At 50.3% G+C, this 141,526-nt stretch overlaps 2 protein-coding genes, 2 long non-coding RNA genes and 1 pseudogene across 25 annotated transcripts; 2 read left to right on the top strand and 3 right to left on the bottom strand.

The window, feature by feature from the left end:
- Window positions 1-4,782: 4,782 nt before the first annotated feature.
- Window positions 4,783-22,295, bottom strand: LOC114675048 (uncharacterized). 2 transcript variants are annotated; one of them, XR_013412860.1, is made up of 5 exons: window positions 22,213-22,295; window positions 21,566-21,710; window positions 19,476-19,624; window positions 17,525-17,633; window positions 4,783-6,665 (listed from the first exon to the last, which is right to left on the bottom strand). It is a non-coding gene; the product is annotated as an uncharacterized LOC114675048 (long non-coding RNA). The 2 variants fall into 2 exon arrangements; XR_013412859.1 differs by lacking the exon at window positions 4,783-6,665 and adding an exon at window positions 12,011-16,501.
- A 750-nt stretch (window positions 22,296-23,045) lies between these two features.
- LOC114675047 (paraneoplastic antigen Ma6F pseudogene) lies at window positions 23,046-26,034 on the bottom strand (annotated as a pseudogene).
- A 1,310-nt stretch (window positions 26,035-27,344) lies between these two features.
- Window positions 27,345-33,948, top strand: PNMA5 (PNMA family member 5). 7 transcript variants are annotated; one of them, XM_015128452.3, is made up of 4 exons: window positions 27,345-28,730; window positions 29,999-30,128; window positions 30,808-30,869; window positions 31,064-33,945. In XM_015128452.3, exon 4 carries the CDS (start codon window positions 31,186-31,188, stop codon window positions 32,530-32,532), a length of 1,347 nt encoding a protein of 448 aa, XP_014983938.1. In that variant the 5' UTR covers window positions 27,345-28,730; window positions 29,999-30,128; window positions 30,808-30,869; window positions 31,064-31,185; the 3' UTR covers window positions 32,533-33,945.
- Window positions 33,949-51,415: 17,467 nt separating this feature from the next.
- Window positions 51,416-123,762, bottom strand: ZNF185 (zinc finger protein 185 with LIM domain). Of its 15 annotated transcripts, none has more exons than XM_028842405.2 (24): window positions 123,722-123,762; window positions 107,410-107,488; window positions 107,100-107,223; window positions 106,730-106,795; window positions 104,813-104,851; window positions 104,620-104,697; window positions 103,827-103,916; window positions 102,909-102,998; window positions 101,575-101,658; window positions 101,237-101,278; window positions 99,744-99,827; window positions 99,191-99,280; window positions 93,383-93,469; window positions 90,056-90,160; window positions 88,871-88,969; window positions 84,648-84,737; window positions 77,221-77,418; window positions 64,983-65,180; window positions 60,918-61,028; window positions 59,343-59,423; window positions 57,627-57,698; window positions 55,386-55,488; window positions 54,361-54,459; window positions 51,416-53,623 (listed from the first exon to the last, which is right to left on the bottom strand). In XM_028842405.2, the coding sequence occupies exons 2-23, from the start codon at window positions 107,441-107,443 to the stop codon at window positions 54,361-54,363; spliced, it is 2,064 nt and encodes a 687-aa protein (XP_028698238.2). In that variant the 5' UTR covers window positions 107,444-107,488; window positions 123,722-123,762; the 3' UTR covers window positions 51,416-53,623. The 15 variants fall into 15 exon arrangements, with proteins under 15 accessions (XP_028698238.2, XP_028698239.2, XP_077844905.1 ...); XM_028842406.2 differs by having other exon boundaries at window positions 101,237-101,275; XM_077988779.1 differs by lacking the exon at window positions 60,918-61,028.
- LOC144338616 (uncharacterized) lies at window positions 95,342-101,268 on the top strand. The gene is made up of 2 exons (XR_013412862.1): window positions 95,342-95,688; window positions 98,491-101,268. It is a non-coding gene; the product is annotated as an uncharacterized LOC144338616 (long non-coding RNA).
- Window positions 123,763-141,526: the final 17,764 nt, after the last annotated feature.

Raw genomic sequence — 141,526 nt, 5'->3', positions numbered from 1 at the left:
AGTTATTTCATTTACTCCTCACCAGAACTCTGAGACAGGTATTAACATTATCCTGATTTGCCTCATGAGGCTCAGAGAGATTAAGAGACATTTTCAAGGTCACACACCGTATTGAAGGTAAAATTGAGACTGGATTCTAAATTGGTGCCCATCAATCTTTGAGTAGAGTTGGGATTATTTCTCCCCTGGTTGCTTTGTGCCTGTTAGAATTTATTTCTCTCATTTTTGTCCATTCACAGTCCCTTGCTTTGTCACTCCAAGGGCTCAACCAGTTTCAAACTGAACCTTCATCTGCCCAACTTGCAGGGGTGGAAACAGAGGTTCAGAGAAGGGACACTACTGGCCCAAGGTCACACAGTAAATGACAAAGCTTGAGATGTCAAGGGGAGATGCCAAGTATTAGTGCCAAGGCGGAGGGGCGTGTCTGGAATGTCTCCAGAAAGAAGCCTGTGAAGTTCCCAGACAGATGCAGTGATCTGTGGATGTTCTGGGCATTGGGAAAAAAGGATTTGGAAACACTGGTATCAAGATGATAATGTGAATATGTCCAATTTGAAAAGTTTTAGAACTCCTTTATATTAGAGTTAACCTTTGCCCTTGAAACCAGTGGAAATGTCTTAATTACTTTTGCTTCCCCATCTCCTTGCATGGTAGATAACACAGCAGCACCAAAGTTGGGGAACTGATGGATAAACATTATTACTTGTAAAGTGAAAGATATAATAGAGCATGAAGGAAGCAACCTCCACTGGGGTGACCTTGCCCAGCTTAGACCAGTAGTGACTATCAGGCTCACAAAAGGGGGCAGATTTATGGGCCCCACCTCTGCAATCTGATCTGCTGAGTCTGAAACAGACCTGGGAATTTTTAAAAGAGCTTCTGGCAATTAAATACTTTATAAAATACATTCTGCAATATTTAACATACACAAAACTTACTTAAAAAGTACATCCAGTACTCCTGAAGGTAGTAATTGGATGAAGACATAAAACACTGCCAGTGAGGTAAGCACTTGCAGATTCCTTCCCTGTTGTCTCCCACTCTTGTCCTCCACGTGCATTTTTTTGTGCTTTTTCTGCAAATGACTATATCCCTAAACAATTGTTTTTGTCTCTTTTACACTTGGTAGAAATGATATCATACTATTCATATTCATCACTGTATTAACGAATTATTGTTTGTGAGTATCACCATTTTGATATAAGCAAATTTTATTCCTCAATTTTCACTTCTGTATAGTATTCCATTATGTGTGTGTACCAAAATTTATCAGTTTTCCTATTGACAGATATTTAAGTTGTTTCCCATTTTTACTCTCAGAAACAATGCTGCTTTAAATATTCTTGGAGAGTTCCTCTACGTTATGTACCTAGCCATGGCATTGCTGAATCAAAGACTATCTTTAATATTCAGAGACATTGCCAAATTTTCTTCTGGGTTGCTGTACAAATTTATGTTTCCATCAAGCTCTATATCATCACTAACATTTCATTTTGTGTGACTTAAATGTTGTTAATCCTGAGGAATGTCAATTGTTGTTATGCTTTTATGTAGAATTTCTATGATTATAAATTAGATTTAATACGTTGGTTGGGGGGGCATTTTTTATTCCTCTTGAAATTCCTATTTTTTCTCAATTCTCAATTGAGGTGCTTCTCTTAATTCTTTCATAGGAGTTATTTATTTACTTTGGACATTTCTTCCCGTTAAGTTACTATTCCTGCACAACCAGTTACCCAAAACATACTGGCTTAAAACAACCATTTCATTCTGCTCACAATTTTGTAAGTCAGAAATTGAGAGAAGGTTTAGCTGGGCAGTTCACTCATGGGATCTCTCATGTGGTTGCAGTGAGAGATGAGTTTGAGAATCGAATAATCTAAAGACTCAACAAGGCTGGGCACCCAAGATGGTTCATTCATATGGCTGGCATTGAGTCACACTTTTGGTACTTGCAGCCCAAAGCATGCTAATTCTTATAAAAGCTCAGATAACAATAGCTCCTCTGAATCGTCATTATTGGATCAATTAATTTTTTTATTTGGACTTTAAGAAATTTCTCTGGGAAAATACACAGATGGACAGAAATTACTCCTCCAAATTTAAGACTGTTAGGGGTTGAATTATGTCTCCCCCCACCTCAATTCGTATGGTGAAGTCCTAATCCTTGGGACCTCAGAATGTGACCTTATTTGAAAATAGCGTCATTGTAGGTGTACATAGTTAATATGAAATCATGCTGGAGTAGTGTGAGCCCCTAATCCAATGTGACAAATGTCCTTATAACAAGGAAATTTGAACACAGAAACATGAAGATGCTCAGGGAGAACACAATGTGAAGATGAAGGCAGAGATTGGGGTGATGCTTCCACAAACAAATGCATGCCAAAGATTGGCAGTAAAGCCCCAGAAGCTATGAGAAAGGTCCCTGAGCAGATTCTCCCTCACCAGTCCCAGAAGGAGCCAATATTGACAATACTTTGATGGTCTTCTGGCCTCCAGAAATGTGAGACATTCCATTTCTATTGCTTTAGAAATTTAGGTACTAAATTGTTTTAGTACCTAGTGTGGTACCTTGGTACAGTAACCCTAGAAAACTAATAAAAAGATTAAACTGCAAATCTTGTAATGGTAAAATGCTGAAAGGTTTCTGAAATGGAATCTGGAATAGATGGCATAACTATTTAATAATAACGAGGATACATGAGAGCCAGAAGAGAGCAAAGGAATGACTTATAAGATTAAAAAAAAAAAAATCTGGAAGTAAAGAGACAAGAACAACTCCCCTCAGTGGCAAAAGCCTGTGCACCACTGCATCCCTCCCCGAGAGCCTATATCCCACCGCTGTTGCCACCATCCCCAAGAGAAAGGCTGAAGGGGATGCTAAAGGAGATAAATCCAACATGAAGGACAAACCACAGAAAAGATCCGAGAGGTTGTCTGCTAAACCTGCTTCTCCAAAGCCAGAGCCCAAGCCTAAAGAGGCCCCTGCAAAGAAGTGAGTGAAAGTACCCATAGGGAAAAGGGTAAATGCTGGTGCTGGCAAGGAGGGGAATAACTCTGCAGAAAATGGAGATGACAAAACAGACCAGGCACAGAAAGCTGAAGGCCCTGGAGATGCCATGTGAAGTGTCTGCATTTTTAATAACTGTGTACTTCTGGTGACTGAAGAGTTTGAAATACTATTTTTTATCGAGTTTTATAAAAATTCAGAATTTTGTTTTACTTTTTTAAAGCTATGTTGTTACTACACAGAGCACTTCATTGTTTTTTGGGAGGAAAGGGGCATAGGTCACTAATAGGATGTCTATGAAGCTGGATTGATGTGGGGAAAACACCTTTCCCTTCTAGGTTTCAGAGACTTCCTATTGGTTCCCAAGAGGAGGGATTCCCTGACTTTGACACACATGACCACCTTGGCACAAAAGCCTTGGTATGGAAAAACAAATTGTTTTTATGTCCTCTTCTCCCTTTCCACCTTTCATCATAGACTTAACTCGCTTAAACCCAGACACCTGTTGGGACCTGAACCCAAATAATTGGTTACCAGTGTGTCAGGCAATCTGGACTTTCCAGTGATGCCACTGAGATAGTGCCCCTCAAAAGAGCAGTGGTTCTGTTTCTAGATTGTGGATCATCAGATAAATTCTGCCATTTTCATTTCACTTCCTGAAAGTCAGGGTCAACTCATAAAAGGCTGTTAAACAACATGCTAAATGGGAAATGTCAACCTTCACTCTAAACTTTCCCTGTTCAGAGCATCAGATGACGTCTTCATTGGGTTTTATAGTGGCTTTCTGATTTTTGGTAGTCCATTGAAGTAGGGAATTTGAAATGTTTTATGCTGTGCATGATTGTCTGCCCATGTCCTGCCTGAAATACCACGATTGTTTCTGGAAAGTATCTTTAATAAAGCTGGATACAGTTTGGCTTGGGGAAAAAAAAAAAAGAAGAATATTTCTTTTACAGGTTAAATTTAAGTAACAATTGGTCACTATCTGTTCCCTTTTCATTTGCCTCATTGTGCTCTAAATAAGAACTTTTACATTTTTCCTGACCAACAGAAGGCCAGGGCGCCACAGGAACAAGCCGTCCTTGATCGTAGGATGATGTAAAGTTACAATTACCAGTTCTTTTTAATCATAAAATTCCCACACAAACAGATAGTGATTATGGGTCAAAGTTTTATTTAACTCATTAGTGACGGAGGAGCAGAATGGAGAGCTGGTTTGAAAATATTTGAAGGACTTATAGTTTTGGGGGAAAGAAATGATGAGGTAAATTGCTAAGTTAAATTCAAAACTGATTTATGCCTTATGAGACAATAGGGCCATGGCACTTTGGTGTTATCTTTTCTCCCATTCAGGAAAAAAAACACACCTTTGTTACTTTACAGAATTATAAAACATTTGGACTAAAATGAATTTTTAGTCAGTCAAAGTTAAATTTCTGGGAACAATCAAGTGAGTCCAGAATTAGAAAATTATCCCAATATTAAAAAGTCAGAGTCATCATTTTGCAGCATTTTAAATTTAAAAGCCTTAGAGCTGTTTTAGGTTACCAGCAACACTGAACAGAAGGTAGAGAGTTCCCATGTACCTCTTCTACATTCCCAACACACAACCCCTGCCACTACTGACATCCTGCACCAGAGTGGTACATTTGTTACAACTGATGAAAATACACGGACATAGCATTGTCACTCAAAGTCCATAGTTTAATTAGGATTCTGTCTTAGTCTGTTCTCACACTTCTATGAAGAAATACCCGAGACTGGAGAAGTTATAAAGAAAGGAAGTTTAATTGACTCACAGTTTTGTATGGCTGGGGAGGCCTCAGGAAAGTTACAATCATGGTGGAAGGGGAAGCAAACACATCCTTCTTCATACAGTGGCAGGAGAGAGAATGAGAGCCAAGTGAAGGGGGAAGCCCCTTACAAAACCATCAGATCTCATGAGAACTTACTATCACAAGAACAGTATGGGGGAAACTGCCCCCATGATTCAGTTATTGCCACCTAGTCCCACCCTTGACATGTGGGGATTATTACAATTCAATATGAGATGTGAGTGAGGACACAGAGCCAAACCATATTATTCCACCCCTAGTACCCCAAATGTCATGTCCTCACATTTCAAAACACAATCATGCCCTTCCAACAGTCCCCCAAAGTCTTAACTCATTCCAGCATTAACCCAAAAGTCCAAGTTCAAAGTCTCATCTGAGACAAGGCAAGTCTCTTTCGCCTATGAGCCTATAAAATCAAAAGCAATTTAGTTACTTCCTAGATACAATGGGGATATAGGCATTAGGAAAACACACCTGCTCAAAATGGGAGAAACTGGCCAAAACAAAGGGTCTACAGGCCCCACGCAAGTCCAAAAATCTAATAGGGCAGTCATTAAACCTTAAAGTTCCAATATGATCTCCTTTACCTCCATGTCTCACATCCAGGTCACACTGATGCAAGAAGTGGGCTCCCATGGCCTTGGGCAGCTCTGCCCCTGTGACTTTGCAGGGTACAGCCCCCTTCCCAGCTGCTTTCACAGGCTGGTGTTGAGTATCTGTGGCTTTTCCTGGTGCCATGGTGCAAGCTGTCATTGGATCTACCATTCTGGGGTCTGGAGGATGGTGGCCCTCTTCTCACAGCTCCACTAGGCTGTGCCCCAGTGGGAACTCTGTGTTGGGTTTCCTGCCCAACCCCACATTTCCTTTCCACACTGCCTGAGCAGAGATTCTCCATGAGGGCCCCACCCCTGCAGAAAACTTCTTCCTGGACATCCAGGAGTTTCCATAACATCTCCTGAAATCTAGGTGAAGTGTCGCAAACCTCAGTTATTGACTTCTTTCACCCACAGGTGCAACGCCATGTGTAAGCCTTCAAGGCTTGAGGCTTGCACCCTCTGAAGCAATGGCCTGAGCTCTACATTGGCCCCTTTTAGCCATGGCTGTGACGCAGGGCACCAAATCCTGAGACTGCACAAAACAGCAATGGTTCCCTGGGCCTGGCCCACAAAACCATTTTTTTCCTTCTAGGCCTCTGGGCCTGTGATGGGAGAGGCTGCCATGAAGACCTCTGACATTTCCTGGAGACATTGAGGAGGAGCACATAACCTGTAATATTCCAGTGCTGGTAACTGGAGCCTGGAATGGAATGGTGCCTTAAGTGGAAGTACTGTTGAAAATTATAAACAATCACAAGGAGAAATAAGTGGAAGATAAGAGTGAGCAATGGAACTTTCTTGCTTCTAAGTAGGAAGAAAGTGGGCAATTTCATGGAAGAGAAACATGGCAGAAGAGGACATGGCTTTATTTATTAGATATTTGGGCCCTCTTGAAAATCACAAACTAGAAATGTTGTATAATACTCATGTGCCATTGCATTTCCTACAATTTGTAGGGTTACCTTTTTATATGGTAAGCTTTTGGATATTGGAGCCCCCTTGGTTTTTGTCCTGGGGGAAGGTGAGCTTTTCCTCATTTGTGGCTGACACATTTACTTGACTTGGCCAGTCGGGGTCACCATAATGCCACTGTAGACTGCATGATAACAGGAGGGTCTCCATTAATGAGGTTGAATTTGACACTTCTGGGGAAGACACAGGAGACACAGACATGGTGTAGGCTTCAGAGTGTTGCCTTTAGGATGGCAAAGTAGGATTGGTCTGTGGAGGCAAAATGTCAGAGGCTGCCCCCTTGAAATCAATAGAGTTAGGCTTCGATTATGACCAGCTAGGTTATCTTCATATTGGCCATCAGTTTATATAGGTAATCGCTATATTGGAAACCCCAGTCAACTCATGGAGACATGAAGTTCTGTCCATGCCACATGGTATTGTCATGAGTCCCAGCCCTATGCAATGATCTTATGTATGTGTGCATGTGGGCAGGGTGGGCAGGGTGGTGGTGATGTGTTAGCAGCTGGTACCTGACTTTTTGTTTTTGGTTCTCTGGTGTAGTACTTTTGGAAATTTCAGAAATACCATGTTTCTTATCAGTCACTGGGGAAGGCCTTCCATTTCTCACTTTATAGATGTCAGGTGTCAAAGAGTACAAATTCATGGACCCAGTATAGTTTTCTCACCAAATGACCTTTGGGAGCTTAGCATCTCCATTCTAAACCTTCCTGTCTTTCACTTTGTTTTTTTTTTTGGTTTTTTTTTTTTTTTTTTTTTTTTTGAGACATGGTTTTGCTGTGTTGCCCAGGCTGGAGTACAGTGGTGTGATCATGGCTCACTGTAGCCTTGTCCTCCTGAGCTCAGGCAATCCTCCCACCTCAGCCTCCTGAGTAGCTAGGACTATAGGTGTGTGCCACCAGCCCAGCTAATTTTTTTGTGTTTTTTATAGAGATGGGGTTTCACCATCTTGCCCAGGCTCGTCTCAAATTCTGGGCTCAAGCAATCTAACTACCTTGGCCTCCCAAAGTGCTGGGATTACAGGTATGAGCCATCATGCCTGGCCCTGTCTTTCACGTCTAATATCAACAGTGGTTGTTAGCAACTAAGGGGGCTGGAGAAAGAAACACACCCAGGGAGTTTAGTCATCCCAGCATACAACCTCTTGATTGTACCAGCACCATTTTCAGTATACAAGGTTTCCTTGCTCCTATAAAGGAATGATTCACAAAACCTAAACTCCATACTTCAGTGCTAGCTTAAAATTACCAATTTATGCCTAGTGTTCCATTATTGGAACTCTAAGCATGTGGGAGTTATTTATATCCTACTGCTCAAGGTCATCACCAAGGTCTGATTGTAAAAATTCAAAAAATTGCAACCTCAGGCATAAATGGGTTAAATCAATATCCCTTAAAGAAAATGAAAATATCTTTCGTAACCAATAGTCCATAACAGGAATCTAAAGCATCCTTCCCCTAATAGTTTACAATAATTATATGTAAATCTTCAGTCCCAGTGACGTGAGGGTGGGGCTAAGGGGTGATTGGAAGCATAAGGAGCATTTTCCTGGGTGACTAAATGGTGGTTCAGGAATTCACCAGGGTGTGGGTGTGGGTGGCCTTTGCCAAAACTACAATATTTCCTGAAATGCAGGGTTTGGAAATGTGAGAAATCTAGTTGACCTCCAAAAGGCTATACTTTCAGCATGTTTGTTTATAGTAACTTTGCAAGTTATGTGCCAGGATTCCATGGTTGTATACGCTTGGGTCCACGAAGTCACTAGGGAACCAGCCAGAGAGCTTCTGGTTCCTGGGTGGAATAAAGAGCTGAAATATTAAATGCACCAGCACTATTAGCTGCCAATCCTCTGCAGTGGCAGCTTCAGTGCCTTATCCCTGCATGGGATCCAATGTCAAATCACGGAGTCTCTTCTAGGTGGACAGCAAGCCAATGCTCAGATCAGAGAGTCTTTTGGGAGCAGCATCTTTGTTAAACCCTAACAACAGACTAGGGTCAGATCTACTTATGTAAACCTGTAAAATACTAGAAGCTGGTTTCAAAATTAAGTAATGGGAATTCTTGAAATTCTTAAACTGCATTGCCCAAAATAAGAAAAAGTTCAATAGGAGGGCTGATGACAGTTAACTAAATTACAGATCTGAAAGTTAAAGATCGAGGAACTCTCCCAGAAAATGCCAAAAGACAAAGAAGTGGAAACGAACATGAGGAAAAGAGCACTAACAGAATTTCCCAAAAGAGATTACAGAGGAAAAAGGAAGCCACTTTTTCCCCTTCCCATGAGGGGGCCCCGGGGACAGCACCCTTCCTCCACACAGTCCCAGACACACACTGCTTTAGTGGACTACACATGCTCGTTTCTACTTCCTTGTCTTCCTTCTGTGTTCTCCAGCAGGTAAAAACGTATTGCAGAACGTTGTAACTTGGCTGAACCCACTTAAACTCTGATTGGGACATCAGGACGGGCTGCGATCTGACGACAGCTGGACTATATATGTTCCATGCACACATACTCTTAGCATAAATCTGGGAAGCCCTTTCTGTTTCTTAGCATTCTCTGGGGAGAGCGGTTCCTGAACCATCCAGGCTTGGGGGCTGCAAAAGGAACAGCAGCATGCCCAACACTCTGAGCCCTCCTCCCCATACCCCGACTCCACCAACTGCAAATCTAGGCACTAAGCTATCTTGAGGGCCATCCACTGCTGGTGGGAGATCCTAGCATGGGCACATGCCTTGGGGTCTAGGCCCAGGCCACTGTGAGCCTGACAGGTTAAACCTCCCCTCTGCTGCCACCTGTGAGATCACCACCACACCTGAGATGCCACCTTGGTCTGCTTTTGAAGGTGTTTGAAACACTAAAGAGTGTCTCATATGATAGGCAGGTAATTTTCATTAAATGTTTGGAAGTGTTTGGCTGATAGGGCCAACGTTTGAAGGTTTGTGGGAAGTTGATGTGGGCAAATCTCCAAATAGGGGCTCAGCCCAGGAGGGTTCTTGGCTTCATGCATGAACAAATTCAAAAGAAAGCCAACAGAGTAAAGTGAAAGCAAAACAAGTTTATCAGAGCAACAAAGTACAGGAAAATGGTTGCTCCATGGACAGAGCAGGGCTACCCCATAAGCACAGTAGCCCTCGTGGATTGCTGGCTAGTTATATTTATAGCTACTCCTTAATTATGTTCTAAATAAGGCATAAGTGATTCATGAATTTTCTAGAAAAGGGGTGGAACCAAGAGTTCCTCCCCTTTTAAACCATATAAGGTAACTTCCAGGCATTGTCATGGCATTTGTAAACTGCCATGGCACTGGTGGGAGTGTCTTTTAGCATGCAAATGTATGATAATTAGCCTGTAATGAGCAGTGGGGGCAACCAGAGGTCCCTTTCATCCCCACTTTGGTTTTATCTGTTATGACCGGTTTCTTTACTATAACATATTTTGACCAGATCTTGTTTTTATCAGTGGGGTCATGACCAGTGCTCAGAAAACAAGTCCTGCTGATCTCCTACCTCAAAATTACTTTGTTAAATGCATAGAATATGCATTCAGATGAATCTTGGCCATTTGTCTTTTATTGTTATTGTTATTAATTGGCTGTTTTCACATTTATGAGATTAATGATAAACAAAAATTAAACAAAGGACAAATAGCAACAAATACTTCTCTGCCTGCCTTCTCCTCCTCCCCTGAGCTATACACATAGCCCCAGGTGGCCTTCAGGGTGATCTAGGATGTCTGGGTCCCCAGCCAGTCTCTGCCTCCATTTATCCAGCATCTTGCCATACACAGCCACCCCACCTCCCCTGGATTTCTCTTGCACTACTGTGAAGGCAGATGCACTCCAACTCTAAGATTCAGCTAGAGTGCCATTAATTAAGAGTTTCTTAATATTGTTCCTGGGATCATGGACCTCTGGCTGAGCTTTCCCCCTAGAGTGCTCCCTAAAAGGTGAGGGCCATGTAAACTGTATTCTCTGTTGCCCCTCTTTTGCCTAGCTCACAAACCACTCACAGGGGGAGTAAACATTGATCCAGGCACTCAGCTTCCTCCTCATGTTCTCTTTCCATTCCTCAGTAACAGAAATACCCCCGAATATCAAAATCTCCATGCTTCCATCCACAGGCTCTGGGAGGAAGGAGCTGGGGGAACTACGTGTATGCAGCTAACACCTGAAGAATTCGATTAGGTCCTGTATGAGTTTCCTGTGGATGCTTTAACAAATTATTACACACTGTGTGGCTTAAAACAACAGAATTTTATTCTCTCACAGTTCTGGAGGTTGGAAGTCTAAAATCAGTATCACTGGGCTGAAACAAGATGTCATCAGGGCCCCACTTTGTCTGGAGGCTCCAGGGGAGGATCCATTCCTAGCTCTTTCAATATCTAGTGACTGCCTGTATTCCTTGGTCTTAAGGCCAGCATTTTCAAACCTGTTTGTCTTCCCTCATCATATCACCTCCTCCTGTATGTGGGTGTGTGTGCAGACAATCTGCCTTTACCTCCTTATAAGGACAAGTGTGATTGGATTTAGAGCCCACCGAGATAATCCAGGATAATCTCCCCATCTCGAGATCTTTAGCTTAATCACATTGTAAAGACCCTTTTCCCAAATAAGGTAATACATACAGATTCCAGGAATTTGGACCTGCTATCCTTGGGGGGCCATTATTCAACCTACCACAGGTCCCAATTTGTGCCCTGGCTCTGGTCCAACCCATGATGCCCACCCCCACCCCTAGGGTAGCAGTGGATCCTACCAGTTTACAGAGTCCTCTCCACAGCCTCCCTTCCCCTGATCGCTTCCTTTGGAAAGTTCCTGCAGATACTTATCTAAGAAACTTTCACAATAAAACACAGTCAGTCTTGGCTTTCTGGTTGAAAAATTCTTTTTGACCCTTATATGTCTCCTCAACCTAAGAACTGATAGTTCCTGGCTCCAGCCTGGATGAAAAGGTTGAATTTTACAGCTGTCTGTTGCTAACAGCCCTCTATAGGAATAGGCTCAGATTTTTCAAATGCCTCATAGTGGCACACTTGAAAGACAAACAAGCTTCTCTCTTATTAATACAGATCATATCACATAAGTTCACTGTTATAGCATGACATTCTTGATACAAGTTATACAGGGGTGAGAACAGAGAGGAAAAGAGAACATGAAGGAAATACAGAGACCACCCTGCCATCTTCACCTCTTTGTGTAATATTGTGTCTAATTAGATAGATTGACACCAAACTTATCAAAGTACTCACTGGCCAGGTGTGGTGGCTCATGCTGGTAATCTCAGCAATTTGGGAGCCTTAGATAGGAGGATGGCTTGAGCCCAGGAGTTCAAGACCAGCCTGGGCAAAATGGAAAGATCCCATCTCTACAAGAAATGAAAAATTAGCTGGATGTGGTGGCATGTGCCTGTGCCCCCAGTTACTTGGGAAATTGAAGTGGGAGGATCACTTGCACCTGGGAGTTTGAGGCTGCAGTAAGCTGTGACCACATCACTGCACTCCAGCATGGGCAACAGAGTGAGACCCTGTCTCGAAAAAGTAATATATTTTTTTAAACCACTTACTGCTGAGAAGGACAGTGAGGTTTAGGAAGTGATCAAAGAGAATTTTTTATTTTTACTTGATTTAATTTTGTAAACATTGAATGAATGTTTTGTTTGTCCAACTGAAAAAACAAGATAAATATGGATAAACTAACACAGAATGATTTCCATGAGTTACCATTTGAGACAAAAAAACAAGACACTAGACAGCACTTACAGGACAATCTCATTTAAGTAAAATAAAACCAAATTATATGAATATATTTACATGTATGAGTGTTAAAGGAATAGGCAGAGTTCTGGAAGGATGCTGACTGAGGAATTCACAGTGTTCACCTCTGGGGAACGAAAGGGATGGGGTGGAAATGTGACTTTCAGTATTTCTTCTATATATCTCCCTGTTGTTTGAATTCTTTACCATGAAAATATAGTCAGGAAGTATAATGGCTGGTTTTGTGTCAACTTGGCTAGGCTACAGTTCCCAGTTGCTTGGTCAAAGTATCTAGATGTGGCTGTGATGCTATTTTTTAAGATATTATTAACATTTAAATCAACAGACTTTGAGTAAAGCAGATTGTCCTCTTCCACAATGTGGATGGGTCTCATCTGGTCAGTTGGAGGCCTTAAGAGAAAAGACCGAGGTCCCTTGAAGAGAAAGGAATTCTGTGTTCAGACAGCCTTTGGACTCAAGCTGCAACATTAACTCTTCCCTGGGTCTCAAGCCTGCTGCCCTACCCTACAGATTTCAGACTTGCCAGCCCCCAACTCATAATCATGTGAGCCAGTTCCTTAATCTCTCTCTCTCTCTCTCTCTCTCTCTCTCTCTCTCTCTCTCTCTCTGCCTCAACAGGAGATACATCTATCTCTCCTATTGATTCTGTTTCTCTGGACAGCCCTAACTGATACCAAGATGAGAACATAGAAAAGGAGTCATTTTTCCATTCAGGACTCTGCTTCAAAGACATGCTCTTGAGCTGAAGAGTCCTGGCTCGAAATTCTGCCTTTACTGCCCCTATCTGTGTCCTTGACCAATTAAGTTGAACTTGATGAATGTCTGCTTATTTCTCTGTATTAACGAGAGGAGTCACAGGAAAGGCCATTTGCATTACTGATGCACATTGAGCATAACCACAGTTCAGCAAGTACCATTTATTGTTGTTAATAATGTTTATTTTTCATTTTATGCTAAGAAAACTATCGAAAACAATTTAAGGGTTTTGAGCAGGGAAGTGATATAATCTTACCTGTTTTTTAAAAAAGAATTCTGACTGCTATATGGGGAATGCCTAGGTGGGAGGCAAGAGTGGATGAAAGGAGAGCAATGAAGGAGGTCGTTGCACTAACACAGAGGAGTGATTTGGACTAGGATGGTGGTGGAAGAGATAAAGAGAAGTAGAAATGTTTGAGAACATTTAAGGAGTAACAATTTTATTGATTTGACTTCTGCTTATGGGTATAAAAGAGTAGCTTTTGGCAGACAAATGCTCCTATAGAGAACAAGAAGAAAAGTCCGATGAAACATGACAAAAGGATCAGTTTAAAGGCACTGGAGACCTATTAAAATGAATATTGAGGGGCCAACATGCAGGAAAGAAGAGAACCATGAAAGGATGAGGTGGTGCTGCAGACACTTCCAGGTGCAGGGAAGGAGGCTGAGAATTGAGGCTTTACTTAGATGGCCACAGCTGGGGGTCAAACACCCAGTAGAGATTTCCACAGTCTCACAGGGCTGGAGAGACAAACTTGGTGACCTAAGGAGCTGAGATTCCAATGAGAAGTGAGAGATGGAAGACTGTGTCTGTCACACTGCTGGCTTGCCACGCAAGACCAATATTGAATTATGAAGTTGTATGTAGTAAGAAGCTATGGAGCCAAGAAGAAAGCCTTTTGAAAATAGGGCAAGCAAAATAAATAAAAGTATTCATATCATAAAGGAAGAAGTACAACTGTCTTTGTTTGCAGGTAACATTTTCTGTGTGGGAAATCTGATAGAATCTACCCAAAAGATCTATTAGAACTAGTAAGGGAGTTTAGAGTTTAGCAACGTTTTAGGATACAGGGAAGGAGAGATTACAGAGGGGAATGAGGAACTTTCTGGGAGTGATGAATACACTCACTAATCTTGACTGTGGTGATGAGTTCACAGGTGTATGCTTATACCAACATTGATCAGATTTTACACTTTAAATACATGTGTGTGAATTATGTCTGAGTAAAGCTCTTTAAACAAAAAGAAACTAGGAGGGAAAGAAGAGGGCTGATAGGTTGGAAGAAACAGAGGAGTCAACATCTGAAGGCCCCAAAGAGGTTGAAAAAGGATCACAGTAGGGAGTCTGTGGTCAGAAAGTAGCATACTTGAGCCACTGATTCTCAAGATGGGACAATTTTAGGAGATGACAAAGCCTAGGGTGTGACTGACTGGGAGTAGGTAGCTTAGGTAGAGGAAGCTTCAAGGCCCACTGCATATTCTGTCTCTGTTGCCTGAGCATGGTTCCACCCCTACCTCTACTCTTTGCTTGGCTAAATCCTACTTATCCTCCATGTCCCAGCATTCATGTCCCTTCATCAAGGATGCTTACTCTGGCACCCGCACCCTCTTCTGAGGTCACTCTTTAACACATTCTTATAGCACTCTTGTACTGCTTGCCTTCCTTAGCACTTAACCCAGTGATCACATATGCATTTGTGCAATTCTTTCAGCACTTCGAAGCTCTGCGACAGCAGGAACCCTAGACCATTGTGTCCCTAGCATCTGCCACAAGACACAGCAGGGCATAGTTGCTGGGTATTGCATGTATAACAGGATGGTAAATGAAATGTGGCCTATTTTCACAGAACTTTAGCCCAAATCTGAGGACAGGAGGTGCTAAGTCCCTGTACAATCTACATTCTCAATGGAAACATCACACATTGTTTGTTATATAAATGAACTAAAGATGGCCTCTGTGTATTGGCCCCTATGTTGTTTATTTCTTCACTGTAGACTGAGACCTGTTACCTGAAAAGCTCACTGGTGCCCAACTCATATTTTTACACGTCTGATTATTATGATTATTATTTGAGACGAAGTCTCACTATGTTGCCCAAGCTGGAGTGCAGTGGCACGGTCTTGGCTCACTTCAACCTCTACCTCCTGGGCTCAAGCGATTCTACTGCCTCAGTCTCCCAAGTAGCTGGGATTACAGGCACACACCACCGTGACCAGCTAATTTTTTGTATTTTAGTAGAGATGGGGTTTCACCATGTTGCCCGGGGTGGTCTCAAACTCCCAAGCTCAGGCAATCCGCATGCCTCAGCCTCCCAGAATGCTGGGATTACAGGCATGAGCCACCACACCCAGCCTGATTATTTTTAAAACATCCCAAATAAGCAGCTTTTTAGCCATTTAAAGCCTGCCTGCTTTGCATATGCAGAGACTTTCCAACGTGGTACTGACTGACCTCACCCAGACACATAAGCTCCCTCTTTGTTCCTTCTCTGCCCTGTGAGTCCCTATGCCTTCCTTCCCTTCCAGGTGGTGGCCTCTTAGCCCATCCATAAACCTCTGGATAGTCCTGTGCTGTGAGGACTTTCCCTCTTATGCAACCCTGTCCCAGTGCCACCCAATAAAGCTTGTTGTGTTACTGTCCCTTGTGGTCATATCTTTTTCTTTGATCAGCCCTCAAATTCCTTCAACAAACTCCCTGAATTTATTAAATGATGGCAAAGCCCATTCAGCAAACACCATCCCATCAAGGCTACTGAAGAGATTAAACATGTCAGAGGTTATTTTTAAACGAAATTTGTAGGACAAAGAGTGCTTTGGCTTTTCTCCTACCCTCCCCAGGAGGGAGGATAAGGAGGTGCTATCTCTAAAACCAAATCAAATGCATCAGTTCAGGTCCTCCAGGAAGTCAAGATGGAGTTAGAAGTGCAAAAAAAAATTATCACAGAAGATAAAGGGGAGATGACACAGAAAGAGGCAGGAAGAACCTTCAGACCACAGGGCAGGTCTAACACAAGTGGAAAGAGAGGGAGAAGGAAGGATTGGAAGGAAGAGTCTCAGACAGCGGTGCAGCTTTCAAAAAGTCATGGCCAGCCCAACGGGGAGCTCTGATGCAAAGATGGCCCATAGAGAAGCCCCACACTGAGCAAAAATGATCCTAGTACTCTGCTGTACTAAGCCTCTGATAGGGAGCTGCCTGGAACTAGCATGGTCTCACCTCAAATGCTGCCTTGGAACCTGAAGACATTCTACCTGGATGCTGTTGACTAACTGCACTCCTTATAACAGGCCCTCTCTTAAAGTGACATCCAAGCAGTGCACTTCCATAGCTGCCACAGGCCATCCTTTGTGCCACACAGATCCACTACTCCATAGTTGCTTGGGAAGCAGTTCCTTCTTGGCTCCTGTGGGCCACTCTTTCTGAAGGCAAACTTAGAAGTTGGGGGCCGAGCGTGGTGGCTCAAGCCTGTAATCCCAGCACTTTGGGAGGCCGAGGCAGGCGGATCACGAGGTCAGAAGATCGAGACCATCCTGGCTAACAGGTGAAATCCCGTCTCCACTAAAAATACAAAAAAAAAAAAAAAATAGCTGGGTGTGGTGGCGGGCCTGCAGTCCCAGCTACTTGGGAGGCTGAGACAGGAGAATGGTGTGAACCCGACAGGCAGAGCTTCCAGTGAGCAGAGATCGCACCACTGCACTCCAGCCTGGGTGACAGAGCGAGACTCTGTCTCAAAAAAAAAAAAGAAGAACAAGAAGAAGAAGAGAAAAGTTGGCAGGACAAAGTACAAGCCCCATCAGTGCAGTTGGTCCTGCAACTGCAACAGGTGTTCATGATTACCCTCTTCCACTATCCATTCTAGGATTCCCTCACCCTCAACTATAACCTTTGCAGTTTTGGCAGCTTCTTTCATCCCTGAGTGGTCTGAGTCCCTTGTATCCATACCCTTCTTAGACCACTCACACTGTACTTAATCACTTACAGCCAATGAGGCAAGGGAGTACCAAAAGTCACTAGAGAAGATATCTGAGTCCTGAGCATATTCCTCTCTGCTTCTATTATATAATAACAGCAGTCTTGCCTCTTCCTTGATAATTATCTATTACTCCCACCACCATGATGATTCTTCCTGCTTGCTGGTGTCTGTAATCAAGGAACCCTAAAATGCCAGGCAGCAGTGGTGGCTATAAGTACAACTGGAACCTAGGCTGTATTTCCTGATAAGAGTGCCAAGAACCAGAACCTCTACCCTGCAGAGCCTAGAATTGAGGAGACGGGAAGCACAGTGTTGGCCCCTGAGTAGGTCATTGGGAAAGATGGAAAGTGAGGCCACTTTGGCCTCCACCCTATGGCTTCCAGACCCATGTATTCTTCCTACTGGGGACACAGTGCCACATGGACATCTCTGAGTCAGTGCATATACTGCATCCTGCAGGATGGCGCCTCATCGTTGTAGGGTGTTGCCTCTAAGCATGTGCTTCAGCTACACCTCCAGAAGGCCATTCCAACACTCTATCAAGCTAGCAGCTTCTGGGTGGCAGTGTGATACCAGACTATCCTATGCTCATGGGCTCACACACATACCTCCTTCATTCTGAAGTGTGTCCCTTGGTAGGATACCCTCTTGTGTGGGATTCCAGGTCTGCAGGTCATGCACTCTGAAAGCCCCTGGATAGTGATGTTGGCTGAAATTCTGCCAGGAGGAAAGGAAAACCCATACTCAGAATAGGTTTCTGTCCTTGTAAGAAAGAACGGATGTCTCTTCTAAGAGATAACGGACCCAACATGGAGAAATGGTGCCATATTGGGGTCTCAACATTGGTCTCTTTCGCTGGAAGACTGGACCTTCAGAGCCAGTAGCAGCAATAAAGGCCTTGTTAAGTAGGATTCCATGCTTCTGGGCCTGCGAGCAGTCTCCATCTCTCACACTGTGGCCCATTTGTTTATGTGCCCATTGTGTCAGTTCTGGACTGGCTGATGGTGAAGTGTGGCTAATGCCCAACTTGCTGCATCATTTTGTGCACTTGACTGTTCAGCTCCTCTTCCACTGTTGATGCTTTCTGGTGGGTACTCGTATGTGATGTAAACTTTTCCTTCATGCTCACTCCCATATGTTTATCCATATGTCTCTACCCTAGCCCTCCTTGTCTCCAGTTTTCCAGTCCTTTCCTTTTTAGTCCTTTGGCTAGCCCATTGGCCACTGCTCAGAAATCTGTGCATATTCCCACCGTGGGCCACTTCTCCCACACAAAGTGGATGACAAGGTGCACACCTTAAAGTTCCACCCACCAGGAAGATCTTCCCTCCCCACTGTCTTTCAGGGCCGTCCCTAGGTGGGTGTGGCTGGAATATAGCTGCTGTCCATTGGCCAGAGACTGAGCCAAGCCATTCATAAGCAATATTCAGGCCTTTTCCTCCTCCTTCATCTAGCCACGTGAGATCACACAGCCATAGGTGTGAGCTAAGGGAGGGGCACTGATATAACTGTGATGGGTCACGCAAGTGTCTTGGCTGCTGCTTCCGTAGCTCACTCACACTTCTGTTCCTGACTAGATGAACTATTTCCATCGTGCAATGGATTGCTGGAGGGTCATCTGACTTTCGCCCGATGGTCTGACAGACCCAGCTTGTAAGGGGAAATTTCAGCTTACAAGTGACACACAGTCACTTGGTGTCCCACGGTCAAGCATTGTCTCTGCCAGGGCCCAGAAGCACACCAGAAGCTGTTTTCTAAAAAGGTGTATGATTCTCTGATGCGGGTGGCATGGCCCTGCTCCAGAACCCTAGGGGCCTGTGTGGCGATCCTCCCATGGGGACTGGTCTTAAACCCTACCCTGCCTCCTTTCTTACCACTGACACCTCTGACACTGCAGGGTCTGTCAGATGAGATGGTTCAAGAGTTGCTTGCACTGCAGCCGGGACCTGCTGCAGATCACTTTCCTGCTCCCTGCCTCTCTTAAATCTCCCAGCCTTCTGTGTCCTCCAGTGTGTCTACCTCAGAAGTTATCTTATGGGTGGAATGTTTTCTCCCCCAAACCCAAAGAGGTCTACCAGGTGTACTACTTTCTTTATGATGGAGGATTCAAGAGGCAGTAATTTGTCTTTTCCTTTGGAGGGGACATCCTGGCATGCCTCCGACCACTGGACCCCTAAAAACTTCACTGATGTAGCAGATCTCTGAATCCCCATAGGGGTTATTGTCCACCCTCTGGAGTGCACGTGTCTTACCAAGGCCTCCCAGTGTGTAGGCTGCCTCTTACTTGTCCTGTCCAATCAGAATGATGATGTCAGTGTAACAGATCCATGTTTCATTCTATGCACTGTCTAGATGACCCACATCTCTTTGGACTATATTATGATAGAGGATAGTGTAACACAGGGCAGAAGAGTTAACATGGTCTTGAAACAAATTGTAAACAAAGATTTTTGTTTGTCTACGTGATCGTGAAATGCTTCTGTCAGTCCATTTTCCATTGCTTATAATCGAACACCTGAAACTGGGTAATTAATTAGAAAGAAATAAAACAGGTCTTACAGTTATGGAGGCTGAGAAGTCCAAGGTAAAGGGGCAGCATCTGGTGAGGGCCTTCTTGATGGTGGGGACTCTCTGAAGAGTCCTGAGGTGCCACAACACATCACATGGTGATACGGCTGCGTTTGCTCAGGTCTCTCTCTCTCTTCTTCCTATAAAGCCACTAGTATCACTCCCATGATAACCCATTAATCCATTAACCCATTAATCAATGATTGGATTAATCTACTCATGAGGGCAAGGCCCTCATGACCCAATCACGGCTTAAAGCCACACCTCTCAATACTGTCACACTGGGGATTAAATTTCAACATAGTGAGGCAGAAATTTAAAAATAAATATGTATTCATTCACTCAAAAAAAAGTAGCAGGCAAGGCAAGGGTTAAAAAGAAAAACACAAGTTTTTGCTCTGCCTAGCAAGCTCACTTCAAGGACAGTTATAAGATAATGCTATTTAAGAAGCCAAGGCCAAAGGAATGGGCTCCAGACACCCCTCCCCTCCAAAACAAGGTTAAAGGAAAAAAAAAAGAGAGAGACACAAATTCCTTTACTGTTATTCCTTTCCCTGGCTTCTTAAGCATAACTATGTTTTATAAATATCTGTATTTAGCCAGTTCTTATTTTTCTTTCAATGCAGCTATAAGGCCACTGGCTATGCAAGGCCACAAGTTAAGCTATGCTGTAAATTATATAACCTATCATATAATTAGCTACTTTTATTTTACTTCTGTAAATCCACTTATAAAAACCCCGCTCTGTCTTTGTTTAATGCTCAGCTTCTTGAATACAAATCCACTAAGCTGGTGTGTACCTAAAATAAACAATCCTCCTGTTCTCCATATTGGTCTCTCCGGTCCTCAATTTCACCCAACAATAGGTTTAGGAGGGGACAACCATTCAAACCACAGCAGCTTCTTATCCTCTTTCCTTGATTGGTTGAAATGGAAAGGAATGCCTTCATCAAACCTATGGCCACATACTATGCACCTAAGGCTTTATAAATCTATTTGAGCAATGATACTGTGTCTGGTACAGAGCGTCTGCAACTGGGATTACTACTTGATGAAGCATGAGGTAGTGTACACTCATTCTCCAGAATTCATCCAATTTCCACAGGGGACAGAACTGGTGGATTAAATGGAGATATGATGGGGACCACCATACCTGTTAATACATCTTAGAGGTCTTTAAAGTGGCTCTAATCTCCATTATGCCTCCTGCAAAATTGTTTTTAAGGTCACCTTCAGAGGCAGATAGATCCCCACTCAAAAATCAGCTAAGATGTTAAGACTGATGACACCACATACACGCCAAGAGGACAAGAAAAGTTTCACTACATATATAATTGAGAGTTTTCAGGAGAGGGAAGCAGTCATCTCCAGCAATTCCAAAATGGCTTCTGGAAGCAAAGGAAGGAGAACGGCCTAGGTTTTCACTGAAGTTAGAAGTGGGGGGCCAAGATGAGAATTCCCACATGGAGACAGGAACTTGCATGGTTTGAATTTCCTTCATGCAGCAAAGAAGGGGGCATGCAGGTTTTTTACCAGCTTGCTCAGAGGTAGGTTACAATGGGAAAAGGAAAGGTCAGTTTCTAGGGAGAATAAAAGCTGAGGCAGGTGCTTCTCCAAGCACTGCTGCTGCTCTGGGAAAGGGAGGCTCTTAGTTACTTGAAAGTTAAACCTTAAAGTGGCCTGTGCTCTGCCTGGCCTTCAGTCAGGAAGAGGTTATGCTAGAAGGAATATAAAGTACAGCCAAAAGAGAACCACTGTGAAAAGAGAGATGACATTGGGCTTTCTCAGGTGCTTGGAACCCATGCCAGCACAGAAATTGCTTGACTTAGTATAAGCAGACCAGGAAGATACTGTGGACATAGACCAGACTGGGCAACAGAGCAAGACTGTGTCAAAAAAAAAAAAAAAATGACAACAAGAAAGTCACGACTGTGCTGTCACTCCCTGTGCAATAATTGAGCTTTCGTTGAATGATACTGAGGGCCTGTCCAGGCAGGAGTAAGAATGTTAGATGTACAAATATACTGAGTGTTTGGGGTGCCATCACAAGCATCAAGGAGGCAGGAGATGGTATACCATACCTGACAGTTTAGGAGACATTTTGAGTATCAAAATGCATCAGCTCCCCCTCAATCCTTCACCTTTGGACTCACTGCCAGAGCGACACAGCCAGCAGGTTTGCTAACTGTTGACAGAAGGAGAACATCACAAACTGGAAGCGGTAGACTGTAATGAAAGCAGCACAGGTCCCAGAATTAAGAAGTCTGGTTCTGCAATTTTGTAACCAGAGCAATTCCCACCAATCTCTTGTCCTTGGTTTCTACCTTTAAACAAAGAGAGGCTTCATGATCTCTGGGGCTAGGGAAAGTAAGGCTCCACTGCCCTGCAGGATGTCAGGATGACGCCACCCCCATGGCGCTCCCTCATCAAACTTCTAGGGAACAAAGTCCCTCCTCACTGAGCCCCACAGACCAGCCACAGTCAGCCCGAGGGCCCAGCATGGTTGGAGGGTCCGGCTGCCTTCCCCGTCTGCACGTCCACACCCCCTTCCCGGCGACAGCCCTGACGACCCGTGTCTGGTGTCCCAGAGGCCATGGCCACCAGGGCTCCTTGCGAAACAAGCTCAGACCGCAGGGGCCCCGTTCAGCCCCCGCGGGACCGCGCTCCCTTCTGCCGGCGACGGTCCACGTGCGGTCACCCCAAGGCCACTCTGACCGCGGCAGCAGACCTTGAGCATGGGAAGGGGCCGCCCGCTCCTTGGGCCCATTCGTGATCCTCGGGCGCCTTCTGGCGGCCGGCGCAGGCGTGGCCTCAGGAGAATCTCTACGGAGGCCGAACTCGCCCTGAAGGGCCGTTTCGCTTTGTGGACGGTCGCATTTTCCCAGCGGGCACTGCGACTGACTGTGACTTTGGTTCCGGGTATGGTGGTGCACGCCTGTGGTCCCAGCTACTCGGGAGGCTGAGGCGGGAGAATCGCTTGAGCCCAGAAGGTCTATGTTGCAGTGAGCTATGATAGCGCCACTACACTCCACCCTGGGCAACAGAGCGAGACCGTTTCTCAAAAAGAATAAAATGACAACCAGAAACATACGACCGTGCTGTCGAGGCTGCAGGAAATGGCGGCGCGCCCAGGCGCACTCATGACGGCTGCGCGCTCGCCAAGGTGCACAGGTGCACACACGTCGCGTACACTGGTGGCGGTTGCACATTTGGACAGGCGACACGTCCCGCGCCCGCTACCCAGACCCTGGGGAAGGCGAGGGGTGCCGCTCTGCTCTGCTCCTTTTCCTTATCCATCTCTTCTGTCTTTCCAAAGAGATGGTGAAAGCTCTAGCACTGTAGTCCACACACAGGATAAACATGAGAAACTGAGGAACAATTTAAAAATGACCTAACTACAGTTAGGTCATTCTCTACAATCGCTGGCCTACTATGCCCTGACCGTATCCCAGTGACCACAATAGGGTCAGAATTCCAGGCCACTGTTGTCCCCTAGCTCCGATTTTATCCCAAAGAGACCTTTTCCACTAGTTACCCACAGCGGAGGCGAGGCGGGCTGGAACATGAAATGAAATTTATTGAAGAGAAACATGTACTGAAATCATTGAAGAGAAGGGAGCCACAACACAGAGAGAAACTGCAAACAGCAACCACAGGACACAGGTCCTGGGATCCCTCCTCCTGGGGTTCCTGGCAAGGTGCCTCGTCTACCTCCCTCCTGCTGCTGACCCCGCTGCCACCTCCCTCCTTCCCAAGGGCCCCAGGGTCCACCTCTTGCCAGGACGGTGGACTCTGGCAGTGTCCACTGGCTTCAGGGAACCCCCTCCCGAGCCCATCTGCTGGGGCAGGGCCCTGCCCTATGGCCATCACAGACAGTCACAGGACACCAGTAAACACAGCAGGGAACAGCCCACCAGGTCGAGGAAACAGTCATGAGTAACAGGGGTGGAACACCAAAGCATGAAGCTCTCCTGGAAGTCTCAGGCAGGGCAGCCCCACTCCATCCCGGGTCCGGCTCTTCCTCCCACAGTCATGGTCACCATCGTGGTCACAGGGTGAGCATCCGCCTTGCCCTGGTGCCTCCTTCCCACCATCTCCTGGGTCTGTGCTGAGGGCCTCTGGGGAGGAGCTGCTCAGAGAAGAACACACACAGCTCCATGAGAACAAGCAGCCACTGGCCTAAATCTACACCAGGAAAGCAGAAGTGGTGTTTAAGATGCAGGACAGGCAGCAGTGAGCAGAACCTGGGCTCGCAGGAAGCTCACAGCACATGCCCCGGGCCTAGAGGCGGTTGCCCAGGTGGGTGCACAACACACAACTTTGCAGAGGAACGACAGCTAGCAGTGGGTGGGCGTCTGCTGGGTCACTGCGGGGCCTACACAGGTGAAGGTGGGCTTCCCAGAACAGGGGGCAGCCTGCCCTGGGGACGGCAAGTGGGGTGACCCTCTTGGGAGACCCAGGCAGTTGGCACCCTTGAGAGGACCTCTTTGCCCCTGTCTCTCCCAACCCAGGACAAGGGGTGGGGGACAGACATCTTCGGGTGCCCCCACCCAGGCCGCAGCTGGCCACTCAGGGCTCCCTCCAGGCCAGAACCCTGGAGACGGCAGAGTTTGGGGCTGGGGCTGGGTGCAGCACTGGGTGCAAAGGAAGGGCACCTCCCCCAACCCCATTTGGTATCAACGTGGTCATCTGGGTCACCGGGAAGGGCTGATGGTGGTGGCCAGGGCCCTTTGGAGGGAGGTGGGGGGCCCCAATCCTGATGTGGGATGAGGGACCAGCCCTGGCCTGGCCTCCCCTCTGCCTCCAGGATGCTGCAGCCTGAGAGGAGAGGAGGCCCTGGGGCCCTCTGAGCCTATTTGCCTGGGGAGGATTTGCGCTGGCCCACCTCCCTGGCCCTGTCCTCATTTTCCAACTCCTCCAGGATGAACATAAGCCTCCCTTTGGGGGGCTCCTCAGCCTCCTGGCCTCCTGCCTGGACAAGGCCCTCTGGCTCCTTTGAGCTCTGCAGGGGCATTTTCACCTTCCCCAGTGGCAGGGGTGCCCCTGACAGCCTTTTTGGTGGCAGGAGCAGTCTCAGCAGCATCTTCTACCCCAGGATCAGCCTGCCTGGCGTCCCCCTGGGCTGAGGAGGCCTGGGCAGCATCTCCATGGGCAGGAGCTGCCTGGGCGGCAACTGGGTCTTCACTCTCTGCTGCAGCCACTGGCCAGGCCACACCCTGCTGGCTCCTCACTGGGGAGGCCACCCACACCTCCATCTCCTGGATGAGCTGGAGCAGCCCCAGGAAGCTGGGTGGCCTCCTCTCCAGCTGCATCCCCCTCAGGGTATTCTGGAGGGCCTCCCTAGGGCAGGCCTGAGGCAGCACCTACCGCAGTCGAAGGTGATTGGCCAGGGCCGGGCGGACGGCCGCCTTCTCCAGGGCCATCTGCAGCAGGCCTTCCAGGTGTACCAGGAAGGCAAAGGGCCCCTGCGGGCAGGTCAGGAACTTCAGCCTGGAAGTCATTCGAGTGACCCGGTTCCTAAATACCTGCTCCAGCGCCACCGCCAGGCAGTCCAGCACCGCCACAGTTGGGCTCTTCCTCCAGGAGGCCGCTCACGACGTCCGGGACCAGGCCACTCAAGCTCTCCAGCAGCCACCTCTTCCTCTCCCTTTCCGACGCATGGTACCACAGCTGCAGCATATCCTTGGCATGCTCCACCCAGCTCTCAAAGGACTCTTCCTCGCGGCCTGGCTGCTCCCTCTTGGAAAAGGGTCTTAGTTCCTGGTAGGCCCTGTTTTCCAGCACAGCCTGCAGGGTGCAGCGCCAAGGCTGGACCCAGGTTCTTGTTACATTTGTCCCTCCTGCCTCACCCATAGCTCCTGCCTCACCCACAGCTCCTGCCTCACCTGCAGTTCCTGTATCACCTGCGGCTCCCTCATCTGACTCTTGCCTCTTCTGCAACTCTCAACTCATCTCCAGCTCCTCCCTCACCTGCACCTCCGGCCTCACTTGCACCTCCTGCCTCACCTGTGGCTTCTACCTCACCCTTACCCACAGCTCCTGCCTCACCTATGGCTCCTGCTGTACCTGCAGCTCCTCCATCACCTGCCTCATCTTCCTCACCTGCAGCTCCTGCTTCACCTGCACCTTTGGCCACTGCTTGCCCCTGGGGCTGTGCAGGGAAACTGGATATATCCTGAAATCAGCATCAGGGGCCTGGGGCAGGGAGATCATGTTCCAGTGTCCTTCTTTGCCTGGTATTCAACAGGGAATCAAGCTTCGGTTTAAACCCTCAGCGAACTCCACCAAGGCTGCCCTGGCCCCGAGCTCCTTTCTGAAGTGCTTGATGAGCACTCGGTACCTGCCCAGGGGCGACAGGGCAGCCCGCATGGCCTCCTGGAACTCATGTTCCTCACAGTCATCAGGGATATCCAGGATGAGCAGGGAGCACTCTGCGTTCGCACCCATCCTCCTGCACCAGTCCCGAAGCATCGCCAGAGCCATCGCAGAGGACTTGAGGGAGGGAGCCTGATCAGACAGGAATGTGTGCTGACTGTTGCAGTCTCTGACGCAGCCTGTGAGTGCAAAGGGGAGAGAGGGATGTTGGTGCCAGTCAGCCCACCCCCACCGCACAGTCAGAGACCAGCCACTCCCAAATGCAGGGCCTGAAGCATCTTCCCTGCCCAGTGTCACAGCCCATGCTCCCCCACCCCTACTGCTGCAGCTCGGAGCCCTTCACTGCATCCCCCACCTCCACAGCAGGAAGCGTCTCTTTCACCTTGGTGTACAGCCCCTGATGGCAGAACTTACAGCTGGAGCCACTCCAACCATCATACGGAACCCTGCAGCTGGATGTGCCCACCTCCTCTTTCCCAGCACTTGACCAGGAGCCCCCTCCCATCATCCCTGCAACCTGACAACCCCCTCCCACGCCTCCCGTGTCAGCAGCCAGGAGTCCCCTTCCCCCACAGTCAGAGCCCCTGTCTCTACCATAGTCCCCTTCTGTAGCCAGAGGCACCCTGCAGCCAGGAGCTCACCCCACCCAGACTCCTGCAGCAAGGAGACCCTCCTCCCCTCTCCTCAGGTTCCAGACCAGGACCCCCTCTCGCACCTACTGCCTGGGGGCACAGCAATCTGGCTCCTCCCCAGGGCGCCCTCGGCCACTCTGGGGTCCCGCTGGTGCCTGCTCTCTGTCTGCAGACACTGCAACCACCCATGGGCAAATGCCACCTTCAGGCTGTGGAGCCCACTCCAGAGACCACCTCGAGGCCCTGGAACGGGAAGGTGGAAGATCACGCCTCAGCAGTGCAGCTGGGGCTGCACAGGGCAGGGATATCTCAGGTCGGCTGTATTAAGGGCACATGGGCTTCCAACTTCTCCCAGAAGCCTCAGATAGATGAAGGAGAAAAATCTCAGAGTCTCCGGGGGAGGCAAATAGCTAGACAGGGGGAGGCATCCATGTTGCCCTGGGAACGGGACCTGCATGGTAAGGGCTTGATGTGCCAAGGCTTGAGCCTCTGGGGACAACAGGCCCAACCATTGACCCTCTACCCTCAAAATGGCCTAGTGGAAGTGTTGAGAGAAAAAGGGGGTTGGAAACTGGCAGAGAGAAAGCTCATGCTTAGGGGCAGGGTCTGGAAGCTGGGAGTTGGCGGACAGCCAGGTACTAGGACTCCAGACTGTGTCCCCCAGATCACTACATTCACAGGCCTCAGTAGCTCAGAGGTGACTGAGGCAGAACCTCTTTCCGAGGCATCACCTTCTGTGATGTTGTGATACCAGGCAGCTAAGCAATGGCTTCCAGCACTATTTTCAGCCTGGGCTGGAGAAGGAGTAAGACTCCTTCTCAGAAGAAAAAAAAAAAAAAAAGACAGGATCTCGCTTTGTTGCCCAGGCTGGAGTGCAGTGGTGCAATCTGGGTTCACTGCAACCTCTGCCTCCCAGGTACAAGCGATTCTCGTGCCTCAGCCTCCTGAGTAGCTGGGATTACAGGCCTGCACCACCACACCCAGCTAATTTTTGGATTTTTAGTAGAGACGGGGTTTCACCATGTTGGCCAGACTGATCTCAAGTGATCTGCCCACCTTGGCCTCCCAAAGTGCTGGGATAACAGGTGTGAGCCACCACACCTGGCTGAAGAAGGTGACATCTGCAAATATCTTGCTTAGTGACCATCAATTTAAAATGTTGTCTGCTTTTAACATATTTATTAAAACATTACCAGAAAAGCCTGTTTTTGTTTTGTTTTGTTTTTAATCACAAAGAAAGAAAAACAAATATATTCTGTCATTAAAGGTCCATAACTTCTGGCCCTGAAATGTAATCATAGGCTTCAGACCCTTGCTCCACATAGCCTGGGCAGGGATATGCAGCAAGTAACCCAGCTTTCAGCGGAACCAGCCCTGCCTCAGATCTCCTTACTCAGAACCTGCATTTTTTTAAGATTACCAGGGGATTTATGTGCATCTTGAAGTATGCTACCTGTGCCGCACCCACACCCTTTTCTGGAACAGCACTTTCGGGCCACTGCAGGCCCCAGGATCTTCCCTCTGTGGAAGAAACCTGCTTTGGGAAACGACAGGAAGCAGCTTGGGTACTAGGTGCGTAATATTTGGTCGTGAAATCAGGAGAATAATGGGAGAATGGAATATTTTCAGTCACTGGCTCTCAGTGAGCAGTGAAAAAAACTAATGCCCTTGTGAAATGCAGGCATTAGCTGTATTTTTTGCCCTCCTCCCCTAGAACACAGTCCAGTAAAAAACGGGGGCTATGACTTTCAGGTAGCAAGCGCGCTCACGTGGCCTATACGTTGCACGGGGTGTTTTGCACCCGGCCCTTCACCACAGGCTTGGGACGCCACAGCTCCCCTCCAATGGGGAACAGCCACAATGGCTGCTGGGCCAAATGGCACGTGGCGAGCCTGGCTGCCACCATCGTCCAGCCAATAAACAACAGGACTGGGAGCTATTCTGCAATGTAAGTGGCTCCCAGCTGGGCTTGCATTCTCTGTCCTCAAAGGTGCAGGCTGGCTCAGGCTGGCACGGGGGGGCGGGGTGAGGAACCACCTTGTGGGAAGTAGGAGAGTTTATGTCACCAGTGCGCAACCGTGAGCGGGCCGTGTGCAATTCCGCTGGGGGAGTGGTGTCGTCTCCAGACAACCTCTTCCCGCCACAGCCTCGTGGCGCAGTCGGCACGGAGGCGGCAGCCGCCATAGACGTGTGGTGGTCGCGCTGCGCGGGAACACCGGCTTGGAGGCACCTCCGGCAGGTACGGAGCTGGACCCCGGGCTTAGACAGCAACTCAGATTGCGGGGGATCCCCCCAATAATCCTTGCTATTTTCAACGGGGTCTAGGGGCTGGTGGCCATAGGTTTCCATGGAGGCGGGATCCCACTAGATCACACACAGCACCCCGAGGAATCCCTGCCATTTCCAGGCAGAACTTCAGGGAGACCTGGCCAGGCGCGGTGGCTCACACCTGTAATCCCAGCACTTTGGGAGGCCAAGGCGGGTGAATCACCTGAGGTCCGGAGTTGGAGACCAGCCTGGCCAACATGGGGAAACCCGGTCTCTACTAAAAATACAAAAAGTAGCCGGGCATGGTGGCATACGCCTGTAATCCCGGCTACTCAGGAGGCTGAGGTCGGAGAATCGCTTGAACCCAGGAGGCGGAGGTTGCAGTGAGCTGAGATCATACCCTACTGCACTCCAGCCTGGGTGACAGAGTGAGACTCCGTTTCAAAAAAAAGAAAAAAAAACTTCAGGGAGACGTATTCCACCCTCGACCCTGCCCGGAGACACTGCAGTCAGGACAGTAGCTCTTGGCCCTTGCCCTTGAGGGAAAGTGGCTTCGAACCTTCCCCTCCTAGATTCTGCCTGCTTCCACTGGTGTCGGTGGTGTGGGTGTATGTAAATAACAGGGTGGGGATTGGGGGAACAGGGAAATGGAGGTGGGGGTTTGGGGACATCAGTTAGACTTGCATGGAGGTAGGAGTTGGACTTGGTGAGGGGGCAGGGCTTGGGGTAGGAGTTGGACTGTGGGTGAGGGCAGGGCTTGAGGCGGGAGTTAGACTTGGGTGGTGGAAGGAGTTGGACTTGGTGGGGGGCTAGGCTTGGGGTAGAGGTGCAACTTAGTTGTAGGCAGAGTTTGGCAGCAGGCGTGCAAGTTTTGAGGTGGGGCTTAGGAAGGGGTGCAACATGGCTGCAGGGGTGGGGCTTGGGAGGGAATGAAGTTTGCAGTGGGGGTGGGGCCGCAACCTTACCTTAGGATCCCTTCTGCCCTAGCAGCAGCCCCCCCGCCCCCCACCTCCCTCCTCACCTCCCACCCCTCTCGCCATTCTTCCCCCCACTCCTCCTTCCCCCCCACCCCTCCCCCCTTTCCCCCCTCCTCTTCCCTCTGCCAGTTGTGCAGTTTCTTCTACCCCTGCACCAGGGTCCTAGTGGACACCTATGCAGAATCTGAATTGGCATGGCCTGAGCAGGGACATGTGTGTGGGACAGAATCACAGCAAAATACCTGTGCTTTGCCTTGGACAGATCCAGGGAAGCAGGAACCATCACGCCTGAGTCAGGAACTGCCTAATTGGATAGAGTTGAAGAGCAGAGCGACTCTGAAGTGACTGTGTTATTGCAGCATCTGCGCTGCCAGCAGGGCCAACCCAGAAAGGTGAGCAGCTGTGAGGTGGGCCCTGTTGGGAGGGTCTCTGGAACCCCTGCAAAGAGTGTGGAGAGGGGACTGCCTGCCAGCGTTCACAGACTCTGCAGGGTAGGGCCATCTCTAGGGCAAGAGTTGTTGGTTTCCTGCAGTCTGGCAGTGGGGACCTCATCAGGGTCCCTTTTCTACCTGATTTCAGCTTCCACACAATTGAAACCATGAGCTCCTGTCCTTTCAGCACTCACTCCTCAAGCCCACCTCGCCTTCCCTCTCCCACCCTCCTTTTTGCTGGGAAGCTTTATTGGTTGGAGGCCAATGACATCACCTGTTGCTTCTCAAGGACCTTAGCCTTACCACATGACACTCCCCTGCAATAGCAACCCATGGTCCATGGTATTCTCTGTATCCATGGCAACACTGCAGCTTGTCACACAATCTCCACACCCACCACTCTCATTGCATTGCGCAGAGCTCGGCCATCTTTCTCATCTGTCAGGCGTTCCTGAGAAAGAGGGCCATTCTACCTCTCCTGCTGCCAGCCTTCACTCCAGCAAGGAGGGTGCTGGGTGACCTGAGCCCACATAGCCCTGAGTGAGCAGTGAGGCCGTCTCCTGCCCTCTTCTGCCTGGAGAGCTTGTCAGTGTCCCCAGATGTCAGGCCCTGCCTCCTGACTTTGGCCTTTTCACTACAGATACCCGAAGCACACACAGCAGAGTCCTCTGGACTTCGAGGAGGAACCCACAGCAGGAGGAGGTCAGCAGGGAGTGGTGAGATGAGGAGATCTTTGCCTGGGGAGAACCTCCACCCTCTACCCTCCCCAAAATAACTTGGGGAACCCTGGGAAGAAGGGACTCCATCCCTGCTCGGGGGTGGGGGCAGAGGAGGGGTGCTTGGGGGTATAGGTTGGGGTAGGCATTAACAATGCTCTCATCCCATTTGCTTTGCAGGCTGTGGAAACCTGGGACCACTTCTACCTTCCTACGTGGCAGTGGCTCAGAGTTATTTGAGTGCTGTCAAACTAAGCTGATTGCTGCCCTAGTATTAGATCAGTCCATAGAAAGTGGGAGCAATGGCATTGACACTGCTAGAGGATTGGTGCAAGGGGATGGACATGGACCCCAGAAAGGCCCTGCTGATCATAGGCATCCCCGTGGAGTGTAGTGAGGTGGAAATTCAGGACACTGTGCAGGCAGGCTTACAGCCCCTGCGCGCATACAGGGTGCTAGGGAGAATGTTCAGGAGGGAAGACAACGCCAAGGCAGTCTTCATTGAATTGGCTGACACTGTCGATTACACTACTCTGCCTAGTCACATACCAGGAAAGGGGGGCTCCTGGGAAGTGGTGGTAAAACCCCGTAACCCAGATGACGAGTTTCTCATTAGACTGAACTACTTCCTGAAAGATGAGGGCCGAAGTATGACAGATGTGGCCAGAGCCCTGGGATGTTGCAGCCTCCCTGCCGAGAGCCTGGATGCAGAGGTCGTACCCCAAGTTAGACCCCCACCTTTAGAGCCTCTGAAAGAAAGTATGTGGTACCGGAAACTGAAAGTGTTTTCGGGAACTGCTTCCGCTAGCCCAGGTGAAGAGACCTTTGAAGACTGGCTGGAGCAGGTCACTGAGATAATGCCCATATGGCAAGTGTCTGAGATGGAGAAGAGACGGCGTCTGCTGGAGAGCTTACGAGGGCCTGCTCTGTCAATCATGCGGGTGCTCCAGGCCAACAATGACTCCATAACTGTGGAGCAGTGCCTTGACGCCTTAAAGCAGATCTTTGGGGATAAAGAGGACTTCAGAGCCTCTCAGTTTAAGTTTCTGCAGACCTTTCCGAAGATTGGAGAGAAAGTCTCCACTTTCCTGCTGCGCTTAGAGCCCCTGCTGCAGAAAGCAGTGCAGAAGAGCCCCTTGTCAGTGCGCAGCGCAGACATGATTCGTCTGAAACATCTCTTAGCTCGGGTCTCCATGACCCCCGCCCTCAGAGGCAAGCTGGAGCTCTTGGATCAGCGAGGGTGTCCTCCCAATTTTCTGGAGTTAATGAAGCTTATTCGAGATGAAGAAGAGTGGGAGAACACTGAGGCAGTGATGAAGAATAAGGAGAAGCCATCAGGGAGAGGCCGGGGGGCCTCTGGTAGACAGGCAAGAGCAGAAGCCAGTGCCTCTGCACCTCAGGCCACCGTGCAGGCAAGGTCTTTGAGCGACAGCAGCACCCAGACTGTACAGGGAGGCTTACCCCCATTAGTGAAACGCAGGCGGCTGTCGTGCAGTGAAAGCACTAGGGAAGAAGACTATGGCCAGGCCATGTATCCCAAGGCTGAAAACCAGACTCCAGGCAGGGAGGGGCCACAGGCTGCAGGAGAGGAGTCGGGAAACGAGGCAGGGGCTGGGGCCATGAGCCATCCCAAGCCCTGGGAAACATAGGCTCAGAAGACCCAAGCACTCCTTCCCCTGGCAGGCAGCAGGGACATTTGAACAAAGGGCAGCTTACACTAACAGGGAACTTGATTGGGGCAGAGGGACAGGGAAGCCAGGTCAAGATCAAGCCCCTTTACTTTCCACCAGCTGGAAGGGACTTCACCAACCTAGACCAAATAGCATCTGGTTCAGTGGGGGCCAGGCCCATGGCCCCTAACAGGTATAGGAGACACAAGCAGGGAACAGCTACACTTAGCACAGGGGGTGGCTGGGCTTCAGATGGGGACCCCAACAAAGCAGGGGCTGAAGACGGTGTGGCTGGGGGCTCTGGCCTGGTCATCTGGACACCCCCAAATATCCACCCTGTGAACTTTGAGCTGAGAATGCCCACTGGCACCCAGGCCATGTGGGACCTGGAGGAGCCTGCCTGGGGCCTGCCTCTGCCAGAAGGAGCCAGGGCTGCTGAGGAAGAGCTGTGGGGGAGAAGTGAAGCCCGGCAGGGGAGGCTGCAGGGTCCAGCCCGTCTTTAGGATCATTTACACTGCATGAGGGGAGCCCCAGGAAGGCAGCATTCATGACCCCCTGCACCAGTGAGGAAGAGAAAGAGGAGGAGAATTAAGAAGAGGATGATCAGGAGGAGGAATAGGAGAATAAGGAGGGGCAGGAAGAAAAGGAGGAGGAAGAGGGGGAGGAGAAGGAGGAAGAGGGGAAGGAGGAGGAAGAAGTGTGAGAAGAGAGGACTTGTTGGGGGTGGGTAGTTGTTTTTGGTTTGCGTCATCACCAGGCCCAGGCTCTGCTCACTGCTGTTCCGTGTCAAGAACTCCACCTCTGCTTTGCCGGTGTAGATCTCGGCCAGCAGCTGCTTGTTCTCTTGGGGATGTTTGTGTTTGTATCTGAGCAGCTCCTTTCCAGAGTACCCCAGCGCAGTTCCAGGAGACAGTGGGAAGGAGGCATGGCAGACGCTCACCTTGTGACCGTGACCTTGACTGCAGGAGGACGAACCAGACACAGGACGGAGCAGGGCTGCCTGAGGCTCCCCAGGAAGCTTTGTGCTTTGGCGTTCCACCCCTGTTGTTACTCGTGACTCAGTTTCCTCAACTTGGTGGGGTGTTCCCTGCTATGTTTTCCAGCATCCTGTGACTGTCCTGTGCAGTCTATAAGACAGGGCCCTGCCCCAGCGGGTGGGCTCAGGAGGGGGTTACCTGAAGTGAGTACACATTGCCAGAGCCCACAATCCTGGCAAGAGGTGGATCCTGGGGCCCTGTGGAAGGAGGGATGTGGTAGGGGGAGCCACGGTGAGGGAGGGGCCTGGGACTTGTGACTTGCAGTGGTTGTTTGCAGTGTCTGTCTGTGTTACAATTCCCTTCTCTTCAGCGGTTTCAGTTCATGTTTCTCTTCAATAAATTTTGTTCAGTGTTCCAGCAGTGTCTTGCCTCTTCTGTATGAAACTGGGGTGGGCGGTGGTCTGCTGGGGACGAGGCCACAGTGGCCAGGCTGACATTGGGGTGTGTGTCCATGAGGACCTGTGGTGTGCCTTGGGCTGCATGGAGCCTGGCGACAGGATGCTGGTGGTCATGAGCAGTGACTGGTTGGGTACTAAAGGCACTCCAGGTGCCCTCAGGAATAAGTGGGTTGGATATTGAAGGCTGGGCAAGGGGCAGCAGGTGGGTTCCAGGCCCCTGATTCCTGGCAGCACTGTAGGGGTGTGGCTCAAGGCTTCCAGAAGGGTCAGAGAGGCCATGTGTGCAACCGAGGGCAGAAACCAAGGTCAGAGAAGAACCCCAGGAGGGCCTGGACAGGCAGTCAGAGGCCCTGTGAAGAGCTGTGTGCAGGACTCAGGGGGTGGTGCAGGGGCTGCTGTGTGCCCACCCTCCCAGATCAGGCCGCAGGTGGCCAGCCTTGGCCTAACCACTGAGGGATGTTTGGGGATAGTGTGTGTGTGTGATGGCCAAGGGACAGAGTGTTGGTCAGACAGGGATCCCAAGTGCTTATGTGTCGGGGAGGGGGAGAGGAAGGGCGGGGGGAGCTGCACTTCATCCTGGGTCCTGTTCTGCTCTCTTCCCAGTGTGCTGGGGGGGCCTCTACTCCTGTGTCCTGGGAGCAGGCAGTGGGCCATGAGCTGCAAGTCCAGATGGCCCTGGGGAGTGACCCCTTTCTGTCCTGCGTCCCCGAGGCCCTCTGAGCCCTGGATGCTGCCTGAGGAGGGCTCCCTCAGGGTGGACAGCGCTGCTAATCCGAACACCCCTCCTTGAGCACTGGCCGGAGGGGCAGTCCTCAGTGGGGGCCTGAGGATCCTGGAACCCGCCCTCCTGAGCCCTCCTGGGACTGGCTCTCTCTCCCAACAGGCCAGGGAGCTCGCCACAAATTGAGGGTAGTCCTCGATCAGCCATTTAACTAACCCAGAGTCTGTGGGCAACAGGACTGGGACAACTGATAGGCCCCTCCCTGCACAAGTGCGGGGAGGGGACGGGATCAGTGACTTGGACCTGGCGAGGGTCTCCCAGAGCTCACTCAGTCTGTGCCCACACGCTTCCTCCAGCTGTTCTGGAGCACAGAGCCTCCGACCATCCCCTTGGCTCAGATGATAGCCAGGGTGCCCCAAAGCAGCCTGGGAGCCAGTGCTGGGAATGGGTGGCTGCCCGCCTGGGCTGAGGAACCCTGGATCTAGGCGACCTGTCTGCTTGAGCAGAGCTGCAGTCAGCAGGGCTGCAGGGCGGCAGGGGCCCTGGGAGACACTAGGCATACACAGGCGAGTGCAGGCGTGGGCGGGGGGTAGTTTTGCGGGGCTGTCGGGGAGGGGCAGGGGCAGCAGGTCCCTGGGGCTGGGTCTGCAGCCTCCTCGGCCTGAAGGTGCCTAACCAGTGTCTCAGGGACCCTTGTAGTGTGTCGCATCGGGGTGCCCTGCGGGCATGCCTGTGGCCCCCACTGTGCTCTGCTGTCCCTGCCTTCTTCAGGCTGGGCACAACCCCAGCATGTCTGTCCCTTGTGTCTCAGCAGGGCCAAGTCAACTGCTCACTTTCCAAGGGCCCCTCCAGATTTCAGGGACAGGACAAGAAGAGAGGGCGAAGAGCTTGGCTGACCTTGCCAGAGCCTGTCAGGGCTCCTTGGTTTTCCCTGTTCAGAGTGGACCTGTGTGTGCCGTGAGTGTCTGAGCGGGTGTGTTTGCGCATGTGCGTGTGTGTGTCAGTGTGAGCATGTGCATGAGTTTCTGAGAAAGTGTGTGTGAATCCAAGTGACAGCATGTGACTGCATCACTAAGCATGTGTGAGTGGGAGTGTGTGGGGGAATGAGGCTGTGCCATTGAAGGTGAGCATGCATGTCGCTGCATGTGTGTGACACTGTGAGTGTGTCAATGCGTGTCAGTGTGTGTGTGTGTTTGTGAGTCATTGTGCGTGAGTGTGCTGACTGCAAATGTGGGTGTGTCGATGAGCAGGCATGTATGTGTCATTCAATGCGTGTTTGTCACTCAATGTGTGCGCGCATGTGAGTGCGTCTGGAACGTGAGCGTGTCACTGAACGTGTGCGCGACTGTGTCAGTGAGCGTGTGAGCACACATGCTGGATAGCTGGGTTGTGAAACCTGGAAGGGATCTAGCCAGGGAGTCTGGAAGGCGGTACCGGGAGGAACCAGTTGCTTCCCCACCAGCCTGGAGCCAGGAGACTTTGTTGGGCCTGAAGGACGGGCCCCACCACGGGGCCCCCTGTCCCTTTCATCCTGGCCAGGCCCTTGGTGTGTGCCGGCTTGCAGAGCTCCTACCATGCATTGTGCTTCACTGCACAGTCCTCACCAAGTGTCCCTGGGGGGTGGGGGCACGGGGCATGTGTGGCCTGGGGACAGAAAGGTCCATCGAGGTGCCTTCCCGGGTGCCCAGGGGCTGACCAAGCCCATCCAATAAGCAGCAACCTCGTGGGCTCACAGACGGCTTGAGCAGTGGATGAGGGAGCGGGATCAGAGCCCAATCATGGGGGTTGAGGCTGAGCAGAAAGGACTCAGAGAAGTCCCGTCCTCAGGACTGTCCCAGAATAGACAAGACTGAGTGGGGTCCCATCCTAAGGCCTGTCCCCTGAGCAGGGAGGACTGAGAGAGGTCCCGTCACCAGGCCTGTCCCTGATCAAAGTGGTCTGAGAGAGGTCTTGTCCTCAGGTCTGTCCCCCGAGCAGAGAGGAGTGAGAGCGGTCCTGTCTACAGGTATACCTCTGAGAAAATTAACTGAGATGGGTGCCATCATAAGACCTGTTCCTTAACAAGAGAGGACTGAGTTGGGTCTCCTGAGCAGAGAGGCCTCTCTCCGAAACCTGAGCAGGGGGAACTGTGAAAGGTGCTGTCCTCAACTCTGTCCCTGATCATAGAGAAATGACAGAGGTCTCATTTTCAGGCCTGTTCCATGAGCAAAGAGGACTGAAAGAGGTCCCATACTCAGGTGTCCCCTGTGCAGAACAACTGAGAGAGATCCTATCATCAGCCCTGTCCATGAGCAGAAATGTCCGACAGAGTACAATCCTCAGGTTTCTTTCTGAGCAGAGAGGACTGAGAGAGGTCCCATCTTCTAGTTTGTCCCCTGAGCAAACAGAACTGACAGAGGTCTCATCCTCAGGCAGCCCCTGAGCAGGACGACCGAGAGGACTCCTGTCCTCAGACCCATCCCTGGGCGGAGAGTCATAAGAGAGGTCCTGTCCACAGGCCCATCCTCTGTGTAAGAGGTCAGAGAGGGATCCCATCCTAAGGTCTGTCCCCTTAGCAGAGAAGACGGAGAGTGGTCCTGTCCTCAGGCCTGACCCTGAGTAGAAAGCAGTGGGAGAGGTATCATCCTCCGGTGTCCCCGGGCAGAGAAGACTGAGAGAGATGCTGTCTTCAGGCATGTGAGGCTTAGTGGGCAGAGAGAGGTCCTGTGCTGTGGCCTGTCTTCTGAGCACAGTCGACTGAGAAAGATCCCATTCACGTGTCTATCCCAGAGCAAAGAGGACTTAGAGGGGTCCTGTCCTCAGGCCTGTCCTTTGAGCAGAGAGGATTGAGAGAGGTCCTGTCCTCATATCTGTCCCCTAAGAAGATGGACCGACAGGGGTCGTATCTTCAGGCCTGTCCCCTGAGCTAAGGGGACTGAGAGAGTTCCTGTCCTCATATCTATCCCCTCAGAAGATGGACCGACAGGGTTCCCATCCTCAGATCCGTCCCTTGAGCAGAGAGGACTGAGAGACATCCTGTCCTCAAGTCTATCTACTTAGGAAATGGAGGGACAGGGGACCCATCCTAAGGCCTACCCCCTACGCTGAGAGGACTGAGAGAGGTCCTGTCCTCACATCGATCCCCTTAGAAGATGGACCGACAGGGGTCCCATCCTCAGGCCTGTCCCCTGAGCTGAGGGGACTGAGAGAGTTCCTCTCCTCATATCTATCCCCTCAGAAGATGGACCGACAGAGGTCCCAAACTCAGGTCCGTGTCTAGAGCAGAGAGGACTGACAGACGTCCTGTCCTCATATGTATCCCCTTAAAAGATGGACCGACAGGGGTCCCATCCTCAGGCCTGTCCCCTGAGCTGAGGGGATGAAGAAACGTCCTGTCCTCACATCTATCAGCTCAGCAGATGGACCAACAGGGGTCCCATCCTCAGGCCTGTCCCCTGAGCTGAGGGGACTGGGAGAGGTCCGGCCCTCATATCTATCCCCTTAGAAGATGGACCAACAGGGATCCCAACCTCAGGCCTCTCCCTGAGCTGAGGGGACCCAGAGAGGTACTATCATCATAGATATCCCCTTAGAAGATGGACCGACAAGGGTCCCATCCTCAGGCCTGTCCCCTGAGCTGAGGGGACAGAGAAAGGTCCTCTCCTCATATCTATCTTCTTGGAGGATGGGCGCACACAGGTCCCATCCTCAGACTTGTCCTCTAAGCTGAGGGGACCGAGAGAGGTCTTATCCTCATATCTATAACCTTAGAAGATGGACCGACAAGGGTCCCACCCTCAGGCCTGTCCCCTGAGCTGAGGAGACCGAGAGAGGTTCGGTCCTCATATATATCCCCTTAAAAGATAAACCGACAGGGCTTCCATCGTCAGTCCTGTCCCCTGAGCTGAGAGGACTGAGAGACGTCCTGTCCTCACCTCTATCCCCCTAGTAGATGGACCGACAGGGGTCCCATCCTCAGGCCTGTGCCTAGAGCAGACGGGACTCAGAGATGCCCTGTCCTCATATCTATCCCTTTAGAAGATGGAACCACAGGGGTCCCATCCTCAGGTCGGTCCTTTGAGCAGAGAGGACAGAGAGGGGTCTGGACCTCACATCAATCCTCTTAGAAGATAAAACGACTCGGGTCGCATCCTCAGGCCTGTCCCTTGAGCAGAGAGGACTGAGAGAGGTCCTGTCCTCACATCGATCCCCTTAGAAGATGGACCGACAGGGGTCCCACCCTCAGGCCTGTCCCCTGAGCTGAGGGGGCTGACAGTGCCTGTCCTCATATCTATCTCCTTAGAAGATGGACCAACAGGGGTCCCATCCTCTGGCCTGTCCCCTGAGCGGAGGGGACTGAGAGAGTTCCTGTCCTCATACCTATCCCCTTAGAATATGAACCGACAGGGGTCCCACCCTCAGCCCTGTCCCCTGAGCTGAGGGGACCCACAGAGGTCCTGTCTTTATATGTATCACCTTGGAAATAGACCGTCAGGGGTCCCATCCTCTGGCCTGTCCCATGAGCTGAGGGGCCCGGGACAGTTCCTGTCCTCATATCTATCCCCTTAGAAGATAAACTGCAAAAGTCCCATCCTCAGTTCTGTCCACTGAGCTGAGAGGACCGAAAGAGGTCCTGACCTCATATCTATCTGCTTAGAAGATGGACCGACAGGAGTGCCATCCTTAGGGCAATCCCCTGAGGTGAGGGGACTGAGAGTTCCTGTCCTCATATCTATCCCCTTAGAAGATGGACTGACAGGGGTTCCATCCTCAGACCTGTCCCCTGAGCAGAGAGAACTGAGAGATGTCCTGTCCTCATATCAGTCCCCTTAAAAGATGGACGGACAGGGGACCTGTCCTCAGGCCTATCCCCTCTGCTGAGGGGACTCAGAGAGGTACTGTTTTCATATCTATGCCCTTAGAAGACGGACGGACTGGGACTCCATCCTCAGATTTGTCCCCTGAGCTGAGGGGAGACGGAGAGAGATCCTGTCCTCATATCTATCCCCTAGGAGATGGACCGACAGGGGTCCCATCCTCAGCCCTGTCCCCTGAGCTCAGGGGATGGAGAGACTCGGTCCTGTCCTCATAGCTATCCCCTCAGGAGATGGACCGATAGGGGTCCCATCCTCAGGTCTGTGCCTGGAGCAGAGAGGACTGAGACACCCTGTCCTCATATCTATCCCCTAGGAAAATGGACCGACAGGGGTCCCATCCTCACACCTGTCCCCTGAGCTGAGGGGATGAGAGAGGTCCTGTTCTCATATCTATCACCTTAGAAGATGGACTGACAGGGGTCCTATCCTCAGACCTGTCCCCTGAGCTGAGGGTCTGACAAGAGTTCCCGTCCTCATATCTATCCCCTCAGAAGTTGGACTGACTGGGGTCCCAAACTCAGGTCTGTGTATGGAGCAGAGAGGATTGAGAGAGGTCCTGTCCTCATATCTATCCCCTTAGAATATGAACCGACAGGGGTCCCATCCTCAGACCTGTCCCCTGAGCTGAGGGGACAGAGAGTTCTGTCCTCACATCTATCCCCTTAGAATATGAATCGACAGGGGTCCCATCCTCAGGCCCGTACCCTGAGCTGGGGGACCAAGAGAGGTCCTGTCCTCATATCTATCCCTTCAGGAGATGGACCGACAGTGGTCCCATCCTCAGGCCTGTCACCTGAGCTGAGAGGACCCAGAGTTCCTGTTCTCCTGTTTGCTGAGTGACATGTATGTGGAGAGGTGTCCCTTTATGAATTGCTCCTGAGTAGACAGTACTGAGTGAGGTCATGTCCTAAGGTCTGTCCCCCGAGCAGAGAGGACTGAGAAAACTCCTGCTCCCTCATCAGCTTTGATCAGAGAAGACTGGGAGAGTTGTGGCCTTAGCTCTTTCCCTTAGCAGTGGGGACTGAGTTAAGCCCTGTCTTCAGGTCTGTTTCCTCAGCACAGTGGATTGAGAGACGTGCCATCCTCGGGCCTTTCACCTGAGCGGAATGAACTAACAGGGGTCCTATCCTCAGGTCTGCCCCTGAGCAGAGAAGGCTGACAGGGGTGCCATCCTCAGGCCTGTGCCCTCTCCTTCTGTGGATAGGCACCCGGGGTCTGTGGAGGGCCAGCATGTTTTGTATTTAATTTTAGGCTCATCTGAGAACCTGTCGATTCACTGCCTCGTAAGTCTATGTCCCATTGCAGTTGATTGGGAATGACAAGGCTAATCTAGGAACACGGCTGGGACCCCCTGCTGCTTCTCCTGCAGGCTGCAGCACTCTCTGTGGCCTTTCTGGACTCCCGGCCTCCACCTGTTCCTGGCCTGGGATCACCTCCTCTTAGTGAGCCGTGTGGCATCTTCATTTTTCTGAAGATGAAGATGCCACAGAGCAGTCACTTTCCTGGCCCCTCCCATGGCAGGATGCCAGGAAGAAGGCCATGCCCTGGGCAGTCTGGCCCTAGGTGGGCTCTGGGAATGGGCCCTCTGGCTGCCAGACACAGGAGTGGGGCCTGGCACAGAAGAGTGAGACCCCTGGGGGCTGCCTTTTTCCCAGCCCTCAGTCTGTGGCAGGTCAGGTATCACTAACACAGGCCTCCACAACAACTGTTTCAGCACTAACCAAGTGGTGAAATTAAATATTAAAAGCTGAAAGAGCCAACACCCTTATATAAAGGCTTGAATGTAACAAAAGCCCACCAAGAGTTTTGCCTAGGCCTTTCCTGGGCCTTGAAACATGACAAAATGATGAAAGAATTCTTCACAGGACCCGTTTAGGATTAAACACGTTTTATTGAAGGTCTGAAGAAACCCACCAGGCCTCCACAAACAAGCTTTATTGGAGATTAAAGGAACTCCCCAAACCTCCATGATTTAGCAGGAGATCAGATAAGGGTCATCACCCCAGCACCTGGACCCATTTAGATTAAGTCAATTTACTGAGGCTCCAGAGGGAGGTCTTCAGGACTCAAATCTTACCTATAGATGAAAAGAAGTGAATCACTTATGTCTTTTTAGATGAGTGCACACTTACATGTAGACATATAGCTTAGAAGGGATAGAAGCTCTGGAAAACTTTGTAATTTTGAGTTGGTCTGGCAATATTTTCCAGGCTTTCTCTCTGTAACCAGTTACAGAAATAAAAACTCTCTTCCTCCCCAGTTCATCTGCATCTCATTATTGGACCGCAAGAAATAGCAGCCCGACCCTCAGTTTTGTCAGGGAACAAGTCCTCTCCCACTGGTCAAGATAATTTGGAAAGAGCCGAATGTGACCTTTTCTCTCTCCCCTTTCTCTTTGCCTGTTCAAACGGGACCACCACTCAGGCCCCGACTCCTTCACCCACAGTGGGTTGTGCAAAGGCCAAAGCAGAGGCACCTGCTGGCTGCTTCCCTGGGCCTGCAGGGCAGACCCTGGTCCCTTGCTGCTGTGGTCCCCTGAGCCATGGGCCCCAGGGGCTTGGCTGGCTCTAGGCCTGGGATTACACTCTGCCCTTTGAGCTTTTCCCTACCCAAAGACAGCTGGCATTTGGAGGCAGCCACTCTCAAGGCTACCATATTCCTCCAGACCCTATCCCCTCCTCAGGGAGCCCAGAGCGGAGCCTGCCTCCCAGGCCTGTAGTCCCTGCACACAGTAGTCAGTCCCCTGAGCACTTTGGCCTCCAGCACCTCTGGCTGCCCTGCTCCTGGCCCCAGGTGCCTGCTGACAATGTTGAACTTTACTCAAGCCCTGTAATCCTTGAAAACAGCAATGGTTACAAAATCCCCCCATCCTTTAGTGTTCCAGAAAATGACTTATTGCCAACAAACAAACAAAACAACAACAACAACAAAAACACTGTTATGGGTGGGCTGAATTTTATTTTACCCAAAATCCATATGTTGAAGTCCTAACTCCAGCACCTCAGAATGTGGCCTTATTTAGAGATAGAGTCTTTAAAAAGGTAATTAAAGTTAAATGAAGGCATTATGGTGGGCCCCAATCCAATATGACAGGTGTTCCTACAAGAAGAAGAAATTTGGACACACAGACAAACAAGGAAGATAATGTGAAGTGAAGCAGGAAGAAGATTGCCATCTACAAGCAAAAAAGAGAGGCCTGGAACAGATTCTTCCCTCACAGCCCTCAGAAAGAACCAAGCCTGCCGACACCTTGGTCTTGGACTCCCGGCATCTAAAACTGTGAGAGAATCAATTTCTGTTGTTTAAGCCTTTCGGTTTGTAGTACTTTGTTATGACAGGCCTGGGAAACTAACACAATACCCCTTCCCCGTAAGACTTAGTTAGGGCTCAGGAATGCTCTCCTTGTTTACCTATGACATGGACAGACACAAATCCTCCAAATTCCCATTTGCATTAATCAGAGTACTCCAGAAAAGCAAAACCAGTAGGAGATGATAGATATATTATTTTGGGAATTGGCACACATGATTATGGAGGCCAACAAATTCTATGACATGCCATCTGCAAGCTGTAGAATAGAGAAAGATGGTGGTATAATTCAGTCCAAGTTCAAAGGCCTGAGATCCAGGGAAGTTGATGGTGTTACTTCTAATCTAAAGCTGAAGGAGTGGGGAGTGGGGCCCATTGGTGTACATCTTGGAGTCTGAAAGCCTCAGATCCAGGAGCTCTGATGTCTGAGGACAAGAGAAGGTAGATGTTTCAGCTCAAGAAGAGAGAGAAAGAGAGAGAATGAGAGAGCGAGCTAGAGAGAGAGAGAGAGAGAGAGAGAGAATTTGCTCTTCCTCCATATTTTTGTTCTATTTGGCCCCTCAAACAATTGGATGATGCCTTCCTACATTGGTGAGGGTGATCTTTATTCATTGTACTGATAGAAATGCTAATCTCTCCTGCACACACCCTCACAGACACACCCAGAAATAATGTTTTTACCAGCTATCTGAGCATCCCTTAGCCCAGTCAAGTTGACACATGCAATTAACTAGCACATCCCTCTACCTCTCACTCTGTTCTTCTGTTCCACTACATGGGAAAGCTTCTCAGAAGACTTGTCTATGCCTACCACGCACACTTTCTCAGCTCCCATGTTCTCCTTAATTCTCTGTAACACTGGTTTCACCCATTCTGCTACTGAAAGGACTCTTAACAAAGTGACCGAACAACCTGACTCTTGATGAATCCAATTCTCTGTCCTCATCTTACTTACACCAACATCTCAGTAGAATTTGACCCAGGTGACTATTCTTCCTTCATGAAGCACTTTTTCCCTTGGCTCCTGGGATACCACATGCTTCGGGTTTCCTCCTACTTCACTGGCCTCTCCTAATAGAGTTTTCTGGTTCTTCCTTCTCTGCTTGATTCTCTCCAGGACTCAGTGCCCTGGGTCCTCTTCTCTTGCTATCTACATCACTTCCTTGGTGATCTCAGCCTGTCCATGCTTTCATTGACAGGCTGCTTCTAAGCCCAGTTCCCTCTTAAGCTCTAGACTTATATGTCAAAGTGCCTAACCCACATCTCCACTTGGGCAACAGAACATCTCAATACCAACTTTCCTAACACAAAACTCTGGCTCCCAAGCTGCACCATTCAATCAGTGCCAAACTGCTCATAAGCTCACCCAAGATACTGGCATCACCATCTACCCAGACGCTCTGATTCCAAACCTAGACTCAGTTTGTCTTCTTCTCTTTCCCTCATAGATTCATATTCCATTATCAGCAAGTACTGCAGTTCTACTTCCAAATACATGTAAACTCCATCCACTTCTCTCTATCTCTACCACTGCCATCATTGCCCAGGCCACCGTCACTGATACTTGCAGTATAATAGCCTCCTCTCTCTCTCCTCTTGCTCCTCTATAGTCCATTCTCCAAATATAACTCATAGTGATTTTTAAAAATCAGAAATCAAATGACATCATTTATTTGCTCAGAAGCCATGGATGGCTTCCCATATCACTTAGACTAAAACTCAAACTCCTAACCACTGCCTACAAACCCTACATGATCTGGCCTCCACTCTTCTGTGTGTTTACCACCCTCTAGCCCCACTGGCTAGTCCCTCAAACACACCTGACTCTTAAATCATCTCAGGGCCTCTGCCTTTATTGGTCCCTCGATCTGGAAAACTTGCGGGAATGGGATATTCTAGGACTGTGCTGCCCAATAGGGTAGTCTCTAGCCATGTGTGGTTACTAGGCACTTGAAATGGATCTAGTGTGACTGAGGAACTGGATTTATAAAATGTATTTTAGTTGATTTCTATTTAAACACAAGTAACCTAACGTGGGATGTGGAGACCATATTTAGCATGTGGAGACCAGAGCTCTAGCTCGTTCTGCTTTATAATTTTACAGAACTTGTCTGAAATCATCTATTTTATGCATTCATTTAGTCAACATTTACTGAGCACTTACTATGTACAGGGCACTATTATAGGCACTGGGAATTCAGCAGTGGAGCAAAAGAACAAAAATGTCTCATGGAAATTTCATTTAAGTAAGGAAATACAAACAATAAAATAAGTAGAAAATATATAGTATGTTAGATTGTGATAAGTGCTACAGAGAAAAAGCAAGGAAGCAGATATAAGGAGTGTTAGAGGTGTGCACAGAATTTTAAATTGGATGATCCATGAAGGTATCAGGGAGAAGGTAGCAGCTGAGCAGAGATGTGAAGGACGCAAGGGAGATGGCCACGTGGGCATCTGGGAGACGAGCATTCCGGGCAGAAGAGACAACCAGCACACAGTTCAAGGCCAGAGAATGCCTGGAATGGTGTAAGGAGGAAAGGTGGTGGGGGCTGGATAAAGCAGCACCTGCTTGGCCAGCCACCTTGAGGACTCAGGCTTTTAGTCCAAGTAAAACAAGGTCTGGGGAAGGTATGGAGCAGAAGAGGGAGATGATCTGATTGAAGTTTCAAACTCTTCACTCTTGCAGTCGTGCTGGAGTACACTTCAGGGTGGGAAGGAAGGAAAGATGATTGCTTAGGTTACTGCAATTATCCACATGGAGGATTAGGGGGCAATGTGTTTATGGTGAAGGTGGGGAGAAATGGTTTGCCTCTGGATCTCTTTGGCAGGGAGAGTTAACAGGCTAGGCTGATGGGCTGCAGTGGGAGAGCAGTAGGTGATGTGTAGGTTTTGGCCTATGCAAGCTGAAGAATGGGACTGTCATTTATGGAGCTGTGGATGGCAATGCATAGAGCATGGCTTCCATGGTTGAGTATGAGATGACGATTAGACCCCCCAGGTGGAAATGAGCTGTGGAAAGTTGAAACACAAGTCTGAAGTTCAGGAAGATGACATGGGCTGGAGCAGCTGCAATTCCAGAAGGAGGCAGTGTATACTATGTTGAAGCCTGGACCCCAGTGGTACAACGCAGTGAGTGCAGATAGAAAAGCGAAGGGGTCCAAGAACAAAGTCTTGGAGTACTCCAAAGTTGAGAGAATGGGGTGATGAGAAACAACCAGTAATGGAGATAGAAAAGGAGTGACCAGTGAGGTGGAAGGAAAGGCAGAATGGACTGAGAGGCCTAGCAAAGGGAAGAGACCTGATATGGTCCCCATCCAATTCTAATCTCGAATTATAATCCCCACATGTCAAGGGAAGGACCCATAATCCCCACATGTTGAGGGAGGGAGGTGACTGGATAATGGGGGCAGTTCCCTCCATGCTGTTCTCGTGATAGTGAGCTCTCAGAGATCTGATGGCTTTATAAGCGTTGGCATTTCCCCTGCTTGCACTTCTCTCTCCTGCAGCCTTGTGAAGAAGGTGCCTGCATCCCCATTGCCTTCTGCCATGATTGTAAGTTTCCTGAGGCCTCCCCAGCCACGTGGAACTGTGAGTCAATTAAACCTCTTTCCTTTATAAATTACCCAGTCTCGGGTATTTCTTTATAGCAGTGTGAGAACAAACTAATACATGCCCACTGGACCAAATGCTGCTGCTCAGTTGATGAGGCCTGAGAAGTGTGCATAGGGTCTAGCAATGTGGAGGTCATTGGGGACCTTAGCACCAGCATTTTTAGTACCATGGTGGAGGTGAGAGCCTGAAAGAAATGGGTTCAAAAGAAAATGAAGAGAGTAAAGGCTTTCATGTTTATTTAGCACCTGCCTCCCATCATTGACCAGAAGGACAGGGTCCTTGTCTGATTTGTCACTGGTGTGTCCTCAGTGCCTACTATAGTGTGTGGCCCACAGTGGGTGCTCAGGAAATATTTAAATTATTAAATGAATGAATGAATGAACGAATGATTCTTCCTCATCCTTCAAGTTTCAGTTCAGAGGTCACCTCCCCCAGAATACCATCTTTAGCCCCAGAAATCCAGGTGACACACCTCTGTGCTCCTTTAGCTATTGCTACTGAAATAGGATTGTTGCTTTGTCTTTCTCCCCATGAGATGGTCACTCCACAAATTCACAGATTGTCTGTCTTGCTCACTGATGTATCCCCAGTGCCCCACAGAAGGCTTGACACACCATACAAGGAGAGCGAGTAGCCTTGAGGGGTGGAGCTGAGTGTAGGGGAACATTAAAGAGGGGCTGAAAGATAGCCTCCTTTTGTATAGCAAACTCATACTAAAGCCAAATATCATGTCCTTGTGAAAAGCTTCTCTGTTAGATGTGGTGGCATGTGCATCTGTAGTCTCAGCAACTCCGGTGGTTGAGCCTTGAGCCCAGGAGTTTGAGGTTGTAGTGAGCTACGATCATGCCACTGCTCTCCAGACTGGGTAACAGAGTAAGAGTCTGTCTCTAAAACCAAAAATGCAAAAAAAGCTTCCCTGACCAAGTGTTGCAGGAAGTCAGGGACCCTGAATGGAGGGACTGGCTGGAGCCACAGCAGAGGAACATAAATTGTGAAGATTTCATTTTAATATGGACATTTATCAGTTCCCAAAATTAATATTTCTATAATTTCTTAAGCCTGTCTTTACTTTAATCTCTTAATCTTGTTATCTTCAAAAAGAAAGGGAGAGATGTTATGGGAAGTCAGGGACCCTGAACAGAGGGACTGGCTGGAGTCACAGCAGAGGAACATAAATTGTGAAGATTTCATTTTAATATGGACATTTATCAGCTCCCAAAATTAATACTTTTATAATTTCTTATGCCTGTCTTTAATCTCTTAATCCTGTTATCTTTGTAAGCTGAGAATGTACATCACCTCAGGACCACTATTGTGTTAACTGTACAAACTGATTGTAAAACATGTGTGTTTGAACAATATGAAATCAGTGCATCTTGAAAAAGAACAGAACAACAGTGATTTTTAGGGAACACGGGAAGACAACCATAAGGTCTGACTGCCTGCGGGGTCGGGCAGAATAGAGCCATATTTTTCTTCTTGCAGAGAGCCTATAAATGGACGTGCAAGTAGGGAAGATATTGCTAAATTCTTTTCCTAGCAAGGAATATTAATAATTAAGACCCTGGGAAAGGAATGCATTCCTGGGGGGAGGTCTATAAACTGCCGCTCTGGGAGTGTCTGTCTTATGCAGTTGAGATAAGGACTGAAATACACCCTGGTCTCCTGCAGTACCCTCAGGCTTACTAGGATTGGGAAACCCCAGCCCTGGTAAATTTGAGGTCAGACCAGTTCTCTGCTCTCGAACCCTGTTTTCTGTTAAGATGTTTATCAAGACAATACATGCACTGCTGAACACAGACCCTTATCAGGAATTCTGATTTTGTCCTTGCCCTGTTTGCTCAGAAGCATGTGATCTTTGCTCTGTTTTTTGCCCCTTAAAGCATGTGACCTACTCCCTGTTCATACACCCCCTCCTTTTTTGAAATTCTTAATAAAAACTTGCTGGTTTTGTGGCTCAGGTGGGCATCACAGTGCCCACCTCATGTCACCCCCAGAAGCCCAGCTGTAAAATTCCTCTCTTTGTACTCTTTCTCTTTATTTCTCAGCTGGCCGACACTTACGGAAAATAGAAAGAACCTATGTTGAAATATTGGGGGTGGGTTCCCCCAATAACCAAGCAGCCCAGAGTAGGTCACTATATTATAGCTTATAGGTCAAGGCTGCAGTGAGGGCCTTGACCCTGTCTCCAAAATATACCCTGTATGTTTTGCTCAGAGCACTTATCACAACAGTATTTTGTTGTGGGATGTTTGGTTTACTCTTCTGTCCTCTTACACTGTGAGCTCCACAGAAATACAAACTGAGTCTACTTTACTGGGGCTCCCACGTCTGGCACACAGGTAGATATCCAATCAATGCTTGTTGCATGATTAAGTGACCAACTGGCACATCAAGGTGCTGAACAGAAGAAGGCATCAATGGGCAGAAGACATTTGTGGGAGGAGATACTGAAGCAGGGGGATCTGCCAAGGGCACTTCAGGCAGAGGACATGAGAAGGAGGTGATCTGGCAGCCAAGCATTATGCATGCCACGTCACACCAAGCTCACAACTGGACAGCTTGCACGATGTGGAGCACAGTGTACGGTGGGCCTCAGAAATGAAAAGCAATGTGCAGCAGGCTTTCAGAGAGAGGGAGAGGCAATTCTCAAGCAGGGTGCATGATTCAGAGAGGCTGTGAAGGCAGAGGGCAGAGTGCAGAGTAGTCACAGGCAGTGACCACAGCTGTGCAGGAAGAACCCCATGAAGAACACATTCACAGCAAAACACTAGGCTATAAAACAAGCCTCCACAAATTTTAAAATGTTGAAGTTATGCAAAGTGTGTTAACCTACCATAATGGAATGAAATTAGAAACTGATAACTGAAGGAAATCTGGGGAACCCACATTAAACAACAAACTCCAAAATAACCAGTGGATCAAATAAGAAGCGATAAGGGGAATTAGAAAACCTTTGAGATGAATGAAAAGGAAAACACAACATGTAGCTAGAGAAGTGCTCAGAGAACAATTTCTAGCTATAAATGCATACATTCAAGAAGAAAGATCTTGGCCGGGCATGGTGGCTCACACCTGTAATCCTAGCACTTTGGGAGGTCAAGATGGGAAGATTGTTTGAGTCCTGGAGTTGTAGACTGGCCTGGGCAACATGGCCAAACTCCACCTCTAAAAAAATTCAAAGGAAAAAATTAGCCAGGCATGGTGGCACGTGCCTGTAGTCCCAGCTACTCAGGAGGCTTAAGTGGCAGGATTGCCTGTGCCCAGGAGGTCAAGGCTGCAGTGAGCCATGATTGTGCCACAGCACACCAGCCTGGGAACAGGGTCTTACCCTGTCTCCAAAAAAAAAAAATGAAAGAAAGAAGGATCTCAAATCAACAACCTAACTTTATACCTTAAAGGAACTAGAAAAAGAAGAGCAAAGTAAATCCAAACCAAGTAGAAGGGAAGAAATGACAAAGATTAAAGGCAACATTAATGAAACAGAGAGTAGAAAATAATCTAAAGGTATCAATAAAATGATTTTTTTAAAAAGTCAATGTGGTTCTTTAGAAACAACAAAATCAACAGACCTTAAGTAAGACTAACGAAGCAAAGCACACTATGGCAAGGGCAGTTAAAGGCAAAAGCCCTTGTGCAGATAGGCCTCACTGGCTGAGCCCTAGGTGACGAACGAACTCAGCAGCAGAGATCAGAGAGCAGAAGGCATCTGCAGGTAGAATGCACTGTGCAAGGAGCTAGGAGCACAAGACATTAGGAGGCAGAGGACAGTGGGAAGAAGGCATTCAGAGGCAGGTTTGGGACCTTCACAGGCAGAGGATACTGTGCACAGAAGTTTCACAAGAGGAATACGTTCTGGGGAGAAAAATTCACAGGCTGAACACAACCATAAGCAAGGAGCAGTCCCTAGAGGACATAGAGATGCATGGGCAGGGGACCATCACAGATACAAACTCGGGACAGGAAGGAGGAGTCGTGGTAACAGAGGAGGCACAACACGAGGATCGACTTGCTGTTTCACAATGACACTCTCTATTTTTCCTTTAGGTCTTTGTGTCACACACTGTCACCAATTAAGAGTCCTACAAATACCTAGTTAGGAGCTACTGTTGCAGTCCTTGTCTTTTGAATTAGTAAAAGCTCTTCCTTCCTTCCCATTGTAACAAGATGAAGGCGAAGGCTGGGGTGAGAAAATAGCTAGAGGAACACTAGTCCAATGGCCCCAAGGCCCCTACTCAGTGGTAGGAGTCCTCGGTATTATGTCTATCTTTGGGCTTCCTGATCACCCTTTCCTGTCCCTGGGTTGAATCAAGACTTGGATCGCATGCAGATTACATTGGTACACATCTAGAGGAATGAGTTGGAGTGTGTGTTGGGGTCACCTTTGAGGAGGACCTTTGAGAGATGTGTATTCAGAATTACTGTCAAGGAAGAGTTGGAGGGACCAGGGGTGTTTAAATGTGAGAAGAGTTGACCAAGACAGAATCTGAGAAGCATTTTCATCTATTTTAAGGGCTGGCATCTAGCAGAGGGATTAAAGACCACCAGCGGGTGACATACAGAAATGGACTTTAACTCAACTGAAGAATGCATCTCCTAAAACCAAGGCTGTCCACAGACAGCAGGGGTTTGTAAGGAACTGAGCTCCTGGTCACTGGAAGTGGGCACTAACAACTAGATGGCTGGCTGTCTGCAGTGGTAACGATGAGGAGGATAGACGCCCCCCTGCCCCCGCCACAATACAATATTCTTCATTAAGATTTCATGAGTCTAGAATTCCACAGTTCCTGCGCATGCCTAGTGTACAGATCTTGCTATTAAGTACTTGTTTACTTTTGTACAGAGAATGGCTTCAGGAAATAGGAATAAAGAAATCACACAGCTGAATACACCAAGTTATTACACTTAAAAAGAAAACTTTGACACATGTAATATCTTACCATTTATTATAATTGTGCACATTAATACGGATTAAGTATGATTAGAAACACTAAGCAATTAAAAAGAAGCAAAAATGTAATGCAACCATCCCTCTTCCTCAGATTTGCAAAATGCTGTGCCTTTTTAGACATGAGAGAGGCTGTTTTGGGTCTAAGTCAATAATGCTCTTGCAAGATTTCTTTGCATATCTTGCATGTTGGTTCTAAAACTCCCTTAAAGGCAGACTATACCTTGAATGGGGGAAGCCAGCCTATCTTGGGCCTCTTTATCTTGCCTTTCATCCACTGGGCCTGCACTGAGACTCAGGGATAGCACCTCTCACCAACGGGGTGACTTTTCTTCCCTTCACTCATTCATTTAGTAACTGTGTGTTAGTGTCCACCACGTGCCAAGTCTGATGTTGGGGACTACAGTTGAGGAAGAGCAGTTGCTATTTAGTGTGGGTACACGCCCTCCAGAGGAAATCTGATACAAATAAATGGAATGTTCCTCTCTGATCATTTGGCAGGAAGAACAAGTCCACAAGCCAATGTGCATAAGGCTTAGAAACTGGAGAAAGACGTAGACATTTTATAATTAAATCAAGAGAACAGGCCCTCATTTTATATCAGAAATACTCTAAGGTTGTTCTTCCTTTCAAGGAACTTACAGAGTGATGCTGGGCCCACAGATGGCAGAGTCCAGCTGAACCTGAGCAGAGGGTTGGCTGACTGCATGAACAGGCTTGCATCTGCCCAGCCATCCAATGAGTTTCCATGTCCCAAGTACCTGGGGCCCCAGCAGTTGCCACTAGCTTGAGGCAGAGTCTAGACAGGAAAATGGGTCACTGAAAGCTCTCTGCTCAGATAAGCTAGCCCCCTGGAGCTTTTCCTGGATTCACAAGCTCCTCTTTGGTAATGTCTATGAGCCAAATCTGTTCTCAGCTGAAAGCATCTCAGTTTGGAGGCATTTTCATGTGTGGAGGGGAGGGAAAGGGGCAGCTTGACCCTTGAAGTACTTCTTGAGAGGTGGGGATAATTCAGGGATCCAGGATGCCCAGAGGAAGAGTATGATTTCACACCTTCTGCTCTTTGCAAGCCTATGTCTTCAGGAGGCCTGAAGGGAGGGTGTTAACCTGGCAGGAACTATGTACCCTCTGCACAGTGCTTGGCACACACTGAGCACAAAATCAATGCTTGCTTTTGTGGCTGCTGCTCTGGGAAGAGCACAGGCTCTGTAGAGTTCTGCACAATGCAATGGCCACCTCTCCGAGTTCCAATATCCTCATCTCTAAGATGGGATGAGAATATCGCCTTCACAGGATTATCATGGGGATTAATCACTTTGTGACAGTGCCTGGTATGCGGTACAGGCTCAAGAAATGTTAGTTGCTTTTCCCCCTCCTTAATCCTGCTGGGATCTACACACCCTAACACCCACTTGGGAAGATTTATGTGTAAAGTTCAGGGAGCAGAATTGAGGGCAAATTAATCAACTATCAAGATTCCAACAGACACAGATATCACTTTGATCAGTAGCATCCTAAAATCATATCCTACTGAATTTAAACCTAATTGTGTAAATTTTCCAACACATGCCAACATACCTGTAAGGGAACACTCAAATATAGTGAAAGGTAGGTGGAAGACAAAATGAAAAACTGCTATATAAGTCAATCAAAAGCAACTAACTACTTTTACAAGTGTATGGACATTTTTAAAAAAATAGATATGGCAAATAGACAGGCTAAACACTAGCCTATACCAATCCCTAGCATTCAATGTCTGCAATTTACCCATCAGGGATCATCAACAGTCTTCAACTTGGCCCATCATAAGCCTCAAGGGAGTCAGGACACACTGAACCCTACACTTCCACCCACCTAAACTCATTAGAAAGCTAATCTGTCTTAGGGAAGCCAAGATGGAATTCTTGTTTGATCCTGTTTGGTTGAGCCTGAAATGAGATCATGGATGTAAAGTGCTTTCTAAGCTATGAGAAGCTATACACACAAGCAATTACCATAGCATCATTAAGATACGATATTGGATGTATGCAACTTCAACTTAAGAAGGGCAAAAGCATGAAGAAATCAAACAGGGTGGGAGGAGGTGAGGGAAGGGGAGACAGCAACTTGGGGCAAAACTGGGGACAGCCAAACTTGTCCAGAGTCATCAGCTTCTGATCAGCCCAGGGATCGGCGGGGGGGGGGGGGGGCTAAAAGAAAACAGAAGTAGCCATGAGACTAGAAACACATCAGCCAGAGGCCCTCAGGGTGGGTGACTGCTCCAGTGATCAGGAGTTACCACCTAGCTCAAGGTGTCTTCTGGAGAGAAGACCATCAGCATGGAGCTAGTGGAAAGCCTGTTTGCTATTGATCCCGACTGCCTTCAAGGGATATATTCTGCTCTGTGCTCAGACACTGTGATAAATTCCACTGGCTATGAGCATGCAAACACACGTCTTCAGGCAGTTCTCATAATGTGACCCAGAGGCTTGCTTCACTGAGCACCGTGGCTATGCAGTACTGATCTGAAGCTATGCAAGCAACAGTGAACTGAGAGCCCTGGACAAGAATCCAAAGACCTGGGGTGAGGTCCTGATTCTACCTTGGTTTCTCCAGGTCCCCTCCCTTTCTACATCTTTATTTCCTTGTTGCAAAATGGGGCTAACAACAGCGGCCCAGCGAGCATCCCAGGGCAGCTAGAGGGCTTGGCTCAGGTGCTGGATGGAAGGTGTGATTTGGAAGTGTCCTCATAGAGGGCCTTTGTCCATGCCACCTAAGATCTCAAAATATCACAAGGCAGAGGGACATGAAGACATAGGGCCCCCAAACATAAGGGAGAGCCAAGAAAGATAGCTGTGTCTGAAGCTGACTCCAGGAGAGACTGGGGCACATCTCTACTCCTTAATGAGTCTCTTGGCCACTTGTCCTTTGCAGTGCCAGCACCCACCTAGAAGAGCTTCTCATAGCATTTCCCACAGTGAATGGTGTCACGGTGAATGAAGATCTGATCCAGGAGATCGCCCATCGGTTTACTGCAAATCCCACACTGAAAGAAAAAGCAAGCTGGAGGTGAACACACAAAGCAAAGCAAGAGGAATGAGTGAAGTGGGAAGGAGATGCCTGAACAAGGTGGGTGAGCAGATGCTGTGAGCCTATGGCACATCCTGGATCTCAGGACTTGCAAACATCACAAAATAATACAGAAAAAGGAGGGAGGGAGTAGTAAGTAGAGCTAGAAGCTCAGCTACTTTCAAGGGCCAGTGGGCAAGCAAAGGGGAACCTATTTGGCATGATTTGACCAGAAATGTGTTTCCCTGCAGTCAGCCGATTCCCAGGAGAAGCTGCTAAGTGGGGCATGTTCTGCAGTTTAGCACTTACTTAGCCAGGAGCAAGCAAAGTTCAGACCCTGTGGGGAGGAGAGAAGACTGCCTAACATTCTGTCAAGGCAAAGGAGAGGGTTGTTTTTTTCAGTGCACCTAGAGGTGACCCCCTAAATGGACTGGAACCAACAACCTGGGGTTACAAAGTGCCATACATCATAGAGAATGGGGACCCCAATGGCATTCAGAATAAAATTCAAACTCTGTGCCCGCCAAGGCCTACATGATCTAGCCACCCTGTCACTCATGCCATTCTCCCATGAAAGCTAGAACACTCTAGTGCTTCTGCCCCAGGGCCTTTGCACTTGCTGGCCCTCTGCCAGGAATAGTCTTTCCTGAAAAGACCACTTTTGTCTCCCCTACAGTACTAAGTATGCGGAATCACCAACATTCATCTACTCTCTTAGACTTGGAAGCTCATTCAGCTCCCAGGTGTGCAAAGCCTCTGCGACTATCTGCAATTGTATATGGAGATCAAGCCTTCTCTGCATTCTCTGAACCTGTAACACTCTTGCACTCTACAAAACGTCCTTAGCAGCACATGATCAGGACGTTACTGCCTAGCTCAAGGTGTCTTCCACCTCTTTCTTACCTTAAAGCAATATTCATGGCAGCAGATGCCAAGATGTTCTAGGGTAATCTTTGGACAGTCTCGGATCTCATGGTTGCAGTAAGTACAGATCCCTCCAGTTGTCCTGTGAGATGAAGAACAATAACCCGGTGGTCAGGCTGGTGTACAGACCTCTGATGTGACACAGCCAGACCTTCTGGTTTGGTGCAGCCAGGCCCAGGTTTGCTGTCAGGATCTCCAGGCTGCCATCGTTTTCTGTGGTGTGCAGATCAGTTCTCAGCCTGCTGTAGACCTCTGCATTATTTCTAAAAACTAGTCAGGCATCTTTTTCCAGCTCACAATGACAATGTCTCCTGTAGGTGTCCTGACGTGACACTTATTCCAGACAGTTTGCCTCCCCCGACCTTCTGCTTAGAATATCCACTGGGGCCTGCTACCTTCTAGAGCAGGAAGACCAATGCCTTCTGCTACAGGAGACATGTCATTGTGTGCCCTGCCTGGCCCCCTGTCTTGATGGCCCTTCTCTTCATGCCTGGGCCAGCTGAGCCCTGCCCCCGCCTACACTCCTGGATCCACTCTCCGTGCTCTGTCAATACAGCCTACTCAGATCCAGTGCTCAAGTTCTAGACACTGACTCCAGGGTTGAGCATCTTTCCAGTTCCAGGATGCCTGTTTCTGAGAGTCACCTCTGCTTTTCTTCCTCAGACTGGACTTTCTGAAAGTGACTGCTTGATCTGATGCCACAGGCCAAAATTCAGGGTACTTTCTTCCAGAGATTTGGGTCTGCTTCTGACAGGAGCCCAGGGGCGGGGAGACATTACCAATCTAGATCCACGTTAGCTCTGTCGGAGGACCCAGAAGTGCCACGGGCAGCTTGAGTGTGGCCCACCATCCTGCTGCTGGCCCAGGGTTAACTCTGGACAGCAGTGCTGCTGGCAACCCTTGCCCTCAGTGCAGCCCTGCTCCTCCTGCTTCTTTCACCACCAGTAGCACCAGCTCACAGCTGTTCTTTGTGTGTGTGCATGTGTGTCTGTGCATATGCATGTGTGCAAGTGACTGAGATTGTCCCTAGAGAGTCCCCTTCCTTCCTCCAAGCCTAGCGATGGATCAGTAATGTCTGATTCTGGATTTAGTAGTTGTGCAATGGAAAGGGGGGGTCCCTAGAGTATCTGATTTGTCACTCCATTAGAAGTGGAAGCCTCATTCCATTTGCCCCTATGTAGGTGGTTAACTCTCAGGTTTCTGACCAACCCGTCCTTCTCTGCTAAGACTTCATCTGCTGATGTGTCTCACCAAGTAATCTGTAGCTACTCAGAACCAGCTGCTTCTTCCGTTATAGGGGAGGAGATTCCCTGGCCCCATATGCTTGCCTGCTCCTGTATGTTTGCCCTTGGGGCCCGGTAGGATTCTTTTTATCTTAACTCTCTTACTTCCTTCCTTTTCCTCCCCAATTTAGCTTTCGCCTCTGAATGTCATCCACAGGAATTTAGATCTGCCTATCAATGAGAAGCCAGATGGCAGAGTAGAAACATCCCTAACCTGGGAGGAGTCAGGGCCCTGGAGTTTAGTCCTGGGTCTGCCATATTCGCTCACTGTGGACTGAAGGCTACTTATTCTACCAGATCTATTTTCTTCATAGCAGCCTGAGTGAACTCAATCTCTGAGACTCTCTTCTCCTCAATCCAAGAATTTTAACACAAGATTTCTTTGTCATTAAGATGGTCTGGTGACTGTGCCATCATCTAGTGACAGCTTTCAAAACTGCTGAACGAGGTGTTTTCTGTCCCTGCTTTCAATTTCGTGGCTCCATAGCACTGTGCATTCTTAGCTCTGTGTGTCTTTCTCGTTTCTTGATGCCAGCAGCCCATTTTTCCTCCTTCTCTGCCCACTCCTCTCTTTTGTAGTTATTTTATTTTTACTTCTGGCCAGATTTGTAAGTTAATTAAGTGATTGATTAGGTTCTAATCTGAAGGGCCCCTCCTGCTGACATGAGTCCTCTGGGCTGTCAGACACCACCACTTCCCATCTCAGTCACCGTTGGTATCTACCCTCTAGTCTCAGCTCAATTCAAAGGCTTTAGTTGTCATAAGTGTGATATCCCAAAAAGGGAAGCACCACCCTTCGGTAGTGTCCTTCGCCTTTCTGCAAATGGATTGGAGGCTGCAAAGCAGAAGATAAAAGCAAACAGGCTCAGCAGGAACTCTCCCTTCCCTGTTTCTCCTCTGTAGAAGTGCAAGCTCCATGCTAAGAAAGTCAACATACCTCTCAGAGTATGGAGTGCTGCCGCATGGAGGCTTCTTCTCCATGGTGAATGAGTCCTCAATGCTGCTGACACTGCAGGGAGTGTGATGGGGGAGAGGAGGGCAGAGATGAGAGCCAAATCACTATCATAGTTCATTTTCTAATTAACCTTTGGCCACAAGCTGAGACATAACTACGATGCCAGTCGTCATCTATCACTTGGTGCCATAGGGCCCTTCTATAGGGGGGGCAAAGGAGACCTTTCACAATGAGGGAGATGATCCGGGCTGGGTGGCTAGGATTCCTGAGGTTGTATACACCAAGAGAACCCCACTGACCAGTGGGAAAAGAGCAGAGCTTTCCTCCCCGCCTATAATATAATGTGACAGTCACCAGGAGCCCACTCAGTAGAAATCAGATACTGGGAATGAGAAAAAAGAAGGGATCATTCTGGTATAATACCTATACTTGAGTTATGGGGCAGAATTAGGGGGTGCAGATGGGTTTGGGGTTTCTTTTCGGGGCGACAAAGGTATTCTAGAATTGGATAGTGATGTTTGCATAACTCTGTGAATGTACCAAAACCTCAGGACTGTACACTTTAAAAGGTGAATTATAACTCAATAAGCTGTTGAGAAAAACCACCCTAAGGGCCTACAGATGGTGAAACCAAAGCTCAGAGAGGTTGAACATCTTGTCCAAAATGATCCTAACAGGGGGGCCTGAGCTGGGGCTTGAACTTGACCCCCACAGCCATGCTCATCATTCCATAGCACCAATGAAAGCCAGTCCAGAAGCCCCAGAGGCCCAATCCTGAAATAAGGCCAGGATGCTCCTCTCTGTTACTAAAATCCTCCAGTGGGATGACATGTCATAAGAAACATTCCAAGGGACTTCATCTCAGTGTGGTAGGCGGCAATACACTGAGGTGACATGGAAGTACCCCCTCCACATGGCATCACGAAGCAAGAAAATGAAAAGATGATCAATGAAAAGGGGAGGCCGCAGCAGATGGATTGCTTGAGGTCAGGAATTCAAGACCAGCCTGGCCAACACGGTGAAACCCCATCTCTACTAAAATACAAAAATTGGCTGGGCATTGTGGTGGGTGCCTGTAATCCCAGCTACTAGGGAGGCTGAGACAGGAGAATTACTTGAACCCAGGAGGCAGAGGTTGCAGTGAGCTCAGATGGTGCCACTGCACTCCAGCCTGGGCAACAGAGCAAGACTCCATCTCAAAAAAATTAATTATAATTAATTAATTAATTAAAATTAAAAAGCAAAGTCACACATGTATCAGGAACTGCAGTCACATGTGTGTTCAAATGAGGCAGCCTGGCATGACAGAAAAGAACATGGGGGCAGAAGAGAAGAGCTCTGCAATCTGAAAGGAAATAGGATGGGCTAGTTTGTCCCCAGGGCTCTGCCAGCTCTGTCAAGAGGGGTGCTCTCAGCATTCTACAAAATAAAATAACAAAGACAAGCAGAACAAAATGGCAGTGAAAATGGTGTACAGGATGAATTCACCAGAAGGGAGAACCCAAAGGTGCCCAGTTAAGTAGAATGCCTGAAAATGCATCAATCCCATCACAGAGCAACTACATCACTCATCCACTCAACAATTACCCAGAAGCTACTCTGAGCCAAGCCCTGGACAAGGAACCGGAAATGCAGGGATGAGAATATGGGAGCCGGCAGGAGAAGGCCGACATGGAAGGGTTTGGGACCTGCTCTTACCTGCTATAGCGTGCAGATACTGGCTTCCCAGAAGACACTTCACTAGCATTCACGTACTCCTTCACGAAGAGAATCCCTTTGCTGTAGAAGGAGCATAGCAGAAGTCAGAGGTACACCAGAAGATTTCAGGGAACCAGGCCTGGTCCACAGGAGTGGTTCAGGGCTGGGGAGACCCAGCCTGGTTTGAAGGAAGTGAAACAGCTTATGGGAAGGCCCAGGATAAAGGCACTGGCACTGCTGTGGACTCGGGTTACAATCCCAGGCCATGAGCATCTCTTGTTGTGTTTGGACTGAGGGCCCCAGAAAGGGGCTTCCTGCAACCAATAACAATGTGCTGTCTTCCTCCATGCAGACCTCGGTGCCCCCATCTTCTCCCCAGGCTTCTATACTTCTACACTTCAGTCCTGTGGGCTTTCCACTCCTACTTTAGGGCTGTGTCATCTTTCCCCTCTACCCACAACCAAGATATCCTCCAAGCTTTAATCCTACACTGTCAGTCTTTACCACTCAGCACCTCTCAGAAGGTACTCAGCTACTGCGCAATTTCCACCTCACATCTAACTTCTCCATTCTCACTCCTAGGGTCCAGAGGCCTAGAGGTTGCCTCATCCTGGACTGGTGTCTGTATGACTGGAAACAAGGTCTGCGTCATGCTGGGCTCAGCATGGCCCCAAATTTGCCCCCATTTCCATGCTGCACACTCCAGCTTGCTGACCTGATGTCTGCAGAGGCCCCCTTGGATATGCCCCCCTCCCACCCCCAACACACACACCTCACTGAGCAGCCTTCCTGCAGTGACATCCCTTCCTGCACCCTGACAGGTGGCCAGGAATGCCGGTGAAGCAGTGGGCATGTGAGAGAGACAGACAAACCTCATGTTGAAATGTGATTCCCAGTGTTGAAGATGGGGCTTGGAGGGAGGTGACGGGATCATGGGGGGATCCCGTATGAACAGCTGGCACCATCCCCTTAGTGAAAAGTGAGTTCTCATTCAGTTAGTTGACACAAGATCTGGTTGTTTCAAAGTCCGGGCCCTCCCCTTCCTCACTCTTGTTCCTGCTCGTGCCATGTGATGGTCCTGCTCCCACTTCAGCTTCCACCATGATTATAAGTTTCCTGAGGCCTTCACCAGAAGCCAAGCAGTTGTTGGTGCCACGCTTGTGCAGCCTGCCAACCTGTGAGCCAATTAAACCTCTTTTCTTTATAAATTACCCAGCCTCAGGTATTCCTCACACGCCTGGCCTTCACAGACTTGAGCTGGCTTCCCGGGCATGTTCCACAGGGACATCAGCAAGGAATCATGGATGGCAGAGCCACATCCACTAGCACACTAGGAAGTACCACTGCAGCCTCTTACAGAGATAGGAAAAAGGAGGTGTGGGAACGTCTAGGCCTGTAGATGGGAGTTTATATTACGGGACTAACACTGTCCTGTGTGGCCCCTTGGCTAACGGCCTGCTGGAAATTGGGGAAGGCACTAAAGGGGAAGCAACATGGAACAAAAGCCAAGTCCTTTACTGCCAAGGAGGAAGTGGCAGAGGAACATCTCCCAGGTTGCTAGATAGCCCTTCTTACGTGGTAGAGCTGGAGTCCAATTCACTTGTGGGGGCTGGAATATAAATGTGAGGCTGCTCAGAAGTGGCAGTGACAGTAACGGTGACCATGCAGCTCGAGGGGCTCCTCACCCTGAAAGAAATAAAGGGAGGGGTGGGCATGTCAACCTGAGAGCTAACACCTTCCAGGGTCAAACAGACTTTTCTGAGCCTAACCCTTGAGCACTGCTCTCGAAGGTTCCTCCGAGACCAACAAATGGAACTTTTCCTCACTTTACAGACAAGCAAACCCAGGCTAGGCAAGTTGAGACGTGTCCCAGGTCACATTGTGAGTTGGTAGCAAGACCCCAATCTTCCAGTGTCCACGCAGAACTCCTGACTGCAGCCAAGGGCCTTGGCCTCTGTGACTCACTCAGTTAGAGTAGAATCATGGGGCTCCCAGGGATGTGACAGTCAGGAGGGCGCAGAAGGGGAAGACACAGCCCAGCTCACCTCCTCACTGGATGGGACAGTCCCTTACTAGGATCAGCTCCTTTTGCCACCCTGCAGGGAACTCTCTAGAGAACACAAGGCCAAGGGGCAGAGGACCAAATGAAAGTAGGCATCATTGAGGAGGAAAGTCAGATGCACCTCATTCCCAGCAGAGGCGGGAGACTGACCGGTGTGGAAGTTTTTCTGAACCTCCACACTTCAGCTGCCAGATACGGCCCTTGGCCTGGAATCCAACCTCCTCAGCAGCCCAAAAGAGCTTTTCTCTGGCCAAGCCCATACTGGCTCTCACTCTGCCTGCCTCCAGGCTATGAGCCTCATTACCAAAGCTGCCATAGCTGTCTACTGCAGTTCAGGGCATGGTGTTGGGCAGCACCATTGACCACTTGTTTGCACCTTCCAACTTAAGTCTGCCCACCCTCCAATGGCCTGAGGCCAGCACTATGGGTGCACACTGCCCTGGGCTGATTCTGGTTTTCTCCAACATGCTGCAGCTCAGATCATACTCCAGATATGGCTGCCTGCATCTGGCCCAGGCTATGGGGTATTGTCCCCTTGCCAGAGAATGTAATGCCCAAGATTACAACTAGTTGAAGAGTAGGCAAAGGGAAGAACAATCATGATCTAGCATCTGCCTAGCTCTTTCGCCTCATAGTCTCAAACTATCACTTGCCACCCAAGCTCAAGCCATACAGACCAGCCTGCAGTTCCCCGGGACTTGCCAAGCTCTCATATGCCTTTGCAGACAACATCACCTCCTCCTCTGGGAAGCCCTTCCTGAGGGCCTTCCCTCCTACCTCACCCCAGTGTACCCAATCATCCTGTGCCTGTTCCTGCTTCACCCTATGACAAAGAAATATACCATAGAGACTGGAGGAGGTGGACCAGATAGGAGAGGATGCCCCACAAAAATCTGAAAAGACACATGGGGGATAAAAGGCAGAGCCGAAGAGTGAGAAAAGGATCGATTCTAAGAGAAAGGAAGGAAGACCTCCTACTGACTGAACAACTACCAGGTGTCTGGCATCCTGTGATCCATGTCAGCAGAATACTGAAGGGGACAGCAGAACTGAAGGGGCAAGGTAAAACAGAAATTCCCTGGAGCTACTAGGGAAGCTGAGGCAGGAAGATCACTTGAGGCTAGGAGTTCAAAAACAACCTGGGTAACACAGTAACACATCACCTCTTTAAAAAAAAAAAAATCCCCTGGGCATCCCCCCAGGACTGCAACGTGAGCAATAGGAGCCCTCCCAATAGCCTCCTCTCCCTCACCTACAAGACACTACAGGGCCCAGCTCCTGTCCCTCGCTCACCTCACCCTGTACCCTCCAAGCACAGGGCTCATCGTTCAGGCCCTCCTCTCTATCTTCTTTGTACACGATGCCTCTCCCCAGGTTCTTTGGAAGGCAGGCTCCTCCAGATGTTTCAGGTCTCAGCTGAACTGTCTCCTCCTCGATAGAAAAGCTTTCCCTAACCATCCTTGCTACCACACCCTGCCCTAACCCCTCTTCATCAGAGCACCTGGTTTCTTTCCTTTCTGGGCTTATAACAAACGGAGGGGCAGTATGGATGCCATAGCGATGAACAGTATAGGCTCTAAGCTCTCTCTGGATTCTAATCTCCGTTAGGCCACTTCCTGGCTGCAAAACTGCCGGCAAATTACTTAACCTCCATCTGCCTCAGTTTCTCCATAATAAAAGCACCTCCTTCCTAGAGTTGGTGTGAGAATTAAATGAGTGAGTCCACATAAGGCAGGGAGAACAGTGCCTGCACATTGTCAGCACACAGCGGGTGCTAACGATTATTACGATCGTGCTTATTCCTTAGCAGACCGTGTGCTCTCTGAGAGCGGCTGCATGGGGCCTTAGCCATCGTGTTCACTGTGTACATGGCTGCTCATGGGAGGCTCTTAGTATGCAGCATCTCTAGCTGGCGGCCCGTGGCTCCTGATTATTCCTGAACTCATGGCCACTTTGGGAAAAAAATATCTGGGGAACAAAGGGAGCTCTCAACAGACATGTACACCTTCTTTCACCATCATCAACTGCAGCTCCAGGCAGTGATAAAGGAAGGACTCACACAGAAAAGGACCAGAGGGAAACTGAGGCTGACTGCTGGTATGCATCCCATGTATTAGGTTTGAGAGACCAGAGCCAAGCTGAGGAATGCGAGGTCAGCAAACATTTTCTTTACTGAGTTCCTCGGCAAGATGAAGCTAGCACAGCCCTCTCCTTACCCTGTTCCCGAAGCCACCCTATCAAAGCGATGGATCATGGCAGGAGAGTGAAGGCAGAGCCAAAATACTTCATTGGCAGGGATAAGATTAGGAAAGACTGGAAGCTGGTCAAGGGAATGACCTGGAACTGAGAGACAGAGAGAGGACAGAGGTCACAGCAAGGCAGTTGGTCAAAATCAGTTAAGTGGACAGGACAATAGCCACAAAACACCAGAAATAAGGACATCTTGAGAATGCAGCCAGTCCTGCCTCAGACTGGAAGCCTCTACCACATGTCCTGCCAGTGCAAGAGCCAACAGGTGGGTTCCTAGTGACCAAAGCTGGATGTGAGAGCCAGAAAATTCTGTCATAGAGAAGAAGATGAAGTTCACCTGGCAGGATTGGGTAAAATGTCATCAAATCATGGCATTCTCTCCTGCCCTCTAGGCCCTGCCCATGTTGCAATGGCTGTGAAGCCCTTCCTGAGACCACACTGTTTCCAGTCCAACAACTCCAGCTTTCCACGGATTTTTGGAAATGGGAATTGACAGAATGTTTCAGGATGTATAAAATCTGATACTAGATTGCCTGTAAAAACATTTTCAAAACTCAATTATTTTCAAATGTGAAAAAATATGCTACAAGTCACCTAGGACTTCAAAATTGCGAAAGTTCTTACAGCTACCACAAACGTCATAATTTGGAGTGGACCCACACTGCTCTACAAAGGCCAGAAGCCAGGAAACTACCACTTTGGGAGACCTGAGCTGCTCACAGAAAAGCACAAGCGTCTAGTGCTGTCTGTTCTCTAGTACCTGGCTGTTCCTTGGTTATTGATCTCTCTCAGAAAATTCAGAGCCCCTGTTTCCTCAGGCTACTGCTGCCAACTTCTTGCAACCAATGAGCAACCCTGAGTCAGCACTGTGGAGCTACATTACTGCCCAAATCCATGGCCATCCCAGTGCTGATGGCAGTGGAAGAGCTCATCCAACTGGTACAGCTGTTATTTCTGGCAGTGAATCCCATCCACACCATGGCACACCTTGCTCAGAGAGCTTCTATCTCCGTTAATGGAAAAAGTAACCTATATCCCTCCCCTGACCCAGGTTTCCAGGTTTGAACTGGCTGCCAGACAACATGGTTCTCTGTGCATCCTCTCTGTGCCAGACTTAGTCTAACAGATTCGATGCTATGGCTCCAAGCTGAAATCCATGAATATCTACCCCTGACATGCTGGTTTCTCTGCTTCCCTCTGGCTCCTAACCACACTCGCCTGCAGAGGGTAACAGGCATGCCTAGTGTGTAGGGGTTTGTCCTGGGTTGCTGCCCTGGACAAAAACACTGGCTCTAGCAGGTAAGGTCCCAGTGCAGTTCGGCTCTTACCTGCTGGCACAGCTCTCTCGTCCAACAAACTGCTCAGATCCGCTGGTGCTGTTCTGCTGCTCTGGGGTGCTGGGATCTGCAGGTTGCTGAGTGGGTACAGCTGGGTCTCCTTGGTCACCTCTTGGGGCTCTAGGCCTGTCCTGCCAGGCCTCTCCAACCTTGGTGGCCACATTCTTCCCCTCAGAATCAGCCAACACGCTGAGGAAGAATAAGACCCTTATGAAGTGAGTGCCCGAGACTAGACATTGTTCTCCAATGGTAGGTAGGCTGGCTGTCATGTCTCGTGGACTTGGAGGGACTCATCTCCCCAAGGGTAGGGCAGACAGGAAGGAGGCACAACCGCCACTCCAAGCAGCAGGCAGTCTCCTCCTCAGTAAGACCCCAGCAGTGCTGCTCCTTTCTGACAAGGGCAAAGTCACCTGATGACTTCACTGAGGTATTAAAAGACATAGTCTTCTGGTTGGAAACACACTGGTATTCCTGTCCCCGTCCTCCCACTGCCATCTCTCCTTTCTCCAGTTCTTTCCTGCCTCTGGCCTCTCTAGGAAGACCTAAGCCATTCAGCCTTCTTCCCTGACAATGGTGCTCAAGACCTGTGCGCTGGCCAGGCTCATCAAGAACCCGGCAATCTAGGGAGGGGCTTGTCCCCCAAGCTACCCTGGAGGGCTCGGTAGGGGCAAGAGTAGGGGAGTGGGCACGTGTTGGTCGCCAGATTCCCAAATCCGCTGTTGACCCCACAAAAGGAGGAAGGGCCAGAAGAATCCAAAATTTCTCAGGTGGGGCCGTTATGACGACCCTAGACCCATTTGTGATCCTCTAGCGCCATCTGGCGGCAGGATCCGGGACTGATGCAGAAAAAGCCTCTCCAAGGTCGATCTTGCCCAAAACTACCATTTTCTTTGTTGATCATCTCATTTCCCGGCGGGCACCGCGGGCCGAGTCTGCGGCTGCAGGAAATGGCGGCACGCGCAGGCGTACTCACGCCGACCGCACCCCAGCCTGTGCACGTACAATCTCAGCGCGCGTGCGTGCTCCCGCTCACTTATTGTTGTGACCGCGTAGTTTTCACAGCTGGAACCTTCTTGTCTTCTTTATTGTGAAGTAGTCATAAGTATTACTAGAAAGCAATCGCATTTTCATCTTTTTTTTGTTTTGTTTTGTTTTGTTTTTGAGATGGAGTTTCCCCTGTCGCCCAGGCTGGAGTGCAGTGGTGTGATCTCGGCTCACTGCAACCTCCACCTCCCGGGTTCAGGCGATTCTCCTGCCTCAGCCTCCCGAGTAGTTGGGACTAGGACTACAGGCACCCGCTTCCACGCCCCGCTAATTCTTTGTATTTCAGTAGAGACAGGGCTTCACCTTGTTGGCTAGGTTGGTCGTGAACTCCTGAGCTCAGGCAATTCGCCTGCCTTGACCTCCCAAAGTGCTGGGATTACAGGCATGAGCCACCACGCCCGGCCATCCCTTTTTTTACAGATGAGAAAGTTGAGGTAAGAGTCCAATTGCAACTAATAAATGGTAGTCAAAATGGAATTTCATTGTGCTGCAGCTCAACCTGATCACATGACCCCTGCTACACTTTTAGCATCTCTAAACTTAGTTCCCCCCACCTAACCCCAGCTGCTTCTCTTCCCCTTCCAGCAGCCAAACTCCTTAGAAAGAGCTGTCTACACTCACTCTTGTCACCTTTTCCTTCCCTTCTTACCATCAACATTCCATGGAACCTATTAATTGCTTCTCAGACTATCTGCACTGAATGACCTCCCTTTCCCCTCTGTCTGGGACTGACATGCGGTCTTAAGGTGCAGCCCCCGACACCATGGGACTCACCACAACACCTGAACTGGTCTCTCTACCCTGTTCAACCAGAAAGTCTACTGATCACAAGCTTACATGTCCTGGCAATGTCAAAGTGCTACAAAAATATAAATATTCTCAATTTCTGTACTTGTCTAAGGTGGTAACAAATTGTTGGGGGGGTTAGGATGCTTTAATCACAGGATCACTGTGCAGATCACACTACTCTAGACATTCTTGCAGCTAAGTCCAGTTAACTGGCAGAGTTGGTGACTCTCCCTTTTACATTTTTCTTCCACAGCAGCACACTGGTTGGTTTCCTACCTCACTGGCCACTGCTCACTCATCTCTTTCACAAGCTCCTCCTGTTCTATCTTACTTCTTAATACGGGGTGCTGCTCCTATATGTCTTCTCTTCTCACTTTATGCATGCCCCTACAACAATATCACCCATCCCCCTGGCTTCAGTTGCACTGACGTATGGAAGACTCTCAAATACCTATTTTCAGTCCAGACCTCACCCCAAAGTTCCAGTCCCATTTGTCCATTGTTAAAGCAAACTAAATATGACCTGAGAAGGACTCCGTACTTCCATATTTGAGTCCTTGTGGATGAAAAGTAACCTAGCTTAATAGGGAGATAAAATTGAAAACGTAATTTAGGAGTATGCATGCGTAACAATAGTTAAGTCTTGGCCAATCCCAGCGGCCATACTTCAACCATTCATACACTGCTGAGTGTTCAAACTGTGTTCAAATAAAGCATACGCCCAAGCTGTAACCAATCCAGCCATTCTGTACCTCACTTCCAATTTCTGTACGTCATTCCCCCCTGCCCCCCGCCACCTTTTTTTTAATCTATCAATCTTCTTCTACCATGCAGCTGCGCTGGAGTCTCTGTGAATCTACTGTGGTTCTGGGGGCTGCCCAATTCACAAATAGTTCATTGCTCAATGAAACTCCTTTAAATTTAATTTGGCTGAAGTTTTTCTTTTATCACCATGTACCTGCCTCCTGCACCTCACCTCTTACATGTCTCATAGGTATCACATTTAACATGCCCCCAAACATTTCTTCTATCTCCCTGGTTGAGAGTCTGAGTCAATGAGGTGATAACAGTTTTTTGAGATGAGGAACACAGGGGGAGATGCAGAATTAGTACATTAGTTAATTTGTTTTATTTGGTTGTTTTTGGTGAGACGCTGTGTTGATAAAGATGGTTTGGGACATGCTGAGTTTTAGAAGGTGGCAGAAGTCCATAAGGCTACCTCATGGAACTACATATAGGTGAGCCTGCTGCTCCTACCAGCTGTTTCCCCTTGTTTCTCAAGAGTCTTAAGCCAGAAACCCAGAATGGATTATTGCCTGAAGGATGATCAAGTGTTCACAGTTGTCTGCTTTTTACCCTCTCCTTTGCCTTGACAGAATGTTAGGCAGTCTTCTCTCCTCCCCACAGGGTCTGAACTTTGCTTGCTCCTGGCTAGGTAAGTGCTAAACTGCAGAACATGCCCCACTTAGCAGCTTCTCCTGGGAATCGGCTGACTGCAGGGAAACACATTTCTGGTCAAATCATGCCAAATAGGTTCCCCTTTGCTTGCCCACTGGCCCTTGAAAGTAGCTGAGCTTCTAGCTCTACTTACTACTCCCTCCCTCCTTTTTCTGTATTATTTTGTGATGTTTGCAAGTCCTAAGATTGCAGCATCATCCCTATTGCAGTGGTCTTTTTAAACAAATTATTGGCCGGGCACAGTGGCTCACGTGTGTAATCCCAGCACTCTGGGAGGCCAAGATGGGTGAATCACTTGGGGTCAGGAGTTCAAGACCAGCCTGGGCAACATGGTGAAACTCTATCTCTATTAAAAATTCAAAAATTAGCTGGGCATGGTGGCGCATGCCTGTAATTCTAACCATTCAGGAGGCTGAGGTGGGAGAATTGCTTGAGCCCAGGTGGTGGTGGTTGCAGTGAGCTGAGATGGCACCTACATTCCAGCCTGGGTGACACAGCGAGACTTGTCTCAAAAATAAAATAAAATAAAAGCCTCTCTTTATCTAAATCCATATTTGTTTTTTGTTTTTGACACAGGGTCTCACTCTGTCACCCAGGCTGGAGTGCAGTGGTGCAATAATAGTTCACTGCAGCCTCAAACTCCTGGGCTCAAGCAATCCTCCACCACTTCAGCCTCCCAGGTAGCTGGGACTACAGGCACACACCACCATGCCTGGCTAATTTTTAAAATTTTTATAGATACAGGGGTCTCACTATGTTACCCAGGCTGGTCTCTAACTCTTGGGCTCAAGCAATCTTCCTCCCTCAGCTTCTCGAGTGCTGGGATTACAGGTGTGAGCTATTGCACCCTGCCCGGAGTCAGTATTTGTTTTTATTGGACACTTTTTACGGTTCTGTGATTCAGTTACTTTGATTCTGTTAAATGACCTCTTCCCAGTTCTTTTCTGTTTGAGCAAGAATCTTCCCAGACAGAAGTCTTCCTAGCTCTTTTTGAGTGGGGCTTTAACCCCTGATTCTGTTGAGCAGGACTCCTCCTGGTTCTTTTCAATTTTAGCCAGAATTGTCCTGGATAGAAGTTTTCTTGGTTCCTTTTGAGTGGAGATTTACTCCCTGACTCTCGAGTGGGAAATTCCTGGCTCTTTTGTGAGGCCTCATTGTTTCCCTTGACACCTTGTCTAGAGATTGCATAAGGAAAGCCCTTCCGCTCCTCAGTAAGGACTGAAGAGAAACTTTGGCTCCCAGATGAGGACTGTATGCAGAACTTTCTAATGAGACTGTCCAGCCTGGCTCCTTTCTCTATTTGATCTGCCTCTTCCCACAGGTAACTCTCAATCTACTGGGTGCCCTTCCTCCTCTTCCTCCTCCTCCCTTGCAGACTACATGCTCTGCCCCTATGGCACTCATTCTGTCCAGTATTTCCAAAACCGGCAAAAAAAAAAAAAAAAAAAGTAATCATGAAGGGTAATTTGGAACTTCAGTGACCTTACTGGGGAACCTGGGGTCTCCCCAAACCTGCTCATCTAAGATTCTCCCTTCCCATCTTCCTACCGCATCCCTCCTCCCTTCTTTTCACCACTTTAGACCTTCCCTGCAGCTCCCTGAATCTTTTCATCTGTCCCCTTCCATGCCTCTACCTCCTACATACCCCTATCTACCCTTCCACAGGCTTTCCCCTTCCCACTCAAGCCTCTCAACTGCCTAGAGCCAGTAGAGCTTCAGGTCCCCTGCCCCCATTGAGGGCTCGCCATTAGATCTCTATTTGTGTCTGTCTGTATGTTTAGTATACATGTATCTTGTATATGTGTAATATTTCAGTACCTCCAGATGGCACTACCAAATTAATTTACAAAATCCCTTTATCCTCTATTCTAATTGACTTAGAGATAAATACTTATATAAATTAAATCATTATAAAACTCTCATAAATTAAAGAACCAACTTCTAATACTTTCAATGTAAACAACAAAAAAAGTATTCTTATAAAAACTAACCCAAATGCTTTTAAAATTCAAGTTCACAGAATTTACGTAAACTTTTGGCAAACAAGACTAGTTTGATATTGTTAGTTTAATAGACAGCTGTGTGTCTGAGTCATGAGCATTACCTATAATACAACAGAATACAAGCATATATTTTTACTCTGCTTGGGTATATTCCTCCTAAACTTAAACAGGTTTACATGTTGAATAAGCTAGTATTATATCTACTACATGTTTAAGATTATAAAAATTTAAATTTGCTTTTAACCAAACTGAGTCATTATTCTGGCAAACTTTATCTCAGCAGTAATTATGTTTTATAATATGTAAGCTTAAAGACAGTTTCTAAAATCTTTTTGGCAACTTAAAACCTTAGACTGATGCTGAATTAAGTTAACTAAATTCATTAAATATCATTTATAAAGAAGATAAAATACTTAGTCACTAGACCTAATTTTAGGTTTATATACTTTTTGCTTTTTTTTTTTTATGGTACAGTGTGACTATATTTGGATCTGTTAAATGTGTTCATTTGTCCACACTGCAAAATGGTAGTATAAAGTATATAACTATAAAAAGTTATGAGATGTATATTCATAAGCTTTACTAGTCTGCTACAAAATGCTGGTATATGATATTTCAAAATTACCTACTTCCTGTTTGCTCTGTAAAAGAGAAGTTATTAATGGTTAAAATTATAATAAGCAAATAAGTATATATATATATATACATATATGAGACTACTAAAAGTAATAATGACAGAAATGGCAAAGGGAAACAACTTTGTATGTAAGGTATGCAAATATGCTTTTCCTAAGGAAAAAGAAAATAGCTTTGTCCTAAATTAAAATGACAAATAATTTAAAAATGTGTGAGACAAAATGTAAACACATATCTTTAAAATTAGAAAATGTTCACAGAAAAGGAATTTTATTTGTCATGGCTAAAACTAATATTTATTCAGTGTATTTATAAGATTTTCAAAAAAGAATATCAAATATTGTAATTGTATAAAATTAAAATATTGGTTTCTCTGTTAAAATAACAAAATTTTCTTAGGCTAGGTGCAGTGGCTCACGCCTGTAATCCCAGCACTTTGGGAGGCTGAGTCAGTTCACCTGAGGTCAGGAGTTCAAGACCAGCCTGGCCCACATGGTGATCGCGCCACTCCCGCCTGGGCAACAGAGCAAGACTCCATCTCAAAAAAAAAAAAAAAAAAAATCTTGATCATTGGTCTGTCCCTAATAAAAAGTTATAAATGGTCTGTTTTTCTTCTGAGTAATCTGCCTAAGGGGCAAAGATTTTATGTCTTATCAAAATACTGTAATGCCCTATCTGTATGTTGACTTTATTATGTCCTTATTTTTTGAAAGTCTTTTCAATTTTAAAGGAACTGAAGATTCTTTACAATCATGTTACCTCATATGTTTACTTTAAAATTTGTATAACTCTGATTCACTAGCTAACCAAGTAGTATTTCTCACTAACCCATAATGCTATTCAATCCAATGTTTAAGAACCCCTGACAACTCTTAACATTTGCCTTCCCACAATCAAACCTTAAATATATTTCATACCTAAAACTGACTTTGGGATTTGCCAGGGACCTTCTGGAAAGTCTCAAAGGATTAACTCTTTCACCTTGTAACAAGAAAGGTGCAAAAATTAATTAGTCTTATTTAATATTGTATAAATTGCATTGGCAGCATTGTCAAATCAAAAAAAAATGCAGAACCTTCCCTAAATTAGTCTATAATGGGTAAAATGTCCTTAATATAAATATTTTAGAAATTCCATAGAATTCCTAGCAGGTTTTCAGTGTCCTCAGTGCACATGAGATATTGTTCTCTATCAAAGCCCCAGTGCTGCTTTGCCTTATATTAGATAAGAACAATACAAGGTTATCAGTCATCATTTCAATTATTTTTTAAAATATTAACTTGGTTGCAATTTTGCTTCTCTGATTTGTATCCAGTGTATTCTAGGCCAGTGGTTTCCATGGGAAATTCACATTGCCCACTGATGAAATATTGTTAATATACAGATGTTAGGACCTTTCCTTAACTGCCAATTTGATTTTATTCTGCATCCAAATCTCATGGTTATAAATATGTTACTAGTTTATTTATGTTTTTCTCACTGGCTTGAAGCTTTCCCTTATATAAAAGGATCATTGCCACTAATGTTATTAAGCTTTTGTTAGAACAAGTATTCCCCACATGTGGAATTCTACCACTTCTTTCAAATGACTAAGGAATCCATTTCCCCAGTAAAGGCACCCAAGATATATAATGAGTTCTTCCTTTATCCCCTAAATTACATTGTCCTTATCATCCCCAGTCATCTGAAATGATGGAAACAGTGGAATATTAAAGTGAAAACTTGCAAACTGAAGAAAAACTCAATCTCCCATGGCCTAAGGTATTACCCTTAGCACTGACTGCCCTCTGGTCCTCTCATGCTGGGTCCTATCTACTCTCCCCCCATGTGAGGGAGGAGATAACTGGCCCACCCATGAGAATTCCCTAGTGTCTAGACTCTCAAAGATTCTAATCTGGTCAATTCAGACATTTAAAAATAATGACAAGGATTTTTTTCCATTTTTCCATCTACTCTCCCTGGAAGTTCTACTACTATCGTTGCCTACATCTCTGAAGGCTCTCACTCTGCCTGTCTCTGCCCTTCTTGGAACCCCAGGCTAGTTATCCACTAGGAGAGTGCATCTAGTGGCTTTCTTCCTGGCGTGTGCCCAGACTAGGACTGAGGGAATGCTTGCTACTTAGAACTATTAGCAGTAAGCAGCCCTTAAGCCCCTGGCCCACTGACTCTAAATGCTTCCCATGAGGTGCCATGACATAGTTGACCCTTCCTGATGAACCTAGCCTACTGAGATGCCATGCCAGTGACCAGACCCAAAGACCGCAAATAGAGAACCCAGGTGGCCCGCAAAGGGTATTTGTCTACAGTCGCACCCCAGCATGCTACAGGATTTAGACCACTAAGAGGAAGAGGAGAAGAGCACTTGCAGAGTGCTGCTGTCTGCCTCAGCAAAACAGCACAGTGTGCCAGGGCAATCCGGCCAGGCCAGCCTAGGCAGAGCCTCCACCTGAAAGCCAGAGGCTTGCCTCAGGTGCCCTTGTCAGCTTGGGATCTCCATGGACCAGGCATTTGCTCAGTCAGCTGCAGGCAGTATAGTGGCAGGTTAGAGATACTTTGGCCACCACCTAAGCCAGGAGGGGTCACATACTCCACTCAGTCACTCGACCAGAAATGCGGCTTTCTAAATTGTCACTCCCTCTCCTTCACTCTCTCCCAAGTCTTACCTGTCATCCAATTTGGGATCTATTCTACTTGTTTTACAGTTCTGTCTGTCTCCATCTCCACAGCTAGTCCCCTAGTCCAGGCCCTATCATTTCTTACAGGGAGGATTCTGTAAGCACTTCCTCTTCTCCCTGCTCCACTCTGCCCACTTCAGTCCACTCTTCTCACTGCCACTGGAGAGCCCACTGCAAAGCAATACTCTCGCCGTATCATTCCCCTGCTTCAAACCTTCCTGACTCCTCTTTGCCCTTGAAAGAAAATCTAAAGTCCTTGTTATGGCATAAAGTTCTGATCCTGCCCATCTGCGTCAGGGGTCCCCAAGACCATCCCTGGGTTTGGTGATTCACAAGAAGAACTCACAGGACACAGCACATCATCACACTCAAGGCTATGGTTTATTATAGTGAAAAGATACAAAGCAAAATCAGCAAAGGGAAAAGCACACAAGGCAAATTTCTGAGGAAACCCGGGCACAAGCTTCCAGAGTCCTCTTCCAGTGGGTCACACAGGATTCACTCAGTTCCCCTCAGCAGTGCGTTGTGACAACAAGTGTGAAATGCTGTCAACCAGGGCAGTTCATTAGAGACTCAGAGTCCAAGGATTTTACTGGGTACTGGTCATGTAGGCACCCTCTGCCTAGCCTTTACCTAACAGGCACACGTTGCTTTCACCTATAGGAAACCTTCCCCATTATCTTGTAGCTGTAGTTATCTGCTCACCCCTCCCACATCCATCACGTCATGGCCAGTTTCAGAATGTGTACCCCACCAACTGCACCTGCTTATCCTCCGCTCCCTCCTCAATCCATTATAATCCAACTACAGCCTTTCCCACTGCCCCAACCTACTCCCCTCAAGGTAGTCATGAGTTCTACATAGCCAGATCTGATGGGCCTACTTCAGGATATACAGCGCACTGGAAAGTTAGCTCAGCATGGCTTGGTTTCCATGACGGTCGTCTTTCCTAATTCTTCCATTTATTCAAAATTGTCCTTCTCAATACCTCTCTGTAGCTCCTCTTCCTCCTTAAGACCTTTCGGTATTACTTTTCAAAATTATGGTCCATCTGCCTTTGCTTCTCTCATATTGTTACTTCTTTTCATTTTATATATTCAGCTAGGGTTTTAGGGGATCAATAATTAATATCCCCTCTTTTTCTTTTTGAGACAAAAGGAGAGCAGAAAATGGAGATAAATGTCAGCTGATGAAGCAGGTGGCTTTAGATGTACACCCCAAAAAGAAGGCTCCCTCAGCACCCGTGAACCACGTGGACTTACCCACCCAGCCAAGGGCCTAGCTGGACAAGTGGCCCTGGAAGCTTGCAGAGAAAAGTCGAGAATACATGCTTTGTACACACTGCCTTCCAAAGGCATTCTCCAGGCAACCTCATCCATTCCCTTCAGCGACTTCCTATGAGCTGACAACTCCCAGCTCTCTAGCCCCAGGTCAGATCTTTGCTCAACTCCAGATTTGTTTACTCAGTAATCTACTGGACATCATTGGCTGGAGCCCCCTACAGGCACTTCTCATTCGGCATGGCCCAATGACCTTATCATCTCTCTGCATCTCTCAGCAGGCCTGCCCCCAAACTCCTTACCCCCAGCTAGTTCCTGTCACCACCCATCTAGTTGCCTAGCCCTGAAATCTGGGAAGCAACCTTGGCTTTTCCCTCACTGTTACTTTATTTTTTTAATTTTTATTTTGGAGACAGGATCTTGTTTTGTTACCCAGGCTGGAGTGCAGTGGCAGGAACATGGCTCCCTGTATCCTTGACATCCCAGGCTCAAACAATCCTCCCACCTCAGCCTCCCAAGTAGCTGATACTACAGGCATGTGCCACCACACCTGGCTAATGTTCTTAAATTTTTTGTAGAAACGGGGTCTCGCTATATTGCCCAGGCTAGTCTCAAACTCCTGGGCTCAAGCAATACTGCCACCTCGGCCTCCCAAAGTGCTGGGATTACAGGCATGAGCCACCACGCCAAGCCCACTTTTACCTTTAATAAGTCAAAAATACTTGCAGCCTTATCACCTCAGCCCTGGTGTAAACAAACAGTCTCCAATAAGGCCTCTTGCCTTGTCTTGTCATATACTCCCCTGGCCTGGTCCTCCACAGGGCAATGGAGGGATCTTTTTTGGACTCAAGTCTGGCTGTGGCACTCTCCTGCAGGAAAACCATCAGTGGCTCCCAGGGCCCTCAGGACGTGGGTCACACTCCTCAGCCTAGGAGCAGGTGCCTGCCCAGCCCCTACTCAGTGCTTCCTGCCAAGCCAGGCTGGATTAGCCCTCCTTTGTGATGGCTACTGACTGGATGTTCCCTATACACTTTGTGAGCCTCTACTTGGAATGCCTTCCCAAGCACATCCATCTGGCAAAATCTCCCTCAGCCTTCCAGACCCAGCTCCAACATCACTCTCCCTGTAAAGAAAGCCTTTCCTGACACTCCCCCTGCAAAACAAAAACAAAGCCCAGAACCACTCACCTCCTCCTTCATCCACAAGCCTCACTTTTCATATCCCTTCACTGCATGGAACACTGACTAGTTCCAGAAGCCACACGATGTGACAGGAAGTCCAAGGTTGTTCACTCTCTTTTTGGACTGGGCCTTTCCAGGGCCTGGGGCCAAGGAGTCAAAGATGGGCTAGATATTCTTAGAAGGTAAAACTTGTTATCTAACAGTTGAGCCAGGCCCTAAAAATAACCTCCCTATCTAACTATTAATAATTATGGAACCTCTGTGGTACACGAAGCCCCAGAACAAAGAAGGCAGATAACTGTGTTTCTTTCATCCCTGCAAAAGGAGCCCCAGGCCCCACCTGCTCCCCACAGCAAATGCCCTGCTGGACTCCACCAGCTCCTCTCTTGGGGCAATATGAGTCTTAGCTCTCTCCTTCTACATTTCTGTCTTGTTTAAGAAACTGTTCACTTTGCACCCCTGGAATTACTGGTCTATTGACGTGTCCAGAGCTGCATGGACATGCAGTGTTTGCGCTGGCAGGCGAGATGCCTTCAAGAGAGCCTGACTTGAAATTCTCACACCAATGCCACGTGGTCAGCTCCAGTAACAGGCATGCTTGTCCTCTTGCTCATGCACGCTGGCACACATCAACACATGGCCAGTCACATCCTGTGTCACTCTCTCATGCCTGCTTACCCATGCTCCCTTTCTCTCCCTCTGGCCTCTCTCTCTCTCTGCTTCACTCCGTCACTCTTTTGCACTTGTACCCTCTTTCTTTTTTGCTCTTTCACACTCTGTCCTTCTCTGACAATGGCATTTTATGCACACCACACAAATTGCCCTCACTCTGCCCAGGACCCCCACCTGTAGAGCACCTGTACTCTGAGAGACAGCCTTCCTTCCTGCCCCATGCATTGGGAATTAGCCAGGGCTTCTCACACCTGGGGACAGACACATCCTTCTATCGCAGTCCCCTCCCGGCCCCTTGAGCCACAAGAAGCCTGATGACACTGCTCTAGGACCAGGGAATCACCACCATGACCCACTCACAGAACAGGCACCTGGGTATGCAATGTGTTGGGTATTGGCACAGGGTGTGGGCAAGTGGTTCCTACCTGGGTCGCAGACCCCAACAAAAACACGGGCTCTAGAGGCAGAGTCCACTGCAGCTCAGCCCTTACCTGCTGCCACAGCTCTCTCGTCTGACAAGTTGCTCAGATCCGCTGGGGCTGTTCTGCCGCTCTGGGGTGCTGGGATCTGCAGGTTGCTGAGTGGGTACAGCTGGGTCTCCTTGGCCACCTCCTGGGGCTCCAGGCCTCTCCTGCCAGGCCTCTCTGACCTTGGTGGCCACATTCTTCCCCTCATAATCCGCCAAGGCCCTGAGGAAGAATAAGCACCCTTATGAAAAAAGTGCTCTGAAACTAACCCTGCCTCAGTCCCAGCACGCAAGCTGGCTGTCACCTCCTGTGGACTTGGAGGCACTCATATCCCTGAGAGTGGGGCAGAAAGGAGCCAGGCACAGCCCCAAGTCCAGGGAACAGACAGTCTCCTTGGTAGGAGCCCAGCACCGCTGCTCCCTTCCCACTGAAAAGGCGTCCCTGTGTAATAGATGAAGCCGAAGCCAAAGCCAAAGCCGAAGCCTCCGATGTTTTTGTTATTGTTGTTTGGAGGCAGGATCTCACTCTGTTGCCCAGGCTGGAGTGCAGCGGCGCCATCTCGGCTCACTGCAACCTCTGCCTCCTGGGCTCGAGTCATCCTCCCGTCTCAGCCTCCCAAGTAGCAGAGACTACAGGTCCACACTACCACGCCCGGCTAATTTTTGTATTTTTTTTTCTGTAGAGACGGGGTTTCGCCATGTGGCCCAGGCTGATCTCAAGCGATCCTCCTGCCTTGGCCTCCCAAAGTGCAGGGATTACAGGCATGTGCCACTGCACCCAGCCCTCCAATTTTTGGCTTTTGCCACCCCTGAATCCAGCAAGAAGGACGGGGCTTCCCCCAGATGTCTCAGGCATCAAGCTCTTCAGGGGTCTTCTCTGGCCTCACCCCATGCTTGCACTGTACCCTCCAGTCTGGGCACCATGGGAAAGGGGCTGCTAGCTGATCCTCCATTTCCACACCCCTCCCATCACCAGCCCCACCTTGAGATGCAAGGTACTGCTTCCAGAGTCTACTAGGCCAGGTGCAAACACCAAGTTGGGCTACTAAGAGAGTGAGCCCAGCATTTCAGAATGAAAATCGACTTCACCATCACCTCAATCCTAGCTCACTCTGAATATAACCTTCCCAACATCACCAGCCTGCCTTCAATAGCTAGTGGGGGCTACCCCGAGACAAGAACACACTACAAACTACCCTGGGACTCTTTGTATATAGGAGTTAACTTTGTCTAGGCAGGCTTCCTGCCTTCAAGCTGGAATAACAAGGCCAACAGAGGCCACATTTTTTGGAAAGTATGCCCTGAAAGCAATATGATTCTTCAGCCTCAGGTGGAGGTGGGGGAGACTAAAATTCTCCAGCAGGGACAACAAGCTAATTGCCACCTCCAGCTGCACCAGGCAGAACTGCAGGCAAGTGAGTATGACGCCACACAGTAACTGTGGGAAACCATCCCACTGGGCCTGTGCTTCTCTGTGCTGCTTCCACCCTTAGGGCCCGCTATGCAGATCCAAAAGTGGTCTGTCTGCACAGGTAACACCAGTCCCAGGGTTGCCAGCAGGGTGCCCTGACACACCCGCTCAATCTCTGTCAGTGACATGCTTGCTTGAGTCAAAGACAAACATACAAGGCCTGAAGAGCTTGTATCCCTACTGTGGTAGCCCTGACTTAGCTTTACTATGGATTCAATCAGAGTCCTGTCCTGTCCCATGTCCTCTGCAGAAATACACTAGTAGAGGTTGCCCTCACCAAGTTTGTGGATAGAGCCAGAATTCTCCACAAAGAGAAACTTGGGCTCTACTGTGACACAGGGACAAATGGATGAACAAGGCTTCTTTGTTCCTAGGCCTGTGGCAGGGCCACTGTGATTTTAGTAGGTATGACCTATGTGGGTCATAAAAAGGAAATCTTAGGCAAACACTCACAGGAAGCTCTGCTGGACAATGTAGCATCCAGGGGAATTACTTCCCAGCTATCCTGTCTGAGTCCCTCATGAACTGCCTGGAAGTCAAGTGGTTAGAGATAGGCAAGGTAACACAGGGGATGGTGACCAATGGGACTTTGGATTTGGGATTGATTTCTCTGAAGCCTTTCCTTCTGAATGTAATTGGACCAAAGATCCAGTAGCCTAGTACAGCCATTGTCAATTCCTGACACAACCATACTCTACACACTTCCATTCTTTAAAAAAAAAAAAAAAAAAAAAAATTGTAGTCCCGGCATAGTGGTTCACGCCTGTAATCTCAGTACTTTGGGAGGCAGAAGTGGGTGGATCAGTTGAGGTCAGAGTTTGAGACCAGCCTAGGCAACATGGCAAAAACCCATCTCTACAAAAAAATACAAAAATAAGCCAGGTGCAGTGGTATGTGCCTGTAGTACCAGCTACTTGGGAGGTTAAGGCAGGAGAATCACTGGAGCACAGGAGGCAGAGGTTGCAGTAAGCCGAGATCACCCCATTGCACTCCAGTCTGGGGTGACAGAAGAGAAACACTGTTTCAAAAACATATGTATATGATATACATATATAAGATATATATCATATATATGATATACATATATAGATATCATATATGATATACATATATGGATAGATATCATATACACACACACATATATATATAAAAAAAATTTGTAGAGATGAGGTCTCACTACGTTGCCCACGCTGGTCTCAATCCCCGGAACTCAAGTGGTCTTCCTGCCTCGGCCTCTCAAAGTATAGGATTACAGGTGGGCGTGAGCCACTGCACCCAGATGACACTTCCACTCTTGTACTACCTCCACTAGACTCCTCCACTGGCCAACAACGGTTGCCAGTGGTGAGGAAATGTGGGGCCTAAACTTCACCTGATCCTCATGAAGAAAAAATATAAACTTGAGAAGCCCATGCTTGCAACATAATGAAGAAAACAGCATGTTCTATATGTAAAATTTGATGACAAAAGTTTAGTAGGAAGGAGATGAGATATCGTGTCATGTCAAATGAAATCAAGCCAATAAAGCTGGTAAAGTCAGCCTTCCGAGTATCCCTGAACACCTCTGAGAGCAGGAGATATTCCTCTGGTGCTGCTTCACTTAGCTTGCAGGTTTAAATGTCCTACACGCTTTGCATATACAAACCGATTTGGCCGTTTCAACAACCCTATATGGTAGGAGGTATGATTACTACTATTCTACACGTGAAGAACCTGAGGCACAGAGGAGATGAGTAACATGCCCAAGGTCACGGAGCTTGTAAGTGACAGAGCTTGGATTGGAACCCAAAGCACCAGAGTTCAGGCTCTCAACCACTATACTATACCGCCTCTCCCTGTAGTGTGATGGAACGGCCCAAGGTGGAATAGGGCAGAGTCCCCACAGTTTGGGACAGTTAAAATTGTGTTGTAACCTAGGGAAAGTAAGGCTCCACTGCCCTGCAGGATGTCAGGACGACACCACCCCCAAGGCGCTCCCTCATCAAACTCCTAGGAATAAAGTCCCACCTCACTGAGCCCCACAGACCAGCCCCGGTCAGCCCAAGGGCCCAGCGTGGTTGGAGGGTCCACATCCCCTCCCCCTGGGCAGCCCTGACGACCCATGTCCGGTGTACCGGAGGCCATGGCCGCCAGGGCTCCCCGCGGAACAAGCTCAAGTCGCAGCGGCCCCGTTCGGTCCCTCGCGGGACCGCGCTTCCTCCCGCCGGGGACGGTCCACGCGCGGTCACCCCAAGGCCACTCTGGCCGCGGCTTCAGACCTTATGCAGGGGAAGGGGCAGCCAGCGCCTCGGGCCCATTCGTGATCCTCGGGCGACCTCTGGCGGCCGGCGCGGGCATGGCCTCAGGAGAATCCCCGCCGAGGCCGAGCTCGCCCCAGACGGCCATTTCACTTTGTGGACAGTCGCATTTTCCCGGCGGGCACTGCGACCGAGTTCGGGGCTTCAAGAAATGGCGGCGTGCGCAGGCGTACTCACTACGGGCGGGTGCTAGCCGAGGTGCACAGGCGCGCACGCGTCGCGTACGCTGGTGGCTAGTGCGCATTCGCACAGGCGCAGTCCCTGCTACCCAGACTCCCGGTAAGGCGAGTGCTGCGGTTCTCTTCCATCCATTTTTCTTTTCCGCCCCTTCTGTCTTCCCAAATGGCTCGTCAAAGCTCTAGAGCAGGATTTGTCAACCTTAGCACTATTGCCATTTTGAACCCCATAATTCTATGGTGTGTGCTGGGGGGTGTGGGGTGGGTGCTATCCTGTTCACTGTAGGGTATTTAGTAGCATCCCAGATCTCTGCATTTAAGAAGCCAGTAGTATCTCCCACTCCCAGTTTTTACAACCAAAAATGGCTCCAGACATTGTATCGTAGCAGGCTGGAAGGTTTGGGAGATGCCCCTGGTTCAGAACCACTACCTGAGAACAATGGTTCTCAACCTAGCCTGGAAAGAGAATAAACTGGGAAGCTTTGAAAAAGACACAGATGATGGAGACCCGCCCCAGAAAAATAAAATCCAAATCTCTACCTGGGACTTCGGAAAGTTTTTGTTGTGTTGTAAACCAAAAATAAAATTCTAAGCTCCCCAGCCGAATGAATGGACACTTCTCTCAGCCAAGGGGACACAACGTGAAAAACTAGTTCAGGTCATGATGAGAAAGGGGAAGGTCGGACATGCCTCAATATATTCTCCATTTGGAATTCACACCCAACTGACCAGTATTAACATTGAGAGAGATATTCAGACTGACAAAACAGACTCTTTGAAGCAATAATATGCCAAATTCCAACCTGACTCTAGTATAGCATCACATGACAAAGAGCAGGTAATGAAAGAAATTGAAGTATTTTACACCAAAATATATTTTTTGACATATTTTGAAATAACCCTGCAAAGCTGTCTCTCCTGGGGGAAATTTACATTCTGTAGAGAATCTTCTTCCCTTTCCAGGGCTTTTTCTGATCTGAAGAGTTTAGCTGAGAGTCTAGCACCTTTTAAAGGTCTGAATAAGAAACATTGGTCATCTATTGCTTCTAAGGGCGGCCACTTATGAGACTTCATCTATATAAGAACTTTGGTCTCCACAACCCCTTATCTTAACCCAGGCACTCCTTTCTATTGATTGCAGGTCTTTAGAGAATAACAAGTCTTTCAGCCAATTGCCAATCAGAAAATCTCTGAATCCACCTATGACCTGGAACCCCACCCTCACCCCCACCCCCACCACACTCCCAGCTTTGAGGCATCCGGCCTTTCTGGACCTAACTAATGTATACCTCACATATATTGATTGATGTCTTATGTCTCCCTAGAACATATAAAACCAAGCTGTAACTGAACCATCCTGGGCACATGCTCTCAGGATCTCCTGAGGCTGTGTCACGGGTCATAGTCCTAACATTTGGCTCAGAAATTCTTCAAATATGTTACAGAGTACGGCCTTTTTCATCAACAGTGTGTTTCAGTACTTCCTAGGTGATTCTCAAATACAGCCAGAGTTGTGAAACACTGTAATCAAGAAAGTCTGTACTGGCCAGGCATAGTGGCTCACGCCCGTAATCCCAGCAATTTGGGAGGCCAAGATGGGTGGATCGCTTGATGTCAGGAGTTTGAGACCAGCCTGGCCAACATAGTGAAACCCCATCCCTAGTAAAAATATAAAAATTAGCTGGGCGTGGTGGCATGAGCCTGTAATCCCAGCTACTCAGGAGGCTGAGGCAGGAGAATCGTTTGAACCCGGGAGGGAGAGGTTGCAGTGAGCCGAGATCACACGGAAACTCCGTCTCAAAAAAAAAAAAAAAACCTCTGATTTTGCAGACATTTAAACATCAGAGGAAAGTAGTGTGAGCCTGGCTCTAGAGTTAGCTGGATCTGGGCTCTGTTCCTAGGTGTGTTCATCACAGGAGTGAGTCCCTCAATTTTCTCCTCTGTCAGGTTGCATAAGAAGCCTTATCCTTTTCCACGTTTGGGGAGAACTAAGGTGAGATTACACAGCATGTTAACCATGTTAACCAGCTGTAAGTTACTGATTCTGGGTCTTGAGACTAGGCTCCAAAGACAAGATTTCATAAACTAATTTTTCGTAGTTTCTCCTGAGGATTTTCTTAGAGCCTCTTCCCTTGGAACTCAGCTCTGCCACTTGTAAGGCCTTGGCTAAGTCACGTAATCTTTCTGTGCTTCAGTTTCCCACCTTACCCATCTCACAGGGTTGCTGGCAAGGCTGTAAGGCACCTGGCACAGCACAGTATTGGTGTCAGCTATTGTTTTCACTCTGATTGTTAATTGTCAGTGCAATTTGAATGAGAAAAGAAATATATTAAGGCCTCATACCTTAGATATCCATTGCCCACCCCAGCCCCCAGCATCTTGGTTTAAGTAAAAAAGCAACAGCAATGTGGTATGAAAATGCAAACATACATTCACCTTTTAAACAACTAAATCACATCAGACTCCCCTTTGGCTTAAAACTTGAAACAAGATCCAATCTCTTAATCATGGCTTACCAAGGCCCTGCTCCATCTATGGCCCTCCTCACTGGCCAAGCTCCAGCCACTCTGTCCTTTGGAACATGTTAAGCATGTTCCCATCTCAGGGTTATTTGGTTTGTGGTTCCTTATCTACAGCTCTCTTCACCGTATTCTTTCTAGAGTTGGCTCCTTCTCATCTTTAGAGGAGCTCGCCTGAGTTGCCTTTTCCACCCACCTAAGTCGTACCCTCCTCACCGTCATCACTCTATCTCAGCTGCGGCTGTTTTATTTAGAGCACTATCCTTCTCAGGAGGCACAGAGACCTAGGCTCCAGGCTTTTGGATTTTGTTGTAATTAGGCATAAACCTTTGAGAGACTGTGAGGAGAACCATATGAGACGCTGTGAGTAGAGGGCTGTGCACACAGTAGGCTCCAATATAACAGTACAAGAGGCCAATCAAGCCCTACCTAGTTCACTGAGCCTCCTCTTCCAGCACTCCCTGACAAGGACACTCATCGCTGACCACACCCAGCAACATACAGTGCCCAGGAAACACCAGGTTTTCTTGGGCCCTTTACGTATCCTGTTCCCTCTGCTTGAAAGACTCCTCACCTGTCAACATTCCATTCAAAGGCCACCTTCCCATGAAGCCCCCTTCCCCTCCTCTAGCGCTGATGTATTGCTCTAATCTGAACCAGGCTTTGCCCACCCCCGGCCTGGGAGCTCCTGGAAGGCAGCAGTGTTTCTGATTTGTCTGTGTGCTCCAGCCTCCAGCAAAAGGCAGGTGCTGTCAGAGTGGTTGTTGACTGAAAGACCCTTTCTGAGTATGGTGTACTTCCTGGCCAAGGCAACAGAGTTTAGCAGAAAGCTCCCTGGCCCCAGAAGCCAGAGGGTTCCCGTTGGGGCTTCTGCCCTTGCTATGTGCCTCAGGCCAGCTCACAAACCTTGCTGGCCTTCCTAGCCAAAGGCCAATGGACACACAGCCCAAGCTGCGTCTCTCGTTCAGCACTGTCTCCTCATACCTTACCTCTTTGGGTCTGCCTTTGCATCCTCCCGGGCTGCTGTGCTGTCACTCTTCCTATCAGCAGGGACATCAGAGACTGAAGTGGCACTGGAGCTGAGGAAGGAAACACAGGCCCGCTGAGATCTCAGGCCAAAGAAGGCTGGGTCCCAGGTCTTCTCCCTCCAGGCTGCCTTCTCACCAGAAAGGGGGAAACTGTGTCTTCCAGTAAAGGCTGGTGTCTCAGTCTTGGCATTAGTGTGGCACCGATGCCACTGTGTGTGACAACCTCGTGTCAGCTTTGGACATGGCCTTAGCACCTGAGTTCAAGAGCAAGCACTGCCCCTGACCAATTTGGGTTCCCTGGGAAGTCCCCTCCTGGTTTTGGGTTCTAGTATCCTGTAAGGTACATGGATGTGCTTTGGTCAAGGAATAGGCAGAGGGGGATATCCAGGCCTGCATGACTCAGTGAGTCTGGTGCACAAGTGCACACCTCCACTTCTTATATAACCTGTTTGTGTAAGTTCATACTTGGCTCTAAACCACTATTGTCTGTAAAAGGTATAACTGCCCTGTTGACGCTGTGTACAGGGAACATGTCTCTTGGGGCTTGGCTCAGCTCATCATGGCTTGACATGGCGGGTGCGTGGGAACCCAGAGAAAGAGACAGCGCAAGAGCTGTCTGTCTTTGCAGATGGACAGAGGGGAACCAGGACACAGCTTGGTTTGCCCATGCCCAGGGAGAGAAAGAATTAAGCGGCTGACCCTGAAGGCAAGGGAGAGCTGGCCACGCAGCTGTGCGTGGGGGCCATCGGACTAAGCAGCCAAGACAGGGCAGACAGTGTGAGAGTAAGCTGCTAATGATTTGAAAGCTAGTTTGAGAAAGCTGTGTAAGAGAGCTGCTGCTGAGTAAAGTCATGTCTCATTTACCCGCTATCTCTCGAGTGTTCTTCCAGCTCCCTGCCCCATGTCCAACCATTCCCCTCAGCCCTGAGCTGCGGCTGGAACCTGACCCTGAGCATGACGTATCCTTACCTGACCTACACCTCCTTAGGGTTTGTGGGAGTCAAGAAAGATTGTTCCTTACTAGCACTTGCCAAATGCTCCTCACACCCACAGCAAAGTGACCATGCCCACCCAGAGAGCCCAGCACCAACCTACATGGACCCAAGCTGAGGTGGCAGAGAGGAGGGCATTGGAAGGCAGAGCCTAGGAAGAGATCCTGCTAGGAGGTCTCAGAGAACCTCTGCTGTAGGGACTACAGCCAAGTTTAGCAAGCAAATCATGGCTTTGCTGTCACCCAGCTGTGTGACATTGGGCATGTTACCTGACCTTTCTTTCTGGGCCTCAATTTTACCATCAATGAAATAGGGATGCCAATCATGTCTGTCTCATAAGTATTCTGAGAAAAGTAAATGAGTTCATAGATGCCAAGTACTTTGAATAATACCTGGGCCATAACATGTGCTAATGTGTTCCTGTTACTACTGAGCCCTGTGGCTGTTTGTAGAAGCAGTGCTCCTTCCCAGTCCACCTGTATTCACCCACTCAATATGGATTTTGTGGCGAATGTCTTACCCACCCTTCACAGGGTTGAGTCACATTCTCTGTGTCTCTGTAAGCCAGGCAGACTGATGCTCACGGCATGCTGAACAATCACTGCCTATACAAGTCTGTGCCCTCCACTAACCAGCACACTCACTAAGGGGCGCTCTTGTTTGGTCCCAAACCTCTTTATGCCAGTTGTATTTGCACAAGAAGGGGACAGCAGGTCCTGGCCTCTGAAACCAGTGTCTCTGAGCAGGTCCAAGGAAAGGCCCCTGGGGCAGTAACTTAGTTATTTGAGCTGCCTCTAATGGGGAAGAATCACTAAGTTCAACGATTAAGTAAATCCATGAAAATGAATGGAAAAGGAGAGTGGTTGTTTCCATGAGAAACAACCTTGCCTTTGGAAAAACAATAAAGGAGTTTGTTGAAAATCATGGTCAAACTAAGTGTGTGGTCAGCCCTCTATGTTGTGGGTTCCACATCTGTGGATTCAACCAAGTTCAGATTGAAAATATTTGGGACCAGGTACCGTGTCTCATGCCTGTTATCCCAGCACTTTGTGGGGCTGAGGTGGGTGGACTGCTTGAGCCCAGGAGTTCCAAACCAGCCTGGGCAACATGGTAAAACCTTATATCTACCAAAAATACAAAAATTAGCCAGGTGCGGTGGTACACACCTATAGTCCCAGCTACCCGGGAGGCTGATGTGAGAGGATCCCTTGAGCCCCAGAGGTTGAGGCTGCTGTGAACTGTGATCACACCACTGCACTCCAGCCTGGGTGACAGAGCAAGGCCCTGTCTAAAAAAGGAAGACAGGAGAGGAGGGGAGGGAGGGAGGGAGGGAGAGAAGGGGGGAGGGGAGGGGAGGGGAGGGACTTGGAAAAAATAATTAAAATAGAATGGTTGCATCCATACTGACCATGTGCAGGCTTTTTTCTGTCATCATTCCCTAAACAATACAGTATAACAACTATTTATATACCACTTACATTGTATGAGGTATTACAATAATCTAGAGATGCTTTAAAGGGTACAGGAGGATGTGCATAGGTTACATGCAAATGCTACACCATTTTATATCAGGGACTTGAACATGCATGGATTTTGGTATATGAGCGAGGTTCTGGAACCAATCCCCCACAGATACCTAGGGACGACTATATAGGTAAGACAACTGTAAAAGACTGGGTTAAAATTTGTGAAAATCTAGAAGATTCTTCAGATGACTTTACAAGTAACTTTGAGGCCTGGTTTCGCTTTAAAGAAACAGAGGACAGCACAGCCTTCGTGTTATGAGGGTGTATAAGCAGGCGGGGCGACACGGAGGAGACAAGAGCCACCCAATCACAGTAGACCAGAAGTCTCTTCGCGACAGCCATCAGCAGAGCCAGTCAAGCTGCACTACCATGGGGAGAGTAGCGGGAGCCCCAACTGGATAGAAGGCCAAAGGTTCTGCCATGCAGGATCCAGTGGGTCATGGGAAAGGGTTGGGACTTCATTCTAAGGAAAATGGAGAGCCACTAGAAGGTTTTAGCAGGGGAGAAATGTGATCTAGCTTATTTTTAGAAAGATCCCTCCAACACCTCTGCAGATGGCAAAAAGATGCAGGCTGCGTGGACAGGGCTCTAGCGGAGTCCTCCCCATTAGTGGCAGCTCAAAGAACAGAGTCTCTGGTGGCCTCTCCTTGGACCTGCTCAGAGACAGTGGTTTCAGAGGCCAGGACCTGCTGTCCCCTTCCTGTGTTGACTTGTGGGCCTGGATTTAGAAGTCAGGCTCTGGTTCCAGGCATGAATTGCAAACTATTGAAGTTAGTGAGGGAAAGGGGCCCTGGGTATGCTGAGGGAAGTAGGAAAGCATCAGCAGGGCCTTCCCTACAGGATTCCCTCCTTGGCCAGACTACAGTAGGATGCAGGAGGCAGATGATATCTTGCGGTTGTAGCTCTTTGCAGACACTGGCTTTGCCACTCTTCCCTAGCTATCTGCTCTGAAGAAGGGCTCCAGCATAATTTGGAGCTAAACTATTTATGCCATCATCTGCATACCTAGCCTTTGCCCCAAGGATGATTCAGGCTTGGTTTGGAACCACTTAGGGACAAGTGGGACCGTGCCACTCCCCAAATCACCTGAGAAAGTGGCCCCTGACTTGATCCAGGTCCAAGAAGCCAGAGCCCAGCTGGACACACTGGTCTTTCCAGGGCTACTGCTTTTCCTCTCCCTGAACCTCACAGCAGAGCTGACCGGGGTAGGGGTGGGGCAGGAAAAGGAGAGAAGGGAGAAAGCAGGAGCAAAGGGCCTCCTAGCTGGTCCTCAGAGCTTAACCGAAAAGTAAGAAGGTGCCGACTCTTCCATCATTCAGTCATTCACTCATTAGTTTGTCCCTTCATGTATTCCCCACACGTTCATTTGACCAGCCCAGGACCAGCACCATGTGGGGGCTGGGCCTCCAGCTGTGAGTGGGCCTAGTGCCTACTCTGGAGGAGCTTGAGGGCCAGTGGCAGGGGTCAGAAAAAATGAACAAGATTCCAAGAAGTGGAAAGCCCAAGGACACAGGATGTGGTGGAAGGTGGGCGTGTGGGAGAAGCAATAGACAGGAGTCATAGGAAGTGACCAGTGCCCCACCCCCAGCAGTCCAAGCAGCCTGGCAGCTTGACCCTGTTCTGTCACCAGGAGCATGAGAGAACCTGCCTCCCCCGGGCAGCTTACCTTCCTCTCTCAGAGCCAATGTCTACTGCAGCCAAGCCTTCAGGCCAGGAGCCCGTGGCTCCGGATCCCACGTTGCCATCACTCAGCTGTTCACTTGACCTGTTATGAGAAGTGAGTATTTGCTGACTCTGGTTGTGTTTTGATCTCATCTAACCCAGATGCCATGAGAGTGGGCCTCAAGTCCAGAAGCACAGGCCTTTAGCTGCTACTCTGTGCTGCTCTGACCAGAGCTGAGCCAAGCCCAAGTTAACTCTAACAGGAAGCATTTCTGTATTTTTTCCAAACCTGATGAGTTGGTTGGGAGCAAGGTGGAAAGTGAGGAGGAGGTCAGTTCATTGTGGGGGCTTATTGCCAACAGAGCAAGGGGCAAGACGTGGGGCTGGTAATAAGCTATAGAGGGATTCCTTTCCTCATTCCCAGGGCTCAGGGTCCCAGCTAGAGGCTCCAGGGATCCACACTGAGAAGACGGGTGTGTGGGTTCTTAGCTGTAACTGGCTACCAGGTTCTCACTGAGGAAATGCCCAGCCTGCAGCCACTGCTCACCAGACACATTTGGCACTGGTCTGGCTTGGAAGACAGGTCAGTGGGCTGGCTGTAGAGCGACTGGGGACAATCATCCCATCTGGACTCATCATCCACCACTATGGCTCCAACTTCCCATCCTGGACCCCTGACCCCTTGCCACAATGTCTCCCGTAGTCCACAGGTCATCCTGAAAGTCTCAGCTACATGCTGTATGGGGGCCCACATACTTTGGTCACTGACTCTCCCAGACTGCCAGCTTGGTGGCCTTGCTTTGCCCTGGCCATTGGCAGGGCTGCTTTGTCCTGCAGTAAAAGCATAGTGAGTGTGGAATCTTCAGGGGAATGGAAGGAACCCAGCACAGGCCAGGAGCTGGGGATAGCCTGCCCTGGAGTTTGGTCCTGCTCTCCAACTGGCTCCCTGAGGAATCATGGCAGGGGCCTACCCCACTCCAGGCCTCATTCATTTGTTCATTCTTTCTTTCAACAGATATTCATTAAAGACCTGCACTACCCTAGGCACCGGGGGAACAGCGGGAACAGGACCATCCTGGCCCCAGCTGCATCCATTGACATTGCACCAGAGGCCATGGAAGTCCTTCAGCTGGGTGTATGTGGGCTCCATGTTCTGGGAATGAAGTGTCTGCTTCCTGCACTGAGTTACCTTGCAGCGTCTGTGTTGGGGCCCCTGAAAGCCTCCTCGCCAGCCAAGTCCCTCTGGAGCTCTCTGGAGCAGGGGGCCTCCTTGTCTTTGTGGCCTGGGGAAGACCTATGGAGGAAATAAATGGAAGTTAACGATGCAGCAGCCATTCACACTCAGGTGTGGGCTGTTACCTCATCCTCAAATGCCAGCTGTCTCCACGGAGCTTAAAACCTGCTACTGGGCTAGGTGCAATGGCTCACGCCTATAACCCAGCATTTTCAGAGGCCGAGGCAAGAGGATCACTTGAGCCAAGGAGTTCAAGACCAGCCTGAGAAACATAGCTAGACTCCATCTCCACAAAGATATTTTTGAAAGTCAGGAGTGGTGGTGTGTGCCTGTGGCCCCAGCTACTTGGGAGGTTGAACCTGAAACGTTTGTTAAAAAACAAAACCACAAACAAACAAACCCTGCTGATTGACAGATTGGCCAATTCTCAAAACTTCATTAGTAATAGCTACTGTGTTTTGGGTTTGTTTTTGTTGTTGTTGTCGTTGTTATTGTCTTATAGCTACCGTGCTGGGATTACAGGCGTGAGCCACTGCGCCTGGCAATAGCTACTGTTGATTGAGCATTTGAGCCTGTTCTCATGACTTTATATACATTAACTCTGCAAATCAACCCCAGGATATGGGCACTGTCATCACCCATGCCCATCTTTCAGATGAGCAAACAGAGGCACACAAAGCCCATGTGATTTGCCCCAAATTTCACAGGTAATAAGAGGAGTAGCTCAGATTCGAATCCAGGCAGTCTGACTTCAGAGTTCTGGACTATATCCCTTTATGGGGTAAGACTGATCCTAATCTCCTAATTTAAGCCCCCTTCTGTTCTCCTTCAGGTCATCAGGGAGCCCCATGTTGTCAACTCCAGGAGAGACAGTCCCATCATTATTTCAAACCACCATTCAGTACTGCTGACCCAGTGGGCCACTCCAGCCTTCTCGCCACCCCTCCTCCCTTGACCCTGTCAACACGACCTGCCTACCTCCCTGGCCACACACCTTCCTGGTGTCTGCCTTTTTCTCCTCCCCTTCACGTGCTCCACCACCTGCTGGGCTGTCTCCTCCCCTCCCAAAGCGTCAACTGCCACCCTTGAAGCAGTGATCTCCACTTGTTCCCGCCTCTCCTCTGTACTGGCCTGCACACCCACTACCTCCCAACTGGCCCTCAGGAGGCTCACTCTCAACATGGTGAGAAGTGACTGCCCTCACCCAGCTGTCCCCAGGAGGGCTGGCCAGGTGGCTGCCACTTGCATAGTGAGGTCAGTGCCCAGCTTTCGCTGGCTCGCCACGAGCCCCATGTGAAGCTAGTTTACGCTCATGATTTCAGCTCTATTCTGTCTGCATATAACGTGGAAAGCTCTTGAGCCCTGATCACTCTCTCAAACCTCAATCACAAACCTTCAAATACCTCCCTCCTGGAAATTTTGACTTCAATGCCTACGAATATACTCATCAAATGAGTTCACTCAGCAAATGCCAACTCTTTCAATCACCCCTCTCCGTCCCCCTGCTCCCTGCCCCGACTAGTACAATGAGCTATGGTGCAGAAGGTGGAAGGTGGGAGTAGGGCAGGCTGGGCGGATCTGCGTGCTCTGGACCATGTGACCTTGAGCAAGTTACTTAACCATTCAGGGTCTCAGTTTCTTAATCTGTAAAATGAGCATAGTGATTGTATCTACATCCATGCAGAATGGATGCTGCCATGCAGAATCAACAAGCCCCTCAGATGCTGCCTGGGAAAGAAACTCAGGAGAACGAGGTGACCCAGAAGAGAGGACATTTCAGGTGGAACAGAAAAATGAAGAGGGGAAAGGGCATCTCAGGCAGAGCCTCCAGCCTGCAGAGAGAAAGGCCCAGGGAGGGAGGAGCCTGCAGGTGGGGCCAGGTACTGAGTTCAGGCTGCAGAGCATAGTGGGAGGGGCTTTGCAGGGCTTTGTGCAGAGAGCTGGCATAACTACTTCTGCCCTTTGAAAACATCACCCAGGTAGATGTGGAAGGGAGTCCAGGGATGGGATAGTAGGAAACGGCTGCAGACAACTGGGTGAGTGGCAGTGGAGGCCTGAGCCAGGGGCAGAGCAATAGGGATGGAAACATCTCTAAAATAAAATGGGCAGGACTTGGTGCCTTGGGGGCAGAATTAAAAGTGGGAGGAGCCAAGGAGGAGAGTAAAGGGACTTAGAGATCGCTCAGGACTCATCTTGGGTGTCACTTCCTCCGGGAAGCTCTCCTCAAGCACTCCCACCCACGACACTGTTGAGAGGCCTCTGCTCAAAGTTCCTGCCACCCCAGGGATGAAGGGATGACCTTCAGTGTACACTCCCGCTTCTCTCCCCAGTCTCTGGCCTTCACAAGGTAAGGGGCCCAGTCTCCCTGCTTGGATCTCTCCTAGCCTCCACCCCAGCCCCTGAATCCTGCCTGCATGTCACCTGGCTGTCTGTCCTCCACCCCAGGGCAGGGGCTGAGCCCCTCGTGCTCCCTGCTGGTTGTGGCCTCCTTGACCCACCCCTCCCCAGCACAGAGCCTAGTGGCCTAGAGAGCTGTGGACTCTGACCACAGCAAGGGCCCTTCTGGGTAGAAATGAAACCTCCCAACCCGTGTTTCTACCAACCATTTGCAGGGGCAGCCCCAGCCTGTGGCCCCACCAGGGCATCCAAAGTGGCCATTTGTGAGGCCAGGAGTAATTCTGCATTCATGAGCTGGTAGGGACTGAGGGGTATGAGAGACTGAGAAAACCCACAGACCAAATTTGGAATGAAAACCAGTGGGAGGGGATAGAATGACCCCACTCTATTCCCAGTGGCCCTCTCACACAGGCAGGGCAATGTCCTCAGTGGCCTTTACGAGCTCCTTAGACCCAATCCTCCTCCCACCCCCACCAACATCCCCAGCACGGCTGACTGGTCCCATCTTCAGGGATTGGCAGGGTTGAGCTCTCACTTCCCAGGGGCTCCTGGCACACAGCATCTCTGGCTGACCTTGTTCATGCTCACGTCGGCATCTGCCTCCCCCGTCAGGCAGATGACAATTCCAGCCAGGGTGTCCTGTTCACTACTGTGTCCCAGGGTCGGGCCTGTGTCCTTACACAGACCAAGTGCTTGCTCCATAATGGTTTTGTGAGTGAAAGAATGAGATGGGGCAGAGAACCCAGGTCGACCATGCCTCCCATCAACCTGTTGGCCCTACAGTGGCAGAGCCAACCCTAGGCCTCATCATTTGCATCCTGAGGCGGCTACCTCCATCTCTAGAATGATGTGCAGGGAGCCAGGACAGCAGCAGGACCCCCATACCTCATGCCTTCCAGGTCTGGGGCCACCAGGCGGAGTCCTGCCCTGGGTGTCAGGATCTGCAGGCGGACAATTTCCTCACCTCTTGAGCTGCAGGCCAAAGGAGAGACCCAGTGGGTTGCAGGTGAGAAAAGTCTCCCCCTTCTCGGGCTGGTGAGTGCGGTGGGCCGCCCAGACCCACTGCCCCCTTTTGTTTTGCTGTCATCTCCTCCTTGGCCTTGAGCCTTGTGGGTGCTGCAGCTGAGCTCGGGCCACTGACCTTAGGCCACTTCCCCAGTCTCCCACCCCTGACCTGAGCCCAACCCTCCCTCAGGCACAGGAAGGGCCCTTCTTCGTAGAAATGAAACCTCCCAACCCGTGTTTCTACCAACCATTTGCAGGGGCAGCCCCAGCCTGTGGCCCCACCAGGGCATCCAAAGTGGCCGTTTGTGAGGCCAGGGGTAATTCCGCATTCATGGGCTGGTAGGGACTGAGGGGTATGAGAGACTGAGAAAACCCACAGACCAAATTTGAAATGAAAAACAGTGGGAGGGGATGTCGCAGACTCAGGGGTGAGGACAAAGGGCCCCTTTGAGCTTTCCTCTTGCCAGCCATGCTCAGAGCCCTCCCCCAGGTGACCACAGGCCACCCCAGACACACATCCCTCCAAATCTGATGCATTCTCTGGCTGTACTGCAAGGCATGACGCCCAGCAGGTTTGGCCATGGTGTGGCCAGGGCCAGAGAGAATATAGAGCTCTCAGGCTTTGTGGGGGTGGACCCTTCACCCCAAACTAGACCTCCTCAGGTCCATGGAGCAAAGCCTAATTCCAAGCCACATTGCAGTCACTCCTGCCTTTGACTGTCCCTGGGCACTGGAAGTGCAGACAAGCTTGAGTCCCAGGCCTGCCCTGGTGAAGCTCTGGGCCCAGCAAAGTCAGACGGGGGCAGAGAGGCATGGAAACTGACCTTGCTATGCTGTAGGGCCCAGAACAGGTTTCACCATGGGAGCAGTGGACAAGCTTTATGGAGGCATAGCCTGACCCAGGCCAGCTGAAGCGAGATCAGGGGAAGAGGAGGAGGTAGAGGCTGGCAGAGGTCCTGAATGTACAGACTAGATCTGGTATGGCAAAGGGAAGATGCAGGATGGGCTTGAAGTGGAGTGGGGGGTTTATAGGATCAGACTGGAACTTTAAAGAAGCCAGTCAGGGGTCCCAGGAGGGGTAGGGTTTGGAGTGGCCAAGGTGAAAGTGAGAAATGAGCCATGGAGGGCTGGGTCAGTGGGCTGCGCATCTCTGTCCCTCCACTTCCACCCTGGTCAGGGCCTGGAGCGCTCAAAGTGACCAGACGGAAATGGAAGGGCTACCAAGGACAAGGCCTCTCCCATCAGGAAAGCCAGGAGGGGCCCTACACACACAGACAGCTCTGACTTCTCCCCATCTCCTCTCGTGATAACGATGATGAGATCGTTATTGAGGATGATGTCATTTATGATGACAGTATAAAACCCCTGGCTGCCTCATTTAAAGCAGGTGGTGCCAGGGAACCGGGATGTCACAGGTAAGCACAACATATTTTCTCACTGGCGTTTCTGGCTCTGTCAGAGAGGAAATGGGAACAAAGTGTCACCCCAGCCTGCTCCAGTGACTGGTGTCAGACTAGGGGAATTTGGACAGACACAGAGGGAAGATGGCTGTGCGAAGACAGAGGCCGAGATGGGAGTGAGGTGGGCGCAAGCCAGGAAACACCAAGGATTGCGGGCAACAAAAGGTAAGAGAGAGGCATGGAACAGATTTTGCCCCAGAGCCTTTGGAGGAAACATGGCCTTTCCAGAATTGTGAGAGGATAAACGCCTGTGGTTTTAAGCCACTCGGTTTCTAGTACCTTGTTACAGCAGCTCCAGTAAACTAATACAGGGGTCTCTCCTCCCCTGCAACTCGCTACCCCACCACCTCCCCAGACTCCCAACCACAGACACCTCTAGTCCAATCTGAAGTCCAGGACCATGCTGGAAGGCTGCACACCCTTGGAAGGCACTCAAGGAAGAGAGGCAGGCATCTGCTGAAGCCTGAGGCCCAAAACGGATCACAGCCACCTGTGGGAATGTGAGCAACTGTGGCCTGTGCCAAACAGTGTGTGACTCGTCCTGCCAAAGAGTGAGGAGGCGGGGATGTGGGGCGGAGGGATACTACGTTTTCACTGCCTTTGGCCGCATTTCCCTCAAATGCCGGCAGGTGGAGATATTGATCTCTTCCTGTATTTGAATAAGGGTCCTGCAGTTCAGCACGCCCCAGAGCACGCCCCAGAGGATACCAGCACCCAGGCACTGTGGTAAGTACTTCAGGTGCATTATCTCATTTAGTATTTGAGACAGCCTTGGGAAGTAGCTATTACTGCTCTCCCTATTTTACCCACGGGAAAACTGACGCACGGAGAGATGAAGGGATTTGTTCAAGGTCACACAGTCAGTTCGATGCAAAGCCAGGGTTTTGTCCCGTGCCAGAAGCTGTGCTCCTACTCCCTGCTCCCCAGACGCTCTGCCAGGCAGCATGCTGGGCAGAGCCTAGGACCAGGACCCAGGAGGCCCTGCGCTGGTCAGGTGAGGCAAGCTTGACCAGAGCTGCGGGTAAAGCAGCCAGGTCTGGGGGTGTCGAGAAGGGGTGCTCCAAGAGAGGGTCCCTAAACTGGGTGCAGGTTGCAAGGGGGGCAAGAGTTATGAGGAGCTGACCTTTGCACTGTAGTTAAGGGAGACAGGGCAGGGCAGGGAGTGGGGAGAGGATAGCCTCGATGGGTCTGTGCCTGGGACAAGGCTGTGACATTCTCCTCTTCCACTCTGCCACAAACCAGCCTTTTCTGAGATGCTGCAGGACCCTGAGTTTGGTTGAGTCATTGCTCCTCACGGGCTGGGCTTCTCAGACACCAGGCAGATAGGAGCTGGGCCTGGGAGTACTGATGATGGCTGCCTGGTCCAGTGCAGCACCTAATGGGGTAGGGTCAGAGAAGACGGCCCTCCAGGGTCAGGATCAGCCAGCAGCTTTCCTGGAAGCTGCCTGGGTGAGCTCCAAATATTGAGAGACCAGAATTGGAGGAAAGAACTATCAGAAGCATCAAGCTGAGCCTCCTGTTGGGAGCTTGCTCCGGACCCTGAATCTCTAGCCTTTATTTGTTATGGCAGCCTGAGCAAACTTAAAAAGCCACCTTGCAATGACAACCATATGATGAGTATTAAACATCCAAAGGAATTTTTTGGAATAAATGTCAAAGTGCCTCTTAAATCTATAATACAGCACAGTCTAATTCTCCTCCATTATCTCTCTTTTTTTCTTCTTGTTTTACAGACAGGGTCTTGCTCTGTCACCCAGGCTAGAATGTAAGGGTGCAGTCACAGCTCATTGCAGCCTCAAACTCCTGGGCTCAGGCAGTCCTCCCACCTCAGCCTCCCAAGTAGCTGGGACTACAGGTGTACATCAATGCTCCCAACTAATTTGTAATTTTTTTTTTTTTTTTTGGTAGAGATGGGGTCTTGCTAGGCTACCTAGGCTAGTCTCAAACTCCTGGCTTCAAGCCATCCTCCTGCCTTGGCCTCCCAAAGTGCTGGGATTACAGGCATGAGCCACCATGCCCAGCCTCCTATATTGTCTTCTAACAGGCACCTGAGGCCGAGCGTGGTGGCTCACACCTGTAATCCCAGCACTTTGGGAGGCCAAGGCAGGCAGATCACGAGGTCAGGAGTCTGAGACTAGCCTGGCCAATATGGTGAAACCCCGTCTCTACTAAAAATGCAAAAATTAGCCAGGCATGGTGGCATACACCTGTAGTCCCAGCTACTCAGGAGGCTGAGGCAGAAGAATCGCTTGAACCCGGGAGGCGGAGGTTGCAGTGAGCAGAGATCACGCCACTGTACTTGAGCCTGGGCGACAGAGCGAGACTCCATCTCAAAAACAAACAAAACAAGCAAACAAAAAGGCACCTGAATCCATTTATTGCCTTTCTTTAACAGAGAAATAAGGAGAAACGAGAACTGTATACTGTTATGGGCTGACTTGTGCCACCCAAAATTCATATGTTGAGGTCTTAACCCCCAGGACCTCAGAATGTTACTGCATTTGGAGACGGGGCCTTTAAAGAAGTGGGTGGGCCCTAATCCAATTGGACCAATGTCCTTAAAAGAAGTGATTAGGGTCTGGGCGCGGTGGCTCATGCCTGCAATCCCAGCACTTTGGGAGGCCAAGACAGGATGATTTGAGTCCTAGAGTTCCAGACCAGTCTGGGCAACATGGTGAAACCCTGTCTCTACAAAAAATAAAAAAATTTAAAACAAAACAAAAAAAAAAAAAACTAGCTGGTTATGGTGGCATGTGCCTATAGCCCCAGCTACTCAGGAGGCTAAGGTTGGAGGATCTCTTGAGCCTGGGAGGTCGAGGCTGCAGTGAGTGGTGACTGTGCCACTGCACTCCAGCCTGGGCGACAGAGTGAGACTCTGTCTCAAAAAACGAGAAGTAATTAGGATGCAGGCATACACAGACAGGGATGAGCACATAAGGACCCAGGGAGAAGATGGAGTCTACCAGTCAAGGAGAGAGACTCAAGAGGAACCAATCTTGCCATCACCTTGATCTCAGACTTCTAGCCTCCAGAAGTGGGAGATGATAAATTTCTGTGGTTTAAGCCCCCCAGTGTGTGGTATAATACTTTGCTGTGGCAGCCTTTGCCCCCATATCCCTCAATTGCCAAGTTCCCTAGATCAGGGGTCCCCAACCCCGGCCTGAGGACCAGTACCAGTCCGTGGCCTGCTGGGAACCAGGCTGCACAGTAGGAGGTAAGCTAGCGATCATTACTGCCTTAGCTCTGCCTGCTGTCAGATCAGCAGATTCTCATAAGAGCACGAACCGTATTGTGAACTACACATGTGAGAGATCTAGATTGTGCACTCCTTATGAGAATCCAATGCCTGATGATGATGAAGGTGGATTCTGAGGTGGAACAGTTTCATCCTGAAACCATCCCCTGCCCCGTCCCGTGGAAAAAGTGTCTTTCACGAAACCAATCCCTGGTGCCAAAAAGACTGGGGACCTCTGCCCTAGATATTGCCTTGTAAAGAAATCTCAAATCTTCTTTTCCACATTTTCTAAGGTTCTTATGGACCAAAGTTCTTATGGGGAGAGTCAGACAACTGAGAAAATCAAGAGACGGAGAGAGTGAAAAGGAGGAGCACCCTGGCAGTCTGCTGCCTGGGGCCATGGAGAGACCTGGCCTCGTGCTCCTGGCTCCCTCTGTCAGTGTTTCTGTCTCCCTCGCAGCACCGAGGAAGTAACCCTGAGGACATTGGTCACCTGTCTATAAATGGCTGTGGAGCTCAAATTGGGGGATTGCTATGGTATTAGGAGAGCCTGAACAGCCCTTGGGGGCCTGGGAAGTGACCTGTAGGGACAGGCCCTCTCCCCTTCTGGATGCAGGGGTCTTCCAAGGGTGCTACAGAGATGCAGCTCTTAGGAGACCTAGATTTGAGCAAAGGTCTCAATCCAGCAGGCACTTTAAACAGCAGCGACAACAGTGGTGGCTCTCCCTACAGGACTGGTAGCACCATTCTGCACAAAGTACAGGAAGGTATTAGTTGTCCACAGACAAGAGAGCACCATTATCTGCCCAGATTCTCAGGGATCAGAAATCAGGACAAATCACGGCCCTTCCTGGAGTGAGATCACCAGCACTCAGCCTGTCCTTGCCCCGTCATCCCACTGCCACACCCTCTCCAGCTGGCAGAACCAGCCAGCCAGGCTGGCGGGAAGCCATCACACCCACTCACAAGCCAGAGTCAGCTCTCGGCACCCACCTGAGCTCCTGGCTCCCACCGGGGCTAGGCATACTCGGCAGGCACCCGATCCAAATTGCCTGAGACGCTTTGGTCCTGCCTTCATCCGCACTGGCAAAGAAGGTGGCTGTGAGAGGCTCTGGAGATGTCAGAGCCTCCTCCCTGGGCATGCTGAACATGGCTAACTTATTGGAGTGCAAGGAGCAAGTCTGACAATGGCAGGCTACTGCCATGGTGGCTGGCCCTCTCAAACCCCAAGGATGGTACTTTTTCTTGGGGTGTTCAAGTTGCCACCAGGCTCAGTGGTGCAAGGGTTAAGGTGACACAGATACATACTCAACAGACCAGAGCCAGGTGCTCTCTCCCGGGAGGCTGGACTGTTTTGCTCCTTTCAGTCCTGGGACATCCAGCCAGATGGGCCCTTACTGATTTCGTTGTCCCATCTTGTCACTGGGCACATAGAGACACTGATCTCTAAGCCCAGCATGGAGGTGCCCTGACTGAGGTTCCTTAGTGACTGAGTGGCAGGTGTAGCAGCCACCAGCCCTAGGCAGAGATGAGCGCAATGGATTACCTGTTTGGGCCGGGAGTGGATCTTGCCAGAGCAGATGGGTCCTGGCTCTTCTCAGAAGGCCCGTCCTCTTCCACCACCTCCACCCTTTGAGCAAGAAGAGAAATGGTGCTCGTGGTCTTCTTGGCTGCCCTGGAGCTTGCAGGCCTTGAAGGACATGCTTCCAGTGGTGTCTAACTGGCCCAACCCTTCAGGATCACGGCCAAGAGGTGGCCCAGGCTGGGGGTTCAGTGATTCCAGCTCAGGATAAGGACAGCATACTGGCTTGAATAGTGTCCCCCCAAAATTCGTGTCCCCTGGAACCTGTGACTGTAACCTTATTTGGAAATAGGGTGTTTGCAGATGTAATCAGGTAAGATGAGGTCATACTGGAATAGGATGGGTCCTAAATCCAATGACCGCTGTCCTTGTAAGAAGAGGGAAATCTGGACACAGACACACAGGGAAGAGAAGGCCATGTGAAGACAGAGGCACAGACTGGAGTGATGCAGGTACAAGCCAAGGAACGCCAAGGATCGCCAACCACCACCAGAAGCCAGGAGAGTGGCCTGGGACGGTTTCTCCCTCAGAGCCTCCAGAAGGAACCCACCCTGCTAACACCTTGATCTGGACTTCTGGTCTCCAGAACCGGGAGATAAGTCTTTTCTGGTTTTTTAAGCTGCTCAGTTTGTGGTACTGCGTTACAGAAACCACAGGAACCAAATGGAACCAGGAAGACCCCCCGCCATTCTCTGTCACTTCCTTTGTGCTGACCCCATCCCTGCTCTCTGTATTCCTGCCAACCTTCCGGTCTTCCAACACAGCAAGCTAGTCCCACCCCGGGCCTGGGCACCATGGGGCCCTCTGCCTGGGGCAATTGGCATGCTGTCTTCTCTTGGGTTTTCAGTCCCCAGCTAGCCACCTCAGCATGGAGAGAGGCCTTCCCTGTCCACTCAACTGGAAGTCCCTCAAATTCAACTTTCCAGAATTTTCTTTCCTGCTTTCCCCTGAATATTTTCCTCCTCCAGAAGGTGCCCTGTCTCAACTAATGGTGACACCCCTCCCTCAGTCAGCTGGAGTGTCCTGACGTTCTGATCATTCCCTGTTAAGCCCTGTTCACCCTTTAGGGCCCATCTCCAATGTCACAGTCACCTCCCAGGGGAAGTTCTCCTGATGGCCCAGGTTTTGATCCTGCGTGACAGCAGAAGGCAAGGCAAGAGGCAAGCAACAGGGGCAGGGGAACAACTCCCAGAGGGCCTTGGAAATGCTCCATCTTGGGTCAGGGACCCAGCCCCATTAGCCATTGGCAAATGGAAGAGCTTGACCACATATGCTACCACATATGCTACCACAGCCTCCAGACAGAAGCTCCCAGCCCCTCACAACTTCCCCTGCTCAGGGACAGTAGCCCCCACATCCACATCCCCTCTACACAGCTCCCACATTACACCCCAGCTGACGGAAGGCCTTCCTGTGGCCAGTAACAGGCTTCCAGGATGTCCCTTGATGACACTTACCTCTTCGCAATAAACGGCGCCTGTGTCTCCTGGGTAGGACTGCTTGAAACGAAAGAGAAAGGCAAAGCTTTGGGCAGAGCCCGTGGGCAGGTGACATCAAGACTGCTTTACCCCAGGGGGTCCTGGGTCCTCTCCCATTCCCGGCACTTCACCTTCCCTGGTGGTAACTGCCAGACCTCTCCATTTTCTAGAAAGTACATCTGAGAATCTGAGAAGGCTCAGCTAGGAAGGTCCTTGGGAGTGATCTCTCCACCCACCCTTTCATCAGCCAGAGAAGGCTGGAGCTCTGAGGAGCTGAGAGCTGTCCTAGAGCCTGGAGCCAGTTGGTGGCAACTCACCCAGTGCTCTTCTTGACTGCCGACAGGACGTAGGAGTGCTCCCGGGGAGCTGTTCTCCTCAGAACACTGCTTGCAGCCTCTGACCTGGGGTGACACGGGGTGGGGGAGCATCTGATGGGTGCCAAGCTGGACATGCTCTGCCAGCCTAGCCTGGGATGGACTCGGGATGACTTAGGGCCAGCCCAGGGAGGCAAGGTATGGGAGAAACCAGATTTGCACCTGCTCCAAGGACTATTCAAAGGAAATGTAGAAACTGAAGGAAGGGCAGCCCACGTTTATCAAGTGTGTGGCATGTGCCCGGCTCTGCGCCAGATGCCAATGTCCTCGCATTGGTTTATTGCTCTTCTCAATCCAGGAAAGTAGGTGCTAGTATCCTCTGCAATTTACAGATGAGGAAACTGAGTCCAAGAAGCTTTCATTATTTGCCCAAGAGCACTCACCTAGCAGGTGGCAGAGCTGGCATTCAATGCTAGGCCACTCTTAGCTTCTGGCTCTTTTCCTTGCTCCACCCAGGCCTGGGGGCCCCTGCCACTGTGAACTATCCCCTGAGGATAGCCAATCTGCCAGGGCCTTTGGCAGTGGGGCTTTGCTGTGATTCCTGTGCCACAGATGGGTCAGCAGATACGGAACTGGTGGCTGGCTGAGCCCAGAGAGGGGAGGGCTTTATTTCCTCAGGGCCCAACTGCTGTACAGGCCCCAAGCCGAAGGCATACAAAAGGTGCTTAAAAAACCCTGTCACAGTTCACCAGTACTGGGTGGTGTGTGGTCAGTCCCCATGGACAAAGGACTGAGGAGGGGCAAGGGTCCATGGAACTTTGCTGGCCTGCGTGGATGAGGGCAACTTGGTGCAGAGACTGGGGTAGAATTTCAGCAGCATGGGGCACACTCCCACTGCTGCGCGTGCTTGGGGCTCAGTTTGGGGTCCAGGGGCATTCAGAACTGTGGAGTCAACCCCTGCCCCCAAGGCATGCAGATCATGCAGATAGAGGGTACTGGCTTCTCCTTGAATATTTTTGTCCAACTGTCTCAGGGCCCTTTCTAACAAACCGATTTAGAGCCCTGAAGAGCCTCCAAATGAGGTTTTTCCCTGGACGCACAGTACGTAGGTTCTACCCCACAGAAGGTTCTCAAGGGCCCCTCAGCTGGCCCAACACTGAGTGGGTGGTTCTGGCACTCAAAGAATGACCCCTATTCTCATGCTCCATGGGCTACCGCTGATGGCCTACGTGTTGTGCATTTTGTCACCCCAACCAGTTCAATTCATTCCAGCAGTCTTCGAAGACTCAGGCTCCTGCCGTGCCCCCTGGGATGCCCAAAAGGCACCATTCCGTTACCTCCGCTTCTGTTCATCTGAGGAGAAAGGCACCTCCTCCTCCTCCTCGGTGTCCCCTGATGTAGAGCTGCGCCTGACATTGTAGGGTGCCCTAAGAGAGGGGAGAGGCACTTTTCTGTCATAGGCTGCCACCCTCAGCAGCTTGGCTTCCTGGCTTTCAACAACAGTGACAAGGCAAGTCAGTATCTCTGCCTTTGGGCCTTAGTTCATGCCACTTGTTCCTCCTTGAGAGCCAGCTCTCCCCTCCCTCCCTGTTTGAGCCTCTCTCCTTCCCTAGAAAGGTTACCCAGATGCTCCCCATCCCTGGATGGTGGAGGCAAGGGACAAACAACAGAAAGATGTGGTCCCCTGGGAACTAGAGGCACAATTCACACCTCTGTCCAGAGAACCCCCCTCCCTGAGCATACAGTGGGGGGTGGGGGGCTTTGAAAGGGACCCCAAGGGGAGCACGAAGGGGAACCCCAAAGGTTTCTATCCAAGAAGCAGCTCAGATTTAGGCACACGATGCTCAGACTGACAGCAGCACCCTGAGGATCCCCAGGCCCCCAGCCCAGCGCAGCCAGGCAGAGCACCTGAGGCTCGGCAGGGTGCAGGGCCAAGCCCAGGAAGCACAACCAGCCAGCAGCAGCCTCACGACCCATGATCCTTTCCCCAGATCCGTGGGGCCCCTCCTACAAGCTTCCTGCAGTCCCTCCTCTGCCTCAGATTAGACGTGCAATGTGCACTGCCATCCAGTTTTCTGGGACTTGTTACCCTCTGGTGGCTCCAGGCCACAGCTGCAACTGGCAGGGAGTGTCAGGCAGGCGGGACTTCCCGGGCTGCGCTCGGAGGCAAGTAGCCAGCTGCCTTCAGCGGACCCAGAGTTTGGACTTGTTCCTTGGAGGAGGGAACCACGGTGAGCCTGGTGTTGCATACTCACAGCTTCTTGTAATCCTCAGTGGTCATCTTGTAGCCAGAGGAGGAGGGGCGGGGAGGACCAGTGTTAGCTGTTCTCACCAGACTGGCAGCACTAGAGAGGAGAATGTTCCATGTATCTACCTGCAGGCTCCGTCCTGCCTCCAGATTTGGCCATACAGCCCAGTGGACACGTGATAGGTGGGCCAGGAACTGCCTGGGAGCCTTTCCTCTCTGCTTTTGGCCCTGACAGACACCCAGAACTGTGCTGCTCAGAACAGGGCAGCCCCTGCTGCATAGGCAAATCCCACCGAGCTTCAGGGAACAGCCCAGAGGGCTCTTGCCTATGTCTTTGCTTCCTGTTTCCTGATCCCTTTGGCCTTTCCAGTCTGATGGAGCCCCAGGCAATGTCTGATGCCAAGGTGCTTGAATTACTTGCAACTTCAGCCTTCTCAATGCCATCAGCAAGTCAAGTCAAGGGTGCCCACTGCCAGGCTAGGGGGACTCTACACCCAGCCCCTCCCAAACTCCTGCACCTCTCTGTCCCAGTAGCCAGGACTGACCCCAGGACAAGGACACTGTTAGTGGCCCAGGACCTCCCAGAGACCCACACATCCAGTTGGGACTGCCAGTCCCACCCCAACCCATCTCCTCTGGCCACCCCACCCTGCTCTCCAGGATCCTGCCCTACACAGGATGAGAACTGGCACCTCCAAGGCCCCACACTCCTGACAGGCAGAGCGCTCTCTCTGCCACGAGCCCAGACCAGGCTCTCACACCTCCCCACTGGCCGACTGGCCAACACCCCATGGACACACCTTTTTGGAGTCCCGTTGGCCTTGGGGAACTGCTGCTGGGGCTGGGAAGAGCTGTCTATGGGCTTGGTGAACACTCCCCTAAAAGAGAGCCCAGGAGATGCTGGTGAGCTCCCTGGAGGGGCTGGAGGGGTAAGAAGTCAAGGGGTGGTACGAGTGGGCACAGGAAAGCCGGCAGAGTCCTGCGGTCACTTACCGGATGATGTAGCCAGTCGGAGCCCTTGTGCTCGGAGGCCTGCCAAAGGGAAGGAGGGGTGGAGTGAAGCGAGGTTTGCTGGAGGGCTCAGGTCATCCTACTTTATCCTGCCCTTAACTATAGCAAATAAGGTTGGCTGGCAAGTGCTCCAGGTGTCCCAGTACAGCAGAAACGAGGGGTGCCAGCCCCCTGTGCCCCCAGTCAGGTGCCTGCTCCACTCTGCCTGTTTCCTTCATGCTCCCCCAGGAAAACAGCCCAAGGTGACTCCTCATGGCAGGTTGATGGCCTCTCCAAAGTCCAGCTTCTCCTTGGCCAGCCGGGCCCCAGTGCTGCGCCGAGGGAGCGCTCCTCTCAGCTAACAGCCATCCCATCCTCTGTGCTTGGGGCTGAACCAGTGCAGGCTGGAGGCTCCCCAGTCAGAGCCAGAGGCTTCCCCTCAGCCCGGGGCCTGACCTGATCTCCCTCAACAGCCTCCACCAGGAAGGTGCATGAGGACCTGAGGGTGAGAGCCCAGGCAGCAGCCAACCAAAGCCAGTTGTCCCCCTTCCTGTCCCTCAGGGCCCTCTTTGCTCCAGCTCCTTGCATGCCCACACCCCAAGTCTTGGTGGAAGTTTGAGAGGAGAGGGCATGGCCAGGGCTTGTTCAGTGGCTGGGAAACATTAGGCTCCAGGTGTTTGAGACCTTCTGCTTGGCAGCAACTGAGGGGGCTCAGATAACTCAGGGGGCAGCTAAGGTGAGCAGGCAGGGAGCTGACAGCCGGGTGTGGTCGGCCTGTAAGTTCTGGCCTCGGGCAGGAGTTAAGGGGCCCTGCAAAGAGTCCTCCTCAGAGTTAGGGGAGGAGTCAAGGGGTCAGGGTAGACCCTTCTGTCCTGCAATGGATGGGATTTGGGCTGGAGCATCAGGGTTTGGGTCAAGGGCAACAGAGCCCCAGTAGTCTCCATCCCCACAATCTCCATCCCTAACAGGAGACAGCCTCCCAGAGGTGGCCATGTTGCAGGCACACGTGGGGGTTCTCGCTCTTGTATTCAACTGTTTATGAGGGTCCTGCCTGAGCCCCCTGCTGGGATGTCAGTTTCCCGAAGACAGGGCCTTTGTCTTGGCCACTACTGCATCCTCTGTGCCCAGCATGGGACCTGGCAGGTAGTGGGAGCCGAGTCATCGAGGGGTGACAGAGAGACCGTAGTTACTAAAGGCAGCCCTGTGTGCCGGCTGTAAACTTGAGGCCCTCCCTTCCAGAGGCTGCCACTGCCTCTACCACCCCCTGAGAAGCCACCTGTCAGCTGTTTGGAGCAAGAAGCAAGCCTGAATTTCAGTTCCCTTTCTCTGTCAGGAGCAGTTCCTCCAGATGCCAGCAGGGTGTGCCTACGCTTCAGAGCCCCTCTGAACACTGTTATGGAAAAGTCCCCAAAAGAGACAGAAGCCAGTTCTCCTTGGTCAGCTGACAAAATATGTCACGATAAACTTGGGAGACAGTCAGAGCAAACTCATGCCTCTCTACAGGCATGCCAAGTCCCAAGTACACTCAAGCAGTCAGGGCGACCTGCAGGAGTGAGTCACTGTGACTCTGGAAGCTGCCCAAAGCATCTCAGAGGCAGTCTCACTCCCTGCAGGGAATGGGTGGGAGGTCAGAGTAATCGTCTTCTTAAAGACAACTTCAATCCCAGTTAACAGCTGGAGCCATGGAGGCCCAGCAGGGAAGTCAGCTGCCCCACAGCCACACAGCAAGGCCAAGGGCCTGGACCAAGTGACTCCTACACTCCCCTTCCTGCAGATTTCAAATTACTCATTGCAGACCCTTGGCTGGGGCTGCATCCCTGTCCCCTGTGGACTGCCCACCCCTCCCTGTTGAGGGCTGACCCCAAGCCTTAGGAGAGTCCCTGGGGCTGACCCACCAGCCACCTGAGTACCACCTCTTACCTGGGCTTCGGAACCTCCCCAGCTGATGAAAAGGATGTGGCACGACTCCGACCTGAGGGCAGCTCTCTGGGGGAAAGAGGCATCCTGAAAGAGTGGCTCCAAGGGTCCCTGCCACCTGCCACCCTGTGGCCTCCATCCTAGAGGCTGCCCAGCCAGTCTTGCCATTTGTGCCTCATATTCTCCTTCCCAGGCAACCAGGGGCCCTCCCACCCTGTGACATTGCTGGATAGCCTTTCCCATGCTCTGCCCTCTACATGGCCTGGTGGAGCTCTGAACGGTGGAAGCCCCTTTGCATCCCCAGGTATGGTCAGGCCCCCACGGATTGCACGCCCCCACGTTGCTGCGGTCCCTCCCGGCCTCCTTGCCTTACATGGTGCGACCCTCCGATTCATCGTGCTTGGTGATCCAGCTCTTGTCCCCCTTCAGCGTGGTTCGCACTTTCATCTGCTTGAGGACGTTATTGCGCTCCTCCTCACCTGATGGCAGAGGCTTCCCTGTGGTAGGAAAAGCCAACAGCCTCAAAAGAGGAACGCAGCCCCAGGACCCTCGGCCTCCGTTCCAGTCCTCCCAGTATGCTGCTCTCCCTTTGCTGCTGGGACAGTGCTTGCGGCCTGTAGGGGCAGGCTTGGAAGAAAACAGCCCCAAGCAGAGCCCGGGACACCAGGGAGCCCAGGCCTCACCTTTGGTGCTGCCTCCAAGAGCTGAGATACTCATGGTGATTGCTCCGCAGGTCTCTTCTCAGTTGATTCAGCAGGGCTTCTGGGGATAAAGGCAAGCAAATGCTGTCACTTCATTCATCTGTAGTGTCTTGCAGGTGACCATATGTGTCCTGGTACACCAAGATCATCCAGACTGCCCTCTGCACATTGGGGGTGGCAAGCATTGGTGGAGTGCTAAGTATGGGCAGAAGCCAGGGGCAAGCACTCACTGTACCTGCTGCTGCCCAGCAGCACACCCACCTGCCTGCCCAGGGCTGCTCACGTAGAGAATGTGGAGCTCAGGGGCTGCCAGGGACTGTCTGTTCAAAGCGATCACTGATAACAGGAGAACATGAGCCCTCCTACAGAGTGCTAACGGCCTGGCTCAGGCTGGGGAGTGTCGGGGAGACAGCTGGCACCGGTGGACTCAAGAGGGTGGGACAGAGTGCATCTAAAGCCGAACAGCTTCAGGGCAGGCAGATGGCCTGTTGGGAGGGAGGGGCAAGGGGACCAGCTGCTTTGGGGTTGGACCTTGCCTCTCACCCCTTAGGAGTTTTCTGACAGACCTTGGGCAGCTCAGCTAACCTCTCTGAGCTGCCTCAGTTTCATCATTTGTAAAATGATAATTAAAAAAAAATTCTACCTTTCAGGACTGCTGTGAGGATGGAATGCGCCAACGTTCCTATAAGTACCTGGCACCACCTGAACAGGAGCCAAGCAGCAGTAGCTCTCAAGTCATCTGCTAGGAGAGGCGCGGTGGGTGGTCCTCAAACAGCACAAGAATGGTCTGGGGTGTGCAGCCCTGTTTCCTTCAGGGGTTAGCTCCACCTTCAGTGGGGAAGCCCAGGGCCCCACTGCCAAATCCTAGTGGCCCTCAGGGACCAGGCGAGTGTGGCATTGTGGTAAGGGCTTCCTTACGCCCCTCGCCCACAGCTGCCTCGAGCTCTGCTTCTTCTTCCTCTGTGTATTCTCGCCCTGCTCTGCCCCCTGAGCCCGATGCTGCTCATGCTGCCCAGAATGTGCCACACTGCCTTCAGCCTCTCTGCCCTTGAGCCAAGTGCTGCCCTCTCATGCCCATGAAGGGTTAGCTGTGGTGGTCTCAAGGGCCATTTGCTCCGGAGGAGGGTCCAGGGTGATGAAGCTGGCTCTCCAGGCTGGGAGCCCTGAGTGGCCACAGCCGACCCCTTGAGCCTCAAAAGAGAGACTGGGGACTCAGGCTTGTGGGCATGACAGGAAGTAGGGCCCTGGCTGTGCTGGCATAGTCACAAAGCAGAAGAGCCTTTCTCTCCAGGGTCTTCCATCCCCTGGGCCCCTCCAGGGCTAGGGCCTGACCAGCTCAGCATTGCTGCCAGCTGGCAGGGCCCGGACGTGTTTCTGTAGAGGTCAGGGGAACAGTCGAATGGGCAGGGCAGGGGGACGAGAGCAAACCAAATTCGCCACATCAGCAGGAGCCGGCTCTTCCATAAACTGCACTGAATGAGCAGCCCAGACAGCCCGAGCCTGCTGTGTGCCAGGAATGGCACCTCATCACTGCAAATGGGAGCCCCACGTGCCCAGCCCCAAACCAAAGCTGCCACGTTAGACTTCTGTTGAGTGGAGCTCACTCCACAGGTGATCCTAGGGCCATACAGGCCCAACTGTCCCCATCCCAGCAATCTGTGGAGTGGCCCCATGGGCAGGGCACATGGGCAGAGTCTCTGGGTGCCACTGACTGACTACAGACCTTGGGAGAGTTCCTCATTTCATCTGGGCCTCAGCTTTTCACGTGCAGGAGGACCTCCTAGTCTTTCGTCTTTAGGTTCCTTCTAACCTTGCTAGGCTGTACCAGCTAGTATGACTTATTTTGCGCCGGGCACCTCAAAGACATACTCCCTTCTAAGGCCTCAGGGACTGCAGCCACCAGCTTCCACATATGAATGTGGCAAGCAGGTGACAGTCATCCACAGTTTGGGGAGTGGACTCCATCCCAGGCCCAGTACTAGGCACAAGGACTCATCAGTTACCCCTTGTCAAACCTGATGGCCACATTGCCTAGAAGTTTCCTGACAAATCAGGACCAAATAAGCCACTTCCAAAGTCAAGACAGACACTATTGCACATGCAGAATGACAGAGGCAAAGGGTCCCATGGCAAGCGAGGACAGGGCTGGGTGGGAACACCATCGGTCCCCTGCAGAGGGTGCCATGCTGCCTTCAGTCCCGTCTTTATAGCTGAGACTCCATTCAGAAGACTCCAGGTTTATTGCCAGGCAAAGACCTGGGCTGGTGCTTCTTCATGGGCTCCTTTCCCTCACACCTAGCTGAGTCTCACAAGTGAAATTTCCTTTTTGATGAGACAATAAATATGAAAGAGTTAGAAAAATCTCTGCCAAAGTAGAGTCTTTCCATACGATGAAGTGTAAGGCAGTTCTTTGGGACAAGGAGTCTTCAAAGTGATGAGTGTCAGGCAGTGGGATGGGATGGGATGTGTTGGATGGGATGGATGGGATGGATGGGATGGGATGGTTGGGAGGGGATGGGATGGATGGGATGGATGGGATGGGATGGGATGGGATGGAATGGATGGGATGGGATGGGATGGGATGTGGTGGGATGGGATGGGAGGGATGGGATGGAATGGGATGGAATGGGATGGATGGGATGGGATGGGATGTGGTGGGATGGGATGGGAGGGATGGGATGGGATGGATGGGATGGGGTGGAATGGGATGGATGGGATGGGATGGGATGGGATGGGATGGGATGGATGGGATGGGATGGGTAGAATGGGATGCGATGGATGGGGTGGATGGGATGGAATGGGATGAATGGGATGGATGGAATGGGATGGATGGGATGGGATGAATGGGATGGGATGGGATGGATGGAATGGGATGGATGGGATGGGATGAATGGGATGGGATGGGATGGATGGGATGGGATGAATGGGATGGATGGAATGGGATGGATGGGATGGGATGGGATGGGATGGGGTGGGGTGGGGTGGGCACCCCAAATGAGTTATACTCCAAATGAGTTTGGAATATACATCCCATCTGCTGAGCTGGCTTCTCCCTCCAATTTGCCCTGGTCTAGGCCACAATCCCTTGTGACCTCCTCCCTGGTCCCTGGCCTGCTGCCTGTATCTGCGCCTCTTCCAGGCAACACTCATTGGTCTCTAATCCCACTTGGCCCACACCAGCCTTCAATTCCCAGTCAGCACCGGATGGTTCCCCACTGTTTCTCAGACTGGGAGCAAAATCACCAGTCCCCTGAGTCGGCCTCTTTCCCCCCCAATGCCGACACTGTGCTCCAAGCAGACCATGTGCCTTGGAGTCCCTGGAAGGTAGCCCTGCCAGGTGAATGCCTGTGCCTTGGCTCATGCTGGTCCACCCAGCTGAAATGCCCTTCCAACTCCTGCCAGCCTAAGCCCTGCTTCTCCCTCAGGGCCCAGCATGTCGAGGCCAGCCCTGCTCCTACTGGGCGCTCCCCTCCCCTAACTCCAACAGCCAGGCACAGACCTGCAGACCCAAGTCTTCCCAGACAAGCCCTGCTCCTCCCCCATCCTCAACAAGGATCAGGCCCAGGCACCCTGTGACAGCCCAGCACACCCCACCAGGGAGTGACTGCCTGAAGCCACCGACCCCTGCTGGGACCTAGGTCTCCTCCCAGACCCACCGCCCCCTCCCCTTGTCCAGCCCTTCACAGACAGCAGGGCAGAGTGGCCCTGCACTCAGTGACAGCCAGGAAGACCCTTGCTACAGATGTAAGCAGCCTTGGAGGATGGAATGTGGACCCCTCCAGAAGTGGCTTCCTGGTGGCTCTTGTGGGAAGGGAAAGCAGGAATCTTTCGACAGGTTGAGTTTCTGTAGGTATCAAAAGGCTTAAGGGCAGGCCCGCTGGTCCAGCAATTCCCCCCACCGCCAAGTAGCCTGAGGAAGAAATTGCACGAGTACAACAAAGAGGTATATGAGACAGGTGTCATCACAGTGTTGAGTATGATGGTGAAAATGTGGCAATAATCTACATGCCCATCAGTCATAGTTAAACATATTATAGTCTATCCATTCAAGTAAATACTATGCAGTTATTACAAATCATACTGAGACATGTAGTATTTAACATGCTTTGTAAACCTGTACTGTGTACAGCTTCTATGCATCACTCAGTGAAAAGCAGCCTGTAAAGCAGGATGTGTATGATGGTGTCATCTAACTCAAATTATATTTACATAAAAATGTACAGGGGAAAAATTTGCAAAGATATACACCAAAATATTTTGCTCTTTCGTATATTTCTAATTTTCCTGTCATGAACATGTATCTTCTGTGTACTAAAGATGAGACCAACAGTGGTTTACCCAAATGAAGTGGGAGTGGGGTATGCTTGGGCAGCCAAGGGATTGGTCTCAAGAGTTGATGCCAGGGCTGGACGTGGTGGCTCACGCCTGTAATCCCAGCATTGTGGGAGGCCAAGGTGGGTGGATCACCTGAGATCAGGAGTTCAAGACCAGCCCAGCCAACATGGGGAAACCTCATCTCTACTAAAAATACAAAAATTAACCAGGCATGGTGGCACGTGCCTATAATCCCAGCTACTCAGGAGGCTGAGGTAGGAGAATCACTTGAACCTGGGAGGCGGAGGTTGCAGTGAGCTGAGATCACATCACTACGCTCCAGCCTGGGCAGCAGAGACTCCATCTCAAAAAAAAAAGAGTTGATGCCAGGCGGGCAGTGCCCAGGAAGGATGGGAGGTGAGGAGAGTGAACGGATGCAGGGACTTCTCTTGCTTGTTCACTCTGAGGAGGAAATCCCCACAGTAGCAAGAGGCCGTCAGTCTCTGGGGCCCAGCTGTGCTGTGCACCGCTTTGGGCCATGTGGTGCTGCAGCCTCGGCCTCTTCCCGGGGTCTCCTCTTTTCCCGCAAGCTGGGGTGGAGAAGGAAGCAGAGAGCAGGCAGGGGTGTTTCGGGCCGGATGCCAGGCAGAGGTTGCAGCAGTGACAGTGGCAGTGGCGGTGGCACCCCTGGAAGCAGGAGGCCAGCTTCTCCGTTCACACATGTATGGGGCCCAGGGGAGAGATGACAGGACAGGAGGGCGCATGAGGCCCGCTGATGGCTCCTCTCCCACCCCACGCAATCCCGCCCTGGCTCCCCAGCCCATGGCAAGTCAGCCAGAGGGACCTGCACAGACAGCAGAGTACTCCAGGGGGCAAGGACAACTCCCTGCTCATGAGGCTCACGTCCAGAAGGTCTGAAGAGCTGGGCACAGGAACTGGTTATGGCTCAGGTGTGGACGTGGGATGCCTATGTCTGCTCTCATGTGGGTGGCAGCAGGGGGTGGGGGGACAGACCCAGTCTGCCCAGGGAGAGAGCGCCCACCAGAGAGGCTTGGCAGATAAACCCTCTGGCCACCATGGCTGCTGCCCCAGGGCCACCCTCAGCTCTCCACTCTCTTGGGACAGTCACTAGTGGATGTGAACTCCATTTGGGGGGCCAGTGAAGCCTCCAGAGCCTGTGTGCAAGACTCCTGCCCTCCCCAGGGCTGCACCCAGGTACCAGCAAAGCGGCCGGAAGACCTGGCCACTGGGACGGTGGCCTGGGCTCTGCTCTGGGATGAGAACCATGCCTTCCTCTGGGAAGCAATAACAGCACTGGCTTCCCTTGCTGGAGCACGACACCTGTGTCAGGCGGGCACCCTGCACACACACTCCTGGGATCAGGTCCTCGAAGGCCAGCAGCACCATGTGCAGCTCGTGCACAAGAACTGTGCCAATGCTCCTGCTTCACCTTCAGCACAGTCAGCCAGGAGTGGGCCCGTGTCTGGCCCTGGCCACGCTCCCAGGGCTCTGAGCCCCAGCCACGCAGTGGCCCAGGTAAGCCCACGCACGATGGCCTCGAGGGCTCCTGGGGCACACCCACCACCAGTCGCCTCTATGGCTTCCTCCAAACCACTGGGCACATGCAGCAATGCTCACCTGCTGGAGGGAGGAGACTCTTCAGACTCAGGCCAGCCGCACCGTGCCTGCCTATGCTGCTCGGCCTGATGTAGCCACAGAGGCCTGCCACATGTGACTCCACGACCCCATGGAGCAGCCCACTCACTCCCACAGCCCTACACTCTCCATCTGAGTTCAGTATGTCAAGCTTTCTCATGCCTCTGGGCTTGTGTCTGAGAAACATTCAGAAAAAGTTCCTGAAGAAAAAGAAACCGCTGTAACTGGGGTCCCTGCACCTTCCCATTTACCCTGCCATGAAGATGGAGAGCAAATGTTCTTTCCTTAGCCACCTTTGAAAGTGGCACCAGGGGCCTGCTACCTGCCCAAGTCTTCCAGTATTTCTTTTCCTCTGGGAACTCAGGCTTCTTTCAAAGTCCATTAGCCCTGACACCCAGAGAGGCCACACAGCCCGAAAGCAAACACTGTCCCCATGAGCTGTGGCCTGTGCTTACATCTCTGCTCCTCTTCCCTAAGTGGCCTCACATGACTGTGACATCCCACTCTCCAAGTCTAGGTCTCCTCATCTGGAAGGTGGCATCTGTGGGCCTGCTCACTGGGTCTCTTCCTGACGGGACACCCCAAGCTAAAGCATGTGCCTCTCTGAATTTCTCATGCCATCACGCGGCTGTCTTGATGGCCTGTGTGGGCACATTTCTGGCCTGGACAGCCACTCTAGGTCTTTTCAGTACCATGGCTCTCATTTCTACCTTGATTGGGAGAAGACTTCTGGTTTTTTTGGAAATCTCCATATCATCCTGCTTAGGACCTGGCCTGGGCCACCAAAGGAATGGCTGGCTTATCTGATACCTTCTGCATGGACTGTCCCTCGTGGTGCACCCCTGGAGCCCCACTAGATGTGGCCACACTCCACAGTACCCCTCTCTGTGCTGACTCTGAGCAAAGCCCTGTACTCAGACAACACTAGACTGTTAGGGCAGTTCAGGGCCAAGTCCAACTCCTCTTGCACAAGCCGGGCCACCTCAGACAGCAGGCAGATGTCCCAGCCCACCTCTCATCCCCTTCTTTCTCCCTCTTCCTGTCTCAGGCCAAGTGGGCTGAGAGATGGCAATCAGGGGAAGTGTCCGTGGCAGAGTAGGGTGGGGGAGATGGGGACAGGTCTTCCCTGAATTCAGATGGCCTCCAAATGCCCATGGGCATGTTCCTGCCCCACCTTTCTCCCTGCTACTGCAGCCTCTGAAGGCTGCCCAGCAACCTCAAAGGAAGGGGCCCCTGGCCCTGATTGGATGGATAGGAGCGAGGAGCCAATGAGGTGGCTGAAGGGAGCCTGTTATTCCAACCACAGCAAGCCTGGTGTCATCAGTGAGTGGAGTGAGAGGGGAGCTGACGCAGGGGGCTAATGTATGCAGATTCCCGTGCGCTGGAGGAGTGGGGGCGGCAGCAGGCAATGACGCAGGTGCTGGAGCATGAGGAGATGGACACAGACGGGAGCGGCAGGAGAAAAGGCTCCCTGTCACACCACAGGACGTGCTCAGCCTTCAAGATGAGAGGACTAACTCAGAGAAAGTTTTGTAGAACTTCCCCGCTGCCTGGCTCCCCAGAGAATCTGGCTTGCAGGGGATTAGGATGGCTCCCAAATTGTGCAGAAGGGAAGTAGGATGCCAGGCAGGGGCCTCCTAAGCAAACTGGGAGGGCAAAGGAGCAAAACGCCTTCAGCCTTCCCTTCCCGGAGCATTGAATATTGCTGCGGCGCATGGAGGAGATGCAGCCAGAGGGCACGGGTGTCAGGGCTTGTCTCAGTTCATGTGTGCTGGGCACCGGGTGCCGTGCACAAACAGGAGCAAGTGTGCCACAGGCAGAGGTGCAAGCAGAAGGGCTTCGTTCCCAAAGGTAAATTGGGATGCTTTGCACCCAGGAGCTGAGCAGACACCCAGCTCTGCCACCCCACACGTGCCAACCTCAGCTAGGCTCACAGAGATCACTCACAGCTCAGATCTGTGTGGACCCCTTTGGGGTGGGTCAGGAGTCAGCATAAGGAAACACCTGGACGGGACAAGAAAGGGGGCAGAGCCCGAAGTGCTGCCCCTCAAGTACAGGGACCAAATATGGATCTGTCAAGTATAAGTGGATGAAGCCATCAAGACTTGGGCTGCCCACTGCAGAGGCTGATTGCTGTGTTTTAGGAAACCTCGGCTATGTTTTAGGAAAGCTCTGGGACAAGGAGCTTTAATGGAGGCAGAGGCCCAGAATATAGCTGGGGACCAGCACTTAGGCCTGCCCCCATAGCAGAAATGTAAGTACTCCTATCCGGTCATGAGGTAAGTGGTAGAGGGATAAGTCCCTTGTCTCCCAAGAACTTGTTCCTAGAGATGGGTGGACCCAGACAGTGCTGATCCCTTAGCTTGGATACCTGCCAGGGCTGATCCCTGCTGGGACCCTCAGAGAAGATGGCTGGTCTCTGGGAAGGAGACTCATCCCAGCTTTGCCACCCTGGGCAAATCCTTCCTCCCCTTATGGTGTCTTGGCTCCCCACCATTCGAAAAGGGTGGCAATGACCAAACCATGGAGAAACACATGTGTAAGGGTGACCCCAGCTCTTACACCTTTCCCCCAGTCCTCCTATAAGAGCCAGAGTTGGGCTTTACAAACCCAAGGCTCCCAGCTGCCCAAGTCCCAGAGCCCAGCCAGCCTAGGTAGCTCCCCTGGCCAGAGTCCCTCCACCTCTCCATTCTGGTCCAACTCAACCTGGGGACCACCACCACAGCACCAAGGGTGAGAAGGAGGCAGCTCCCTCCCAGGCTGTGACCGCCCCCCTTCCCTGAACCTGTCTGACAGCTTCATTTGCTGGAGGACATGCCTTGGTAAAATAGGGGTGGAGGTCGAATTCTGCATAGGGTGGGGGTGTCGAGGCTCCTGTCCATTTCTCACTGTAAATGTTCCCTTTGGGCAAAGAGCCTCCAGCGGCCCTAGTGTCAGGAAAAGGATTCAAAGAAAAGTCCCCATGTCTTAGGTCCTCTTTTGCTGTCTTTCAAGCAAATGTCTGTGAGCTCAGAGTAAGGGCCCTCCCATGAAAGACCCTTCACAAACCCCTCGCAGTGTCATGAGCTGCCCCAGGAACAGAGCAGTCTGGGTGACCAGGAGAAGGGCACCACTGAGATAGTCAGAGCTGACTTGCTGGAGAATGCAGCCTGCTAAACAAGGGGCAGCAGATGGCTTCTCCTAGCCCATTCTCCTTCCTTAGAGAGCTTCCCTCTCTGTGGCCAGACTGCAGCCCTGAGCCAGATGGGGCAGAAGAAACAGATGCTGAGAGGGTAGTCGGGGCACAACATATTCAGAAGGCCTCAGCGCAGAGCCAGCCATGCCTTATCATCTGTCATGTCATGAGACGGGCACAGTGGTGCCGTCAGAGCTGTGGAGGGCTTGGTCAAGGCCACAAAGCCACACACCCATGCTGGCTCCTCCAACTCTGGAGCGAAGGAAGGAGTATTGACAAGGAGTCCAAGGGCCTGGGTTTTAGTCACTGGACACATCACTCACTCTTCCTGACCTTCACTTCTAAACTCTGAGGTAAAAGAGAATACTCTGTTGTGCCCACGGGATGTGGAATGGGCTTAAGGAAGCCCCATTCTCAAAATGCTCCCTGGCCCCTGCACCTGGTAGTGTGAGGAAGGTGTAGGCTTCAGTGCAGCCCCTCGGGTCATCACCAAGGCCACAGGCCCCCAAGCAATGATACTTCCCGGGGAGGGGGCTGAGGTCAAAGGCTAGCACGGTGGGGAGAGCCTTGGCTGTGGCACAGACTCCTCCTGGAAGCTGCCTGGGGAAGTGCAGGGACAAGCCTGCCCGCTCCAAGTGCCAGTCACGGCAAGGAGTGTGAGGGGGCTGAGGAATGATAAAGTCAGGAAGCACGACCTCCACCCCCGCTCAGATGCCCTCACCCCGTCCTTTCTCAAGGCACGCACTTGGCTGACTCAGTTTGGACCCAGGCTGATTTAAGCCGGTGCGGGTGCTGATTTTCTGGACCAAAAGGGTTGGAATGATGAAACGTTACATTTGATGAAGCAGCCTCCTGTGGCCAGGTCTGGTGAATCAGGACATTCTGATTCCCGGCCTCCTGCACTGGAGTCTCAGCAGCTGGCAAGGCAACAGTCAGCAGACAGGTTGCTTTCCTGCTTTCCTCTGGGAAGGGGATGGAGCAGGCACCACCACAGGCACCGCTGCAGCGTCTGTAGCTGCTGTTCCAGGAGTTGCTGAGATCCAGGGGGGTGGGACCCTTCAAAGGTGATTTAGGGATCATGGGCAGGGCTGAGCAGCTGGATCCCGTCTGAGCCTCCTAGTCTGCTGCTCAGCGTGCAGCTCCAGGGAGGCCTAGGCTGGGCCTCTCTTGCCAGAGCCAGAATGCACGATCTGCCTGGGATGCTCCAGTCCCAGGGGCTCTCGCCTGGAGGCCAACAGGGTGGCAGGAAAAAGGAGCAGCAAGTGGAAAAAAAAGAGCTGAAAAAGACTTGGGTTGCAGAGGGAAAAATATAATATGGAAAAAGAACGCATGGGGGGTGGTATTTGTAAATGTGCTTTACAGGTAAATGACTTCTGCATGAAAGTCTGGAATTTCACCTCTCCCCATCCCACTCCTAACACCCCAGCAGCTAGACTTTTTGGCGTCTGCGCTGGAGGGGCCCTGGGAGGCAGACATCTAAGTCAGGCCAGCTCCTTCCCAAGGTGGTGGGGAGCTGGGGGTGAGGAGGAGGGGAGAAAGCAGCCCCGGCCACCCACCACTCTTTGGGGCCTCGGGATTCCTCCTGGCTTCCATGCACCCATTTTCTAGTTCTCAGTGAGCCAGATACAAGTGACTGTTCAGGGAACTGGGCCATTTCAGGGCTGGCTTGGCTTCAAGGGCCCTCTGAGCTGTCTCTGCGGAGAACAGAGGACTAGGCAGGGACCCTCTTGCAGGGCCCTGGCTGCTTCTGCACCCCTCGTCCTGCAGTTGTCTCTGCAGCCAGGGAACCAGTGTGATCTTAAGCCAATCCCAGTCATGCAGAGATGCTAGTCCCATTTGCAGACAAGGCAGCCGGTGGGATCAGAGGAGGCTCAGAGGTCATGGAGCCCACACTTCCACCTCCACAGCACCTCTCTCCCCTCTACTCCCTTTCTTTTTTTTTTTTTTTTTTTAATTTTTTTTGAGACGGAGTCTCTCTCTGTCACCCAGGCTGGAGTGCAGTGGCATAGTCTCGGCTCACTGCAACCTCCACCTCCCAGGTTCAAGCAATTCTCCTGCCTCAGCCTCCCTAGTATCTGGGATTACAGATGCCTGCTACCACACCCGGCTAATTTTTGTATTTTTGATAGAGACAGGGTTTCACCATGTTGGCCAGGCTGGTCTCTAACTCGTGACCTCAAGTGATCCACCCGCCTCAGCCTCCCAAAGTGCTGGGATTACAGGCATGAGCCACTGCACCTGGTCACTTTCTTTTACCCTCTTTCGCTTTCCCCTAGGAACATCCCCCTTACACACACACCATTGCTGCCATCCATTCAGTCTTTGCCAGAGCAGGGCCAGTGACAGGAAGTCACTCCTACTTGCCCTTGACTAACATCAGCCAAAGCTAATTCCTTCTGTCCTAGATGCAGGTGATCACTAGTGAGGAGCAAAAGGAACAGAACAAGCCCGCTGCCTCCCCACCTTCCCCGAAGCTCTGACTCCCCATCCTCCTTCTCCCCTCCAACAACCCTCTTTCTCATCTTCCTGCCCACTCTAGACCCAGAGTCCCCTCAACTCCACCCTTACCTCTAACACTGCCCTTATTTTTGGATAAGAATAAGGAAGTCCAGAGAGAAGGACGCACTTGCCCAAGATCACATTGCCGTGTATGCAACAAGCATTTTCAGAGCGCTAACCACCAGGCTGGGTGCTGGGGGGAATCGGCCTAGCGGGGTGTAGCCAGAGCACTGCATTTCCCAAGGAGGTGCCTAGGCTCAGGCCCGGAGGAATGAAAGCATGAGTAAGGGATCGCTGGCACCAGTGGTAAAGCAAGTCCTGGTTTTGGGTTTTGGGTTTTTTTTGTTGTTGTTGTTGTTTTGTTTTTTTTTTTTTTTCAGTTTAAAGCAGGCAGTGCCTGATGTAAGCATTTTCACCAGGGATGCCGGTTCTTGTGATTAAAATCCTTGTGCTTGCTCTCTTCATAGCAACTCTTTGCCACATCAAGCTCTCTGGGAAACTGACCTAGTCATCAGAAAGTGGCGTGCTGAGCCAAAGATCACAGGGACTACACCAAAGGGCCCGGACTGGGTGCCCGAGCTGGGCCCACAGATGGGGCCAAGGCCAGGGACCACCGTCAGCAACCACCAGCAGCCTAGAGCTTGCCCACTGGCCCCAGAGGCTATGACTCCTCTCTGACCCAGGGGGTGGCTTCAGAGCTCTGTGGCCATCTCAGCAGCAGCAGCCGCAAGGGCAGCTCTGCGGGAAGAGGGATGGCTCAGCGGGCATTAATGAGTGGGTGAGGAATTGCTCTCTTGGCTGGCCGGGACCCACCTCCCCGCTCCAGGCAGGCACCCTCCCAGTTCCCAGCTTCCTTTTGAGATGAGAAATGAGCACACTCCCAACAGGAAAAGCCTAGACAGTGTTTCTGAAAGTGGCCTCTAAGACCCTTCGGCAGTCAGTCAAATTCCCTGGGACACGCGCTCAAGCTGCAGATTCCTTCCTGCATTCCACCTCCGACATTGACAGTGATACCCACAGGGCCTCTTGTCTTCTCCTTTTCCAGTCTCTTCTCCACCCAGGCCTGTGCCTCCCACTTTGCTGTCAGTTCTCAGTCATCACACAGAAAGTGATCAAGAAAATACCTGCCAAATGCATCAATGTGTGTCCCTGAGAGAAGTCAATCTGGCTCAGTTTCTAATCAATGGCACTTGAGCAAGTCCCTCTCTGTGCCTCAGTTTCCCTTTGGAAAAGGGAACTGGAAAAATGAACTGACATCAGTCCTGCCCACCCTCTGACCTGTCCAAAGGCTACAAGTGAAGTAAACTAATGAGAAATGTGGCAAAATGTTAACAGTGGGAATTCAGATAAGGCTTCAGGAGTTCTCTGCACGATTCTTACAACTTTTCTATGAGTTTTAAATCAATTCAAGGTAAAAAATAAATAAAAAACTTAAAGATAAAAAGTAACAACAGTGCTGGCATGGTGGCACTCGCCTGTAGTGCCAGCTACTCGGGAGGCTGAGGCACGAGGATCGCTTGAGCCCAAGAGTTGGAGGCTGCGGTGTGCTATGATCGTGCCTGTGACTAGCCACTGTATACCAGCCTGGGTGACAAGGCGAGACCCCAGCTCTAACAACAACAAAAAAAGTGAAAACAAAAAAGAAAGCGAGTCAGACTTTAGTAAGCATGAGAAATCACCCTAAGAATTAAGTGTTCTTTAGTGAGTCATTTGAAATGTGGGTAGATACTGTTTGCATCATCAGCAGTAATTTCTAAACTGTTTTCCTCAGGTAGGAGCCCACATCCCAGGCAGCATCTCTCTCTCCACCTAGTCCCACCTCACTCCTTGCCACCACAGCCCTGAAGGAGGGCACCATAGTCCTGGCTCAGCTACCTTCCGTGACAGAGCACCACCTGTGAGCCAGGCACCCAGTGCAGCAGGTACTCCTGGCTTTAGCCGCCCTTCTGTACTGGTGAGAAAACAGAGGCCTCAAGGGGTTGCATGAAGGGCCCAACTTTGCACAACTGGACGGTGGCTGAGCTGGGGTTTGAACCCAGTCTGACCTCTGAGCCATTCCCTTAACCACTAGGCTATAAAGATGCCACCCTCCCCTACCACACACCTGACCAGGTGTGGGACAGTTCAACTCCCGCCCCGCCCGGGTCTTTGGAAGCAATGATGGCAACCTCTCCCGAGCATCTCTCAGGGACCAGTCCCTGATGGCACTGCCCTTGTCTTGGCATCATTCGGTTCACTATAGGCACAGCGGTAACGAAGGCAAAGCCCCTGGACTGACCCTAAACATGAGAGCCCAAAGGCCCGGACTGCAAGGGGTTGCCGCTCAGGGCTCCAGAGCACTGGAAGGCAGCTCTCCTCTCTGGCACTGGTCCTGTCCCATGCTGCTAGGGACTGGCAGTGGGGGCAGCCTCAGGGCTCACCAACAGAAGCAAAGCTTGTGTTACATGTGACCTGGCACCTTATGAGTTGTGGCTTGAAGCAAAACCCACACCAAAAGGGTCAGTCACCTGTGGAGGCTCGAGTGGGGAAGGAGGAAGGCAGGCTTCCGGCTTCCAGAATGCACTGAGCCAGAATTAGGGGAGTTTGCTTGGCATGCAACGGAAGACAGTTCAGGGAACAGGTGCCGATGCCTATCATGGCCAGGTCCCAGACCCAGTGCTGGGGACCCAGAGTCCCTGCTCTGCCAGATCTCAGGAGGCCTTGGGGACACTGGGCAGGAAGACAAGGAGCACAAGTCAGGCTAAGGGAGGCTGAGCTGAGGCGCTGGCTGCCCCTGGCATCACTGCCCTTATGTGGGAAAGGCTTTTTCTGGAGTCTGGACTCGAGCTGAGCGGGAAGTGAGGTGGACAATCACTGCTGCCATTTGCATTCAGATGGCAATTTCTTACTGACAGATGGCCTCTCTGTCACTCCTCTGGGCAAGGCATGGAGCTGATTTCTCTGTGGGCCCCCATATGCAGGAGCTCAGCAAGAAGTGGTTTATGATCTTCCAGGAGTAAGGGGGAGGTTAGACTTGAGCAGCTCCAAAGGACGTGCGGGCCTTGACCTGGTGGCAGTTGAGCTCCTCCTCCTGCTTCCAAGCCCTTCTCCTCCAGGAAGCCTTCCCTGATCTTCCCAGCCAGGGGTGCCTCGTTGCTCCAGGACTGAGGAGCCCCTAATATTTTCATGCTACTCAGAGCTGCAACACCCTAAGTGGTCCTGGGCCACCTCTGTTGCTTGACTCATGAGTGTCCAGAGGATGGAAATGAACAGATCTTGAGCACCTGCCACGTGCCTGGCCCTGCACTGAGTGCCTTCCGCCAGCTCCACACGGCTGAATGTACAGCGGCCAGCCAGGGGCTGGGAATTGCTGGAAGGAGGGGCAGGTGAGAGGGATCTGTTCCTTCCCTTCCTGAAGTGGCCTGGGAGTGATGAGGGGAAGGCACCAAGACCTGCCAGAAGGTTGGCCCCTCGTCTGTGCATCTGTGTCCTGGCCACTTGCTGGCCTCTGAACTGCCCCTTGTTTTTCAGATGAGGAGCGGAGGCCCTGGCAAAGCAGGACCTCCCACAGCCTACCTCTGCAGCTCTGTTCAGGCCTATCCACCTGTGCGCCCCTGCCTCCCGTCCCCAGCTGGATACGACAACCAGAAGTCTGAAGAGCCATGAGACCAAGGCAGGACTTAGTCCAGGTACTGAGGCCTCAAGCACTGCTGGACAGGGTGTGAGAGGTTCTCTCTCGGGGCTCACAGCTTTGAGTCCTGAGACGATGCTGCACAGCCTTCCACGATGTCAAGGCTCCGTGCGGATGGCTCAGCAAGAACACAACTCCTGCCATGCCTCAGCTGTCTCAAAGCCCAAACACACCCACCACCTACCTTATCTGAGTCCCCAGCAGCCCTGGGTGAGAGGTAGCTTGACGTGTCACCCCCTTAAACCGATAGAGTACCCAGGTGTCCCCAGCTCAGAAGCGGCAGATCAGGCAGGAGCACCTGAGCTTTCAGCCTTTTTTTAAGGCGAGGTATCCCTCTGCCTTTCCAAAGAGGACAGACTCTTGGCTCCCCCTGCCCCCATCAAAACAATCCAGTCACAGAGCTGGTGCACTGCCGATCCAGTTGATAACACCCAGTGACACCTGATTCGGCGCCTTCTGTCTGAGTGTGAGCAGCCACCATCCGCATGGCCCTCCCCAAGATTGCCCTGTACCCAGCACATGCCCATCACAGGCCCCAGGGCGATCGAGGGGATCCTCTGGGCGAGCCAGCCTCTGGGTCTCAGTTTCCTCATCTATAAAATGGACACAGGGGGACGGAGGGATATGAGATTCCCTGATTCTTAAAGACCTGCAGTCAACTCTCAGAGCATCCTGGCCCCTCGCCATTTACTAGCAATCAAACCGTGTCTTTCCTAAAGGGCAAGACAGAGGGATCAGGCCGGCGAGGGGGACACTTGCCTCAGTAGGGGACGCTGGCCTCCTCTGTCAGTCTTTTCACTCACAGCGAAAACCAGAAATCCACTGACTCCCGGGGGGAAACCCGAAGAGAGATGCTTGGAGCCGGTAAGGGTTATGGATGGGGAAACTGAGGCCCTGACTTGTCCCTAGCTGCGCACGGACTGGGTGCCCCCCACTGCCTCCCCGCAGGGCCGCGTCCGATGGCGACTCGACAGCCCTACCTGGCACAGGTGCCCGGTTCGTGGGCGGGTGGAGGGTCGGGCGGTCGCGGGGCGCGGGCTCCCTCGGGTGGACAGCGCCCGGCCGGGCTGGGCCGGGGAGGCAGGCGCGGGGCGCGGGGCGCGGGGCGCAGCGGGGAGCGCGCGGGGAGGCGAGGAGGCGCGGACTGGGCTCCGCCCGCAGGGGAACAAACAGGTTTTCTCCGGCGGCCCGGAGCCTCGCCCCTCGCCCCTCCCCTCGGCCGGCCCCTTCCTCTGCCCCTCCTGGGGTAGGTAGAGACGCCTGGCACATTCCGCACATTCTCCCGCCAGCGTCCTCCGCCCGCCCGCCCGCCCCTTCTCGGCCCCGCCTCGCGGGGCTGCTGGAGAAATCAAGTCTGGGGCTCCCGTCGCCGAGCACGGGGCGAGCTCCAGAAGGCTCTGCCGTGATGGAAAACTTCCAGGCAAATTCCTCCGGGCCCTTGGCCCCAGGCCGGGAAGCCTCCGCCACGTGAAGGGCCCCCGCTCTTAGTTGCGCGATCTGGCCCCGGCACAGGGCCAACGACTTCCACAGATGCTGTCGGGTTAATTCAGTCGAGAACTACTGTTCCTAGATCCATTTTACAGATGGAGATCCCAGACAGGGGCGAGGAGGGGGCGGGGGGCTGGCGGCTGAGATCATCCAGGAAGTCCTGCAGGCAGGAAAGGAGGAGAAGAGTGAGGGAGCCGCTCACCGCGGAAGGGACCCGGGGCTCACAAGGCACAGCAAACGGGGCTATCTCCCAGACAGGACGACATCTGGCTGGAGATACAGCCAGACTCCCAGAGCCAATGCGGTTTGATGTACCTGCGTCACGCGTTGTTGCTCACCGAGTGCTTATTGTGTGCAAGGCCCTGGGCTGGGGCTGGGATGGAGAGAGCATGGAGGAAAGACCCCTCACCCTGCGGCCTCCTAGATAGGGAGATAATTAAGCCAGCCCAAGAAATGGCATGGACTTGGCCAGGAGTTGGCTTACCAGGATGATAGGTTCGAAAGAATGGACCAGCTGCTTCTCCTTCATCAGGGCCTGCCAATGTAATGTTTCCATGGCCCTCCAGTCCACCCACTTCTCCCTGTGTCTGCTGCCACCACCCTAGTCCAGACCTGGCCCTGAAGACCAGCCTCCTTGCTGGTGTCCCCCTGCCTCTGGTCTTGCCTTCCTTCCCCTCAGTCTCTACACAGAGGTCAGGTTAAAAGTTCACATGTGTCTGTATGATCAGGTGCTCTGCTGCTTGCAACTCCTCCATGGCTTCCCACTGCTCTCAGGGTAAAAGCCTGAGATGACCTATCCCTGCGGGTCCAGCCACTCTTCCCTTTGTTCGATACATTACAGCCTCGCTGGCCTTTGTCCATTGTCTTCTGAATACATCACATGGCCTTCACCTTGGGGTGTTTGCTTCTGCTCCTTGGACTCCCTAGAATGCTCTTCATCTCTGTTGGGCTAGTGAGCTCTTAGTCACTCTTCAAGCCTCCACCCAGTGTCCGGAAAGCCTCCCCTGCCTGCCACCCAGTCAAGCTGATCACTTCCTTCTGTGCACCCCTTAGTTCCCTCAGATGACATCAATCCAGCATAGTGGCTGTCTCCCTCTATTGTTCTAGATCCTGAGCTCTGGGAGGGCAGGGCCCCTTCTGATTCATCACTGGGTCACGGAGACCAGCACAGGGCATCTGAAGAATTTGCAGAAGGAAGTGATGGAGGGGTGAGTGAGGCTGTGGAAGCTGTCCTCATCCTTTTCTTCTTGGGGTTCATCAGATAGGGAGAAGGCGACCCTGTGTGTGCTTGGGGGGTTGTATATAAAGTCACTTCTGTTCATGTCTGTCTCTTGCCAACAAGCATTTTTCTGCTTCCAATATTGTATGCCCCTGTCTGGTGACCAGCAACTAACATCTCCCCTCCTCCACTGTGGCTACTGGTGGCCATGGATTTGGCTTGGCATCTTACCTCCTAAACATGTTCACTGTATGACTTAGGCCGTGTCATACTCTTTGCCTGGGCCCCAGTCCTCTTCAAGAGCCCCTCGCTTGAAAGGGTAGAAGGTAGAAGACATCGTGATGGGTGAGATGTAGGGCAAGGAAGAGGGAAAAGGCAAACTCACTCCAGAGCCCTGAGTCAGGGGTGGGGGGCCCAGCTGGAGAGCATGAGCAAACGTGGTGTCCAAGGGCACGGCCAACAAGTGAGGACTGCCCCAGGCTGGGCCGCCCCAGGGCCTCAAGCTCTTCCCATGTCCCAGGTGACTCAGTCTCTGCCCAGGCCAGATCTGTCATGACTGCTCCAGCCAAAAAGATCAGCCTTCCCTGAACCCCTCCCTCCCTGCCAGGCTGCCAGGCCCTGCAGCTGATCTTGCCTGCAAACGGGTTTGACTCGAATGGTAACTGCCCTGCCCTGCCCTGCCCACCTGTCCACTGCCCCAACAGTCTTCCACTTCCACGCCTGCCAGGGCACCTCTAGTCACCTCAGCCAGGCTTCAGGCGCCTGCTGGCTTCTTCAGCCTCCTCAAGCACCAGACCTGCCCAAATGACATGTACCCAGATAGACCAAGTGCTCAAATACCACCAGGACTCTGCACGAGATACTCCCTTTGTTTGGAATGACATTTCCTCCCCAGGGACACCAGGTGGCCTCCACTTACTCTCAGCTGTAACATTACCTTCTTCATGAACCTTCCCTTAGACCTCCCTCAAGTTCTAGGCCAAGGCTGTGGTGGCTGCTGGCTGCCTCCAGGCTGGGCTCTGTCCCTACCTGACCTGAGCTTGGCCCTATCCTTTCCTATTCACATCTCCTCTTGCACCTTACCACCCATCTCCTGCTCCAAGACAGGCCAGCTCCCACTCCCTGGCTCTGGCAGAGTTCTCCTGAAGTCCCTCCAGCTTAGGCAGCAGTGCCACCTCCAGGGGATGGGACAGTCTCTTCCCACCAACAAGCAGGCCCTCAGTGACAAGGCACTAAGTGGGAGGTGGGGGGCTTGAGGGTGAGGCCAGGCTGGGCTCTCTGGGCAGGCAAGAGGCTGAAAGTTAGAGGCAGGGAGTGGCAGGTGGTGAGCCCTGTACTGGGGAAGCCACAGCTCACAAGCAGGCAGTGGAGGCAGCTTCTCTGGGAGGCTGCATCTAAGCAATGAGATGAGTAGCAGGACAGGTGTCTGCTGGGAAAGAACTGGCCAGCAGCACTCCTAACCTCCAGGCAAGGCCCTATTCTGATCTCCAGGGCTGGGAACAGAACTCAAGCAAGGTGATCTAGCCCCAGAGTTCCCAGGCTAGGAGCTGGGCACAGTGGTTCATGCCTGTAATGTCAGCATTTTGGGAGGCTAAGGAGAGAGGACCACTTGAACTCAGGAGTTCAGGACCAGCCTGGGCAGTATGTCAAGACCCCATCTCTACAAAAAACACAGAAAACAAAAAGAGTTACCTGGCTAGACGGGGGAAAGAGGGGTTGGGCCCTGAAAGCTGTCAGGCCCCAAAGCTGACCCAGGCAGTGTCCTCAACTAGAGGGGACTGAAGACCGGCAACCAACCTCAACCCTTCAGTTGTACAAATGGGGAAACAGAGGCCCACAGAGACAGGATGTTGCCAGGATTACACAGCTAGTCTGAGGCAGAGCTGGGCTTAGAACCTGGGGTTCCAGTTGCTCTGGAAGGAGCCCCTGCCCAGCTGGAGAGAAGCTGGGGTGCTCAGGTTCATGCGTGGGGAGGGCTGGGCTCCTGCTTGGGCCCTAATCCCCTCCTTCCCGGGGCCCGCCCTGCCACCTCATCCTCCTAAGCTCTTCAACCGGTTTACACTTGCTAGGTGACTCTGCCGACTCCAAGCAGGGTGGATGCCCTGGAAGCAGGGGTCTCCAGGTGTGACTGCAGGTAGGATGGGTCCTTTGAGTCCCGAACCTGTGAGGCCAGGCCCCTTGTGTTTGTAATCAGCTCTCCTGCTGGTCCAGCCTCTCAGCATATGGAGTGGCTGCCCCTCTCCCCCAGTTCTCAGACTGCACTCCAAGCTAAAGAGTTGTGGTCCCCCTCTCTGGAATACACACACATTCTTACTTGCCCTACTGTACTGCCACCCCAACCCTGGCCGGAGACCAGTCAGACCCTGCCCTGGCCTGTTGTGGCTTCCATTCTGGGAGAGGAGGCAGCCCAGTTCTACTCCAAGGGATGGCAGCCATGCCGGGGAATTGTTTGCTGTGTGAACAGTGGCCTCACTGGGAGCAGTGGCCTTGTCACAAAGGAAGGAGAGAGGCGGTCTGACATCTGCCACTCCTGTAGCCTGGATCCCCACTGCCATTTGAATCTACTGCTTCGAATGAGCCCAAGAAACACTCAGCCATCAGTCTTGGTCTGTGTGACCTGATGCCCCACAACACAGGCTCTGCCTTTTGTCTCTGGCTCTGAAGCAGCCCCAGGCCAGGCCTCCTGAGCACGAGTGCGCGAGTGGAGCCAAGGCCTCGCTGGCAGATAATCCCCGCATGCCCTGAAGAATGGCTTTTTGCTGCTTTAAGAATCATCCACAGATCGGAAAAAGAATGTTCTAATTGGAAAACCTCCCCGCCATGGTTTTCCGGAGTTTTAGTACAGTTGGCCGGCAGGGAGGCTCCTGGGATAAGGAGGAAGGGAAGCCATGAGAAGGAGACAGTGGGCTCCCTGCCCAGCGCCCCCTCATCCCCCGAAGCTCAGCTCAGCCACTGCCGGCAAGGGGCCGTGCTGAGGGCCCCCGCGGTCCTCAGCCTGGAGACTCTGGAGGCTGTCTGGCCTCAGCTGGGAGCTCCCTGCCCACCCCCCACTCCCCACCCCCAGCTGGGCCCAACCCCGCCCCCCAGAGGCCCTGCTGCTGCCCCAGAAGCAGCCCAGGCTCCTAGGATCCTCTGGCAGGGCTGATGCTCAGTGGGAATTGTGAGTATGGGCCTGGAAGAGGAAAGGTGTGGAAGCTGCCACATGCTCAAGAAATGGGAAGGTCAGAGTCAGTGTTGGGGTCTGTGAGCATCCCCCAGACCTCTCTGGGGCCCCAGGCTGGGAGGTCTGGCAGAGAGATGCAGGCTGCAGGTGAACGCAAACTTTTGAGCAGCTGCATCTGTCCTGCGAGGGAGGGAGCTCCAACTCTGGGGCCCTGCTAAGCCTGGCCTGGCTAAACCAGTGGTTGAGGGCGCGGAAACCACAGCAACCAGAGGGAATGTCTGGCTCCGAGAGTTGTGGATTTGTTTCTTTCTGTCTTTCTTTGTTTTTTTTTTTTTTCAATCTGTCACCCGGGCTGGAGTGCAGTGGCACAATTAAGGCACACTGCAGCCTCAACATCCTGGGCTCAAGCAATCCTCCCACCTCAGCCTGCCTAGTAGCTGGGACTACAGGCACGCACCATCATGCCTGGCTAATTTTTTGTAGAGATGGGGTTTCACCATCTTGCCAAGGCTGATCTTGAACTCCTGGTCTCAATCAATTCATCTGACTTGGCCCCCCAAAGTGCTGGGATTACAGGCATGAGCCACCATGCCCAGCCTTGTTCCTTTCGTTTGGGTACTGCCCTTGGCTTGGGAAATGCCCTCCTGGGAAGGGGAAATGCAGTGGATCCCTAAAACGCCATTGCAAATCCAAGTCCTCTTCACACAGGAGAGGGAAGGTTACTGGGTTTCACCTCTTATTAGTTTTTCCCAGAAACTTCCCTGGGTGCTTTGCTGCCTTGATTTCCTCATGGAGAGCAGCCTTTGAGAGATTAGAGGGGAGAACAGTTGAGAGGGTGCCCTTTTGTTCAACTGAGCAGGACTGTGGTCCATGACCTTTGACCTTTGGAGTCAGAGTTGCTGCTTTTCTCCTTCTTCTGCCCACATTGCTGCTGGCCAAAGCCTCACTTGGTGAAAACTCTAATTTTTTCAGCATAGGGGAAGGGGCTGGCTCTCGTCAAAAAGGATTGGACCAGCCTGGCTGGGGGATGCATTTGGCTCCTGTTGATTGCACTTGGCCCAAGTAACCTGTACTTGGAGACCTTGAACTCTACCAAATAACTCTAGCCTTCCTGGCATTGTGCCATCTGTTCCTCCTCTCCTTCTTCCCCCACCTGTCCCATCCCAGGCCTTGGAGACTGCAGCTCTGTAACTAGCACATGTCTCTAGAAATCCACTGGTTACTACAGGTGCTACTGGCCACATGTGGCTATTTAAATTTCAGTGAATTATAAAGGAATAAAATAGGAAATTCTGTTCCTCAGTCACACTGGCCACATTCCAAGTACTCAATAACCCCATGTGGCCAGTGGCTACTGTGTTGGACAGCACAGATAGTGAACACGTCCATCACCACAGAAAGTTCTAGGATAGCACCGCCCCGTATGCTGCCCTTCTTGGAGGGAGCTATCCATTTCCTCCTTAACTGAAGCCAGGCACCCTCCCTGCAGCCCAATCCAGAGGAGGCTCTTCCTTCTCCCACACCCCAGCTACCTCAGAATAGACCGGTTTGCTGTTGGACGAAATCCTCCCCTCCTTTGAGGCTCAGGCCAACTGGCAACACCATCCCCCACCTGACATTCAGGCAGGTCTTTGCCCTGGATGTGAGAAAGTGACTAGGAGGGTGAGGGTGAGAGCAGTGAGGTGGGGTAGTAAGAGTGTGACTTGAGCATCCACGCTTGTGGCTTAGCTATCCCCAACCCTCAGGCTCCCCAGGCATCTCCAAAGACCCTGTCAGCTCTACCACAGCCACCTCTTCCCACAGGTGCAGCCTGCCTACTGTTGCTACCTCCAGAATCGAGAATGCAGGCTTTCCAACTTCTTGCCCCAACCTCCTCTCTTTCCAGCAGGCTTGTTCAACCACTTCTGTGACAACTATCTTTCAAGCTCCCAACTGTTGGCTGCTCCACTTTCTTTCCATCCATTAGTCCTTTCCTCTCTTCATTTCTCTCCCTATCCAGCTTACAGTTAATGGCCCATCACTTCACCTCAACCACTGTCTTATGAACATCCTAATCTTCTCACCCTACTGTCTCTTTATCACCTCCACCTGATGATAATGGCATCAAATCTGAACAAAGCTAAATGTCTATATTCTTCATGCCTATCCCAAGGCAAAGAACCATGCTGGCAGAGGTCACACAACTGTGCAGAATGGTGCCAATATAAACTTATGTATTCCACTCTTTCTCCCCTTCATAGGTTCTTCCCTCTTTATAATTATCCCTTTCTCTTCTACATTATAAAAATGTCCATTTCATTTGGAGCTTTCCCATCAACATAAAAGAAAAGAAAGAAAAAGAATCGCACCTGACCACACACCCGCCTCCAGTTACTGCCCCATCTCTCCACTTTGCTATTGAGCAAAACTCCTCAAAAGAGTTGTCTAGACTCACTGTCTCTACTTCTCCTCCCATTCGCTCATAAACTCACCCAGATCAGGACTTCAACCCTGCCACTCCCTTCACATCATTCTTGTCACCATTCATCTCCATGTTGCTAAACCCAGTGTTCACATTTCTGCCTTCACTTACCCCGTGGTCACAGTTGATCACTCCACCTTCCCCTTCTGGAAAAACTTGCTTCTCTTGGCTTCCCTGACACCCCACTTATCTAGAGGCATGGAGGCTATGAGCACAGACTCTGGAACTGGACTGCGTGCAAATCCCAGCTGTGCCAATTAATAGCTGTGTGACCTTGGGCAAGTTACTTGCCCTCTCTGAGTTTCCATTTCTTACCTGTACAATAGAGATGAGAGTGCCAGCATCTGCCTTCATAAGTTGTTGTGAGATGACATGGGATGGCGCGCATAAAGTGCTTGGAATAGAGTTTGTTACATGGTGGTGCTCAATGAATGTTTACTATTGCTACTTTTGTTACTTGAAATCACCACATGAATGTCTGAGTCAATCCGAATGAAACATGTTCAAAACAAACTCTTGTTCCACCATCCTTCACCTTCCAAACTTCTCCTCCCTCAGTTTTCTTCATCATCAAAGGCACCTCCCAAGGCCCAGGTGTTTAACTGATATTCTTCTTTCCCTCATCTCCCATGTCCAATCCAGCAGCAAGTCCTGATTGCACTCCAAAACACATCCACTTCCACTGCCACTATCCTGGGACACACTAGTGTCCCTGATCACCTCCTCCCCAGTCTCCTGGCTTCCTCTCTTGACTCCTGCATCTACTTTCTGCAAAGCAGCCAGAGCCATCTTCCCCTGTGCCCTGCTTGGGTGACTGTATGTCCAGCGGTGCAGGCTAGAAACAGGGGCACCATCTGAGACTCCTCATTCCCTCTGCCATCCAAGTCTGGTACCTGCTATGGCTCAAGCCTCTTCACGCTCCAAGCTCCTGTCATATAGAAGCCATACTGGACTTCCTGCTGATTCCCCACATAGGCTTCCATTCTGTCTCTAGAACTTAGTGCTGACTGAGGTCACTCGCGCTGGTTAACTGCTACTATACTCATGTCTGCTTAGAGGTCATTCCTTTACAAGAAGTCATCCCTAACCACCAAGACCCAGCTAAGTGTCACTTCCACCTCATTCCGCCCTAGCACCTATTACCCTGCAGGGTCGCTGTCTCCTATGTCTCCTCTCCCTTCCTCCTGGATGTAGGAAACACACCTTATGCTGGTATGATGCCTGAGTAGGCACACAGGAAGCAGCTGCCAAATTAATAAAGGGAGGGCTAGAGGGTAGTTTCAAATGTAGTGTGTGATCAAGGTGGCATTTTGAATCAGTGGATTAAAAGTGTATCCTTCAAGAGATGATGTTGGAATAACTGGCCATTTGGAAAAACAAGCTAGATTTCCTACCTCGCTCTCCACACCACAATAAACTCCAGATGACTCAGAAATTTAATGTAAAAAAAATGAAACCATAGAAGTATGAGAAAGAATCCTGGGGTGGGGACGGCCTTTCTAAGTATGTCATGAAAACCAGAAACCATAAAAGATGGAGAAATTAAAAACTTCTGTATGGCAAAACCCACCATAACTGTCATTAGACAAATGACAAATGAGGAAGAGTTATTTGAACTGCATATGACAGCGAAAGGCTTAATCTTCTGAAAATAAAAAAGGACTCCTTTTAAAGCAACCCAGTAGGAAAATCAGCAAAGGACCAAGAAAGGGAACAGATAATCACAAAAGAAGGTTTGCGGGTCACCAATTAGCATATGAAGGAAATGCAAAGAAAGTCAACTGTTTCCACCCCTGCCTCAGGTATGTAAAACTTAAAACAAATCTGCAAAACCTTGGGTTACCTGGGGTGTGGGAAAATGGGCACTCTCGTGCCCCAGGGGCTCTAAGAGTGGGAGGATAAGTCAGGGCAACCTTCTGGGTGGTGATCTAAAAATATGTCACAAAATGAATGATGAGGTATCCCTTGGACTCAACAATGCTAACATTTAAAAATTCTTTTTATTATCTGACATAGAAAATTAGTATATATGTATATTATATTAAACGAGATGCATATAAACATCTTTATCCCCTACCTCCACAGCACCATTATCTATACATTCTGCCCCATCCTGGTACAAGAGAACGATGTGTCCTGAAGCAGATGAAAGGTCAAGTTTTCTGCTTGTGCCCTAAATCCCATTTGCCGCCTACTCAGGAACATCTTGCTAACATTTCTCCCTTTCTCCTGCACCATCAATTATTCCCTCTTGACCGGATCATTCTGCTCAGCATGTACACAAGCTGGAATTCTTCCCACCATTTTAAAAAACCTTTCTCTTGACCCCATACTCCTTTCTAGCTACTGTCCATTCATTCCCCTTCTTCCCCTTACAGCAACAATGCTTCAGAGAATTCTCTACACTTTCTCAGAGTCCCCTTCCTCTCTTCTCTTTCACTCCCATCACTACACAGAAATGGCTCTTGTCAAGGTCATCAACACCCTCTATGTTACTAAATCCAATGAGCAGTTTTCACTTTGAATTTTACTGGACATGTTAGCAGCATTTAACATTCCCAGATGTGGAGTGAGTTTATAGGGATGTAACTCCATCATAAGTTCAGAATACCCTAAGTAGAAAATGCATTTAATACACTTAACCTACCAAACATCATAGCTTTGTCCGGCCTACCTTAAATGTGCTCAGAATGCTTACATTAGCCTACAGTTGGGCAAAATCATTTAACACGAAACCTATGTTATAATAAAGTGTTGAATAACTCATGTAACTTATTGAATACTACACTGAAAGTGAAAAACAGAATAGTTGTATGTGACTCCAAGTTTGGTTTCTACTGAATGTGTATCGCTTTCACATCACAGTAGAGTGGAAAAATCGTAACTCTGGCCATTGTTAAGTCATGAACCATCTACATAATATATCCTGGGGCAGAATTGCTGGGTCACAGGGTATGTTCACGTTCAATCTGACAACAGAACACTGACTTTCCTGCCTAAACAATTCCCAGTGCTACATATCCTTGCCAACACTTGGTGTTGTCAGATGTGTTCTATTTTCTCAATGCAGTGGATAGAAAGTATCAGCTCACTGTGGTTTGGGGTTGTATTGCCAGTACCCTAGCATCTAGGCATTTATCCTCAGCTAGTAACTGCATCAGGGGGAGATAACTAAGTACATGTATGCTCATTGCAACATTATTCATGATATTTTTAAAAACTCATTACAAGGTAAGTTTCTATCAGAAGATTCATTCCAAAGTAATAACAGGATACTATGTGATCAATCAAGGTGATGATTTTAGATCTCTAGTTAGGGGCATGAAAAATGCCAATAATATATTGTTGAATGAAAGAGGGAAATAGCAGTTTGCATCAAAGCAATTTACAAGGCAGCGTAGTGTGATTTCACTTCTGTCAAATTGCCCAAAGGCTTTGAGAAACACTTCCAGAGTGTCAACACTTGCTATCTTCTAAGACATGGATTTTGAGAGTTGTCTTTTCCTTGTTTTTATTTTTTGTGTTTTATTTTGTGTTTTCTGTAGTGTTTGACTTTTTAAAAAATGGGCATATCTTTTTTTCCTTTAAAGAAAAGCAATTTGTGCAGGGCATGGTGGCTCACGCCTGTAATCCCAGCACTTTGGGAGGCCGAGGCAGGCGGATCACGAGGTCAGGAGATCGAGACCATCCTGGCTAACACGGTGAAACCCCGTCTCTACTAAAAATACAAAAAATTAGCTGGGCGTGGTGGTGCGCACCTGTAGTCCCAGCTACTCGGAGGCTGAGGCAGGAGAATGGCGTGAACCCGGGAGGCGGAGCTTGCAGTGAGCCGAGATGGTGCCACTGCACTCCAGCCTGGGCGACAAAGCGAGACTCCGTCTCAAAAAAAAAAAAAAGAAAAGAAAAGCAATTTGCAAAAAATGCATTCTTATATTTGTTACATTTGCATATGCATAAAATTATCTTAAAGGTTTCACATGAAACTGATCATAGCTGCTGCCTCTAGGAAGTGGGTTTGTGTGGGCTGAGTGGGAAGATGCTTTGAGTTTTCTCTTTATTCCTTTCTGTACTCTTTGAATTTTTATGGCAGTGTATTACTTTCGTAATAAAAAAGCACTAGTAAAAACAACAACAGAAAAGAGTTATTCTTAACACTCAAGCCAGCCCTGCCAGCCCCTGCTGCTGTGGGCCCACCCCACTCAGCCATTCTGAGGCCCCCAAGTACTTCCCAACAAGCCCGTTCAATCTGTGCCAGACCTCCTCTGGCTGGGGAGCTTCCAAGCTGTTGAGTCCGTGCCAGTTACTGTGCTGCCCAGGAGAGAGTTCCTTCTGCTTCTGGGTGGTGCCTTGAGCCAAGAGCAATGTGTCACTCCTATAAAGCATGTGGGAAGGAGAAGCCAGCCCCCCAGAAGGCCCAGAGAAAATTGAGGAGCACAACTAAGGAGCCAAAGGGGTGTCAGAGGCCAAAAAACTCCGATAACAAACAACCTATGTTTCCAGTGGAGCACTTTTAAGTCTGTAAAGGTGAGAGATAGAAGGAAATAAAGACTGCAAAATCAGAAAGGCTTAGCGACCCTGAACGTGAACTTATCTACTACACACTTGTATGGCAGAATCAGGGGCCACTCTGAACTGAGAAAGAATTAATATTATCTAAAACAAACAAAGACTTCACTCAGGTGAAGGGACACGGGCAGGTGTTGCTATACTTGGTGACAGTGTAGAGAGGTTGTTTCTCAGAGACCACCAGAAGAAAATGCTTCCTCCTCATGGTAGCCCTTCTGAGCTACCAGGGACTGCCAAGCCAACACACATGACTCAGTCCCTTCATGAGCACATCATGTGGTGGTGACTGGGTTTTCCTCTGTCTACCTGACAGCCCATGAGCTCTAGAAGGCAGAAACCAGCTTATATTCCTCCCTGAGTCTTAGGTAACAGATATAGGGGCTGGCACGCACCAAATGCTCAGTCAGCATTGGAGGGAACAAAAGATGATCATTTCCAGAACAGAAAGAAGCAAGAGATGCCATTTTGCAAATGCCCCTATTTCTAAACTCAAGGTAGACAGTCACACCTAGATGTCTCCTGGTATTGCCATCCAATCTGCAATGGCCCAGTATGCCAGGCTCGTGGCGGGGGTGTGAGGTGGCAGGCAAAGCTTGTTCGTGCTGTGTCTCTAAATTATGGAGGTGACGAAGTCCTTTGGGTTCTAGGCTAAGGCAGCCTCTTTGGACAAGTTTGTCTTTTCCAAGAGGGTAGCTTTGGAGGAAGGAACATGATGGCATTTAGCCATTCTTAACGTTTGGATGAAGACAATATTTGTTCACAAGTACGAACCTGGTAAATACCTGGTATATTTTAAAGACAGGTTAAATCATGTTTTTACATGACATTTTAAAAAGTCATACATATTATTTGTTTTAAAATATCAGAATCGTAGTGGATTGCATGACATCACTCCTGCAGACGCTTCCTGAAGCCCTACTCCCTGCTCCCTCTCCATGATACAGGGCTTCCAGTGGCCCATACTTGTGTCTTGAGCACCTGCTTTGAGCCAGGCCTGGACCCTGAGGAGTTCAGTCTGGTAAAAAGCCGTCTAGTACTGAGGCAAAAACTGGTAGCCAGAGGATGGAGGAGTAGCAGTGATGGGAGAGGGAGTCAGTGGAGGGGCAGAGGGTGTTGAGGAAAAAATAGAAAGAGATGGTCCTCAGAAGAATAGACTAGAAGGGGAGCATGAATTCTGCAGAGACCATACCCATTTAGAGGGGGATTCCAAGATCTGTTGAGCTTCAGGCCTCGCCTACAGCTTGCATCCTGGCATGGTGGAATGATGTCTACCTTAGGTGGCTGAGAGCTCCTCCAGTCACAGGTATTAGCCAGGGCTATGCCTACAGGGCAGTTAAGGAGGCTGCTAGATGTTTAGAAAGAGAGGGAAGGAGGGAGAGATGGAGATGGAGAGGAAAGGAGGAAATGCCTTGTCAGTGAAAGTCGACCATCAGATTGAAGTTGTTTGTAGTTTATTCTCTACTTGTAAAAGTTGGACTCAGTTTTTTTTCCAGACAAATTTAAGTCTTTATTCCTTTCTTATATTTCCCCAGAGGAAAAGGCAGAGGAAGGAGAGAGTGTCATCATGTACTTCAAAAGAATAGAAGGAAGAGATAAGAATCTCAAATGCTATAAAGTCAATCCCAAGACCCAAGGGGGCTCCTGCTCAGCTTGGGAAAAAGGGGTGGGAGCAGGAGAATGGCACAGGCAGGCCCTTCCCTCCCTACACGGTCAAGATTCCACATAAAGTGCAGTAAATATGGACTCATGTTTATCCATCTTCTATTAGCTCATCTTGTGGCCACTTTGATGTAGGTTTCCTGCACCAGCAGAAATGTTCCTACGTAGCTGGGATATACATTCATCTCCCTGTTCCCTGGCCTCCACTCCCATCTTCGACAAGGGAGACCTCTCCTCCTAAGACTGGAGAGTTAAACTGTTTGCCCCAGCCCCAAATTGAAGGACAGGTATTTGGTATGCATAATAGCGAGGAATGAGCTTTGCCCAATGGGAGCCTGGGCTGGGAAGGAGAGACAGAGGGGCCTGCTGGTCTTAGTTACTTGCACAAATCTTTTATTCAGGAATTAGAGACTCCACTGGCAACAGTTGGGGGAAGGGAATAGGGTAGAGATCTGATTTTCACTTGGGAGACAGTGAGGCTGTGGGGCCTGTGTGGCAACCAAGTGGATAAGATGAGCTGACACTAGGACATCACAGGGCGGGGGCTCAGAGGAACCGTCCAGGGTAGAGGCCAAGCTCGTGGGGGCAGAGGCAGCTAGTGATGGCCCCTTGAGGCCACTGGAGAGCATGATATCACCTAGACAGTATGGGAATGGTTGAGTGTGTGTTGGATGATCAGAGAAGGCCAGGAAGGAGCTTCAACTAGCTCCCCTCAAAGAGATCCCCCACGTGAAAGGAGCCTACAGGAAGGTGTCAGGAGTCACCTTTGTTAAGATGCCTCTGAGGCAAGGAGCAGAAACCTACTCAAGTCTCAAAGAGCCTTCAAAAGCGCTCACATATTTCCCCCACTCCTCCCCCTTTCCCATGAGACAGCCAGTGTCTTTTTTTTTTTTTTTTTTTTTTTTTGAGACAGAGTTTCACTCTTGTTGCCCAGGCTGGAGTGCAATGGCGTGATTTCGGCTCACTGCAACCTCCGCCTCCCGGGTCCCGGTTCAAGCAGTTCTCCTGCCTCAGCCTCCTGAGTAGCTGGGATTACAGGCACGTGCCACCACACTCAGCTAATTTTTGTATTTTTAGTAGAGATGGGGTTTTACCATGTTGGCCAGTCTGGTCTCGAACTCCTGACCTCGTGATCCGCCCGCCTCAGCCTCCCAAAGTGCTGGGATTACAGGCGTGAGCCACCACGCCCGGCGCGTGTCCTTTCATTTTCCCAAACAGGGTAGGGTGGCAGGAGGGTCTCAGAGCAGCCAGGGGCTCAGGGAAGCTGCACTGCATTGGGTAGGGAAGAATGAAACTGAGTCTGAGATTGGCATTTTAATCTGGTCTGAGTTTTAACAACTGCAAGACACCAGTAACTTCCGAAACTTGCTCAAGATTCTGTTAATAGATGGGCAAGGCCGATTTGACAAAGTTCAGCTGAAGGGGGTGTTTTGAGGGTCCATGTTGACTTAATGCTTTTTATGTCAGGTGCTGTCCCAAGCACTCTACTGAAAACATCTCATTCCATCCTTGCTACAGCCCTATGACATAAATACTATTATTATCCCCATTTTACAGATGAGGAGACTGAGGCACGGAAGGGCTAGTGAGTGGTGGAGCTGGGATTTGGACCTAGGCTGTCTTACTCTAGAGCCCGGGCTCTTAACTTCCAAGATTATTACCCCACTGAGTTCAAATTGCTCAATTAGCCACTTACATGCGGCATCAGGGACTGTTCATGGGAGCTGTGCTAACAATACTAATAATACAGCTAATATTTATTGAGGGCTTACTACATGCTGGGCATGATGCACAGTGCTTCTGTTAGTAGGTGTCCTGAGAAAACCCTCTCGAGATCCTCTTCTTTCTGCCACTTTGTAAGGAGGCTTTCTTCCTTTGGTCAACATTAAATTATTGGGATCCTGCAGGCCTTAGATATAAGAGAGGCTGATGCAACCTGCTGCTTATGCCAGAGTTTAAACATCTGTGCAAAATGACACATTTGAAAGAAAACATGTGATTGGCTTTTAGTAGGATATTTCTAGAAGGATCAGAGGATGACTTGAACTTGGCAGCCTCACTTTGAATGTTTGGCTGCTTGCAAGGAGAGTAAGGAATTCACCAGTCCCCAGCAGGAAATGCCCCATGGCTGTCTTTCTTTCAGGAGGATGTAAACTTAGCCTGGCGGCTCCTGTTGACCCTGCTGAGAGCCTGACAGAAGTGCGGCTCCTCCTGGGGCTGAGCAAGGCAGAGCTGTGTTTCCTGGACCCAGGCTGCCCAAAGGATATCTTTATCTTCCCCTGCTCCCCACTGGCTACTGCCCTTACCACCATGCGGCACCCTGCCTGGTGGGCAAAGGAGCTGTGACTCTTCCCTCCCCTTTGGGCTAGGGAGGCTATGTGGTTCACAGGAGGATGCTGAGCCTCAGAGCAGGGAGGTCATTTGCCCAAAGCCACACAGCTGGAAAGTGGGTGAGCCTGGACACCAATGCAAGTCAGCTGGAACCTTTCAGAGACGTGAGTCCACTGGGTCAACTAACCTGCCCCAGGAGACAGTTCACATTTTTAACAGGTATCCCTGCAGACTCAGGTGTGCTCCAAGGATTGAGGACTACTGCTTCTGAGTGAGGTGGACACAGTGAGACAGGGAGCTTTAGGAAAGAGACGTAGGGGTGGAACCAAATCAGTTGTGGGCCCAGGATACTTCCTCAAGCTGGTTTCTCAGCTTTGGGTCCTGGGGCATGAAAGTACCAAGGATAGTAAAGATATGAAGACATTCAAGGATGAGGACATTGAATTAAAGTGCATTTCATTCAAAAGTTTGACTGTTGGTCTGCCACCGTTCTCAACTGAATTTCTTCATTTCCATTAAGATGAGTTGGCCTGGCAAGACTTGGTTTGCAATTGCAGTGTATACCAACATGAACTTGGTCATGGCATAAGATCTTTTGAATACGGCCACTTGGCTAAGATTTTGTAGAGTTTTTTGTTTTTTTTTTTTTTTAAATCTATGTTCATGACTGAGATTAGACTCATTTTCCTCTTCCATTCCATTCCCATTAATCAGGGTTCCCTCTTTGCCTAGTCTGTGGTGAATGGCTAGTGAATTTACTATTAAAACCATTTGGGTCTTGTTTGGGAGATGGAGGCATGTATCAGTCAGGGTTCCACCAGAGAAAGAAAACCAGTAGGAGATACATATTAAGATATCTATGCAAGGAATTGGCTTATGTGGTGGTGGGGGCTGACTGGGGAGGTCCAAAATCCATAAGGCAGGTCATCAGGAAGGGCATGCAGGAACTCTTGGATGTGGGCCCAAACTGCAATCCACAGACAGAATTTCTTCTTCTTCAGGGCAGTCTCAGCTCTGCTCTTAAATCCTTCCAACTGATTGGTTGAGGCTTGCACAGATGATCTAGGACAATCTCCATACTTAGAGTCAATTATGAAGGACTTTAATCGCATCTGCAAAACACCTTCACAACAACACCTGGATAAGTGTTCGATTGATAACTGGGGTCTGAACTGTTTTAACCCATTAACACTTCCAACACCAAATCAGGGAGTTAGCAAGTGTTTGAGAAGCTAAAGATACACTAGCACCACAGGGCAGGGCAGTGGGAATAGGATTGGCCTTTCAACAAAAAGTGCTGGGTTAATTGGGTACCCATATGGGAAAAAAAAATGTCTATGAATCCTTACTACACATCATTTAAAAAGATCAGTTCCAGACAAACTGCAGACCTGAATGTGAAAGGTAAAACAATAAAGCTTTTACAAGAAAAACATAGGAGAGTGTCTTTGTGAACTTGCAACAGCCGAAGATTTCTTAAGTGTGACACAAAAAGTGCTGAATGTGACCAAATATGTGACAAATTGAACCATATTAAAGTGAGAAACTTATGTTCATCAAAACACACTGTTAAGAAAGTGAAAGGATACTCAACATGTGGCAGATCTTCACAATACACATCTTCAACAAAACCCTCATCCAGAATACATCAAACAAATAAACAACTCCAGGTTGAGCACAGTGGTGCTCACCTGTAATCCCAGCATTTTGGGAGGCCGAGGTGGGAGCATTGCTTGAGCTCAGGAGTTTGAGAACAGCCTGGGAAACAGAGTGAGACCCTCTTCTCTACAAAAAACTAGAAAATAAAAAAGTAGCCGGGCACGGTGATGCACGCCTGTTGTCCCAGCTACTCGGGAGGCTAAGGTGGGAGAATCACTTGAGCCCAAGAGTGGGAGGCT

The sequence above is a fragment of the Macaca mulatta genome, chromosome X (genome assembly GCF_049350105.2).
Source record: "Macaca mulatta isolate MMU2019108-1 chromosome X, T2T-MMU8v2.0, whole genome shotgun sequence".
Classification (NCBI taxonomy): Eukaryota; Metazoa; Chordata; class Mammalia; order Primates; family Cercopithecidae; genus Macaca; species Macaca mulatta.
This window is presented reverse-complemented; position numbering and strand designations above follow the sequence as displayed.

Excerpts from the sequence above, each read along its gene's own strand:
- PNMA5 (XM_015128452.3), top strand. The coding sequence starts at position 31,186 with ATGGCATTGACACTGCTAGAGGATTGGTGCAAGGGGATGGACATGGAC.
- ZNF185 (XM_028842405.2), bottom strand. The coding sequence starts at position 107,443 with ATGAGTATCTCAGCTCTTGGAGGCAGCACCAAAG. Across the intron at positions 90,161-93,382 it reads CCAGACCTGGAAGGCATGAG|GTCTTCCCCAGGCCACAAAG; the intron begins GTATGGGGGTCC and ends TTTCCTCCATAG. Across the intron at positions 55,489-57,626 it reads AGCACTCCATACTCTGAGAG|GACAACTGGAGGGATCTGTA; the intron begins GTATGTTGACTT and ends TTCATCTCACAG.